The 144179-nt window shown below is 39.3% G+C and overlaps 9 protein-coding genes and 1 long non-coding RNA gene across 12 annotated transcripts; 6 read left to right on the top strand and 4 right to left on the bottom strand.

Moving 5' to 3' along the window:
* The first annotated feature begins 1142 nt into the window (after positions 1 to 1142).
* LOC133532665 (nose resistant to fluoxetine protein 6-like) lies at positions 1143 to 5755 on the top strand. 2 transcript variants are annotated; one of them, XR_009801736.1, is made up of 3 exons: positions 1143 to 1342; positions 2165 to 2244; positions 3053 to 3351. XR_009801736.1 is itself a non-coding variant. In XM_061871428.1 (3 exons), the coding sequence occupies exons 2-3, from the start codon at positions 3043 to 3045 to the stop codon at positions 5019 to 5021; spliced, it is 327 nt and encodes a 108-aa protein (XP_061727412.1). In that variant the 5' UTR covers positions 1143 to 1342; positions 2165 to 3042; the 3' UTR covers positions 5022 to 5755. The 2 variants fall into 2 exon arrangements, 1 of the variants encoding a protein (XP_061727412.1); XM_061871428.1 differs by adding an exon at positions 4896 to 5755 and having other exon boundaries at positions 2165 to 3243.
* A 1072-nt stretch (positions 5756 to 6827) lies between these two features.
* Positions 6828 to 14453, top strand: LOC133532664 (O-acyltransferase like protein-like). Its single transcript, XM_061871426.1, has 5 exons — positions 6828 to 7840; positions 8416 to 8551; positions 11124 to 11313; positions 12120 to 12259; positions 13686 to 14453. Exons 1-5 carry the CDS (start codon positions 7650 to 7652, stop codon positions 13812 to 13814), a joined length of 786 nt encoding a protein of 261 aa, XP_061727410.1. The 5' UTR covers positions 6828 to 7649; the 3' UTR covers positions 13815 to 14453.
* A 143-nt stretch (positions 14454 to 14596) lies between these two features.
* LOC133532355 (GDNF-inducible zinc finger protein 1-like) lies at positions 14597 to 29777 on the top strand. Its single transcript, XM_061870968.1, has 9 exons — positions 14597 to 14827; positions 15352 to 15480; positions 16268 to 16945; positions 24304 to 24431; positions 25116 to 25190; positions 25994 to 26126; positions 27370 to 27552; positions 28369 to 28491; positions 29367 to 29777. The coding sequence occupies exons 1-9, from the start codon at positions 14702 to 14704 to the stop codon at positions 29511 to 29513; spliced, it is 1722 nt and encodes a 573-aa protein (XP_061726952.1). The 5' UTR covers positions 14597 to 14701; the 3' UTR covers positions 29514 to 29777.
* A 1223-nt stretch (positions 29778 to 31000) lies between these two features.
* On the bottom strand, positions 31001 to 42171 carry LOC133532352 (zinc finger protein ZFP2-like). The gene is made up of 3 exons (XM_061870965.1): positions 41430 to 42171; positions 39529 to 39735; positions 31001 to 33298 (listed from the first exon to the last, which is right to left on the bottom strand). Exons 1-3 carry the CDS (start codon positions 41911 to 41913, stop codon positions 31968 to 31970), a joined length of 2022 nt encoding a protein of 673 aa, XP_061726949.1. The 5' UTR covers positions 41914 to 42171; the 3' UTR covers positions 31001 to 31967.
* A 285-nt stretch (positions 42172 to 42456) lies between these two features.
* Positions 42457 to 64495, top strand: LOC133532353 (zinc finger protein 883-like). The gene is made up of 12 exons (XM_061870966.1): positions 42457 to 42834; positions 44844 to 44978; positions 46619 to 47092; positions 48874 to 49017; positions 49754 to 49881; positions 52637 to 52850; positions 55915 to 56018; positions 56539 to 56635; positions 58125 to 58292; positions 59627 to 59728; positions 61892 to 61987; positions 62936 to 64495. The coding sequence occupies exons 1-12, from the start codon at positions 42706 to 42708 to the stop codon at positions 63074 to 63076; spliced, it is 1932 nt and encodes a 643-aa protein (XP_061726950.1). The 5' UTR covers positions 42457 to 42705; the 3' UTR covers positions 63077 to 64495.
* Positions 64496 to 68885: 4390 nt separating this feature from the next.
* On the bottom strand, positions 68886 to 90293 carry LOC133532354 (zinc finger protein 709-like). Its single transcript, XM_061870967.1, has 12 exons — positions 89517 to 90293; positions 86913 to 87044; positions 84715 to 85012; positions 81563 to 81789; positions 79252 to 79379; positions 77495 to 77569; positions 76183 to 76312; positions 75942 to 76063; positions 74597 to 74693; positions 73771 to 73923; positions 72482 to 72583; positions 68886 to 70307 (listed from the first exon to the last, which is right to left on the bottom strand). Exons 1-12 carry the CDS (start codon positions 89655 to 89657, stop codon positions 70167 to 70169), a joined length of 1746 nt encoding a protein of 581 aa, XP_061726951.1. The 5' UTR covers positions 89658 to 90293; the 3' UTR covers positions 68886 to 70166.
* Positions 90294 to 90414: 121 nt separating this feature from the next.
* On the top strand, positions 90415 to 111034 carry LOC133532350 (zinc finger protein 184-like). 2 transcript variants are annotated; one of them, XM_061870961.1, is made up of 13 exons: positions 90415 to 90674; positions 90858 to 90967; positions 96407 to 96538; positions 98082 to 99305; positions 100600 to 100727; positions 102229 to 102303; positions 102736 to 102865; positions 104487 to 104608; positions 105416 to 105509; positions 108493 to 108651; positions 109949 to 110050; positions 110517 to 110615; positions 110850 to 111034. In XM_061870961.1, exons 3-13 carry the CDS (start codon positions 96521 to 96523, stop codon positions 110967 to 110969), a joined length of 2271 nt encoding a protein of 756 aa, XP_061726945.1. In that variant the 5' UTR covers positions 90415 to 90674; positions 90858 to 90967; positions 96407 to 96520; the 3' UTR covers positions 110970 to 111034. The 2 variants fall into 2 exon arrangements, with proteins under 2 accessions (XP_061726945.1, XP_061726946.1); XM_061870962.1 differs by having other exon boundaries at positions 90430 to 90674; positions 90855 to 90967.
* Positions 111035 to 111858: 824 nt separating this feature from the next.
* Positions 111859 to 129750, bottom strand: LOC133532351 (zinc finger protein 699-like). Its single transcript, XM_061870963.1, has 12 exons — positions 128791 to 129750; positions 126431 to 126556; positions 124204 to 124755; positions 122972 to 123106; positions 120773 to 120897; positions 118961 to 119035; positions 118297 to 118432; positions 116437 to 116640; positions 115077 to 115298; positions 113685 to 113786; positions 112936 to 113034; positions 111859 to 112238 (listed from the first exon to the last, which is right to left on the bottom strand). Exons 1-12 carry the CDS (start codon positions 128941 to 128943, stop codon positions 111993 to 111995), a joined length of 2175 nt encoding a protein of 724 aa, XP_061726947.1. The 5' UTR covers positions 128944 to 129750; the 3' UTR covers positions 111859 to 111992.
* Positions 129751 to 130081: 331 nt separating this feature from the next.
* Positions 130082 to 135298, bottom strand: LOC133532358 (uncharacterized). Its single transcript, XR_009801682.1, has 2 exons — positions 132798 to 135298; positions 130082 to 132265 (listed from the first exon to the last, which is right to left on the bottom strand). It is a non-coding gene; the product is annotated as an uncharacterized LOC133532358 (long non-coding RNA).
* Positions 135292 to 143219, top strand: LOC133532356 (gastrula zinc finger protein XlCGF46.1-like). Its single transcript, XM_061870969.1, has 3 exons — positions 135292 to 135498; positions 137438 to 137629; positions 138141 to 143219. Exons 1-3 carry the CDS (start codon positions 135420 to 135422, stop codon positions 139061 to 139063), a joined length of 1194 nt encoding a protein of 397 aa, XP_061726953.1. The 5' UTR covers positions 135292 to 135419; the 3' UTR covers positions 139064 to 143219.
* The last annotated feature ends 960 nt before the right edge of the window (positions 143220 to 144179 follow it).

The raw sequence follows: 144179 nt of genomic DNA, 5'->3' as shown, positions 1-144179 counted from the left end.
TTCCAGTCTACGCTTCCAGCTTCCGCGTGCCACAAGGAGTCAACAGGTATTTCGAAGATTACGGAAACTTCTACCAATGCTTGGCGATTAATCAGAAACACCCCGGCATGAACGTCCAGGGCAAGTACTGCATGATCCGCGCTCAAGTCCCCCCGACCTTCAGAATATCGCTGGGGGGCGAGGATTCGAGTAACGTAACCGGGACCGAACTGAAGATAAATACAACCGAATCAGCAGCAGGGTATGTTGTTATTTTTAATTATAAGGGATCATTCTTAAAATAGTATTTTATACAACCGTAATCGCTTTTCAGTCGAGTACCGTGATAAGTAACGAAGCTTGCTGAGTTGCCTAAGTAAGGCTTTTTGCCTGAAATTAATATATGTGTTACATAATTGTTTACTGTTTCTGGGAAAAATAATAAAAAAATTAAAAACATCGATTTTCAGTGCTAAATCAGTGTTAGAATTTACATAGGCTTTAATAATATTTGTGTAAATATATAGTTTTCAGTAAGAGATGTATGAAAAATCTTACTACTATCAGAAAGGTACACTATTTGTGATATACTTATGATAAAGATTTTAAATATAAAATAGTTGCAAACTCCGAAAAAAACCGCCTAAATCACATACTAAAAATCACCAACTTTTCAAAATTTTCGCCATTTAGTCTTAAATATAACGTGATTTTTTGAAACTAATATACTGCGCAAATTTAAATAAAACATCTGAAAGTGTATTAATTTACGATCACAATAATTATATAAGTAGGACTAAATAAATTTTATCTAATTATGCATAAAATTATATGTTTCTTGTTGGGTTGGCTGCATAAAAGGTACCTATAAGTAAGTAAGTAAGTAAGTAAGCTCTTAATTTGCATTACTTGTGGTTCAAAGGTCCTTAATATAGACGACTGGTCTGGCCTAGTGGGTATCGCTACTCTGCCTAGCCTATGAGGCCGGACGGTCTTGGGTTGGAATCCCGGTAAGGGCATTTATTTATGTGATGAACAGATATTTGTTTCTGAGTCATGGGTGTTTTCTATGTATTTAAGTATTTGTATATTATAAATATCGTTGTCTGAGTACCCACAACACAAGTCTTCTTGGCTTACCGTGGGACTTACTCAAAGTACGGAACCCTTATAAAAATGGACCCCTTTATAAACTTGCATGCAGAGCGAAGTCGCAGCGTGTGGCAGTGTCGCTGCGGCTGGGGGTGTGCGTGCCGCGGGCGTGCGCTGCGCACGCGCTGCTGCCGGCGCGCTTCAACTACTCGCTGGAGTTCTGCCGCCTGCCCGCCGACAAGCCCTACGCCGCCGTCGACTACGTCGCTTTGTGAGAAGAGAACATACTATACTATATAATATACAGTCACTGCTGACATACAAAATAGGCTCTAGACTTTTTCCGATACATTGCCGTCAAAGTAGGCGCTTAAAATCGATTGATCGATCAAAAATCTATCCATCTAGTCTATAATCAGTAAACAGTAAAAATATTAGTTACCCAGGAAGACAAAATCTGCGGCCGCGTGGTCCGACAGTCTTATCCGAGATGTCAGATAACAATGAATTTTAATTCCTAGCTGTCCGACTACTCGCGGACTATAAGGAATTTGTATTTCATACCACATACAGTTCTGCCATTCATGAGGGGAGGGGAGCTAAAGAGGAGATTTTTGTAGTTCGAGCATGCCAGATTTAGTTATGAGTAATATTGATATCCATGGAGTCTGCCTTAACCACTTTTAGCCCGACTGGCGCACTTTTGGTCCGTTGGTTGATGGGGTCCTTAATTTGATGGTTATAATTTCGAAACCCTATTTTTGCGTTGTAATCGTTAGAATAAGAAAATGCGTAGAAATAATGGTTAGATTAGATGGTGGTTTGGTTGGTAATAGCACAATTATAGCATCAACTTGGACCAAAATTACCAAATCTATTTAACTATTTTTACAACCCCCCAAATTTATAAAATCTGTAGATGCTTCCCTGACCACAGGAAAAGAAAACATGATATAACCTCTTATTTTTCCTTCCTATCATCTGATCTTACGATAGGTCGCTACAACGCTCGAGTAACTCCAAATTTAGCATCTCCAGCTCCCCTACCATTAGTAAGGTTCATAAAATAAACCATTAGTTTTATTGTTTTCAGATTTATTTTGCTACTGCTTGGACTACTGACAGTCGTCAGTACAACGTATGAGCTGCATCATATTTATATACTGAAAAAAGGTAAGAACCGGCAACTAACTTACCTCTTTTAATTGTTGACAGTGGCTGGACAAGACCAAAATTTTATGTGGGTACAAGGTACATTTAGCGAGGCCCTCTGGTGGCGCAAGAAATAACGACCATTTTTACGTTGTGCCCCTCAGACCGCGAGGCCGTAGGCGGTGGCTCATGTCACCCACGTAGCATGCGTAGCATCTCTATATATAGTTTTTGCCCACGGCTAACGCCGCCTCTGATTGTTGACACTAATTTTATTTGGTAGGATACCTCTATTACAGGTGACAACACATTTATACTATCATAAAATATTTCTTATTATCATAAACTTCCGTACTTCCAACTGGTACGGTATTCAATTTACTTCTGTGCTATGTGGACATGAATCAAGTAGATTATATTGTCTTTCTTTGTTTTAAATGTTGTAATCTGTAAGTTTAGCATTTTTGTTTGTATTGCTGTTGATGCCCCTGTTGATGCTGTTAATTAATAAACGAAAATGATTTTTTTTATTTTTTTTATTAGCCTATTTGTGTGTCCCACTGCTGGGAAAAGGCCTCCCCTCTAGCGTTCCAATCCTCCCTTTGCTGAGCAAGGTCCCGCCAGTCCCGCTGAAACGCATCCAAGTCGTCCCGCCATCTCTTTCTCGGTCTGCCTCTGCCACGACTACACCGGGGATGCCAGCTAGTGGCTATTTTGAAAATAATAAATAAAATAAAATATTAATTTACAGTTTAGAGACACCGTTTATATGTAAAAGATATGTTAGTCTTGTGATTTTATGAATGACTATTACCACTTATGCTGATAGAGCCAGAGCAGCCTGACGAGTGGTTGTGCACGTTCTCGCTGCATCGCAACACGCGGCTGCTGACAGCCGCGCCCGGCGGCCTGCCGTGCCTGCACGGCATCCGCGCTCTCTCCGTGCTGTGGATCATCATACTACACTCTTCCGTCGTACTTCGAAAGAATGACGTTAACGATGACGAAATAAGCGAGAATGTAAGTCCTTGCTTTTACTTAATATTGTATTTCTTAAGTCAGTCATAAACGCTGGCGGCCTGCCGTGCCTGCATAGCATCCGCGCTCTCTCCGTACGGTGGATCATCATACTACACTCCTCCGTCATACTTCGAGAGAATGCCGTTAATGATGACGAAATAAGAGAGAATGTAAGTCCTTGCTTTCACTTAATATTGTATTTCTAAGTCAGTCATAAACGCTGGCGGCCTGGCCTCCCTGCACGGCGTCCGTGCTCTCTCCGTTCAGTGGATCATGATTCTACACTCGTCCGTCGTACTTCGAGAGAACGCCGTTAACGATAACGAAATAGTATCCATTCTATGCTTCGCTTGGTGTATAGTTAAGCACCATAAGTGTTGTCAGAGTGGCGAGACAAGTAGCTATGTACGTTCTCGCTGCACCGCAACACGTGGCTGCTATCGGCTGCGTCGGCCGGCTTTCCGTGCCTGCACGGCATCCGCGCTTTCTCCTTCTGCTCTACCAATAAGTGAAGTATGTGTACAACTACACACACTTCACAAAAGTTCTTCAAAAAAAAGGAGTGTAGAGGTTTTTAAAGGATCGGCAACGCCCAAGTAACACCTGTGGAGTTGCAGGCGTCAATAGGTTGCGGTGACTGCTTACCATCAGGCGGGCCGTATGATTTTTTGCCACCGTCGTGGTATAAAAAAACACACAGCGTCACAGTTCGGGGCAATGGAACCCAAGAGTTTGAAGCAACTGAAGAGCTTGTAGACGGTCTCCCTCAGTGACCTTATCATAAATAACGAGCCCATTGTGTCCCACTGCTGGACAAAGGCCTCCCCCCTCTTCTTCCACTCATCCCGGTTTTGAGCTACGACCGGCCAGTCCCTCAAAAAGGAGTCTAAGTTATCCCGCCATCGCCGACGAGGTCTGCCAGATCCCCGGTTAGACTCGTGGGGCACCCAATCCGTGGTTATCTTGGCCCACAAGTCATTCGGCATGCGGCAGACATGCCCAGCCCAGTCCCAGTCAGTATCATAAATATTACAGGAAAAATAATAAAGTAAAGTAAAGTAATAGTACATTACTATAGAGGCCGGGAAACGTAGGGTTGCAGGCAAAGTAGATATATACGGCTGAGCGTAGCGAAGCCGGATAGAGATACGCGGCCGGCAACCCTGTTTCCCGCCGAGATATGTATAGTGCTTTTCTCAAACTTGCAATTAAAACAAAAAATTGTAGTCAATTTATTTTGTGGCGACCTACTCGGCTCGCCACTCTACCAGCGGTGTACAACCTATCACTGTACCAAGCTAACTGAAGCTAGTTGATGGTTGGATGCCAAGACGTTGTGTTACAATTTGACGTTAAAAAACAAAAGAAGGTTGCTTTACAGCCCTAGGTGTGTAAGGCAGTATGAAATTCCTTTACATATCAATCAATCAATCAATTTTTCGTGTTATGGCTCCATCAAGGTGTTGATGATTCTGCCAATGTCGAGGTTGGATAATACACGGCTAGTATATGAATCTCATCTTCACTCATCGCATGTATGTAGTATTTCCGGACCTAATTTGACGTAAGTCATGTCATCATTTCATAACAAGTTTGAGAAAAGTAAATTTTATTTGTGGAACATTAATCGCACCTCTATCTTTGTTGTATAGGTAAGCAGTGGGCAGAGGTATTTTGGTGTTTTCGCTGGACACCTCGCCGTGGACTCGTTCTTTGTGCTGAGCGGGCTGCTGCTCGTCTACACCAGCGTCGGCAAAACGGAGTCACGTGAGCACTAACACCGCCTCGCTTCACCATTTTAAAATATACAATTTTTTTTTACTACGTAGGTGGCAGACAAGCATACGGCCCGCCTGATGGTAAGCAGTCTCCGCAACCTATGGACGCCTGCAACTCCAGAGGTGTTACTTGCGCGTTGCGATCCTTTAAAAACCTCTACACTCCTTTTTTGAAGAACTTTCAATACATTCTCTTTAAAATGATAACACCGTGTCTCTTCAGTGTCCTTGCGGAACCTGCCCCGGTTCTACCTGATCCGCTACGTGCGTTTGTTCCCGCTGCTGGCGGCGGCCGTGCTGCTGCGCGCCGCCGAGCCACGCGTCACCGACGGACCCACGGCGGTGGACGCCGCTGAAGAGGTCAGATAGCGCTTCTCACATCTTAGTTAATTCAGAGGGTATTTTTCCACGGCTCATGGAAGCCTGGGGTCCGCTTGGCAACTACTCCCGGGAATTATCGTAGACACTAGTTTTACGAAAGCGACTGCCATCTGACCTTTCAAACCAGAGGGGAAACTAGGACTTATTGAGATTGGCTCGGTTTCCACACGATGTTTTCCTTCATCGAAAAGCGACTGGTGGTTCCGAAAAACTTAAGGTCCGAGCCGGGGTTTGAATCCGCGACCTCCGGATTGAAATTGAAAATCGCACGCTCTTATCGCTAGGCTACCAACGCTTGGTCTACCGTGAACACTGAAGTTCGCAAATCACAGGTAGGCATCTTTCTCTGTCACTCTAATCACGCCTTAAGTGGACGGGCCTTACGGACAATAAGAATGGGGCTAGTACAGCGGTGTCACGCACACAAATTCGAGCCAATCGTGCAGTCTAACGCCACAACGCGATTGGTGGATGAGTTCGCATCACGCGCGCGATTGGTCGCAACTAGTTGCATTAGACTGCATTGGCTCGAATTCGTGAGCGACACCACTGATCTAGCACCATTCTTAGTGCCCGTTAGAGACCTGTCTTTAGAAATAGGTGTTATGGAATTAAGTAAGATGTATCTAGGTCATGAATGTTGCTATGGTAAATGCCCACTTGTCTGCGCTCTTCAATATATAAACGTGCTCCTCGCACCAGGGCTATAACCGCGAAAATCGAAGTTCGTCAATTGCGGGCATTTCTCTCTGTCACTCTAATTACGTCTTAGTGAGAGTAAAAGAGAAAGATCCCCGTAATTTGCAAATTTCGGTGTTCGCGGTAGGCCCCCAGCACCGGAGTGTGATGTCTTTGCGAAGTATTCGGATGGATCTGTGTAAAGAGTGTATGAAGCTGTGAGACGATGGATAAACGTGAATCTTCCGTCTTGTACTACGAGCATTCCACGGGCTGTCCCGTACGGCCGCACTTTATTTCCTGTGTTGCGACGCGACTTTATCGGCGTTCAAAGCAGGCGATTATTTTTCTGTGCATATTTTTGACCATTAGTCACAGACAAGGAAACTCTTGCAATTCAATTCAATTCAAATATACTTTATTCATGTAGGCCTAGCAACAAGCACTTATGAATAGTAAGACAGTATTACATATAATTATCTTAATCTAATTATCAGAGCAATTTATTGATGTTGTAAATATTATTCCATATATAATACTAATGAATATAATTCATAGATCAAATTTAATACTAAAACTTTCACAAAATATAGTCATACAAAAAAAAAATGTATAAAAAATACTAGTCTAGATTGTTTCTAGAATAAATTCTAAATGTCAAACAATTTTCAAAATAGAAATAAAATAAAAATACCCCAAAAACAACAAAGGAAACACCTGTACCTGTCAATTTCCAGAAAATTCGCGGTAGACAATTTCATGAAATGCTCCATTAGGGTTTCATTTTTACATTTGTACAAATTGTCCTCTCCTTAGACTGTATATATCATATACCTAAGTACCTAGTCTGTGTAAATCTTGGAGGATTTAACAACTGGAGACGCCTTATCTGTAATTTTCTGCACAAAAGTCTGCCGATTTTTGCGGGGGAGGGGCACGGTAAATGTACGGCCATTTGTACGTAACGTACAAATAGCCAAGTCAGATAAACGTCAGTCCATACAATACATATGACCATTGGCCGAGCTTTTCGACAGAGGGGTAAGCTCTTAAAGGCGACTCCAGTTGTTAAATTCTTTAAGTGTAAATACTGTTTTAAATTTCACAGTGTATTAACTAATTCGCTGTAACGCTGTCTAATTTTTTGAAATCCATTAATAAATGTTGATTGCAGGCGGTCCGGTGCCGGAAGTACTGGTGGAGCACTCTGCTTTACGTCCAAAACCTTGTCAATCCGAATGAATTGGTAACTATTCTTATCATACACACATATGGGTACCTACCGACAAGGCTCAGAACCGGTTTATAAAATACCGGTTTATTTCGGTTTTCCTCCGAACTGTTATAAGAACGCGAACGTTTTAAGAACTTCATTGTAACCTTAAAAACCGGTTTATTTGACGAGCGATGAAAATGCCGGCGGGCCTGGTGGTGTGGCATGTAAAATATTGCCAAGATGAAACCATAAATGCTCGCACTGTTAAAAAGTTATCAGATCACTTGTAGAGCTAAGCTGGGGTCTCCATTTGGTATATATAAATAAAACTTATCGAGTGTTGTGGGCAGTGCATGGGTCACAGCTGGTACCTGTCGGTGGACATGCAGCTGTACGTGGTGTCGGCGCTGCTGCTGTGCGCGGCGGGGCGGCGCGTGTGGCCGGCGCTCGGCGCCGCCGCGCTGGCCTCCACGGCCGCCGCGCTCGCCTTCTGTTTCTATTACAACTTTCCTGATACGATGACGGATTCACCGCGAGACTGGAGGTAGGTATGTACAATAGTACATTGTGCAACGAGGGGGGTAAGTGAAATTTTGGAAACGAGGAAATTAAAGAAACTTGCGAAGAAAAAAACTAAATTTTAAGCGAAATAATTCTTAAATACGTTGACATATGAGGCATTCGTCCGCCATATTGTCATTTCTTGACAGGTTAGGTATCGAAGGCACAGACCTATTACTAGCCACGATTGAAAATTATGTAATAATATTTTAAACGGCTGTTAAATTAATCAATTTAAATAATTTTTAACATAAACAAAAATATTAAATTATAAACGACAGTATTTTAAAACTAAAACTCATTTATGTTACTTGCTTTGTATGAATAAGTGACATAATTAAAAATAGGCATTTTATTCACAATCCACAACTCCAGCGGGGACAAAATAGGCCTTTGTCCTTTAGCACAGCTGCATGAAATAAGATATTTTTCGAGCAAGTGTGATGAAAAAGTACGAATGTCTTTTGACCGATCCAGCCCACAGTGCGTCCGTACGAAGAAGCGGTTGTTTACTATCGTCTTAAGGATCTTGTTAATATTTACTCCTGTTATTTACAGCTCGGGGTCAACTCCTAGCTACTGGTTAATGTTGTATTACTATAACCCTATAGTGCGCTCCCCTCCCTTCTTCATCGGGATGCTGCTCGGGTACAGCCTTTACATCCTCAAGAACGAAAAACTTCATTTACCGAAGGTAATCCTTGTAAAAAAAAAAAAAATTACCTACCGGCAAGGCTTGGAACCGTTTCAAAAAAATAACAGTAATTACCGGTTTATAAGGGTTTTACTCTCATAAGAACGCGAACGGTTTAAGAACTTTATTGTAACCTAAATAAACCGGTTTCTTTGACGAGCCACGAGACGACCAACGAGCCTGGTGGTGTTCCGCGTAAACAAAGACAACGACATAGGAAGAAACCGGTTTTTTTTGTTCTAAACCGGTTACTCTGATAACTTTATGGAAATGTTCTACTGAAAACCGGGTTTAAAGTAACGGTTTTTCTAGCGAAATCAAAATTAAAAGGTTTTGCGCCAAGTACATGACAACGGTTTGGAAATTAAACCGGTTTCCGAGCCTTGCCTACCGGACTTACATGCAGTCGAGTTGACAAGTTCACAAACATCTTTAACCTTTTGAACGGCCCCGGACGCGAGGCGATCGCGATTATTTTAGCGAAATTGAACTTTACGGAATCCCGCGTAAGTCCCTATTGCATTGGCGAAGCTGTTGGCTGTGGGCGTCGTTGGCGTCCTTGGCGAGACTCCGATGACAGCCACAGCTGACTGTACCGGTCAAAAGGTTAAGTTATAAGCCAACGTCCCAAAAATTTTATTCAGACACTGACTATAATGTCCTTTAAATTATAACACTATTATTATTCCCTTTATTTTTTTTTATACTACGTCTGTGGCAAACAAGCATACGGCCCGTCTGATGGTAAGCAGTCTCCGTAGCCTATGTACGCCTGCACCTCCAGAGGAGTTACATGCGCGTTGCCGACCCTAAACCCGCCCCCCCTCGTTGAGCTCTGGCAACCTTACTCACCGGCAGGAACACAACACTATGAGTAGGGTCTCGTGTTATTTGGCTTCTGTTTTCTGTAAGGTGGAGGTACTTCCCCAGTTGGGCTCTGCTCTAGATCTGGAATGACATCCACTGGCTGTGCCCTACCACACAAAGCGAGATGACATTCACAATGCCCATACCTCTCTTTTGGACGTAGTTTAAGGACGTACCCGGGTCCGATTTATTTATCCGGGTTTATTTATCTTTCTTCTTCTTATTATTATCATTTGGACCTTACAGTCTACGCACTTTATTTGCAATATGTTTTGGACCTATTTCTTCTCTATAAAGAATAGAGAAGAAATAAAATCTTTTAATAGTGTTACACCTATGTATACTTTATATTTCATACCTAATCGCATGTTGTACTCTCAGAGCAAAATTGTATGTATTAACTTTCAGTGGAAAATGTTTTGGCTAATGTGTTATCTTTCTGCTAAAAGAGACTGGGAAATAACATATAACTTTCTCTCCACCTCCCCCCTATCCACGTGGTCAATGGGAATATATAATAAAATTAAAAAAAAAAAAAATTATTTCAGACAATTGACAATCCATAATTTATAAAGTTAATTAATTAGAACTAAAATTAAATAACATAAAAAATACAATCATATAAGAAATTAAAATTAAATATTAATAAATAATAACTAACATTACATTAAATTAATTTTCCCTTAATCTTATTCTTTAACGTGGGTTAATCTAACTTAGTAGGTAGATTAAAGCTAATAGTAATAGACGTACGAATTTAAAATATGCGATTTATAAGTTCGCGAACTTACTCGGCCCGACGTCGGAGACACAGACCGCGGGCCAAGAGCATACATCGCCAGTCACCGCCTAATTTAGATGCTGTTTTAAATAAAAATACCGTCAACCGGTTGTATTGCGTTGGAAAGACCGTCAGCTATTCACATGAACATGTAAAAAATACGCGCCTTACCACTTTATGTCCGCAAAGTATGCGTAATGTGTAAATTGCATTATCCGTTTATTTGGAACGCCTGATGGAATGCTGCATGCAAAGTTTATTTTTGTTATTACTAACATAAAAAGGTAAAGCGCTTGTTTTCTACATGTTTATGTGACCAGCTGACGTTCTTACCACCGCGATATAACCGGCTGACGATTTTTTTTACTAACATTAGCATCTGAACTATCATCTGACAAAGTATCAAACGGGAGGCGACGACAATTTTTTTTCGTGTTCCGGTGGCTGCCATTCCTTAACCCACCAACGGAGCGGCAGCTCGCATCCACAAGGGTACATCATACATAGCCGTTAACCACTGTACGAGTTTTCCCCCGGGAGGCGATTGGTAATGGAAATCTGTTCCTTGCTCGCGGTCCAGGGGGCCTACCGCGAAAACCGAAATTCGCAAATTGCGGGGATCTTTCTCTTTTACTCTCACTAAGACGTAATTAGAGTGACAGAGAAAAATGCCCGCAATTGACGAATTACGATTTTCCCGGTAGCCGCCCAGTTTAGAGAGAATGACTGCTCGCGACTCGCGGTGGTAACAGACGTGCGAGCGGAGGCGCGCTACTAGCAAAATTTCAAACATGTCGGATCGCCAACGTACTTACTCAGCGGTTTTAAAGTACATACTGGCGAACAAGGTCGTCGAGCCATAACTTCGCGAACTTACTCGCACGTGTATCACTGACTTAAAAAATAAACTAACGTAATTTCCAGTGGAGCATCTGCTTGTGGTACGGCGTAGCATTAGCGTTGTCCTTGCTGGTGATGTTGAGTGAGCACCCAGGCGCGCGCGCGTTCTTCCACGAGCACCAGGCGGCTCTGAACGCCAAGGTGGCTTTGTACCGGGCCTGCTGGGCGCTGGCGCTGAGCTGGCTCATCATCGCCTGCACTCAGGGCTACGGAGGTATCGCCACTTAATACCTATCCAATACCCAACCCTTAATCAGCCATTTTATGTTGCTTGGAATAAATCAAGATGGCGGCCGGTTTGTTCACTCCCTGGACTATAATTATAAATGCAAAGTATCTAATTCTATAAGTTTTAAAACTTTCACGTACTGAACATATATTAAAAGCATTAGTGATATCGGGTTTTTTGGATGCCTTTAATTTATTTAGGCGTCGTCTCGATGAGACTCGATTTCATTACGATCGGACCAAAAATAATGATATTGAAGATGGCGGCCGCCTTTTAGATGTTTAACTTAAGATGCATTTCCAGGGGCGTAGCTACCGCCGTATCTGCCGTATCAATTATACGGGGCCTTCGGGTCACGGGGGATCCCAACGTGCGTTTTTGTGAGAAATCTTTACCCTTGCTAAGGGCCCCCAAACAAATTTTTATACGGGGCCCCGCCAAGGCACGCTACGCCACTGTGCATTTCAACGGGGCTCTCGTTTCTCAGATATTTATTTTCAACGCGATCGGACCAAAAATAAATGAAATCCAAGATGGCGGCCATTTTTTACAATTTGAACTTTAGATTCATATTGTTGAGCCTCTTGGATCCTCAGATATCGATTTGCGATCGAACAAAAAATCTAGATATTCAAGATGGCAGGCATTACGAGACGTGTGTGGTCCTCAGATATCGAATTTCATCATGATCGGTACGACACGGAAACACCCGGTGCCAAGCGCCCCTTTTCCAATACAAAACGGACACACATACGTGTTCTTGGCAGTGAATGTGTACTTATTTCTAAAAGGTCCCGTGAACTGGTTCCTGTCGCTGGGGCTGTGGCGGTACGTGGCGCGCGTCTCGTACGCGTTGTACTTGTTCAGCAACATCTTACAGGAGGAACCGGACGCCACTGGCGGCGTCAACTACTTCGACATGCGCACACTGGTGAGTATTCTAGAGTCAGCCAAGCTTAGTTGGCAGCAGTTTTTATAGCATAGACTGCGCAAGTGTTGTATATTTGCTCGGAGCAATGCTGAACCGAACGGAGCCCAGAATGCCCGAAACTCCAGAAAGGATCTTTCATCCCCCTGTCGGTGACTTTGCTTACGAAGCATAAGGTTTAAATCTAAATCTTGGTAAGGCCATTTATTTGTGTGTTTATTAGGAATATTTTGTACTTGAATAGTTTGTACATCTACACAATATACCCGTAGAAAATCTTCTGTGACATTTATGATTGAAATGTATGTTCTTATTCTTCGCCGACAATCCTATTTCGTCAGCTTTTGAAATCGTCCACTATGCCACTTTGTCAGCATACAATTCCTATCAAGGGCGTAACCGTTCGGTAAATCGGGTGGGCTGGTGGCTTAGGAGAGGGGGGAGGGAGGGGAACAGACGCCGCAGGAAGGCATACATTGTATGTAAAATTTGAGCTCTAGCAGCTTCCCTGTACCTGCCTACGCCCATGATTCCTATCCTCACCTTCTGAACTCGTCCACATTATGACATTACTATTTTGACTACAGTCCCAGATCGCCTACATTTCTATTTTGACCATAGTGCCAGCTCGTCTACATTATTGTACCATCCACTATCCCGACTGTTTATGAATAATAAAACATCGGCACTTTTCACTTATTTTGCGCATTGCTTTTTTGCAACTGAAAAGTTTTGTTGGCCTGTCATTTTGACCATCACCAATGGCAGCTCTGGACCATATATGAATGTGGAAAAGATAGGAAAGTGCCGATATAAGACTGATAACGAATCAGACCAATGCACCATATGACAATAATGACAAGCTAAGAAGGTGACGAAATAGGATCGTGGACAAAGTCCAAATAGGAAAGTGCTCCTTTCGGCTTTTCTCGCCTCCGTTCGGCTCAGCATTGCTCCGAGCAATGGGGTTGGCCGGTCGAAGTATTAAACAGATGGCGCCATCATAGCTTGCCCTGTCAATCCCTAGAATTGTGTCAAATTCTTGTTTTTTTTTTGGAATTTTGTGACCTGGATTCCAGTACTTTAAGCCAAATCTCATAGAACAAAACTAGAGACAGGGGCAAGCTATGATGGCGCCATCTATGCAAACCTTTGACAGTTGCCAACCCCATTATGAGAGTTGGCACAACTTGCCGTCCCTATACATGCACAACCACAGATAAGATAATGACTTGAATTTTGACAACCCTAAAAGGCCGAAAGGGATAGTGCCATACATTAGAAAGGGACAGCATAATTCGTCCCTGAATCGCTGTCAAACTTCGGTTTTGTCGGAAGCGTCATTTCTGTAAGGTACCTAGTACTATTATTTATTATGTGACAAAGTGGGGTCCTGAGCCGTATGATTAACCAATATTTACTTATTTAGCTGTGGAGGTTCTCCGGCGACGCGGCGGCGGCGGTGGCGCTGTCGGCGGCGCTCATCGTGCTGGTCGAGGCGCCGCTGCACACGCTTCTGGCGCCGCTCCTCAAGCCCCGCACTGCCAACAAGTCATAACAACTTTGATTTTTTATTCAATAAATATATAAAAAATTAAAAATAATAACGCCTATTTCAATTAACTTAGCAACGTTTCATAATGAGAAATATGTATCAAATGGGGTAAGTTTGTTTGTTACAGTAGTTGTTGTTCCCAAAGGAGCGGAAGCTAATGTTCACAGGCCTTCATTATACATCTTCCTTAAACACTTTAGTAATTAAATAGGGACTTGGTGCATTTAAATAAGTGATAGATGCTCCCGTTTTATGCGTTCAGGACAGCTTTTTATTTTATACCCGGTCTTTCAAATTTTTCAAAGTTTACTGTTTACTTGTAAGGTTGAGTTTATAGTTGAGTTATCACGCTGGATGAGATTCGCACGTCCAACCAATGTACCAAAGATACATTGATTAGACACCCAAAATCTCCTCCAAGTTTATTGTCCGGTACGGCCGTCTGTAAAGATTTTATAGTGGGCCTGCGCTATGAGTTGAGCAAGAGAGAGAGAAAGAGTAAGAGCGAGAAAAGTATATTTATTTTGACCGATCAATGTCGCGGCAGCTTGTACGCTCGTCTGTTAACAATTTATACGTCAAAAATGATGTAAGATAAAATCGTTCATATACCTTAAGAAATTATCGTATTTTAGGACTTAATTTAGTCGATAACATAACATAAACCAAATATTTTGATATTTATAATTGATTTGACTCAAGATATAGTTTTGAAGAATATAAGTAATGTATCAAAAAATTGGTTTTACCTTTTAGAATGCTAAATTATGCTAAATTCTCTATTTAATTTTTTCAGACTGATATCTGAACGTACGCGAACAGATGATCGATCGATAAGTAAATAAATACTCGTTTTTGTGAAATTGTTCGGTTTATAATATTTCAATGCGATGAGTGTGAAGGAGGAAGGACAAGAGCTGTTAGTGTGCTGCATATGTCTAGCTACCGACACCACACTGTATAACATACAAGAGTCTAATTTGTTAAAAGTTTTCGTTGATCTAATGGGCACTGAGGTTAGTACGATTAACTACAAATTTCTAGGCTAGTTTCAATAATTTAGTGAATTACTTTAGTAATGTATGAACAGTAGTATATAAGTGCACTGCCTATAATTCAGTACTACAACATTAGTCCACACATTCACTCGTAAGTATCAATCTTTGTGTTGTTATATGAGAATTTTGTACTTTTTATGAAGAAGTCTTGCCTCAGAACTGGCGTCGGGTCCAAGCAAGAGTATTTTTCCGATTCACGAAGTATCAGCGCATCGTTAACAATATTTGAGATGTAAAAAATGGTTCGTACGCAAACATATGAAATATTGAACATTTTTGGCAATTATAGACAAAGTATTTGTTTATGTGCTGATATTCCGTGAAACAGAAAACGATTATCAGGTCCGACATCGGGACTGATTTCGGGCCTGATATCGGGAAGTGTGGATGTAATTGGCCCTTAAAGGTACTGGTCGAGAACGTCTCAAGTTTTTCTTTTGTGCAATAAAAAAGCAATGGGGCTAATAAATAAAGGTGTGCAGGAGTTTTGTTCGGTCGGGCGCTGCGTGTGCAGCGTGTGCCGCGCACAGCTCGCACGCGCGGCGGCGCTGCGTGCCCGCGGTCGTCGCGCACAAGCCTTGCTCGCCAGCGCTCTGCAACGAACACAATATGTAAGCACATATTTCAGTATTTTAAATCTGCAAGTAGGCTTCAAGGGCTCTTTCACAAGTCAATACAAAGTTTTTAGTGAGATTTTATTTTTATTAAGTGCCAGTGTACAATTAAGAGGATCAATACAATCAGTAAATGTTTATATTATTATTTTTACAAGCTTACTTACCTATATTTTACTTGCAATTCTTATATGTTCCAGTCAAATCTTGCTAGCTAAATTAGACCCACTTTCCATTATTCAATTGAGCTGAAAATTCAGATTGGTGACAATCTGACAATACAATATTATGGTACTATCAAGCTGACCCCACGATGGAAATAAGAGTTGGCCGTAGGAAATTAGTGATAAAACAACGCAACCTAACTGTAGTTTCATCACACTTGCTCGAAAAAGGTCTTATTTCATGCAGGTGTATTGAAGGACAAAGGCCTATATTATTGGTCCCTCGGGAGTTATGGATTGTGAAAAAAAAAGCTATAAATCCCTAGGGAGTTATAGCTTTTTATTTTGATTCTGTCGCTAATTTATATGAACCATGTAAGTTTACTTTTAAAATAATGACGTTTATTATTTAATATTTTTGTTTATGTTTAAAACCCCCTTTGTTGCACAATGTACAGTGAACCAAGAAAGTGGTTTACCACTTTTCGACTCTATTACTTGACAAATAGAGTCGAAAAGTGGTAAACCACTTTCTTGGCTGACTGTACTATAGGTTTGTTAGAATCGTAATTTTGCCAGCTTGAAATGAAATTTTTGACAAAAAAAAAATACTTTTACAGATAACCTTAGACTACATTCGAACCATCGATCGAGTTGCTGAAAAGCTATGCCTAAATTTAAAGACCTCCCACGTCTACACTTCCGATTCTACCCTCCCAGACGTCAAAGAGGAAATCAAAGAGGAAACAGACTTTACTGAAAACATATTCGTCGCCGAGCCTACTTTAGCTGATTATGATGATTTCAGAGAAAGTACACCTGAATTTGAAAATGATGATATTGAAGAAATTACAACCCAGGGAAGTACTGAGTTACACAGTAATAATAAAATTGAACCTAGAATAAATAAGCGTAAATTATCAGATAATAAAAGAATACTAAAATCTACTAAAGGAAAAAAGAAACTACCTAAGAGATCTAAAACTACTCAAAGACTAGAATCTACCAAAGATTTAAATCTACCGGAATCTACTATAGAAAAGCTACCAGAAAAAACGAAAAGGGTTATAAAAAGGCGTATGGCTGACAATGGGTTTTTGCCTGATTTTAATTTCGAAGAGTTTGAAATAAAATATAATTGTAAAATAGATATATTGTCGAAAGAGGAGCAGATGAGAGAGATAGAGGCTCGCAAGATGGCGCCGAGTTATACGCTCGCTGCGTTCGGGTGCGAGGTGTGTGGGAAGAGCTTTGCTACTCAGCAGGTGTATGAGGGCCATATGCTGAAACATGACCCTGTGAGTACATAACAACCTACTCTTACTTATATTACACTAGTTCCTACCCGCGACTTCGTCTGCGTGCGATGATGAAAACTGTCCTATTTCTTTTCTTGGGTCTCAAATTATCTCCCTACTAAATTTCATCTAAATCAGAAAAGGTAACAAATAGACACCCGGGTACGTCTCGGACCTTTGGACCCGGGTACATCCTTAATCTACGTTCAAAAGAGAGGTATGGGCATTATGAATCATCTCACATTGTGTTGTAGGGCACAGCACAGCGGATGTCAGATCTAGAGCAGAGCCCAACTGGAGAAGTACCTCCACCTTACAGAAAACCGCATCCAAATAACACTAGACCCTACTTATGCATGCGGGAGGATGCGGAGTGTTAGAGTTGGCAACGCGCATGTTACTCCTCTAGTTGCAGGCGTATATAAGCTACGGAGACTGCTTACCATCAGGCGGGCCGTATGCTTGCCACCGACGTAGTATAAAAAAGACAGGGCTATTTTAGTTTATATTATATTAGTAGGGTTATTGTTTGTTTTGTTTCCATATGTGGTTGCGACAGTACGTAACTTTTTATTACGGTCACGTCTGAAAATATCGATACAGACAACGTGCCAAAAATATGTATACACTACTCTAATATATGGGCCACAAAGTCGTTCATACATATTGTTCGTGATTAGGCGTAGCTTACTGGAGAAATTCGACTTTCTTGGATGGCGAAATAAAAAATCCGAAATTTAACGTGCTTATTCTTGTAATTCTAAATGCTTAATCTACGTGTACATGTTTCAAGGAATTGGGGTAGAGGGGAACAATATGTCGTGACGTAGGGTGACGAAGACGTATATCGGGCTCCGTATTGGCCGCGATATGTGTGACGCGACATACGCAATTGTATCGCTCCGCCCAAAGATGTCGCGGTGGGTCTCGTACGGAACATGCCCCCGGCCTTGAAAGATCTGGCTTTCAAGAGGATTCTTGAGCTTCTCTCCTCTCTTCATCTGGCTGAGACACCAAGGGGCAGATTTTGGTGTAAGCGCGTCTTATGATGCCGGATGCGGTACGGATGTCTGCCACTCTTGACACTCCGTCTCTGCCAGGGATAGTCTTCACGATGCGTCCCAACTGCCATTTTAGTGGAGGCAGATTATCGTCCTTTATAAGTACCAGTGTGTCTGGCTTGAGGATTTCACAGTGGCTCCTCCACTTGGATCGCGTCTGTAATTCGGAGACGTACTCTTTGGACCAGCGGGCCCAGAAATGCTGCCTAATCTTCTCCACCATCTGGTATCGGTTGAGTCGATGAGCAGGCGCGTGCTGAAGGTCCTCTGAGGCGGGCGACGTCAAAGTACGACCGACGAGAAAGTGCGCAGGGCTCAGAGGAAGAAAGTCGTGCGGATCCGATGACATGGCGTATAAAGGACGGGAGTTCAGGACGGCTTCAATTTGGCTTAACGCCGTGCTAAATTCTTCGAATGTGAGATGAGCGTTTCCAATAACACGGCGTATATGAAATTTACATGATTTCACTCCAGCTTCCCATAGGGAACCAAAATGGGGCGCGTAAGGTGGAATAAAATGAAATTTAATATTACTACTAGTAGCGTAATCTATGATGTCAGGACTACATTGCGACAAAAACTTGGCAAAATCATGCATTAAACCCACAAAGTTCCTGCCATTATCCGAAAATATTTCGTTAGGCTTGCCGCGTCTAGCTATAAAGCGTTTGAGAGCTAGGAGGTAAGCGTCGGTGGTCAGATCGCTGACAAGCTCTAAGTGGATGGCTCGCGTAACAAAACAAACGAACAAGCAAATATATGCTTTAACAGTTTGAGCACCTCTGCCTTTGCGGTTCAATATGAAAACTGGCCCTGCATAGTCCACGCCACAAGTTAAAAAGGGATATGTAGGCGTAATTCTCTCCTCGGGTAGGTTTCCCATGAAAGGAGTAAGGGTTTTCCCTCTTAATCGCTTACAAATAACACAATCATAAAAAATCTTTCGCGCGAGGTTCCTACCACCTAGCGGCCACCAAGCATCGTGCAGTTCAAAAAGAAGGGCTTGAGGCGCGGCATGTAAAAGTTTTTTATGTTCGTGGCGGAATAATAAAAGCGTAAAGTGATGTTTGCTTGTTATTAATATCGGATGCCTTTTTTCGTAAGCAAAGTATTGCGAATAACCAATACGACCGCCGACTCGCATGACACGATTTTCATCGATAAACAAATTTAACTTACTTAAGTTATGCTTTGTTTTAATCGTTTGTTTATTAGTCAATAGCTTGTACTCATCTGGGAATGATTCCAGTTGAGACAGCCTGACCAATAAATTTGTTGATTCCCGCAGTTCCTCGACGCTGATACGGCCCGTACGCTTATTATTCTTATTGCGCGCGTTGTGAATAAAACGTAAAACGTAAGAAGTGGCGTGTATCATGCGCGAGAACTGAGAAAACCGCTCGAAGGGAAATAATGCCGCTTCTGTAATAGCGGTAAGCGCTAAGTCTACGTTAGATTTAACCTCTGGCAGTATATCGTGTGAATCGTCCGAATTCGGTAGTTTTGGAATATTTTTAGGGTCAAAATTAACATCCTGCAGAAATTCAGGTCCTTCCCACCATAAACTGGATCCAGCTAGGTCTTCTAATCGGACGCCTCTCGAAACTAAGTCAGCTGGGTTAACTTTACCGCTGACGTGGCGCCATGGAAGCGCTTTGGTCAGTTCATGGATCTCAGTGACCCGATTCTGCACAAAAGTTTTTAATAAATTAGGTGACATGCGCAACCACCCTAAAACGCAAGTAGAATCGGAATAAAATACGATGTCGTCAAATTGGCAATTAATACTACGTATGACCTTGTCATATAATTTAGCACCTAGAAGTGCGCTGCAAAGTTCTAATCGGGGCGTACTTAGGACTTTAATTGGACTTAATTTCCCCTTTGAACATAACAATCGTGAGCATACTTCCATGTTATCATTTATTGTGCGAATATAAATGCAAGTGCCATAAGCAACCTGTGACGCGTCTGTAAAGATATGCATTTCTATGCGCGTATAATTACTGCTACCCATTACATAACGCGGCACACGGATTGTGCTTAGAGCAGCTGATAACGCTCTAGTAAAATCATTCCAGGTGCGCATGACGTCAGAAGGGACTTCGTCGTCCCAATCAAGTTTGAGAAGCCATAAACGCTTGAGTAAGACCTTGGCGAGCATAATTGTCGGACTCAATAAACCTAAGGGATCATAAATTTGCGAGATATGTGATAAAATAATGCGCTTAGTTACTTTATCATTGGTTTTCACCAAATCAAGTTGCGAGTTAAAATAAAATTGATCATAGTAATTATTCCATCCTATGCCCAATGTCTTTGTATTGCAGTCTTTATCGAACGTTAGTTTAGTTTGCGCGTCAGACAGCAGTGCGAAATTAGACTCTAACGACGGCTCGCTAAAGTTGAATACCCACTTTCGTAACGGAAAACAACCCGATTGCAATGTTCGCGCGGTTTCATTGCATAATCGCAGTAATTCAAGTTTACCCTGTGACCCAGTTATCATGCCATCTACGTAAAAATCCTTGTTAATTATTCTTTTAACGTCGGGATCGGTGCATTCAGTGGCTAACTGTTTTAAACAACGGACACTTAAGAAAGCTGCCGACGCCATACCGTAAGTGACACGATTTAAACGATAAATTTGTATCGGTTCGTCGGGGCTGTCGCGCCAAAGGATCAGCTGAAGGTCACGTTGATTTTCTGCCACTAATACCTGACGATACATTTTGGCTACGTCCGCGCAAGCTACGTAACGATGCTGCCTAAAGCGTAAAAGAATCGACAGAAGGTCGCCCTGGATTGCGGGACCTACCATTTGAAGGTCGTTCAGAGATGTACCCGAACTAGATGCCGCACTAGCATCAAAAACTGCCCTTAATCGTGTTGTTGTAGATTCACGAAAAATTCCATGATGTGGCAGAAAGAAATGTGGTGAGTTATATGAAGAAACTTTACTCATGTGCCCTAAATCGAGGTATTCGTGCATAAAGTCTGTATATAATTTTTTGAACGTTTCTGAACGCTGTAATCGTTTTTCCAGCGCCAACAAACGACGTTCAGCTTGAGGGTACGTTTCTCCTAGCATTTCGGGTGGCTGCTTGAGTGGCATGCTAACACAGAACCTTCCTTCGCTGTCGCGCGTAGTGGTGCGAACGAAATGCTCCTCGCAAGCCTTCTCCTCATCAGACAATGCGTCCCGAGTGGTAGGTACCTCCTCAATCTCCCAGAACCGCCGTAATAACGAATCTGTTGTTTGCGTAAAGTTACATTGGATGTGGCCTTCAATGCGTGCGTTTAGATTGATAGGACCTGCTACTACCCATCCAAATTCGGTATTTAATAAGTAAGGACCGTTACGTAGTTTTATTTTTTCCATCGTAAACAAATCCCAAAACTTATCACCACCTATTAAGATATCGAAATCTTTGTAATCTAAAAATTGCGGATCTGCCAGTTGTATATTATCTGGAATATCGAATTTTGCACAATGTTCATATACCACTGGCATTGATGTATTTATTTGCGGTAAAACAAAACAATGTAAATTTGTAGTGTAGGCGTTAATGCGCGATTTTATTTGGACATTGCAGGTTTGCGTACACTGCGTCACGGTACGCCCTACACCGCTTATTTCGTGAGTGGACTGTACTAATGGTGCGCCTAATAAATCACGTAAGGATTCTTTTATAAAACATCGTTGCGCGCCGTCGTCAAGTAGAGCGACGACAGTATGCGGTTTATTATTTTTATCAATCACGTCGATAAGAGCGGTTGACAACAAGACCGGCCTCAAAGCCGGGCGCTGCGAAGGAATTCGCTGACAATGCGCATTGACCGACACGGCGGCGGCCGAACTGGATGCAGCAGCGGCCGAAGTAGGTGTAGCGGGGGCCGTGACGTCAGCGGGGGCAGGGACGCGAGTGCACTCATCACTAGGAGGATGGATAATCGAATTGTGTTTGTTATTACATTTGCGACACGGGCCGAATACGCATGACTCCACGGAATGACCCGCTCGTAGGCAGTTAGTGCATAACTTGTTGTCGGCAACAAACTTAAGTTTAGATTCGTAATTAGTATCAAGAAATTTGACACAAGAATAAAGTGGATGACTTAATTTACACATGGGACACGCGAATTTTGATTTGTGTTGTGATTTTTGTGGTTTGCTGTTGGTAGAAACATTGCAGTGTACTTTGTTGTTATTGTAACTATGAGTGGAGCTAGGAGTGTTATATTTTTTGCTTACTTCGTGCTTATCGCGTACACTCGTACTCGTACTTTGTGGATGTGATGCCTGCAATGTTTCTAACATATCTGCACGGTTTCTTAAAAACTGCAATAAATCATCCAATTTAATCTTCATCTGAGTGTCGCCGCTCGTAAGACTACTTTTATGTTGTTCCCACTCGCGTTCAGTGGTTTTATCGAGCTTTGACACTAAGATGTAAATAATTAAAGTATCCCATGACGATACAGGTTCGCCTAGGACCTTAAGAGCGCGTAAATTCTTTAATGTCGTGTCAATTAACTTTCGTAGAAGTATGTGCGATTCTTTAGGCAGTGACTGAAGCGAAAATAGTGCCTTGACGTGATTGTGAATCAATAATCTATTGTTATTGTAGCGATCAAGAAGGAGCTCCCATGCCACCGCGTAGTTACTTGTCGTTAGTTCGAGCGCTTCTATAACTAACAAAGCACTACCAGTCAGTGATGATTTTAGGTAGTGGAACCTTTGGATGTCACAGAGATCCTTCGAATTGTGAACTAATGATAAATAAATATCCCTAAATGCGAGCCAGTTTTCATACGTGCCGTCGAAAGAGGGGAGTGATAACACTGGCAGTTTAATTGATGCCTTCATTGTTGTGTTTTGCGAAACAGTGGGACTTTTGCTTTCTGTACTATTAAATTTACTTAGAATAGACTCGGCGAGGGCTTGCGCACTGAAATAACCATCCTCAAACTGTTCTCGTTGCGTTAACTGGTCTTCGAGATTCGATTCGAACACATTCGCTTCGATTTGAGTTTGAAGATCGTTAAATTCAGTGTACAGGCTCTCTGCTCCTTGCACGCGTAGTTTTAAATTTATTCTACAAGGCTCAGTTAAAGCGTCTAAATTATCGCTACAGTTTTGAATGTGGGTTGCGAACTTTGTCAGTCTGGCCTTTATAATGCCACGTTTTTTAACCAATTCGCGAACATGCGGTTCAATTGTGGCATCACAGATAGCCCTAGCCGGCGATTTATCGCGTGATTTGTTTGGTACAACGATATCACCTGGTCCCATTTTGGTTAGGTTTAATATGGAAAGCTGGAGTACTCACGTGTGGACTTTGGACCCTGATGCAACTCCGCGTTGTGTAGCGGCGAAAAGGTGTCCTAGGGTACCGGTCACGCAATGATAACTCGTCACGGGCTCACTGGAATTGATTAAGCACGGCATTAAGCAACTGAAGACAAAGGGTTAGGTATAGGGTGGCTGGATGTCCGTACCGAAATATGCGCGTTTAAAATCGTTGGATATCCAGTTCTCGTCCTACTGGTAACCGCAGTTCCCAAATTAGCGCATCCTTGGGTGTCTTCTTGCTGCATACGCGCCTTCCGTCCAAGAAGAAATGTCGATGTGCGATTTCTCTTCCAAAGGTGCTGCTTCTCAATAACCTCTCAACTCGTACTCGACGATTGGCGAAGAAGTCGTTGATATATTTGGCGAAGGAGGACCAATATGTTCGTGATTAGGCGTAGCTTACTGGAGAAATTCGACTTTCTTGGATGGCGAAATAAAAAATCCGAAATTTAACGTGCTTATTCTTGTAATTCTAAATGCTTAATCTACGTGTACATGTTTCAAGGAATTGGGGTAGAGGGGAACAATATGTCGTGACGTAGGGTGACGAAGACGTATATCGGGCTCCGTATTGGCCGCGATATGTGTGACGCGACATACGCAATTGTATCGCTCCGCCCAAAGATGTCGCGGTGGGTCTCGTACGGAACACATATTTATGGCACTTCGATCGTGTCGATGTTTTCAGACGTGACTGTACCTACCAAAGTACCAATTAGTTAAGTATTATGTTACTCGTACTACGTATGAGGTCCATTAATTGGCTCCCTGTATCTACAATACAATACTCTTGTTCAACTCAATAAAAGAAAACAAAACACAAGGAAAGGTAAACAACAGGCCTTATCGCTAAAAAGCTCTTCCAGACAACCTACCACAATGTATAATGTTTAGTCTCAAAATTGGATCTCCAAATAAATAAAAGTACATATTGTATATAGAGCGCGGGCGGGCACGCGTGCGGCGTGTGCGGCGTGCGGTTCGGCACGCGGTCGCGCGCGCACGTGCACGCCGACGCGCACCGCCTGCGCTTCACGTGCGGCGCGTGCGGCTTCCTCACGCGCACCAGGTACGGTACTGCAGTAAACTCACGTGTTTAAGATGCTACACTGCTGCTTAAAAAACTATGACGACCTTAAAAGATGAACGGTATGACGGTGCTATTTCTTGTTTTATTTATAAATTATTACTTTTTTTCCTAAAAATCAATACTCAAATCTTTAAAGTTGTTCCGGAGTGACAACAAAAATACCTTTTGAATTATTTTTATATACAGACAACTCGAACACAGATAAGCATCAAAAGGTCCATTGTAATGCAACAGATTATGCACAGAATTGCAACCGTATATAGGGTGACCTTGGCCATTGGACAAACCCTGAAATCCCACGTAGGGTTACTTCTCAGGAATGCTCTGACGTTAATATTTTTTTAATTAGAACAAAAGATAAAAAAATAAATTTTTCGAACAAATGTTACTTGCAATATTCGACAACAAAAAGAAACACACTGTGTTAATCTTTGGCAGTGTTTTTTACAATTTGTTCGAAATGTTTGATAATTCAAATATTTTAAATTTAAATTTAAATAAATAAATATTAGGACATTGTTACACAAATCGACTAAGTCCCACAGTAAGTTCAATAAGGCTTGTGTTGAGGGTACTTAGACAACGATATATATAATATATAAATATTTATAAAATATGTTTGATCTACGAGTAAGTTTACTAATATGTTGTATGATGTTCCAGATTTATAGCCAAGAACCACTTCCTGACCCACTCCGGGACCACCCACCCGTGCCCACACTGCGACGCCACGTTCACGTGAGTGTATGAAACTTGTGTTGTTTAAGACTCGTCATTTGAGTACAGCTTTAAAACTTTCCAGACTCTTCTAATTAAGTTAAAATTCGAGTTTTTTTTAACGTATTAGAGGTCCAAGTCTTGTAGAACTTGTAGAAACTTGAGTCCTTTTAAGATAACTCTCAATTTATTTACAAAACATTTCGAAATGCTATTGTTTTCATGTAAAAATGATGTGTATTTTTATTTAGACAAAATTTTTGACGGAGTGTTTATTCATAGGCTGGACGAATCTTTGAGTTACGCTTAAAATATACCAAATAAAGGACTCGACTCGGGATAAGGCTGGTAACCAGTGGTACCATTACGCGCTAACTGTCGTCCTAATCAATCGATAGTGTCGGGAGGGGGCGGTGAGTAAGGTTGCCAGAGCTCAACGAGAGGGGGGGGACTAGGGTCGGCAATGCGCATGTAAATCCTCTGGAGTTGCAGGCGTCCATAGGCGACAGTCACTGCTTACTACCAGGCGGGCCGTATGCTTGTTTGCCACCGTCGTGGTATTAAAAAACAATGTAAGAATATATCCTCCTAACGCTCACGGTCCTATATATAGTACTTAGTTCGATGAAATTTAAAACATTTTCATTTGGAACAGAGTTGCATTTGTTTTGGTCCATTATTTACCAAACAAAAGAAAATCCACTCTGTTTCCTACATTGTACCTTCAAAATTCACTGACAAATTTTGGATTATTCTCTTAGAAGGGTAAAATAGCGGCTTCTAGCAACAAATATAAATACTCAACAATGTGCTTTCTATTGCAGCAAGTATACATCATACCTGACGCACGTGCGGCGCCGGCACCCCGCCATGAACGTGGCGTGCGACGAGTGCGGCGAGACTTTCGTCGGCCGCAACGGGCTGCGGCACCATAAGACGCGAGTACACCGGCACACGGTGCGTACATAACTAGCGTCCGGCATGTGGCATGCCACTGCGGGACGTTCGAAACGGGCTGTGGAACCAAAAGACGCGCGTACACCGGCACACGGTGCGTACATAACTAGCGTCCGGCATGTGGCATGCCACTGCGGGACGTTCGAAACGGGCTGTGGAACCAAAAGACGCGCGTACACCGGCACACGGTGCGTACATAACTAGCGTCCGGCATGTGGCATGCCACTGCGGGACGTTCGAAACGGGCTGTGGAACCAAAAGACGCGCGTACACCGGCACACGGTGCGTACATAACTAGCGTCCGGCATGTGGCATGCCACTGCGGGACGTTCGAAACGGGCTGTGGAACCAAAAGACGCGCGTACACCGGCACACGGTGCGTACATAACTAGCGTCCGGCATGTGGCATGCCACTGCGGGACGTTCGAAACGGGCTGTGGAACCAAAAGACGCGCGTACACCGGCACACGGTGCGTACAGACACAGACAACTTACAATGCGGCATGTAGCATGCCACAGTGCGGGACGTCCACAACGGGCTGCGGCACCATAAGACGCACGTACACAGGTACACGGTGCGTACACAACTAGCATGAAGTATGTAGCATGCCACTATGCGGGACGTCCACAACGGGCTGCGGCACCACAAGACTCGCGTACAGCGGCACACGGTGCGTACACAACTACCGTGTGGCATGTAGCATGGCACAGTGCGGGACGTCGACCACGAGCTGCGACACCACAAGACACGCGTACATCGGCACATGGTGCATACACAACTAGCGTGCGGCATGTAGCATGCCACAGTGCGGGACGTCCACAACGGGCTGCGGCACCACAAGACGCGCGTACATCGGCATACAGTGCGTACACAACTAGCATGCGGCATGTAGCATACCACTGAGCGGGACGTCCACAACGTACAGGCGTTGTCAAAACTTCAATTGATAGAGGCTTTTGCCCTGACGCACAGGAGACAGCCGTACCCCCGCTCGGAACCGATCGGCCATGGTGGTATCGGTGGTGTTCACATTGTTTGAGAATTATGGATTCTAAAAGTGTACAGGATGGAAAAAACACACTTTTGGGACACTGGGACACTTATATCCCATTCATTTCTTAGGTGCTCATGAGCTCGCAGAAGTCTCATAAACGTTTTCAAATTAAATAGTATTTTAAATAATATGACATATTTACACTTTAAAAAACTAATGTTTCACTTACCTACATTATTATTTGGCAGCAACCAAAACCCCGTGCGAGCAACGTCCCGTGCTCGCTGTGCTCGCAGACGTTCGTGTGCGCGGCGTCGCTCGCCACGCACCACGAGCGCGTGCACCTCAACATCCGCGTGAAGGAGCCGCCGCGCGCGCGCGCGAGGAACGCACGTGCGTTCATTTGCGAACTCTGCGGCGCCGAATGCTCCGTAAGTATTAATTATAATACTAGGAAACTACCAAAATCTACCAACAGTATTAACTCTTGGTAGATTTTAGCAGTTTCCTAGTTTTATTTAGTAATTTTTAGTAGTATTTTCAGAGTAACGATCAGCTAGTTCTTTATGAAATTATACATTAACGGATCTTCATCGTGTATTGAGTTTTAATTTACCTATTATTTAATTTAATTTAATGTCTAAAAATCGTGTAAGTTTAAATCAGCTAGTTCTTTATTTGCGGGTGTATTTCTTAGAAAAAGTATTCGCAGGGTCCGAAAGGATAATTATCTTGATAATTGTCGTGATTTTTATGCCTGATAATTTTCGATTTTAACTTAAAGTTTTACGAAATATAATTAGATTATTACATGATGGTTGATTATCTTATATTTCAATTGTTAATAAAAAACTAATAATTTTAGATCGGTTTTTCTTTTTACATAGCAAAATACGCCTCAATAATTATGTTTTACTATCAAAGAATTCAAAGAAAATAAATATAGCACCATCCATACCTGGGATAATTATCAAAGACTATATTTATCTACCTATAGATAATCTCGAACCCTGAGTATTCATCCACGTTGTTAACTTTTTGAACGCCTATTGTGTGCGCGTCATTGCGAACCTTATCGGAACGCACGAAAATTGACACCTATTGGGCTGAAGCTGCGCGCGTCGGTTGACATCTTGGTCGGTCAAAAGATCAAATAGTTAATACTGGGATCGGCGCCCGCACCACACAGTCAAACTGACAATTTGATCAGATTGTACGGAATGCGTTCAGTTTGAGTTCGTCCGCAGTCGGTATCGAGCCTATCGGCGCACCAGCGCGTCCACGCCGGGGCGCGTCCACACCAGTGCCCCGCCGCGGGCTGCGCGCGTCGCTTCGCCACGCTGCACAACATGCAGCGCCACCACCGAGTAGTACGTTTATTTATCCACTGCCAGTGTGTCCACGCCGGTGCGCGTCCACACCAGTGCCCCGCTGCGTCTAGCCGCCCTTCGCCACGCTAAAGAAGGACGCATAACACAAGGCATTTCTTACATTGATCCACCTTTCTTTTTCTATCGCACGCCTTTAATTGTATAGCTTTCCCGCTCGCACAGTGGTATTGACAGCCACGCGGGCACTAGAGATTACCAGGAATAGGCAGGTCAATGTACCACATTCATCATGTTAAGCGTCTCTTCTTCACACAACATGCAGAGCCACCATCGAACAGTACGTTCATATTACAAGCTTTTACGCTTTAAATGTTTATACAAAAGACAGAGGCAAAATCCACAACGCAGTCTACGTTAAGGTTTTTATTCAACATCACATGAAATGGCAGAATTAACGGACAGTGACATTTAATACAAATAAACCTTAACCCCCTTATTCATAAATTTTATCAGATATTTTATCAGAGCATTCCTGAGAAGTAACCCTACGTGGGATTTCAGAGTTTGGCCAATGGCTAAGGTCACCCTGTATGTATTATAATTTGGACAAAACAAATGCTAGCGTGGTGTGAGCTGAAATGAAAAGTAATGTATATTAACTTATAACCATTGACATATATATCTATGGACCAGCCGTACGGGCACTAAGAATGGCGCTAGTCCAGTGGTGTCACTCACGAATTCGAGCCAATCGTGCAGTCTAACGCAACTAGTTGCGACCAATCGCGTTGCGGCGTTAGACTGCACGATTGGCTCGAATTTGTGAGTGACACCGCTGTACTGGCCCCATTCTTATTGTCCGTAAGGCCCGTCCTTAGGTATATATGTCAATGCTTATAAGATATTGGTGGCAGGTGCACTTGGGTCGCCGGCCGCAAGTGGCATGCGGCGTGTGCGGCAAGCTGCTGGCGCATGCGGCGTCGCTCAAGCTGCACGTCAACACCGTGCACCTCAAGCTGCCCGCGCCGCGCCGGCGCGACAAGGACGCGCGACAGCAGTAGCTACTCGATTAACCGGAACCTCAATTATCCGAACGGTTTTCAGGGGCTGCAACGGAACGCTTACCGTGTTTCTATATTATATTAGATGGTAATCGCTTACCATCAGGTGATCCGTCTGCTCGTTTGCCTCCTCTATCATAAAAACGTGCGATAGAGACAGCATTATCGTAGCGCAAACGATTGTCATCTCGGCTACGGCTCCAGGTATTTCATATTTTAAAAGTTAAGTCAAATTTTAATATACAGTACTGTTTTTATGAAAAAGATGCTGTTTTTGTTTGATTTCATCCCATGACACCTACATGTATACTATCTGAACTAAGCTCCCCTAAGAACCCAATTAAAAAATTAAAAAAGTAGAAGTACTCAATGGAACTAGGAAGTTGTAACCAAAGTATCGGAAAGCCACAATTTTTAAGCCTCTCCCTGAGTGATGCTACAGATTGGGATTGCCTCACGGACACCGGAATCTCCGGGATTATATAGCTAAACTCCGCCCTTCATACAGATAACCAATTAGAATGTATTTAGGATTCTTAATAGAAACAAACAATAGGTAGTAGGACAGTTTAATCATAATCATTTATTTATTTACAGACAACAATGATCCACATAATACACATTATATTAGGTACACACAATACAAATTATATTAACATAAAATGGAAATAACATTACAATAAAATAAAAAAACAACGGGTTGCACTCCGGGAGTGCCGGCAGAAGTGAAAACTTGAATATTAACGTTGTGTATTTTTGATATTTTGAAATGGTTAGGGAATAATTTTGCACGAATTGCTTTAATTATCAGTATAAAAGTACTATTATTTATGTGGTAAAATACAATATTCATTTATTTCACTTCAGAACTATTACAATTATTTTACATTAAAAATGCACGACGTTAATGTTCAAGTCGCGCCGGCGGTCTACTGGCTTCAATGACATTGTAACAGTTAACATTTTTTCCACATGACAAAAAGTTTACAGCGCCGCTAAAGAAATTTTCACTTCAAAAATTAAATATGTTAAGTTAAATTACATAAAATCCACTAGTCAGTTACTGGCACTGTACCTACGTGAACTTATGCAGTGACTCAAATAGGGACAGTCCAGTAGGTCTGCGACCATTGCTAGGACGTCGTTGCGGCTGGCGCGCACTCTGCTGAGCGTGGCTCGCACCGCTTAATGTTTGAGACTTTGAAGTATGGAGTGTGGAATCAAAAGGAGGAAAATCTCTTATAAATTAATATTATAGGACATTATTACACAAATTGACTCCACAGTAAGCCCAATAAGGCTTGTGTTGAGGGTACTAAAAGAACGATATATATAATTTATAAATACTTAAATACATAGAAAACACCCATGAATCAGGAACTAATATCCATGCTCATCACACGAATAAATGCCCTTACCAGGATTTGTATCCGGGACCATCGGCTTCGTAGGCAGGGTCACTACCCTCTAGGACAGATTGGTCATCAAAACATGGCTGAACTATTGCAAAAGTGACCAGCTTTCAGATTTAAATAATAGTTCCTAATCTCTCCGGTGGCGCTAAGTAGGCTCATGGATTACATGAACCATAGAGGTGTAATAATATAGAGATGAAATGGAGGAGGGGCAACAAATAACCCGACCAAATTACGTAGGTTGTTTGTGGTATGTTGTCAGGAATGTTAAAGCGTGTTTTAATTTTGTCGCATTGCGTATGCTCTGTCCCTCACGGGCGCACGCGTCTAGTACATTTATATAAATACTAGGTCTATGACATTTTATGTCGGTGTATTGTGGCGCCGCCTATTTAATGTTTTTTTATGGACAATTGTCACACATAGAGATTTTCCTCCTTTTATTCCACACTCCATAGGTTGTTGTTTAAGCTAAACTTCGCTCCCTCATACAGATAACTAATTAAGATACATTTAGGATACCTTATCTTATGTAGGCTGTACACACTCGTCAATATGACTGCCCGAGACAGACCGAGAACGAGTGTGTACATATACTGCTCCCTATTCGTTTCGCTGTTCCTCGTCTCGCCTCGCCCTTGACCGATTGAATCGGAGCGTTCCCCAGACTCAACGACTGTGTACAGCTGGCATTATTTTCCAAATGCCGGCGGGTGCACAAAGACAATGGATGGCCATAAACTTTATCTGAGCAACCTTTTTTTTAAGTGCCATGCTATTTGTTATCACTTTTTTTATATACTACGTCGGTGGCAAACACGCATACGGTCCGCCTGATGGTAAGGAGTCTCCGTCGCCTATGTACGCCTGCAACTCCAGAGGAGTTACATGCGCGTGGCCAACCCTAACAATCCGCACCCTCGTTGAGCTCGGGCAACCTTACTCATCGGCAGGAACACAACACTATGACCAGTAGTTAAGTATAGCTTAGCACAATATTACTTGTAAGTAATTGTTTTTTGTAAGGTCGCTCAAGTATCTAATTAATGTCCTCGCTTTTGTTCATTAATAAAGATTTCATGTATGTACAAGCAAAACTACAAGTGCTAGAAGAACTACAGTGATCACATTTATAAACTTCAGTACTAGTTAAACTGCCTGTTGTATCCATGTGTAACATAATTTGATGCATTCTTAAAGCACTTTTGCGAGCAGCAGCATAGCTACACTGATCACATTTGTATGGCTTTTCACCAGTGTGTTTCCTTACATGAGCTTTCAAAAGACTTATTCCAATAGTAGCATAACTGCACTGGTCACATTTGTATGGTTTTTCACCAGTGTGTTTCTTTGCATGATCTTTCAAATTCTTTATTCGATTACTAGTGTAACTACACTGGTCACATTTGTATGGCATTTCACCAGTATGTTTCATTACATGATATTTTAAACGGCTTTTTTCACAGCTAGAATAACTACACTGGTCACATTGATAAGGTTTCTTATTCGTATGTGTCCTTACATGACGTTGCAAAGTAGCTTTGTAGATACTAGCATAACTACACACCTCACATTTGTAAGGCTTTTCACCTGTGTGTATTTTTAAATGACGTAACAAAATATATTTTCGATCGGTAGCATAACTACACTGGTCACATTGGTATGGTTTCTGATTAGTATGTCTCCTTATATGAATTCGCAAACTATTATTGTGTGCACTAGCAAAACTACACACCCCACATTTGTAGGGCTTTTCACCTGTGTGTGTTTTTACATGAAGTTTCAAACTATATTTTTCAAGGCTAGCATAACTACACTGGTCACACTGATAAGGCTTCACATTAGTATGTCGTCTTACATGAAGTTGGAAATCACTTTTGCGGTTACTAGCATAACTACATACCTCACATTTGTAGGCTTTTTCACCTGTATGCTCCCTTACATGAGCTTGAAAATATATTTTTTTGCTACTAGCAAAATTACATTGGTCACATTTGTAGGGCTTTTCAGTATGCGTTCTTACATGGGCTTTCAAACGATATTTTTGCCTACTAGCATAACTACACTGATCACATTTGTAGGGTTTTTCACCACTGTGTATCCTTAAATGGTCTCGCAAATCACTTATCCGGGGACTAGCATAATGACATATCCCACATTTATGAGCCCGTTCACCACTGTGTGTCTTTACATGAACTTGCAAAAAACTCATTCGGCTGCAAGTATAGCTACACTGAACACATTTGTATCGCTTCTCATTAGTATGTTTCCTCAAATGCCTAATCAAGAATTGTTTTCTAGCTGTTGCATATTCACATTGGGCACATTGGTAAGTGTCGTTTCTTCTTGGTTTCTTCTGTGGAGTTTGTCCTGCAACAAAAATTGTTTTACTACTCGTATATTAAATTACCCCTAAAAGAACGAGGGTGTCGTAAGAGGCGACTAAGTTCACGAAAGTTACAATCCGATCATAAAGTACTGAAAAGGAAAGAGGCCGTCATTCTCCAAATGCAACGATCTATTTCCTCACTGCAAAAGAAAATACAAAAAATGGAAACCGGCCTATGTGATCTGATTAAACCTCACCTGGCTCTCTCACACTCAGTGAAAGCCAATACTCATACAGCCAAAGCTGCAGATACGTCGCCTTTGAAGAGCGGCAACCAATCGTTCCGTGGTGCGCTGAACAATCCAACAGGAGAAACACAAGTTGACCATAAACCGAAACTCTTAATACTATCAGATCTGCACGGAACTGAGTTATCCTATATACTTTCCAAGATAAGGAAATCAGATTATGATATATATACAGATGTGATTTACCATGGAACAACCGACCGTGTACTTAAGGATATCAACGAAAAAAACGAAAACTTTTACAGACAAAGACTGTGTTATATTAATGTGTGGTGGCAGCGACTTTAATGTCAACAACTACAAGCACACAGTAAAATGTATAGATGAGGTTGTAAATGCCCTTGCACACTGTAAAGTCATAATCTGTACTATACCACTAAGCGTAAACTCATATGCTGAGACCTTTAATAATTTTGTAACTAAAATTAACACTGAAATACCACTTCTAAGTAAATATTCTCATGCATATGTCGCATGTGTCGGTGACAACCTATTGTTTCAGGATTTCAAACGAGATGGATATAAATTAAACACTAAAGGGAAGTACAAGGTTGCACTCTCGATTAATGCCTGCCTAAAACTGTTAAACGAAAAAATGTACAATGGCCTATCTTTTTTATGAATAACGCAACATCCGCACTATCACATGTAAGTCCTACTACTACTATAATGCACTTAAACATAAATAGATTGAGGAATAAATTGCTTAGTCTAGAGGCTTATCTTGAATGTGATTTAAACATGTATCCTAATGTTATTGCTATTACTGAAACGTGGCTAGAGCCAAATGAATCCAAATCAATCAATCTACCGGGCTACACTATTGCTACTGAAACCGCACGTAGTGAAAGTAGAGGAGGCGGTACTTTACTATTTGTCAGAAATGACATCATTCAGCAGTGTACTCCTATCGATGTATCAAAATATAATATTGAAAGATGCTGTGAGCTGTGCGGTCTGCGTATCAACTCTGGAAAGTCCAATATGTATATTTTCGCTATTTATAGATGTCCACAATCTAGTATAAAAATGTTTCTAGAAAATATAGACCGCTTTCTCTCACAATTTGATAAGCAAAATATACTGCTGTGTGGCGACTTTAATATAAATATAGCAGATAGTAAAATGCAGACCACAAAAGATTTTCTAGAGACATTACTTGTACACAATCTAAAGCCTAGTATCACTGATCCGACAAGAAGTACAAAAAACACTGAAACCATAATCGACAATATTTTTACCGACAATCAGGAATACATAAAGGCCTCAGTTGAGCCATGTTCTTTTTCCGATCATGATGCACAGATAATATATTTTAAAAATAGCATGACTGAAAAAAGTGTTCAATACAAGGTAGTGACAAAGAGATTCTATAATAAACTAGCAAATACTCACTTTAGAAGTGCTTTAGAGCAAATAGACTGGTGGCGGCTATTAACTAACGTACACTATAGTATACAACTAAATACATTCTATGACATCCTGCATGACCTAATAAATAAATATTACCCAGTTAAAACACGCAAAATTAAAGTTAACAAAAAGCAATGGATAACTAAAGGAATTAAAATATGTTGTAGAAATAAAAGAAAAATGTATATAGAACTAAAACGTAAATATGATTATAAACTCGAGTCTCACTTTAAGATATACCAACGGGTCCTTAAAAAAGTACTGATCACTGCAAAACGTAATTATATTACAAAAACATTAACAAAAGCAAAAAATAAATCGAAAGCTGTTTGGAAATTAATTAAGGAGAATACAGGCAAAGCGACTACAACCAAAGGAGGTCATTGGAAAATAGAGCACAGCAATATAATTATAAATGATCCTAAATCCATAAGCAACTTATTTAATGAGTACTTTCTTAGTGTAGGTGAAAACTTGCACACTCCCAATCAAAATCGTGATTTTAAAATTCTACTCGAAAGGAAATCTGTAGATAATACTAAATCTATGTTTTTAAAACCTATTATGGAACACGAGATCATTAAGGTTGCTAAAAACTTAAAAAATAGCAATGCATGTGGACCAGACCATATACACACTTCTACAATTAAACATAATATTGACATCCTTTGCATACCAATCTGCCATATATTCAACGAGCATATAAAAATAGGAACATTTCCTAGCCAACTCAAAAATGCTAAAGTAGTCCCTGTACATAAGAAAGGTAGCACAAAACAAATTAAGAATTACAGACCCATCTCCCTGCTCTCAATAATCTCGAAAATATTCGAAAAATGTCTTGCAGACCGGATAGAAAAATATATGAATGACAATTACTATATATCAACAAAACAATTCGGATTTCTGAAAGGCAAAGACACAATCACAGCTATTACTAAACTAACATCTGAGATAATGAATCACCTTAATCGTGACATTAAATGTGCAGGAATATTCTGTGACCTAAGCAAAGCATTTGATTGTGTTGATCATAAGATTTTACTTTATAAATTAGAATACTATGGCATACGGGGTACTGTACTCAATCTCATATCTTCCTACCTAACTGGGCGTAGACAATTTGTTGAAATTAAGTGTTCAAGTCAAGCCGAAAGCAACAAAATCTATAAATCTGATGAAGGCATTATAAGACGTGGCGTTCCACAAGGATCAGTCCTTGGACCTCTATTGTTCATAATATTTATTAATGATCTTCCAGAAAATATCTTAAATGGAACTCCTTACCTATATGCCGACGACACCAGTCTGATTCTGGGTGCAAAGACTCACAAAGAATTGCAGAATATAACCACCAGTGCCTGGGAAAATCTCACAGAATGGTTCTCCGCAAATGGTCTATCGCTCAATAATGACAAGTGTTATTACATGATTTTTAAACGTGCATTCAACTCAATGGACTGTTCTCTAAATCTCCCTTTTGCTAAATCGGACTCAATTCGTTTTCTAGGTATCGAACTAGACCCATACTTAAGGTGGCATGACCACATAAACTATGTTGTGAAACGTCTAGGAAGTGCATGTTATTCTCTAAAATCGATGGCTAAACTTAGCGATAAGCAAACCCTGAGAACTATCTACTATTCATATGTCGAGAGTATAATCCGGTATGGCATTGAAGTATGGGGCAATAGTCCAAGTGTAAATAAAATTCTACTGATGCAAAAAAAATGCATACGCTTCATTGAAGGTTACTTCCCTGAAACGCATAGGAACCTATTTATAGAAAACAATATCCTTACAGTAACTGCATTGTATATATACCAAATCTGTTTATTTGTTCATAAAAATTTAAGCGCATACAAATCCAAAAAAGAATGTGAGAGATACCCGCTTCGCCGCAATTTAGATCTACTGCTACCTGAATCACACTTTGCATACTATAAGAAAAGCATCAATCATATCGCAATCAAAATATATAACAGTCTTGAAATAAAAATTAAGGATTCCAGTAACGTTAAGGAGTTCAGTACAAATCTAAAGACGTATTTAATAAGTAGACCATTCTATAACCTGGACGAATACTTTTGTAAGATATTGGATTAATTTAGACGGATAATCAGACTCATTTTATTTTAATTTTTATTGTTTTGGACTGTTATTATTATTATTTGTTGAATTTACTGATATGTTGTATTAATTTATTGTAACTATTCATTATTATTTTAATCGGAATGACCTCATCCATTTCAATTTTGTGTTATTTATTAATTTTATTATCAATATTATTGTTTACATTTGGTTTACATTTGATATGATTTTATACTGTGTATCTGCATGGATTTTTTTCCTTATGAGCAATAAAGAAATTGAATTGAATTGAATTGAATTGAAAGAAACCGTCATCTTACGCTTCGTCACAGGGGAGATAAGCCTCTTAGCATTGGGTTGCAACTTATCTAGGAGAAGGAAAACTCCAAAGTCAAACCCGGGACGGAGTCCCCGTTAGGCGTGAGTAGGGTAGACTCCTGCAGCCAACCTGGCTCCACACGTATTGGCTTGCCTTTCCTGTGGGTCCGGCCAGTGAGGTAGAGAGGGCAGGTGCTGGGCATCCCTGTGTTTTCCTTAACTCCGTCCCAGGCGGTGCAATGTCTCTGGACATTGCACCATAGATCGTCTGAAATAGACGCTAAGGCCAGTAGTAGTAGTATTAAATTACAATTGACGACCTGTCTTGCTTAGTAGCTGACCCTGCCTATGAAGCCGATGGAATGGAAGCGAATGGAAAAAAGTTAGTCTTCCATAGAAAATATCAAGGTCAAATAGCCAACTTTTTTTCATGATTTCGGGGTTGCTACCATAGTAAAAGTTGCTCAGTATGACCTATATATTCACTCCGTAAATTGTTACAGGTGACTAAATAAACATCCCGTTGTTATTGTTGTTTAATTCTGTTAAGTACGGAAGATGGAGATAAGGAACGAAATCTCCATGTACCAAAAAGTGTCATCAAAAAACTTTAAATAGTTGGCGCTACAATACCTAGAGTACTTGAACAAAAAATTCAAATCATAGACAGCGCAATTCACTCCGTCAATAACGCCTAGGTTCTTAGCTACTCTAGCGCTACTCTGGAGAGATTTGGAACTATTATTTATAGCTGACAGCTGGACACTTTTGCAACAGCAAAGCCTTCTGCCAAACTTTATACATGTGCAACCTGTGGGTCAATTACACGCGGCGGGCGTTTAACGCCCTCCGTGTACAATATAATAATGCGTTCAGGGTGTTGTTGGGGCTCCCGCGCTACTGCAGCGCCTCAGCAATGTTTGCGTACGCGCACACGGAGGGGTTTGGCGCGGTGATTCGTAAAGGTATCGCATCACTCATGCGCAGGGTGCGCGGGAGCCACAACACCATCCTGAGGGTCATAAGTGAGAAGACGGACTGCCCCATTCTGGGACACTGGGTTCGAACGCATGCGCAAGTGCCGGGTGTTCCAGGGGGTGGCAGATACTTAAACTAAATTATTATTATTGTTATTTATTACTTTTTTTGGCCTGTACAATACTAACATACTCGTAGCTTAAGTGTTATGTAATTATTATTAATACTCTATGGATTCTGTCTGAAATAAACAAATTTTATTTTATTTTTATTATTGACGGAGTAAAGTGCGCTGTCTATGATTAGATTTTTTTCTCAAGTATGCTAGGAATTATAGCGCCACCTATTTATGGTTTTTTGTCGGTCAATTTTTGGTATATGGAGTTTAATGTTCCTTGCCTCTACCTTCCATAATTTAGTTCCCTAAACATACTTACCCATACCCCGATGTTAACAGAATTCGATAAAAACACGGTGTATAAATAAAAAAGCGGCCAAGTGCGAGTCGGACTCGCCCATGAAGGGTTCCGTACCATTTATGACGTATTAAAAAAAACTACTTACTAGATCTCGTTCAAACCAACTTTCGGTGGAAGTTTGCATGGCAATGTATATCATATATTTTTTTTAGATATTTCATTATTTCATATTTTAGAAGTTACGGGGGGGGGGGGCGGACACATTTTATCACTTTGGAAGTGTCTCTCGCGCAAACTATTCAGTTTAGAAAAAAATGATATTAGAAACCTCAATATCATTTTTAAAGACCTATCCATAGATACCCCACACGTATGGGTTTGATGAAAAAAGATTTTTTGAGTTTCAGTTCTAAGTATGGAGAACCCCCAAAATTTATTGTTTTTTTTTTCTATTTTTGTGTAAAAATCTTAATGCGGTTCATAGAAACCATCTACTTACCAAGTTCGAACAGTATAGCTCTTATAGTTTCGGAAAAAAGTGGCTGTGACATAATCGGACAGACAGACGGACATGACGAATCTATAAGGGTTCCGTTTTTTGCCATTTGGCTACGGAACCCTAAAAAGGAAGACTAAACCCTAATATTGACGAACAGAGGCACTGCTGCATGTGCCTTGTCCCAATACCACCCAACCAACCAGCGAATTTAAGAAATAAATATAATATACACACAGACCACTGACCTCCCTTGTGTTTTTTAAGATTTCCAACTGTGTTCCTGTGTCCACCGTCTACAGCTCCATGAACTTGTCCCAGACTGTCCCAGTCTGTGATCCGAATGGGAAGCATGTCCACAGCAAGACGCTCCAGCCTCACACAGCAGTCCCGCAGTAACGGTCTCCCGGGGACAATCTCACATGACTGCTTCACTTCTTTTGCCAAATTGGAGGCTGAAACCAAACACAGAATAAAATTACAGTGCCTTAGGTATAAAAAAATAAAAACACAATAAAATACAACATGCAAATTTCCACACGCTTCTTTTGAATGTGTGTGCTAATGGAATGGTTCCAAAATTGTGAAATTGAAATTGTAATTTATTTATTTGTCAGAATATGGTATGTGAAATTTCTGCTGTCGAAAATTACGGAAAATCATCTATTTTTGTATCATCAGAGGCCTTACATGGTAGACACTTACTAAAAGAAAACGAACTAAAGGATGTCGAACTTAAAAATGTCCTTCTGTTTTGCAGGAAAACAGGAAGATTTGAGGAGATTAGCATGGGAATGCCGCCGGGATAGTAACATGCAGCTCGAACTGCAGGGATTTGAGTTGAATGAACACAACATACGATCAACAGCCCACCTCTTTCCTACTAGGCATCCTTACACTAAATCATAAATCACATGACAAGCCTTTGCATCTCTATTACAGACAATTTAGGCATTGTTGTTTAGACAACAGTTTTGGTGACTGTAGAGGCAGATGCGTGAGCGGCACGAACTCCCACATTTTCGGCATTTTTTTCTATGTAAAATAAAAATTTCCAATAAGTTTCCCAAAAATTTTTGAGACCTTTTCCTAAAGGTTGGAAATCTGCAACTTACAGATCTGTGTGACCCTCTTACACAGCATGATGTATTGTTTGCAATAAATGTTGGATTTTTATACCAGATACTAAAATGGCAATAGCCAGGTCCACACTAAGCGAGCATATGCGCAAGGCAATCTTCTCACACACAAAACGGCCAGTGTAGACGTGCCTCGGCCGTAGCGGCCGGCGGAGGAAATTGCGTGCGACGCCTCGGCTGAGGAATGTCTACACTGGCCGTTCTGTGCGTGAGGAAATTGCCTTGCGGGTATGCTCGCTGTGTGAACCTGGCTAATTGTTTTTGTACTAAATACAAAGTTAAGATCAGGACAATAAAACTGATTTAACTCTATTGTCAAATGATGGTCCCATTAGTCCCTATGATGTTGACTAATTTATTTATTTATTTATTTATATAATCATTGTTTTACAAGTCAGGATTACATTAAATATTTATTATTTATTATTATTATTTGTAAAGTAGGCAGGTAGTTGAAATAACTGATAATGCCTGTATCCTAGTCATCACTAAGTTTTCAGTGTTGAGTTGAATTTGCATTGTGCTTATCTAATTTATTCTTGAACTCATTTACAGAAATCGAGAAATTACATGTTTATAATCTTTCTACTTGTTTCTTTGCAACAAGTTTTCATTACTTATTATTATTATTATTTATAAATGTACAGGCAGCTTATGCAATGTCCTGCATTTGTGTTTTGTCCATTTATAAAATGTTTGTCGAGTCTGTTTTTAAAAGAATTCACTGAGGGTGCACTGATTACGGATTCGGGAAAACTGAGCAATTCACTGAGGGTGCACAGGGTGCACTGATTACGGATTCGGGCAAACTGAACGGTGAATACACATTCTACCAATAAATAAATTTTATTTTTCATTAAATTATTGAGAATTTCTACAGCATTTACAATAAATAATATACAAAAAACATGAGTACTTAGCCAATAACAGAACTCCCTGGAATTTACACAAAATAAAGTATCATCTGTGGGTAGACTTATGAATTAAAAAAAAAATTATAAAAATCCGACCTTCAGCAGTAAACTTTCGCTGCTCCACTAGCTCAGGGCCAAGCACCAGCTCATCCTTGACCTCATGATCGATGTACAGCTCGGCCCGTGCACCCACCAGTTCCCTGCACTCCTTTACACCCACACCTGAGCATAAGGGCTCTACTTTCACACTCGTACTCAGGTATGACTTCAATATACTACTTTCATCTTCTGACCAATGTTCCACCTTCACACACACATCTAAAGGCTCGATCTTAACCACGTTTAAGCAACATGGCTCGTCATTTCCACACACATCATACAGCGAAGCGTCTTTTATACAGACGCGTTTATCTACACCTTTAATAGACTCAGACAATGAGGGCTTGACGTCAATGTCTTCATCAGATTCAGGCTCGGCCTTTACACGGTCAACACAGCACAAGGGCTCGTCTTTTACGTACACATTGTCGCCTGAGGGCTCGGTCTTTATGTTTACTTTCTCATGCGCTGAAGACTGCATTGTCAAGTTTTAGAATAGTTATTTAAGAGAAAGAGCAATGTGATGTAGCGTTAAACTCTAAAAATAGTTAAAATTTTAAAATTCATGCCATTTCCTCAAAATCAATAAATTTCCTCAATTGCTGCAGTTTGGTTGTTTGACATAATGTCATATGACAAATGCGCTTCGTTCGTTCATGTTTACGTTCAACAATTTTTGGTGCGTCCTTGGCACACTTACGTACGAATTTACAAGTGCGATAGAGAGACAAAACGTCGATGGTGGAAAACGTAGTGATTATATGCTCTTTGGTTCGCGGTAGGCTCTGCAAATGCGTTTCGTTCATTCATGTTGCAATGTAACCTAAAGGCCAGTCGTGCTTCGAACTCTTTGAATCGAAATAAAGCTCTTTATGTAATCTTCGGTGCGAAAATCGAATGTACTCGCACGTGACCGGATTTTTTAATTTTTGGTAGAAATTTCAAAACTTGCTGGCAACATTAAAATGATCATCATGTTCTAATAGGTGCTAATTTGTTCACTTTATCTATTGTCTTGATTATAATTTTATTTCTTTAGTCAGACTAATATAGACTTTATTCTATTGTGCCTTAAGGTGGTACTGTGAATTCTCAAATTACATATACGTAACTGTGGGAACTGTGGTACAACCTGGCCTGAACGTAGCTGTCAAAAGAAATGCTATGCTGTAATATTATTATTAAAGTTTACTATATTTCGGAATAAAATATAGTGGTTTATGTTGTTCATTTAACCGCTTTTAATAAAATGAGATAGCGTTTAATTCACAAAATGACTGAAATCAAGATAGAATATTCAGATCTGTTAGCGTGTCGTATTTGCCTCGCGACCGACAGCAAACTGTTTGGAATATACGAACACCAACTCGACGAAACTTTTGCCGATGTGATGGGCACAGCGGTAAATATTTGTTTGTTATTATGATATGCGCGTGTAAAATATTCTAATATATTTTTTTCAGTACATATGCTGCTAGTTCTGTGCCTATATCGGAAGTTTAAAGGGCTATATGTGTGATATGTACTGTAAAACGTTGTACGATACATGTGCGAATAGGTATCATTTTTCGTGCCTTTCTATTACAGAAGGGTCCTTATACTCCTTATTCATCAAGTGTAATGGGGATGTTTCCATCTAAAATTTCAACAGCTTTCTGATAGAAACATACTTATTGCAGATGAAGCATTCTCTGATGGAAAGCCACATTTACTATGATTGCAACAAAACAATTAATAAGAATATCTAGTCTGAGGTGAACATACTAGTTTAAAAATGTTTTTTTTCAGACATCTATATAATTATACAATAGAATATTAGTTTTCCAAACCTTGTTGATCTTAGCACTGGCATATGGCTGGCTTCATATTTTAACATTAAGAGTCCCTGGCAAGCTTGGCTGATGACAATGACATGAAGTATATCTACACCTGTAACTATAGTTTATATAGCTCCAGTTTATAAAACAAATGTAATTGAGAAAAAACAAGTTTTGTATGAAATACTTAAATTCGCTTATTTTTTTACTCTGTTATCTGAAGCATAGAAGCACTAGTGGTCTAGCGGTAAGAGCATGCGACTCTCAATCCAGAGGTTGCGAGTTCAAACTTGCTACCAATGTTACCAATCACCTTCCCAGTGAAGGAACACATTGTGAGGAAACCGGACTAATTCCAATAAGGCCTAGTTTACATTCTGGGTTGGAAGGTCAGATGCGAGTTGCTTTAGTAAAAACTAGTCCCAGGATCCGTGAACCGTGGCAAAATGCTGGGACAATACAAGGAAGAAGGTATCTGAAGCTACATAAACTAATTACAGGACTACATATACCTTATCCTATTGTGAGTACAAAGTTTCAAAGCAATTTAGCTAGTCGTTTTAAAATGAGAGTGTAACTACACCAACTGGTAAAGGCCCTCTTGATTGTTCAAAAACGAATGAGAAAGTTGCGTTTTATCCACATGTGGGGAAAAGTAATCAGATGCAAATTTTGAGTAGTTTCCTTATGTTAGCTGGTAGAATTGACTTTTAAATGATGGTTTTGGATGATAAATATTTGATTACCTTCATTTGGATTTGATTTGGTTTGTTTTTTTTTTGGTATTTCATAGTTATTATTTTCTTCGCATTGGTGTTGTGAAAAATGTTGTGTTTCACTCCGAGGCAAAGTTTGTTTAACCCTCGTGCCTTGAAACCCTCACAACACTCAAGATTCCACTTCTCGATTCAATATTGGAATCGTTCGCTTGCTCGGATATTAATATTAGCACAAGCGGTTACAACTTTGCCCCCTTGTAAAACAAATAACTATTGTATGGAGAACTAAGATTTATAGTGGAATAGATTTATATATAATAATAATAATAAAATAGCCTTTTATTTCCACTTTTTTTTTAAAGGTTACAATATTTCTGTTTACCTCTTCTTTATGTGTTGTATTATTTGTACTGTTTCTGTATTGAGGTGTGCAATAAAGTATATTTGTATTGTATTGTATTGTATTTCTGTAACATGCTTAAGTATAAATGATCTGCATGTTACTTATACTTGGGTACATTATGTATATATGTATATATTTACAATATGAATGTAAGTATATATTACCATCTTTATGTGTCTATGTGTATAACTATGTTATATTGGTAACATAGGTAACTGATTTTTGATTTTAAAAAAATTTCATCTCGATATTTACTATCTTGCACTTATTACAAGTTTCTGTTTGACCCAGTGGTTGACTGGTAGAGAATGCCTTAAGGCATTAAGTCCGCCATTTGTACAATTTTATATCGTGCAATAAAGCTTAAATAAATATTTTAAGTAGGAGGTAGAGGAGATTTATAAACTACCTTTATTTCCTAAAGAAAATTTATGCAATGAATTAAAATTGTCTGTTATCACATACTTACCAGTTATCAGCGTGGGACGGGCTGCCGCAGCACCTGTGTTCCTGCTGTCGGGCGCTCCTGCTCAAGAGCTCTGGGCTCCGGGAGCGCTGCCACCGCGCCCAGGACCTTCTCAAGCAATTACTGGTTCATCAACAATTTGTAAGTGTATTTCTAATCATCAGTTACTTATATATTTAATTAAACATTTTTGCACAATAAAAAACCATCAAAATGATGTGTGTTTTTTCCTGTTTTACGTTTCTTTTTGTACAATAAAGTGTTTTACTACTACTACTACAAACACAGTGAGGCGTCACGACAGACCTTGAATACGATGGCGGCACGATTTTAACGTCTTTTGGAAATATTGACCTAATATTGCTATAGACCGAGACGCGTGGAAGAAAGAGAGGAAGGCCTGTGCCCAGCAGTGGGACAGAACTGGCTAACATATAAATAATAATTGCACAAAAGAAAACTTATTGTACAATAAATTAATAGTTTAAAAACACTAGAAAAACACGCTTTTATAAATGCACTTAAAAAGTCCATTACGTGACCTTTCTCACAAGTGCAAACACGACTGATACGATATTCCATCATGGAATGCCAGTGCCTATCTTCCGGCTTCATCATCAGACCTTGAAACCTAATCGTGGTCAAAGTTCATTAAGTTCATTAACACTTTTGTAACAAATCCAAACACAGCTATGATACGATGTTCCATCATGAAGTTCCAGTTCATAACTTCCGGCTCCATCTTCAGATCAGTTCGACAGTGCCATATTATTGTATTGTCATCAGAACTACATACATGTGTTATCATAAACGTCAAACTACTATGAAATTATGACATTTAAAATAACACTTGCATACTCTGTGCTATAAAACACGATGCAGAGTTAGCTTGACTCTACCAAAAGCACTAATGTTATGCTATAGGGAGCGTGCATGAACTGTAGGAGGCAGTACAGGAGCCGTCAGATTTTTGGCGCGAGGCGTAAATTTGATGTTTATGGTTCCGATTCAGGCCACAAGATGGCAGACCCTCCAACGCGCACGGTCCCTATAAGTTTTTGTCAGTTTTTGTACTCTTTGACAGATGTCATGCATTTTCTTATATTGCATTCTTTATTTAACTTGCAATGTACCTTATTTACCTGTGTGTAATTATGTGTTTTTACGGGTCAAATCTTGAAAGTTAAATTTGACCCATTTCTCGGTTTCCGATGAAGCTGAAAATTTGTATACTTACTTATGTAAGTCGGGTGCCAATGCAATATTATGATACCATCGAGCTGATCTGATGATGGAGACAGGAGGTGGCCATAAGAAATCTGTGACAAAACAACGCAGCCTAAATGTGTTTGGGGTTTTTAGAATTGTCTCAATATGTATTAGTTGCCAGTAGAAAGAAGAGTACAGTCAGCGATAAAAGCTTGTACCAAAAATGATTTTTTGCCAAACACTTATTAAAATGTATGTTTTAAAATTATACACCTGTCATACATAATTATATTTTTTGGCACGAACCATTTTTAGCCCATAAATGGTTCTTTATTTTTATTCTGTATCCATGCACATAGCATGTTATCTTTTATGAATTACTTCAAAATATTACCATTGGAATGTATCTAAGCAATTGCAAAAACCAAGTTTAGAATAATGGAATTATGTAGCTTGGAAATTGTGGTCCAAGCTTCGGCAGGAACCTAAATATCCGTTTTTTACCCTTCGGGGGAAAAACGGTTCTATTATTAACATTCACTGTTTTGTCTAGTATAAACTTTTCTTTGCAGTTAACAACAGACTTCATACGCACCATAGACAGAATATCCAACCAGCTATCACTCCATCTAACCATAGATAATCTAGAGCAACCTATCGAACTCACACATGACGAAAACCATAAAGAATACATAGATTTTATCGACAATGAACCAACTATAGCTGATGATGTATATAATGATGTTGATTCTATAGATGATGATGATGATTTACCTTTAAAACAAATAGAAAAAAGAATATCCCCCGAGGAAAAAGAACCACACAAGAAAGTATTAAGAAAACGAAAAGTAGTCAAGGAAGTTAAAAAGAGTAGAAATATCAAGAAAGTTTCTAAAATATCTGTTAAGAAAGTAAAATCGAAAGAGAAAGAGGTAGAAAAGACAGAGAAGGCTTATAAGAAAAAAAAGAAGGGATTCAAAAGGTTTTTTAGCTGTGAAGAGGATTATATTAAGTTTGAGAATAATTATAATATCAGTATAGTTAAGGTGAGTTTCTGATTTTAGTTATTTATGTCTCTTAGCAGAATACAGACAATAAATAACATTTTGTATCTATCCTAGAACCAGGTTCTTAAATACCGAACCAGACCCAGACATTGACATATATCTAAGGACAGGCCTTACGGGCAATAAGAATGGGGCCAGTACAGCGGTGTCACTCACGAACTCGAGCCAATCGTTCAGTCTAACGCCACAACGCGATTGGTTGATGAGTTCGCATCACGCGCGCCATTGGTCGCAACTAGTTGTGTTAGACGCACGATTGGCTCGAATTTTACCACATTGGAAGTGTCTCTCGCGCAAACTATTCAGTTTAGAAAAAAATGATATTAGAAACCTCAATAACATTTTTGAATACCTATCCATAGATACCCCACACGTATGGGTTTGATGAAAAAAAAAAAAATGAGTTTCAGTTCTAAGAACCCCCAAAATTTATTGTTTTTTTTTTTCTATTTTTGTGTGAAAATTTTAATGTGGTTCACAGAATACATCTACTTACCAAGTTTCAACAGTATATAGTTCTTATAGTTTCGGAAAAAAGTGGCTGTGACATACGGACGGACAGACAGACGTGACGAATCCCTAAGGGTTCCGTATTTTACCATATGGCTACGGAACCCTAAAAACAGTTGTTGTGTCTTACCGGGCAAAACCTAAAGGTTATAGCGTCATCGCTGGAAACGATGTCGTTATACCTTTGGTGTTTGATCTGTTGGATGGCGCCACTTTTTGATATTTAACAAATATTAGCTAAAGAATAAGGAAGGAAGCGCTGGTGGCCTAGCGGTAAGAGCGTGCGACTTGCAATCCGGAGGTCGCGGGTTCAAACCCCGGCTCGTACCAATGAGTTTTTCAGAACTTATGTACGAAATATCATTTGATATTTACCAGTCGCTTTTCGGTGAAGGAAAACATCGTGAGGAAACCGGACTTATCCCAACAAGGCCTAGTTTACCCTCTGGGTTGGAAGGGCAGATGGCAGTCGCTTTCGTAAAAATTAGTGCCTACGCCAAATCTTAGGATTAGTTGTCAAGCGGACCCCTGGCTCCCATGAGCCGTGGCAAATGCCGGGACAACGCGAGGAAGAAGAAGATCAGTGAAAGAATAAGGATCAAAGTCAAATAGCGTTCTAAAAGTTTTAATTTTAATCATGTGTCGAAAGATGGCAGTAAATGGACGTAGCTACAAAGTTTTCTTTGACAATCCACCTCTGTTTCAAATTCTTTATTCCAATATCTTGCTACTAACCCCCGGGGGTAGCTTTTACGAGGTCTTCGGCAGTGCACGTAGTTATTTATTTATTTAATCTTTATTGCATAATACATGAAGGTACACATGGCGAACTTAATGCCTTAAGGCATTCTCTACCAGTCAACCAATGGGTTAAACCAGAAAGATTAAGTAGGTGCAGTGTCTTTTAAAGTTAATGAATTTGTAACCGAGACTATATATGAATATAAACTATATATTGATAAACTTACACATATACTTAATACAAATAAACATACATATATTAATACATACATAATTATACCAAGTGTGAATCACTAAGTTGGACACAGGGAACAACGTATCCTCCATCATATTTTGCGTTGTTTGTAGGTTGTTATATATATATATATTTTTTTTTATACCACGACGGTGGCAAGCAAGCATACGGCCCGCCTGATGGTAAGCAGTCACCGTAGCCTATGGACGCCTGCAACTCCAGAGGTGTTACATGTGCGTATATTCATAAGTCAACAGTCAACACTCGTTCTCAGGTAAGCGAAGAAGAGCAACTGAAAGACATGGAAGCACGCAAGCAGTCGGCCAACTATGCGCGCGCGCTGCTGCGCTGCGAGAAGTGCTTCAAGGGCTTCCTCTCCGAGGCCACCTTCGAGAACCACCAGAAAGTCCACGACCCGGTAAGATCATCAGCTCTCTCTCTTCCTCGCGTTGTCCCGGCATTTTGCCACCGCTCTATCAAAAATACACGCTGTTTTACGCAAAAAACTGCTGCTACTGGATAATGTTTTTAGGATTCCGTACCTCGAAAGGAAAAACTGAACTCTTATAGGATCACTTTGTTGTCCGTCCGTCTGTCTGTCTGTCTGTTAAGACCCTTTTTCTCAGGAACGCGTTGAGGTATCAAGCTGGAATTCATATCAAATACTCAGGTCTACTGTCTCTTGGAGCTGTGAAAAAATCAAAGTTCTAAGCCGACGCAATCAAAAGATACAGCCGTTTATGCCGCAAATTCGAAACCAAAACCTACAGGGTATTTCCCGTGCACTCTGAATCTTGAAATTTGGTACGAAGCAACGTGTTATAGCGCAGATAAAGGAAAAATTGCGAAAATCGTAAATTTTTAGTTACATCATATAATATTATATACCTACAGGTTTGTACGGAACCCTCGGTGCGCGAGTCCGACTCGCACTTGGCCGGTTTTATTATTATTATTATTAGAGGAGCCATCTTGACTACTGTGTCACTGAACGACCTGACTTTAACCTACATTATTGGATCAAGTTTGTTTCAATGTTTTCATCTACCCTCAAGTGGCTTAAGGAGCCATTTGAGGGTAGATTTTGTTTACTTTTATTTAAATACCTAAAGATACAGGGTATAACAAGTTAATTCATTTACATTATATTTAAGATAATGGGTTCAAACGAGTGCCACCTGTGCTTCGCGCGCTTTAAACATCCGACGCGCCTGCGCCGCCACATGGAGACACACACTCTCAAGTTTATTTGCAAACTCTGCCCTCTCGTCACGAGACATCGGTAAGTGATGTATAAACCCAGATTTGTAGTTGTCTGGTTGGACTTCGTTGCCTAAAACCGTTGCCTATTATATCACGATTGTATAATAGTATTTTTTCTACTCGTCGACTGTAATGGTCGAATTAAGATTTCGTATACCAAACTGTTATTGGGTACTTTTCATGTATGGGCTTCCAACTCAACTATAATATTTTGACGACCGGTCTGGCCTAGTGGGTAGTGACCCTGCCTACGAAGCCGATGGTCCCGGGTTCAAATCCTGGTAAGGGCATTTATTCGTGTGATGAGCATGGATATTTGATCCTGAGTCATGGGTGTTTTCTATGTATTTAAGTATTTATAAATATTTATATATTATATATATCGTTGTCTAAGTACCCTCAACACAAGCCTTATTAAGCTTACTGTGGGACTTAGTCAATTTGTGTAATAATGTCCTATAATATTTATTTATTTATTCATTTCGAAACGGTTTAGTCAACTATAATGAAATGGACACACAGCTCGCCGCGGTCAAGAGGACGAAACAAAACGATATCTCAAATTAATTATTTATTTCAGATTGTATAGTAGAAACAATTGCTTGATAAGTCATAAACGCACATGTGACACTCTTAATATAGCAACATCCATAGCCTACGAAAACCGCCTACCATTGCTTGTTAGTCTCCATTGGCTACGGTGGCAAAAATCGAGAATAAACTGTCTAAAAATAGAATTTAGCGCCGAGCAAGTACCAGGGCCTCATGAGTTACGAGAAGGTGTCGTTGCCGCCCGGCGGCCGGGCGCGTACGAGCAAGCTTCGTTGCCAAAACACCGTACTCGACTGAAAAGCTCTCTATTATAATAGACTGACGTTATATTATGTAACTTAGCTATAAATAATTTAAAATAAGAAAAATTGTGATCGACATGTAAAACTCTGTTTTATAAAGGAATAAATGAATTGGGAGAATCAACTTTTTAGCGTCACTCGTTGCCATGGTTACGATTAGTTGTCCAGGGGACAAAAGTTCATTGAAATACTGATTTTATGGTACTTAAATGTATTAAACTTGCGTTTTTGTGGTCGTTATAACCAATGTCCATAATGGGCCCCCTACTAAGCATGTTAATAGAACGGCATACAACGTCTCTTCAAACAAACTGTGCCACTGTTGTCCCTTGGACAACGGGACAGGATAACAAAACAAAAAAAGTTGATTCACCCATTTAATGAAATGATTGTATAAAATACTATTTAATCGTAAATACTTGTATTAAGAGAATACCGGTCATCCACTGTTGGTATATAACAGAGTTATTTTATGCTATTAACATTAGTAAAATTATGGTAACAATTTAAAATTACAAACTAACATTAAAATTTTAATACCATTTATTCACAATAACAGTATACATAATGGATATATACAGAGGGTTACCATAACTAGCTTAAATCTAAAATAGGCCCTTGAGACATTGTACCAAGGGTGCTGGCAGCATTTCCTCGTTGTATCGCAATACATTAAAATTAACATTATATCACGCAAAATAGTACATTACGATACAAGTGCGAAAAATAGGAAATTCGAAATGAGTGGCGATAAATTAAAACACGACCGAAGGGAGTGTTTTAAATCGACACGAATTGCGAATTACCTGTTCGCACATGTATCGTACAACGTTTTACAGTACATATGGCCCTTTAAATGTTCGACACAGTAACGTAATATGCTAATATTCGCACTAGTGCGGCAATGTAGCACCATATGTACTGTAATATAAATATTAGACTAAAAACTAGTGGAAGAACAAAATTGTGTATTAAAAAAGAATCAAAGAAAACCAGTCAGATAGATAAATATAATACGTTTTATTGGCACACCTCAGTAAAGAGATACAGGAAAAGAAACAATTGATTAAATGTAGAGGCAGACAACAGGCGGTCTTATCGCTAAAGAGTGATCTCTTCCAGACAACCTTTGGGTAGCGGAAACAGAGAAGTTAATCAAAAAAGTAGGTGTTGCTAAAACGTTATGAAGCCTACATTCACACACACAATTACAGTGAATAAACATACACATATAAGGAATACAAATAGACATACATAAACAAATATATATGAAATAAACCGATATATAGCTAAATATGATAACAGCATGACAGCCACAGCCAAGTAGATAGTAGCTCTAGCCAAATGGCAAAAAACGGAACCCTTATGGAGTCGTCATGTCTGTCTGTCTGTCCGTCCGTGTCACAGCCACTTTTTTCCGAAACAATAAGAATTATACTGTTGAAACTTGGTAAGTAGATATATTCTGTGAACCGCATTAAGATTTTCACACAAAAATAGAAAAAAAAACAATAAATTTTTGGGGTTCCCCATACTTAAAACTGAAACTCAAATTGTTTTTTTCTTCAAGCCCATACGTGTGGGGTATCTATGGATAGAGGTCTTCAAAAATGATATTGAGGTTTCTAATATAATTTTTTTCTAAACTGAATTGTTTGCGCGAGAGACACTTCCAAAGTGGTAAAATGTGTCCCCCCCCCCCTGTAACTTCTAAAATCAGAGAAAGATAAAAATATATGCTGTACATTGCAAACTTCCACCGAAAATTGGTTTGAATGAGATCTAGTAAGTAGTTTTTTTTAATACGTCATAAATGGTACGGAACCCTTCATGGGCTAGTCCAACTCGCACTTGGCCGCTTTGTATATTTTGTACTATACCAGTTCTTAGGAGAATTGTATTATTTTAATTAATTGACAGAGGTATGGCCATGATGCACTCCGACTTCCACTCGGGCAAGACGTTCGAGTGCAAATACTGCGGCCTCACCTTCAAAAAGAAGACCACGTTCAACACGCACATACGTGTGCAGCACCCTTTAGAGAACGCGTCGGGCGGCACGTGCGACGTGTGTGGCGAGACCTTCATCGGCAAGCGAGGACTGCAGCAGCATAAGACCATGGCGCACAGGAAGGTTAGTAAAACATTCATATTTTTTCTTATTTAATGCTTGTTAATTATAAGATGTAATGTTTTGAAAAGATATGTCGCTCCGAGTTTTTTGCCGGTCCATATTGGGATACCCTCCTCCAATTGAGGGGGGATTTAAATCTTCTCGGGTGAGTGGTGTAGGGTTAGAGCCGGTGTAGCTTTATTTGACGTTCATAAGCGCATTGTAACATGCCTACTTGAATAATAAACTATCTTTATCATTATCTTCAATAAATCAACAAAAAAAAATTAAACAAAACGTGCAACTCAGCAACACACCAACAGGCAAATTGTACAAACAAAGCGAAAAAAAAAGATCACGTTACAAAACTTACTAAATACAAAAACATGAACATTACATTCAATAAATCAATAAAAATACAAAAAAACATATAATTAAACAGAACGTGTTTCTCAGCAACACACCAACAGGCAAATTGTACACACAAAAGAAAAAAAAATCACGTTACAAAACTTCCTAAATACAAAAACATGAACATTACATTCAATACATCAATAAAAATACAAAAAAAATATAATTAAACAGAACGTGTTACTCAGCAACACACCAACAGGCAAATTGTTCAAACAAAGCGAAAAAAACACGTTACAAAACTTACTAAATACAAAAACATGAACATTACATTCAATAAATCAGTAAATTATATATATATAATTAAACAGAACGTGTAACTCAGCAACACACCAACAGGCAAATTGTACAAACAAAGCGAAAAAAAAAGATCATGTTATAAAACATTAACAAAAAATTGATTCATTTGAATTGCCATGAATAACTCACGTTTAAATATTATAAAAGACACACTAAAACAAAAACAGTTAAGTGAATAAGTGAGAAATTTTCACTGAATTGACCTTCATCGGCAAGCAGGGACTGCAGTAACACAAGATGGCGCCATGGCGCATAGGAAGGTTAGTGCAAAAAAATTAAAAATAAATAATAATTGAGCCTATATACGTCCCACAGCTGGGCACAGGCCTCCTCTCATGCGCGAGAGTTAGGTTAGTACAACCACAGAAAAAATAATAGCACTGCCTATGGAAGGTAGAGGCAAGGAACAGAATCTCCTTACGCTGAACTGTTGCAAAAGTGTCCAGCTGTCAGCTATAAATAATAGTTCCGAATCTCTCCAGAGTAGTGCGAGAGTAGCTAAGAATCTAGGCGTTATTGACGAAGTGAAGTGCGCTGTCTGTGATTAAATTTTATTCTCAAGTATTCTAGGTATTGTAGCGCCACCTATTTATGGTTTTTTGTCGGATACTTTTTGGTATATGGAGATTTTGTTCCTTGCCTCTACCTTCCATAAGTACTGCCGTACAGAAAGGAAATTTCCTACAAAACCGAGGTTTGACAGCGATTTAGGACGAACCGTGTTGTCAATTGGCTTCTTGACAGTTTTTTGTAAATAATGTCAAACGATCTTGATTTTCCTGAGGATCAAATGTCTATATAGGACTAATGGCATTTAAGCAACACAAAGGTCAGAAATGAGAGTTAAAGTCTGACGCTCGCACTCGACCATTGAAACGCCTCGAAACAAAATGATATTGTAATGTGACGTCACATTACATTAAATGTCTGTCTGTTAAATATATCGAAGATCAAGAAAATTGCTATTTTGACCCTGAAATATTGCGACTTTGTATATAGTTGTCATACAATTTATTTTTCAACAAAATATAAGGAACCGAATGGTACCATTTCCTTTTTTTTTAGTTGAAATTTTTTTGAGACTTTGGGAGCCTTGTAAATTTTTAATAACTCAATATGTCTTTTTAAATTCCATTTTTTTTTTATAATAGATGGCTCATTTTCTATCCATTTAGCAAAATTTTGTTATAATATTCAACATGTGTCAAGTATCCAATTGAGTAGTGTCTTTCAAAAGGGTATTTTTGAAAAGACGCTCTTTTATCTCATTAACGTGAGACCTTCATTTGGTTCTTATCTGATTTAATTTCTTGTGTTTTAATTATTTATATAAGAATTCAAGTCTTGGAGACCCTTTACATGTCTAAGGATAATTTAATGATTTTATATTTTATTTCTGACACTTAGATACTTATACATCTCTAAAGAATTTTAGTATTTCTTCTTTTTCTTTGCCTTGTCCCGTTATCTGGGGTCGGCCCTCCTCGTTCGAAGGCGCCAGGTTTTTCTGTCCTGGGTTGTCTGGGTGTTGATCTGCGCCCGCTCCATGTCCCTAGTAACGGTTATCCAACACGTAAGTGGCCTCCCTTTGCCGTGCTTTTTTTCAGGAATAGCCAAGGCCTTTTTGAGCGCATACTCTTTTTTTGGTTTTATTTTTTTATCATAGTTTTTTTTTGTGTAATTTGACATTTAGAGACAGTAAACATCTCTAATAAATTGTACAGGGTGACCTTAGCCATTGGACAAACCCTGAAATCCCACGTAGGGTTACTACTCAGGAATGCTGTGACGTTAATATTTTTTGAATTAGAACAAAAGATAAAAAAATATTTTTTCGAACAAAAGTTATTTGCAATAATCGACAACAAAAAGAAACACACTGTGTTAATCTTTGGCAGTGTTTTTGACAATTTGTACGAAATATTTGATAATGATGACATTTTTCAAAAGTCAGAAGCTTTATTAGTGTCATAAATAAAAAAGATAATCAAAAAGGTTGAAGAAGGTTCCATACTATTCTTTGAGGATATTACCTTAGGAGCTACTAACACATACAGGCTGCTCCAAAATAAAAAATGGTAATTTGTTAATTTCTTCGAAACCGCTACACCGGTTGTTATGATACTTAGTACATTGGTTCTAAATACCCTAATGCATATGTACATTGCGGCTTTGTCCAATGGCTAGGGACACACTGTATATTATTTCATCTATTCCATATTTATAATTGTATTTTGTAATTTTTATTGTTTGTAAAAATGGACATGTAAAAGTGCCCCTGTGGCCTATTTGCTGAATAAATGTTTGATATTTAATTACCCCCCCCCCCCTTTTTCGGGAGATAAAAACGTTGACGAAGTATGCATTGTTGCAGATGCCCATCAAAGAGCTGAAGTGTTCCGTGTGCAGCGTACAGTTTGAGAACCTCGACGCCGTCGTCAGGCACTCCGCAGCTGGCGGGTGCGACCCCAAACTAAGGTAATCCATACAGGGTGGAAGACAGCGATGGAATATACACCGTGGACTTGAGTAACCCGACAGAATTTAACCAAAATTTAATTTATATTCATTATTGGAATAATTATTGTCAAAAACGCCATATTTGCCCAATCAGGACCAGACAAATATGGCGTTGCATCAAGAGAGGTATGGGCATTGTGAATGTCATCTCGCTTTGTGTGGTAGGGCACAGCCAGTGGATGTCATTCCAGATCTAGAGCAGAGCCCAACTGGGGAAGTACCTCCACCTTACAGAAAACCGCAGCCAAATAACACTAGACCCTACTCCATAGTGTTGTGTTCCTGCCGGTGAGTAAGGTTGCAAGAGATCAACGAGGGTGCGGAGTATTAGGGTCGGCAACGCGCATGGAACTCCTCTGGAGTTGCAGGCGTACATAGGCTACGGATACTGCTTACCATCAGGCGGGCCGTATGCTTGTTTGCCACCGACATAGTATATAAAAAAATCCAGCGTGTTCCAAAGCAGGCAATATTTCAGGGCGTGCCCGCAGTGCGGGGACACGTTCCCCGGCGCCGCGCAGCTGGCCGCGCACGCCGCCGGCGCGCACGTCGAGCCCGTCTACAAATGTGACGACGTACGTATACGTAAGGTTGTCTGGAAGAGATCGCTTTTCAGCGATAAGACCGCCTGTTGTTTACCTCTTTCTTTATGTGTTGTATTATTTGTATTGTTTCTGTATTGAGGTGTGCAATGAAGAGTATTTGTATAGTATTGTATTGTGTACACGTCCATCTAATTCAGTTTTTACCTTTTATTACACAATTCTGTTCATAATTATCGCTTTCGGACGTAAAATAAGAAATAATCTGGGCTATTATTCATATTCATAATCAATTATTTATTACATTCCATATTACGATAAAATTATTAACAAAGTTTTTGGCAAAAATTTCATTTTTGGTACAAGCTTTTATCGCTGACTACTTTTTTCCACAGGAAACTAATTCTCATCGAGACAATTCTAAAAACCATAAACACAATTAGGTTGCGTTATTTATCACAGAGTTCCTATGGCTACCTCCTGTCTCCATCATCAGATCAGCTCGATGGTACCATAATATTGCATTGTCACCCCGACTTACATATGTATGCAAATTTTCAGCTTCTGCATTCTGATCTATATTCAGATGTTCCGTTGAGGAGGAAGGTAATATGCCCATACTACCATCGCCCTGGCTCTGATTTAGTAGGAGTAGTAAAACAATTTATTGTACAAAAAGAAATATAAAAGAGGAAAGAATACATCATTTGTACCAAGGCGAACTTATCCCTTTCAGGGATCTCTTCTAGTTAACCTTTGAGCAATTAAGGAAGAGTCGTAGAAAGGTAGACATCAAAACTGTACTAAACAAATATGTAAACAGTCATACATAGTTATAATATATAATACATTCTATACTTTATAAATTTTATAATACATATATACAAAAACTACCTAACCGCACACATCTTTTTGATTAAGTTCCGCCCGAAAGCCACAACTTTTTTAAATTCGCCTCTAGCGATGCGACCGATTGACACTGTCAAAGAAAAGACGGTAAGGAATATTTATAAAGCCTGACCAGTAATATATGAATATATGATCACGCGCCATATTGCGGAATTTCATGGGAACTACATTTCTCATACTAAACTGAACTGTCACCCTATACATGAGAATAACAGCGCCCTCTTGACAATTATCATATATTTTTGGTCGGGCTTTATATTATTATGTATTAATTTCAAATCCTGTTGCGTAAAACCATTAAAAATGTACAAATGCTGCACACAATGCGAAACAGCATTCTCTCATTCCCTTCCGACGTAGATATTACTTAGAAGTTATTCCATAATAGATATATAGGGCATTCCACGAGCTACTCCGTAAAAACGCATTTTATTACGTACATTACCTGGATATATTCAACGTTTGAAATCGATTATCATTTTACTGAGCATTTTTCAAATTGTGACAGAAAATAACTCATATACCTACAAATCATTAGAAATTTCGCGTTTGTACTGGATAATGGTAGACAATTTCTTTTAATGCTCCATATTTTATTTATGTTTTTTTACAGTGCGACAAATCGTTCGCGACCAAGTCCTCCCTGGGCACGCACGTGGACCGCGTTCATCTCAAGATCAAACCCAAGAAGATTGGCTTCTACAAATACCACATGTATCCCAAGAAGATGCAGATCAAGCGGGTTGAAGAAATCTGTGAGGTGTGCGGGAAGGGATATCCGGTCAGTACATACATACAGACAGACAGTCTGACAGACATGCTGTACCACATGAACCCCATGAAGATGCAGATCAAGCGGGTTGAAGAAATCTGTGAGGTGTGCGGGAAGGGTTATCCGGTCAGTACATACATACATACAGACAGACAGACATGCTGTACCACATGAACCCCAAGAATATGCAGATCAACCGGACCGAGGAGATCTGTGAGGTGTGCGGGAAGGTATATTCGGTCAGTACACAGAAACCGACAAGACAGACAGAAAAAATTGGTTATACTGAGAGGCCCATCGCAAAATGATCCTGTTGCAAAGTAACGTCCTTCACTAGGGAATATTACGCAAAACTCTGCGTAGAGAGAGACAACACCTCTAGCACATACCGAGGGCCTACCACGAAAGCAAATTAAATGACCATGGGCAAATTTGTATGGAGCCTGGCCCCAAAACCAACACAGCTGAGAGTTAGGTCATTAGATAGGTATTTCTATGTACTTCATTTCGTTCTATGGGCACCAAGCGGAATTCCATTGCAGAAATGAGATATTTGTATTTTAGTCAAAATGTCATAACCCTTATTACCTACGCAATAGAGTCCAAGTAAGTAAATTAATTGCTGTAGGGTAGATGTTTGCGTATCGCTGCGAGCGCGGAAAACCATTCTCCGCGCTCGCTCACCGGTGGACTCTATTGCGTAGGTAATAAGGGTGATGACATTTTGACTAAAATACAAATATCTCAGTTCTGCAATGGAATTCGTCTTGGTGCCTATAGAATTAAATGAAGTACATTTAAATATCTATTTAATATCCCAACTCTCATGTTTGTTGGTTTTGAGTCCATTTTGACGCATGGTCCTTTCTAAAAAATAGTATAATTATAAAATGAAAATTTCGTTCAAAACCCTCGATGGGCGAGTTGGACTCGCAATTGGCTACTTGACAGTTTTTTGTAAATAATGTCGATAATGTTGATAATTATCTTGATTTTCCTGAGGATCAAATGTCTATATAGGACTCATGAATTTATTTTTCAATAAAATGTAAGGAATCGAATGGTCCCATTTTCCTTTCTATTTTTGAATGACAAAAAAATATATTTTTTGTGACTGGAGCCTTGTAATTTTTTATAATCTCAATATAATTTTTTAAATTCCACTTTTTTATATATATATGGATGGCTCATTTTCTATCCATTAAACTAAATTTTGTTATAATATTCAATATGTGTCAAGTACCCAATTGTCCGGTTTCTTTATATCCACAGGAAATACACACGTGTTCCGGAACGTTTTGGACCCATAAAGTGATAAATTAATAATTTAGATTGTTTTTCAGAGCTCGACGTGGCTGAAGTACCACCAGCGCACACACACGGGCGAGCGGCCCTACAAGTGTCCGTCGTGCCCCAAGAGCTACATGACTCCCGCCGCGCTGCAGGTTTGTACTGAAGAGACGGCTTTGGTCCATAGCAGTGATGGGCAAAGTGCCTCCGGATCTCCGGCCCGCGAAAGGATTTTATCCGACGGTCCTATGAAATAGTAAGTGTATGGCATTGGCCCACGATAATCGCAAATCAAAATACAGCTGCAATTCTGACCATCCCCATAAATTTCTTAAACTTTCTGGCCCCCCATGATTAAAGTTTGCCCACCACTGGTCTATAGTAACCGGTTCAATAGGCGTTCCACGCAAATACAGATTGGTTTCATTTAAGAGCAGTTTCCGTTTTGCAGCATCTAAATGCTGGAATAACTTTACCTACTCCCATTAAAAAAACACCGTATATGTTTTAAAAAATGTGTAAATGCTGGCTTCTATCACAACAGAGGGTATCGTAAATAAATATAATGTTATTTATTTATCAACACAAAAAATTGGTTTATGTACACTGATTTTCAGTCCCCAACCTAAATACTTAAAACCAATTCTTAACTAACTTATTAATTTTCATCGTGTACGACCTTTACTGGCGACCAGTTATACGATGTCCTCTGTTGTGATAGGAGCCAGCATTACAAGTTTTTAAATATATTGATTTAAAGTTTTTTTTTTGAACTATGGAGTACTGCCCATCGTTGTAGAATTGATTTAGTGGGTGTGAACAGGATGCATTTTTCGAAACCTTTCCATCACAAACGGACTAATGTAAAAGCGGGCGCAGCAGCGGAAAGCGCTGAAATTTTGAAACGTAACAAATATAAGAGTCTCGGTAGAGCCATTTGGCGTTGAAACTCTAGGTCCATGGGGTCCCAGCGCGCACAAGTTTTTTGCAGAAATCGCGAAGCGTCTGGTTGACGTAATTGGTGACCGATGGGCTGGCGGCTGCCTCGCACAACGTATCAATCAGCATTGCGATACAACGAGGGAATGCCCCGCCTATTTTAGATTTAAGCCAGTTATTGTAATATCTCTGTATATACCTATTGTGTAATTAAAGATTATATTTAATAATAAAAAGGTTGGTCAAATTAAAAAAATCCAAATTAACTTTATCTGCCAAGTTGGTGCACTTAACACCCAGAATACCCAGAGTAATTTATGCAGTTTTGAATTCGGGACGTCTGCTTTAATTCCATTATAGTTCAAAATTCGATTACATTTTGGTCTTTTAAAAGGAACTCGGGGCTTGGAAGGATAGAATAGAATAGAATACGTGTTACGTTGTATAAACATAGTCGCAGTATTCAACTGAAACGTCATGCAAATTTTTAAAAATAAAATCTACTTGTCTAATACTTATTTGTTAAAATGTTATATTCCTTTAGACTTTATACATCTAATTAATACAATCTATAGTCTGTCCAGCAAATTATGTCAGTAGCAATGTACAGCAAAGTGAAGTAGGGCAACACTCAAAAAGCAGTATTGCGTAAGAAAAGCAGCAATGTACATCGAACCAAAACATGTAATTATCGTAACCTCAAATTTTATAAATATTTACGATCAACGAGCGTGATTGTATGTTGTAGGCACCTTAACTTTGCTTAAGTTCATGCACAGGCTTATTTAATAATATTTCTCTTGAAATAGCAACGATTCAGAATGTAAACAAACATGATGGCTGTCATTCACATCCACATTCCACAGATAAAACACAGATGCCACGCGATTTTGGAATTATTCGAAAACAGTGTTGCTAACCCGCGGTTTTTCAAATTTGCCGCCTTTTGCTACTGACAAGATTTGCTTGACCAAGTATATAACTCTTTACTGTAACTCTTAAGACTATGTTTAGGATAATAGTAACATTAGCTTCGAGCAACACCGGCTTCCGACACGTCGGAAGGGAGGAGCCGGAGCGATATCTTACTGAACAAATCATTCTGCCATTTTTTGCGGGGGAAACGTGCACACAGTCGCACTTCTCACTCACTACATACAAAATCCAATCTGTAATGACGACACAAATACATAGAAAATGATACACGTCAAAGACAAATCTTGCACACCTCGATCTCTTTTTGTGTACGGACGAGTCACAACATGCACCGCCATAGGCACAGTTGTGCCAATGCTTTGGCAGAGGGGAAATAGTATGAATGCCGTCTCCCTTCCCTGTGTTGCTCGAAGAACATTAGTGACATCCGTTTTCGTTCGCAGAGCCACTCCGTGTCGCACACGGGCGTGCGGCGCTGGCAGTGCGCGGAGTGCCCCAAGACCTTCCTGCACCAGTCCTCCATCTACAAACATAAGCTGGTGAGTCACTTATTGCCACCCACCCATTGTAGCTAAACTTGTTTAATTAAGTTGAATTTCAGTTGTTTCCAAATTTGAGAAGACAAATGAAATGCTGCATTCTTTGTTTTTAATGAAAGTTGACGTTCCATCCTATTGTACATCGTTCGGCGCGAGGTTATACACGATGTAACAAAAATAGTGGGGATCGGTTTAGACCATATTGGGGACGGAAATTTTTTTGACGCGAAAGTTTTTTTTCTATGGGGCAGATCGTGAAATTTTTTCTTTTACTTTTTCCTAATCAGAACACGATACCCATTATACCCTTGAACGGATCCCATCTATTTTTGTTACATCCTGTATAATAAGTATGCCACCCTCGACAGTAGTTACTTACATATTTCAGCGTTTGAGTTGAAACATATGCCACTAGCAACAAACACTAATTAATGTTGACGACCGTTCTGGCCTAGTAGGTAGTGACCCTGCCTACGAAGTCGATGGTCCCGGGTTAAAATACTGGTAAGGGCATTTATTCGTGTGATGAACATGGATATTTGTTCCTGAGTCATGGGTGTTTTCTATGTATTTAAGTAGTTATAAATATTAATATATTATTTATATCGTTGTCTAAGTACCCACAACACAAGCCTTATTGAGCTTACTGTGGGACTTACATAGTCAATTTGTGTAATAATGTCCTGTAATATTTATTTATTTATATATTATTTAATGTGGAAACAGGACCCGATGTGAAAGCCAGCCACACTCATCCTGGCACTTACCTGTACAGGGCCATTTCGTTTAGCTTTCAAATTCTAAGTACGAAATCGTCTTAGACTTTCTTTTTACATCTTATGTATCATGGATATTGGATAAGTTATTCACTAAGCAATTAAATGACGTCAACGGTAAAACTATTTTACTCTAATAATACCATCTGCTTAACCATTTGTGATTTATCAGGTACACACCGGTGAAAAACCGTTCGCCTGCCACATCTGCAGTAAAACCTTCACGCAGTCGGGCTCGCTCGCCACGCACGTCAAGTACGTGCACATGAAACTGAAGCCGCCTCCGCGCCGCCGGAGACACCAGCCTGCGTAGTTCAGCTACTAAATAAATGTAGTACATAAAGTGGAGAAAACATACACGTGCAATATCTGTAGCTAAACCGTCTTACAGTTGAACTCGCTTGCCACACACGTCAAGTACGTGCACATGAAACTGAAGCCGCCTCCGCGCCGCCGGAGACACCAGCCTGCGTAGTTCAGCTACTAAATAAATGTAGTACATAAAGTGGAGAAAACATACACGTGCAATATCTGTAGCTAAACCGTCTTACAGTTGAACTCGCTTGCCACGCACGTCAAGTACGTGCACATGAAACTGAAGCCGCCTCCGCGCCGCCGGAGACACCAGCCTGCGTAGTTCAGCTACTAAATAAATGTAGTACATAAAGTGGAGAAAACATACACGTGCAATATCTGTAGCTAAACCGTCTTACAGTTGAACTCGCTTGCCACACACGTCAAGTACGTGCACATGAAACTGAAGCCGCCTCCGCGCCGCCGGAGACACCAGCCTGCGTAGTTCAGCTACTAAATAAATGTAGTACATAAAGTGGAGAAAACATACACGTGCAATATCTGTAGCTAAACCGTCTTACAGTTGAACTCGCTTGCCACGCACGTCAAGTACGTGCACATGAAACTGAAGCCGCCTCCGCGCCGCCGGAGACACCAGCCTGCGTAGTTCAGCTACTAAATAAATGTAGTACATAAAGTGGAGAAACCATACACGTGCAATATCTGTAGCTAAACCGTCTTACAGTTGAACTCGCTTGCCACACACGTCAAGTACGTGCACATGAAACTGAAGCCGCCTCCGCGCCGCCGGAGACACCAGCCTGCGTAGTTCAGCTACTAAATAAATGTAGTAGAGACAGTGCATAAAGTGGAGAAACCATACACGTGCAATATCTGTAGCTAAACCGTCTTACAGTTGAACTCGCTCGCCACGCACGTCAAGTACGTGCACATGAAACTGAAGCCGCCTCCGCGCCGCCGGAGACATCAGCCTGCGTAGTTCAGCTACTAAATAAATGTAGTACAGACAGTGCATAAAGTGGAGAAACCATACACGTGCAATATCTGTAGCTAAACCGTCTTACAGTTGAACTCGCTTGCCACACACGTCAAGTACCACATGAAGTTCAAGCCGCCGCTGGAGACACCAGCCCGCGTATTCCAGCCACGGAACAGATAATAATACTATAGGGGGATTACGTTGTGAAACCATACATATGCGATATCTGCAGCGAAAACTACAGCCGGTTTTACGTGATCAATTTAATCTCAAGTCTTTTGCGAATAGAGCTATGGTTCACACCACTTGCTGGTTTAGCGCTAATTACTGAGAATTTCTTACAGTGATAAAAGATGGGGTAAAATTTGCAGAAGTTACCGCTGGTAAGAAGTGGGAATAATCCCAAAACGAAATGGTATCTCAAATGTTTGTAACAAATCGAAAAAAAACAAAAAACAAATCTTTCTAAATGTATTTTTTTTTTTGGTATCGATAACTTTTATTAAATTAAACATAATCTAAGTATTTATAAACACAACATAATAATGTATAATTTGGATTAAGTGAAAAAAAATATCTTCCATAATAAAAGTCGGTAAACATTATAAATCACTTTTTTTTAATTTGAAAATATGTTTCTATGACCTTACAGCAGTATCCAATGAATGAAACTTAAAATTAACACAAACAAACAGGTACATGAAAATTATTACAAATAACAATCAGGTACAAACAAATAATTACAAATTATTATCAATATTTACATTTTCATAAATGTAGGCCTCGCATCCATCACAGAATCTCATCAAATCTGTGAACCGTCTCTTCTTATCCATTGTGGCTGTAATAATAAGTATGCATTAAAGTTTACATTTTTCTAAGTTATGTAAAGACAAAGAGAATTGAAATAGAGGTGTATTGTCAAAACTTTGTAACGACGTAAATTCACTCATCATCATCATTTTCGCTTTTCGGTGAAGGAAAACATCGTGAGGAAACCGGACTAATCCCAACAAGGCCTACTCTCTGGGTTGGAAGGTCAGATGGCAGTCGCTTTCTTAAAAACTAGTGCCTACACCAAATCTTGGGATTAGTTGTCAAGCGGACCCCAGACTCCCATGAGCCGTGGCAATATGCCAGGACAAGGCTAGGAAGAAGGAGATTTTTTTATTTATTTAAAACGTGAGATGCCCAATGTTTTTTTTTTATTTAGGGACTTTGCACACTGCATTTTTTTTTATTACGATCACAATCATTCAAAAATTGCTTCATATGGATGGTGATAGAAGATATTGATTTAAACCAACATGATTTTCGTTCATAGTTTTAAAACGAATATGGGACTTAATCGCGTAAACTTACGTTTATTATATGGCTGGTTTACACGATCAAGTCCCGTATTCGTATTAAAACTATGTTGATAGAAGAGTGAATATTTAACCAAGCACTTGCAGAAGTGCATTTGGGGGCCGTTAAAATGAATAAAATGGTTCATTACATATGTATATGCATCTATTAATGCAGTTGCAAGTCAGAGGAAGACCAACGGAAATGGCGGGACAATCTTGATACAATTTGTAAGAATGATGAGGGTATTCATTGGAGAGGACCAAATGGCGGGAAAGTGGGGAGACCTCTGCCCAGCAGTGGGACACTCTTAAAAGCCGGGTCCACACACAGAGCGAGCACACGCACGAGGCAATTTCCTCATGCACAAACCGGCCAGTGTAGTGCCTCGCGCGTATGCTCGCCATGAGGACCCTTTATACCCATGAGTTTTCAATTTATATGATCCCATTTCCATCGCAATGATAATATTTAAACACTCTTTTTAATCTTTCTAGATTTACATGATTAATTGGGCATCATATAACTTTCCAATAATAACCTAAAAGTTAAGAGATGGAGTTGACACCAGAGAAAGTGTGTGTAAAGTCTGTACCCTCATCCTCACGTATAATAGTAAAAGATCCGTTATGGACTGAGGTGTCTGTAAAGATAGAGCCACTGTGGGTTGATGAGGTAAGTCAAAGTCAAAATATCCTTTTGAGAATAATTAATTTCTAATTTCTTAAAAAGATTTGTTGTTATATTATAGAGATGTCAAAATTAATAATTAGATCATCAAACACTAAAAAAAATATAAAAAATACTAGTCTAGAAAGTTTCGAAAATAAAATCTTTGAGAATCCATCTCTCCTCTATTTTCTTTGCTGCAAGGCATATCAGGAAATGTGAAAATCTTTGTCTCATTTCATGAGTTGACAGAACCCCACTACACGGAGCTCCTATTTCTAGACAGTTTGCCCTTCGGGCATCGGAAGCAACCTGACGAACCTGTCCTACATTTCTATTGGTTTAATGTGACTACCGTCAAAATATTACACAGGAATATTACGATCTGCCGACAACATATACTTTGAAATATCAATTTCTTCATTATTAACATAATAAATAATTAAATTTATATTTCCAAGGTAAAAGAGGAGCCTCCAGTAGCGTCTGTAACACATGAGCCAAGCTTGCATGTGCATGTAAAGATTGAACCGGAGGAGGAGTTGCCCACGGTGCAAGGTGTTGGCACGACGATTATGGCAGGACTGACCAGCCATGTGGAAGATGTGCTTGTTCCTGACATAGAGCAAGGTAGAAGTCTTTTAAGAGACATAGAAACCTAGCCACCGCCATACAACCAATATAAGACATTGATTAGCGTTTAGTACAAATAAGTAACACAGAGCCAATTATAGGTCTCCACCAGTAGCAACAGGTTAACAAACAATTGGTGGTTAGCACTAAATTTTATAATGTGTTACCAACTAATTGAACTAATATTCTATGAGTACTTATTATATATTGAACTAGGAAGACAAAACTTATTAGTAAATTAATATGCATTGATCGAGTAATGTCGAATATGACTCGCTCACTTAATCACGTAACGCTAAATGCGTATGTATTCATATAAAGTGAGATGAGGTAAGAAGAATTCCGGGGCAACAATAATAATTTATGTAATCGTCATAGTGTTTATCATGCCTCTAGCTAAATAAACTGTGTTATTTTTACCACATCTCACCTTACAGTAAATTTTTGTAGTAACTTTAATCTGTTGGCGGGTAAATATAAAATATACTTCATATTTATATAATTTATGTAATAATTGCAGGGCCAAATCAAATGAACACAAACAAGAAAACCAAAGACACAAATAAACGAACAAGAAAAAAGACCCAAACTAGGAAATACAAAACCTACACTTGCAATCACTGTAGTTACACAACTACCAGAAAGCTTTGTTTAGAAAGTCATAGAAAACAACACGCCAATGAGAAACTCTACATATGTGACAATTGTGACTACACATCTGAAAAGAAAGCATTATTAAGAAAACATATGAACAATATACACAAAGAGAAGAAAAAACACAAATGTAGCCAATGTAGTTTTACCAGCAACCGTAAAAGTAAACTGGTCACACGCAGGTGAAAAGCCACACAAATGCGATCAATGTAATTATGCGACCACGTATAAGAATGATTTAGTAGTTCACGCGTGGACTCATGTTGTTGAGAAGCCGTACAAATGTGGCCAATGTAGTTATTCGACGGCTTCTAGAAGACGTTTACATGAACAATTTTTTTTTTTTTTTTATATTATAGGACATTATTACACAAATTGACTAAGTCCCACAGTAAGCTCAATAAGGCTTGTGTTGAGGGTACTTAGACAACGATATATATAATATATAAATATTTATAAATACTTAAATACATAGAAAACACCCATGACTCAGGAACAAATATCCATGCTTATCACACGAATAAATGCCCTTACCAGGATTTGAACCCGGGACCATCAGCTTCGTAGGCAGGGTCACTACCCACTAGGCTAAACCGGTCGTCAAACATGAAGAGAAACACGCTGGAAAACCTTATAAATGCAGTGACTGTGCTTTCGCTACACCAAAGCGGAGAGAAACTATACAAGTGCAATCAATGCGGTTTTTGCAGTGTTTCCGGACACTTATTTGCTGGTTCATGAAAGAATACATACAAATGAAAAACCTTATAAGTGTAATCAATGTAGCTATGCTAATCGAAACAAAAGTGCTTTACGCACGCACGAGAAGACGAATTCTAGTGAGGAGCCGTTCAAGTGTGGTCATTGTAGTTATACTAGTTTTTATAAAAGCAATTTGTTGCGCCATGAGAAAGCACATTCTATTGCAAGGAAAGACCCTATACCATCAGGTACCATCACCATTTGTTAGAGCTACTCTCCAGCAACGAAATACACCTCTGTTCGTAATTCCCAATGACATTAGTCACTAGTCCTCTATATGTTGCACTCAACCATATTAATAATATTGTTTTCCATAATCCCACTCTTGACATATTCTCACAGACAGAACCGAAATTCCTAGCCGCAGCAGCCCGCTACCTAGAGTCAATATCGACACCCACAACTATTAATATTAATTAAATTTAGTGATAAGGTTAGACTAACTCGTTTTAAGTATGTATGTAACCCGATTAATATGTAATTAATTATTATTTTGGTCAATAAAGTCTATTCTTACCTTATCTTATGTATGTAACCCATAACTTGCATGTCTGGTTTAACTGTTAATGTAAGTTGGTGAATAAGGAGCTTTTAATAATTTTCTGCTCCCAATTAAAAAAAAACTAAGCAAATTGTGTAAAAATATTTTCCACAATGTCAATATACTCAGAGAGGAAAATGGGAACTATGTAAAGGAAAGCGATCGTCCATTATTGTCTTAAAATTTATTGAAATAGAATGGGTTAAAGTGAAACAATACGAATAATCATGTGTAATACTTTTTTAATACAACAGAATATCGATGTAAAACTTGACAAATAAATACTTAAGAATAATTACTAATACAACATTTACAAATACCTTCACAGACTTTATTGCACATTATCTAAGCACTAATAATACTATTGGTTGAGATTCTTATAGCAAGTATACTATACACCGTGGAGCAGAAGTTACCAACAAATTTTAATAGCGGCTATTTTTTACTAGTTCAACTTTGCCGAGGTTTTGCCTAACATAGTGCACTAACAGCAAAAAGAAATATATTGACGGTCAAATATGTCGTAAACCCTGCAAACATGTTGTGGGTAGTTAATATTTGTACAACATGGTATAGTCGACGAAATATTATTTGCACCGATGAATGTTATCGCTAATTTTTTTTTTATACTACGTCGGTGGCAAACAAGCATACGGGCCGCCTGATGGTTAGCAGCCTCCGTAGCCTATGTACGCCTGCAACTCCAGAGGAGTTACATGCGCGTTGCCGACCCTAAACCCGCCCCCCCTCATTGAGCTCTGACAACCTTACTCACCGGCAGGAACACAACACTATGAGTAGGGTCTAGTGTTATTTGGCTGCTGTTTTCTGTAAGGTGGAGGTACTTCCCCAGTTGGGCTCTGCTCTAGATCTGGAATGACATCTGCTGTGCTGTGCCCTACCACACAAAGCGCGATGACATTCACAATGCCCATACATCTCTTTTGGACGTAGTTTAAGGACGTACCCGGGTCCCGGGTAATGGTTCTTTTACATTAGGGTTATAAAACAGGTAAGGGAATTTATTTGTGGGGAACAAAGATATTTGTTCCTGAGTCTTGGGTGTTTTCTATGTATATAAGTATGTATTTATCTATATACGTTCGTATATCGCCGCCGTACTACTTAGTAATACAAGCTTTGCTTAGTTTGGGCCTAGGTCGACCTGTGTATGATAGTCCCCATATATTTTTATTAATAAAATTTGTCTTGTACCTCTGATCGACGATGAATATTTTATTCTAATTACAAACTACGAAGACACTCACATATCCAAATAAAGGAGCCTGATACATTAAATTTCTTTGGATATTAAGAAAAAAGTAAGTTATTTGAAATTTTGCCATCTGTCTCTGTCTGTCATTTTGACGTTTATGTTTGTTAGAAAGGGACAAAATTCAATCGGGCATCTTCATGTGGACGTACGGGACGTGTGTGTAGTGTACATATATGGCTTGCTGCATATGTTGCAGGCGAATGGTTTCTCCATAGTGTGACTATAGTCTACTCCCGCTTGAGGTTGCGCCGGCGCGGCGGTGCGGGCATCTTCATGTGGACGTACTTGACGTGCGTGTGTACGGAGGCCGCTTGTGTGAACGTCTTGCCGCAGATGCTGCAGGCGAATGGTTTCTCACCCGTGTGAACCTAGTAAAAAATGGCGCATCTATACTAATATTATAAATGAGAAAGAAAGATTATAAATTAAATAAGCCTTGAGAAAAGTTTGAATCACCGGTCCCGGGGAAGACAATCATTTTGTCAAAAAATGTATTTATTTTAGTAGTAGGCGTTAATAGTTCTTTCACATATACAGGGTGTTTACTTAGTCACCTGCAATTAGAATCAGAACATTTATTTGCTTTCACGTATAAATACATGCAAATACAATTATAAAATATACTCAAAAGTACTCACATGCTAAAACTTATATATACTTATTATTCGTATGTATGGGAGGTATGCATTTTAAAATAATTTACGGAGTGAAGATATAGGTCATATTGAGCAACTTTTATTACGAAGCCAACTCCAAAATCGCAAAAAATGTTTCATACATTTTGGCTGTCTGACCTTGACATTTCCAATGGGATAGTAAATATTTTTTCGCGGTTTCGGGGTGGGTCCCATAGTAAAAGTGGCTTATTATGACATATATATTCACCCCGTAAAATATTGCAGGTGACTAAATAAACAACCTGTACGATGCTGTAAACCTGTTACCCCTTCCAAAAAGGGGAATGGAATGATCTAAGAACCTGAGGGTCAACCGCGAAGAACTAAATTTCATCGCTTAAATATGCTAGAATTCAAATAAAGAAATTTTAAATTTCGTTTTTCGCGGTGTGACTCAGTATGCTTGTTTAAGGTGAAATACAGGCTGTAGGGGACCATTGACAGCGCAGACTTCTGGCCGAAGAGTGTCGTGTTTCGGATGTTCCGGGGAATGCTGTAGAATCTGACACAAAACAGAGGATCCAACGAAGCTACGCCGTTTGGTCGCCAAAATATTGTTTAGTTTTAATAAATTATAAATTTATATGTATGTTAGTTTGTAAGGTATCTATGGGCCTTGTTGCCTGATAATAAAAGGTTTTTGATTTTGATTTGAAATAAAAAGTGTATATTAGTACTATATTATTGGTATGAAGTACGAACCGTGCTGTGAACGGTGAGCGCGGACTTCTGCGTGAAGGACTTGTGGCACTGCGCGCACTTGTACGGCCGCTCCCCCGTGTGGGAGCGCAGGTGGCACTGGGACATGCGACAAATATATTGTAAGTGCAAAGAGAAATAAGTAAGCTAGTAAGTAGTGTTCACTTCATACATAAGTAAAAATAAGTAAGTTAGAGCTTAGCGAAAACTTATTTATGATAAGATTCTAACATAATAAGCATTAAGTTTTAAGCAAATTTAAAACTTATACAATGTGTTTGTACACGTATAGTGGAGCCGTAAACCACGTATAGTACGACGAATATCGACAAATCATCCCCAATACCTATGTTTTTTACTCAACCATTTTAAAAATTCACCCCTTCAAAGTTTTATGCTGCCACACGACTGGACTTGGTTAGTGTATTATCTGTCCATTTACCTATCGCACATTTAAAAAATAATTTCTCATTTCTATAGTAGAGGTAGGTTTAGCCATTACAATTTTCAAAAATGGAATGTATATGTAAGGTTGCAAGTTAAGGGCTATATGGTGGGTGCATTTCCCACCCAAGCTCTATATAAATATTTGCGAGTGGCTAAAGATACGTTGGTGTCTGCCCTTATGTCGCCGGTGTGTATAGGCTGGTGGTATTATAGTCTTTACGTCGTGGTGTTAGGTCAACTTAGGTGTATCAACATAGGAGACACAAATCGTTAGAGACACCGCGGGCAGCTGTGGGGTTTCTCCCCGATGTGTGTGCGCTGGTGGTATTAGACCTTATGTCGCGGTGTTAGGGTCCACTTACGTGTAGCAACATAGGAGACACGAATCGTTTAGGACACCGCGGGCAGCTGTGGGGTTTCTCCCCGATGTGTGCGCGCTGGTGGTATTAGACCTTATGTCGCGGTGTTAGGGTCCACTTACGTGTAGCAACATAGGAGACACGAATCGTTTAGGACACCGCGGGCAGCTGTGGGGTTTCTCCCCGGTGTGTGCGCGCTGGTGGTATTAGACCTTATGTCGCGGTGTTAGGGTCCACTTACGTGTAGCAACATAGGAGACACGAATCGTTTAGGACACCGCGGGCAGCTGTGGGGTTTCTCCCCGGTGTGTGCGCGCTGGTGGTATTAGACCTTATGTCGCGGTGTTAGGGTCCACTTACGTGTAGCAACATAGGAGACACGAATCGTTTAGGACACCGCGGGCAGCTGTGGGGTTTCTCCCCGGTGTGTGTGCGCTGGTGGTATTTCAGGATGGTGCTGTTCTGTAAAGAAATGCTATTTTAAAATTAGGTAACTATTAATTCATCACTAAAGAGTTATTCTTTTTAAAAAATACCACGTCTGTGGAAACAAGCATACGGCCCGCCTGATGGTAAGCAGTCACCGTAGCCTATGGACGCCGAAGATAATACAATGAGTTAGTGAAAATTATAGGCTAGTCTGATAGTTATTTGAAGTAGAATCTCAACTCAACGTTTAGCAACTTGGCATATAGAAAGCCCTATGCAAATGACTCATTTATTAAAAAAAAAAACCTAACTTAACCGAACATCACGAAATCAGCAATGTCCAATTTAACTAAACCTACGCCACGTTCAGCCCAGGGACCGGTCCGATATCCCCTTCGAGGGTTTTTGGAGAGATATTTCGTAAGGCTTTGCTTACCAAAGCCGTTGCTAACTAAAACCCTTTCATTTGGATTTTTAAGCGCTTCATAGTAAGGGTAAGCTGATATCCGTTCCTAAGCGCTAACCCCTCGAAGGGGTATCGATTATAAATTATAACGCTTATGCCATTTTCAACTTTCTCCTGGAAATATCAATAGAATCAAATATTGCTTATTTATGTTTAAAGAGAAGGATTGGGTGTCTAGCGCGTTGAGAGTACAGGCGTTATATTTTTTTGAATTAGGAAGGGGATACCCTTTCATTTAGCGGTATCTCTGAAAGGGGAACCCCTTCCTAGAGCTAAGTCAAATGAACGGGTAAGCCATTCAAAGGGAAAGCCAATCGTTGGGGCAGTTCGATAAAGCTAAGCCATTTGATGGCTTTTTCTGGGAAAGGGTGGACGGGTCCCTAATTTGACGATATTTTGTGAAATGATTAGTATTCAATTTGATGGGTATTATAATTCAAAAGTATTATGAAATAATATTTACATCAATAAATTGCTCTGATAATTATATGTAATACTGTCTTACTATTCATAAGTGCTCGTTGGGGCTATTCGATGAACGGTTAAGCCATTTAAAGGCTTTTTCTGGGAAGGGGTGGACGGGTCCCTGATTCAGCCATTTGGTTAAACGTTGCGATCAAAAACTAGGCTGGATGTTCTTCAGCCATTTAATTGGAATAGGCGTTTAATGAACGGCCTAGGCGTCTAATTAGCCAATTTAACCAAATGGCTGCGAATCTTAATGCTGATTGTACCAGAGCACCATAACTCTCACCTTGCATCTCTTCCCGCACAGCTCGCACATGACTACCCCCCCGTACTGTTTCCGCGCGTGGTGCGAGGCCTTCCGTCTCACACTCTTCACTTGGAGGTGGACGCGCTCGTAGTGGACGCTCAGAGATGCCTCGGTTAGGAATGTTTTGTTGCACTGTGGAGAGATAAAAATATTTAGCTGTCTCCGTTAGGACTCGGACAACCCGCTTTCGTATAAATAAATAAATAAAATAAATAAATAAATATTATAGGACATTATTACACAAATTGACTAAGTCCCACAGTAAGCTCAATGAGGCTTGTGTTGAGGGTACTTAGACAACGATATATATAATATATAAATATCTATAAATACTTAAATACATAGAAAACACCCATGACTCAGGAACAAATATCCATGCTCATCACACAAATACATGCTCTTACCAGGATTTGAACCCGGGACCATCAGCTTCGTAGGCAGGGTCACTACCCACTAGGCCAAACCGGTCGTATATCCGGGAAGTTTCCGCAATTCTCAACTGATTCTCGCGAGTTTTTGAAAGGATGTTCAGTATTTACACAAAATGTCTCTGTCGTTTCGTTTTTAGAATAATGTTCATAATGGTAGAAATTGGCATAAAATACTCAAGTACGATGATCTGTGGCACTTAAGATCATTATAAGTACGTTGTGATAATGACTCAAAGTAAGTTTTTTTTTATTTTACATTTTTTAAGCTTATCAATCTTAACGCGAGGTCTATAGCTCAAAACAATAAATACTTAAGAATAATTTACAAAGTTTGGTTGTTGTGAGCGTTGTATCGATTATGAGTGAAGTCTTACCTCATCGCATTTAGTCTCTGGTTTGCTGTGCCGCTCCTGAGTATGGGTCCTCAGCAATTCGTCGGTTGTTAAGTTTTCTCCGCACAGAGTACACGCTCTAAACAGTAAAAAGTTTTTGTCAAAAACTTCATTTTCGATACAAGCTTTCATCGCTGTCTGAACTTTTCTTTCAACAGGCAACATACCCATCCGCATAGTTCTAACAAACCCAATGATTATTATTTTTTGCATAGAACACAGTTATGAGAAGGTGTTACAAAATAAAAGATATCCGTGCATTCAGCCTGCAAGCAGGCTTGCAAATATTGTGAAAAAAATCAGACAAGTGCGAGTAGGACTCGCCCGCCGAGGGTTCTGTACTTTTTAATATTTGTTGTTATAGCAGCAACAGAAATACATCATCTGTGAAAATTTCAACTGTCTAGCTATCACGGTTCATGAGATACAGCCTGGTGACAGACGGGCGGACAGCGTAGTCTTAGTAATAGGGCCCCGTTTTACCCTTTGGGTACGGACCCCTAAAAACAGGCAATATACAAAGTTTGCAACGTCATGACAACGGATAAAAATCGAGGATCAATATAAACTAAAAATGGAGTAAACGATGTCAAGGATATATAAGATAAAATTTTTGAATTTAACAATAGGTACCTAATTATTAATGTCAGTCACAATTCAAACACAAACACAATTAGGTTCCGTTATTTTATCACAGAGTTTCTATGGCCATCTCCTATGTCCATCATCAGATCAGCTCGATGGTATCATGATACTGTATTGTCCCCTAACTTATATATGTATGTGAAGTTTCAGCTCAATGAAGTAATGGTAAATGGGTCTAATTTATTGCACGATTTGACCCGAAGATATATAAATACTAAATACTAACATACATACATTGCAAGTTAAATAAAAGCTTGTAAAATATAAAAAATTACAACAAAACTGCCTAAAATAACTGAGACTCCTGTTCTAAATAAATATTTTTCTATGCACAATAATTTGTGTAAGACAATAAATGGTCTATTTAATCGCATTTTATATACTTTCAGTGTGATATCTGTATTTATCGGAGCCAGCAGAAATTCGAATTTCTGTGTGGCTACGTCACCAACATTTCTACAATGAAGATTTATAGGTTCGGTCCAAAAACACTACCCTGAGCCCCTGAGGTACACCATGTTATTCGTTGCATTTTACCAATATTCGAGACTTCAATTTTTTACAGTTCTCCAAATTTGAGTAAATAACCGCCTAAATGTTCAAGTAACCTCTTAACCCCAAAGTGCTTGAGATTTTATACAAAAATGAAGAGTGATACAGTCGAAAGCCTTAGTCAGGTCACCTCATGCTCGGGTTGCACACGTTGTCGAGCGCCGTGAACGTGTGTCGCGCCATCGCGTACGAGCTGGCGAACTGCACGCCGCACGTGCTGCAGTTCAGGGAACCGGACTCATTCTCGGAATTCTACAAATAAATAATAAAAATAAATCAACATTTGAGGAAATCTCAACCCCCCGGACCCGTTAGTCACTTTTTTCGTAGTTCATATTTCAGTTTACGTATCGTATCGATGTGGTAAAGACCTGTTTGTGCGCTCGGGTCTTGTGCATCCTGAGCCCGAAGTCCCCCTGGAAGGTCTCCCCGCACACGTCGCAGGAGGTGTTCTGGGTGGGATGCTGGATGCGCACGTGCGTGCCGTGAGTGGATGGTTTCCTTAAGATAAGAATTAAGACGGTTACATTTTAAAATCCTACAAGCGGGCACGATATACATCAATGAGAACTCCCTAGGGAATGATAGCTTTTTTTTATTATGTCACTTGAATGAATGAATGAATGAATAGAGCTTTATTAATTCCATACAGATTGACTTAAATTAAATTACACATAAATATTACCATTGATAAATTGATTCTTGCATACTAAGTACAATAATTAATAATACATTTCAACAAAATTTAAAGGAAAAATATCAACAACATGCAATAATTTAATTATTTGTGAATAAAATTAATATTTTAAGAATCCTATTATTATTATTATGCATTAAATAAATAAATAAATATTATAGGACATTATTACACAAATTTACTAAGTCCCACAGTAAGCTCAATAAGGCTTGTGTTGAGGGTACTTAGACAACAATATATATAATACATATATAGATATTTATAAATACTTAAATACATAGAAAACACCCATGACTCAGGAACAAATATCCATGCTCATCACACGAATAAATGCCCTTACCAGGATTTGAACCCGGGACAATCAGCTTCGTAGGCAGGGTCACTACCCACTAGGCCAAACCGGTCGTCAAACCGTGTATTACATTATTATTTTTATTTATTTATATTATTTTAAATCTGTGTGGACCCCCTTCGGGTAAAAGCCTCTTCTAAATGTCACTTATTCATAATTATATTAAAAAATACTGATGTTAATAATTAAATATTTTTCTATATTTTTAAAATTATTTGATTTGATTAATTAAACAGCCGTTTAAAATATTTTTAAATAATTCCCAATCGTGGCTGAATACCGAATAGGTGCCTTCGATGCCTGACCTGCCAAGAAAATACAAAATGGCGGACGAATGTTTGATATGTCACCGTATTTAAGAATTATTTCCCTTACAATTTAGTTTTTTCTTCGCAAGTGTGATGAAAAACATTATGTGTAACTCCGGGGGTAAGAAATTTGCAAACTCGAGTCTTGAATTACCACCCTCGTATCCAAAATTTCACTTACCATTTCCATTTGGCCGAGATTTAATTATATTGACAGTTTTTTGGATATTTCTTTATTTAAAAAAAAAATATGCCGATGGATTTAAAATTGTATGATATCTTTACTAACAAGATATGGTTAAATGTATTTGACACTTGGCACTCACTTGAAACTGGCTCCACAATATTTGCAGACGTATTTGAACCCGCTGTGCTCGCGGAAGTGCGTTATGGCGTGGTACCTGTGGATAATAACAATTTAAGACTGTTAATTTATTTATTTATAGTGTCCCACGGCTGGGCAAGGGCCTCCCTCCTCCTTTTCCACGTATCCCGGTCTTGACCTGTCTCCCACCAGTTCCTGTCGACGGCGTTAAGGTCATCTCGCCAACACCGTCGAGATGTGCCGCGACCTCGGGTTCGAATTTGTGGGGCCCACTTTGTGGTTGATGTAGCCCACAAATCATCTGGCATACGGCAGACGTCTCCCGCCCAGTCCAAATCCAGCTTGGCGGCTGTTGCAGCCACGTCAGCTATTTGGGTTTTGGAGCTAAACTGTTCCTGATGCGATCGGATCGGTCAACTTCACGCCGAGAATACGCTCCATGGCAAACCTTAAGGGTGGATTTCTGAACTTTAGGACCAAGTCTGTGCTTCGTAGGTCAGGATGGGAAGAATACACATGTCTATGGGCTTTCGTTTTAGAGATAAAGGGAAACCTCCCTTTATTTGCTCATATAAGACCTTAAAAAAACTTTTTTCTAATTATATAATTGGTCAGATTACACTAAAATAGTACCGTAATGATTTTATGTGGTATGCTGGTATAATAATATAATCCCGGGTTGTCTTAGGTATATATTTCATAATATAGTTGAAATGTTTTTACACGTTTTTATTTAATTTCCGGATAATACAAGCTAGATTAGACTCACTTCCCATTCTTCGATTGAGCTGAAATTTAACAGACATGCAAGTGACAATGTAATATTATAATAAATAAAAATAAATAAATAAAATATTATAGGACATTATTACACAAATTGACTAAGTCCCACAGTAAGCTCAAGAAGGCTTGCGTTGTGGACACAGGACAACGGCATACATAATATATAAATATTTAAATGTATAGAAAACACCCATGACTCAGGGACAAATATTCGTGTTAATCACACAAATAAATGCCCTTACCAGGATTTGAACCCGGGACCATCGGCTTCATAGGCAAGGTCACTACCGACTAGGCCAGACCGGTCGTCTAAATTATGGTACCATAAAGTTGATTTGTTGATGGACGCAGGAGGAACTCTGTGATAAAACAACGTGATTAAATGTGTTAGAATTGTCTCGATAAGTATTAGCTAGTTGATTGTTGAAAGAAAACTACCGTCAGCTATAATAACTTGTACCAAAAGTAAGTTTTTAGTCAAAAAATTAATTTCAAACTAAAAACTTCCTTCTTATGATAAAATTGGACAGAAAACTACACAAATATAGTACCTAGTAGAGCTTCTGTGCACTCTGTGGTAAACGCGAGTTATGTTACGAGTATATAATCCAGCGGCCACCATTTTTTATATTGATTCTTGCTGACTAGAGGTTACGCACTGCACGGCTCGAAAACTTAAAATATTGCTTTACAGTACATATGGTGCTACTTTACCGCACTAGTTCGAAAATTAGCATATTACGTTATTGTGTCGAACATTTAAAGGGCCATATGTACTGTAAAACGTTGTACGATACATGTGCGAATAGGTAATTCGCAACTCGTGTCGATTTAAAACACTCCCTTCGGTCGTGTTTTAATTTATCGCCGCTCGTTCCGAATTTCCTATTTTTCGCACTTGTATCGTAATGTACTATTGTCTACCGAGCGGTTATTGTAGTTGAGATATTTTCCCGTAATTTCGGGCTAACCCACCTATTACTGGCGACGAAGCGGCAATCCTTGCAGACGAACTTGAGGCGGTGCGTCTCGGCGTGCGTGCGCAGGAAGGCGGGGATACGGAACCGCGAGAAGCACAGCTCGCACTGCTGCGCTCCCACACTCTGTACACAAAAGTTATGTATATAATGACCCAATATGTACTCGTTTTTAGGATTCTGTACCCCTAGTGTAATTTTAGTCGATAGCGAAACGTGACGTACGCGTTTGCGTTAAGTCCCATTTTGTATGGGTTTTTGAACAGCGCGCCAAGCGGGACGTTTTGGAAAGTCAAAAATCTCATACAAAATGACACTTAACGCAAACGTTTCGCTGTCGAAAATATTTACACTAGGGGTACAGTACCAAAAAAGTACAAAATAAACACTAATAGTGCGACTCTAAGATGGTATCACGGGTAAAGAGGGGTATGGACATTGTGAATATCATCTCGCTTTGTGTGGTAGGGCACAGCGCAGCGGTTGTCATTCCAGATCTAGAGCAGAGCCCAACTGGGGAAGTACCTCCACCTTACAGAAAACCGCAGCCAAATAACACTAGATCCTACTCATAGTGTTGTGTTCCTGCCGGGGAGTAAGGTTGCCAGAGCTCAACGAGGGGCGGGAGGGGGTTAGGGTCGGCAACGCGCATGTAACTCCTCTGGAGTTGCAGGCGTACATAGGCTACGGGTTGTTGAAGGGTGTGGTGTTACGGTCGGCAACGTGCACGTAACTCATCTGGAGTTGCAGACGTCCATAGGCGACGGAGACTGCTTCCCATCAGGCGGACCGTATGCTTGTTTGCTACCGACGTAGTATAAAAAAAACTCAGTACGTCCGTCGGTCTGTCGTATCGCTAAATAACTCGAGAACTCCTAAAGATATTCTCGGGTCAGAGGTGTAGGGTTAGAGCCGGTGTAGCTTTATTTGACGTTCATAAGCGCATTGTAATATGACTACTTGAAAATAAGCTATCTTTATCTTACCTTTATCGATTTGTAGAATAGTCATTAACACTGCTAACCCAGACACATTGAAAGTTATTTTGTATGATATAGGAGGAAACAATCGTCTGATGGTAAGCGATTATCATACACCTGCGACATAAGAAGTGCGAGTGCATTTCTAGGATTAAGATGGGAGTGCGCTCTTTTATTGAAGGTTTGATCGTCGTATCTGCTCCATCGTCATAACGTAAGTAGTACAAATATGTGAGCGTAGAAGGGAGGTAGAAACAGTTTTAACACTTTCGGTGCCGGGCGCACAGTTTCCAGAATGAACACACATACGTGTTTTTAGCAGTGAATGTGTTAAGCAAGTTAAGAGGCTGTCAATACCTAAAGCGCGCACACTGTCTATTTGTATCGGAGTAAATGAGATAGCACTGTCGCATGTTACTGGGCCTGGGCAAGGGAATAATAAGAAAAATATTGAAATAAAAAAAAGTGGATTATTAGTGTAATATTTTACTCAATAGAGGTTTAGATATAAATGTTTTGAAATTGTGATTTTAATTGCAGACCCATAAGTCAAAACAATAAAGACAGAACCGTTTAATTGTGATTTTAAGACCAATCTTTGCAATTATTTTCTATCGAGCCGATTTCGTTCAATCATGTATCGAGTACAACCACGGTCTTTGAAATATAATTAATATGAACATATATTTTTCTTACTTGACTAAAACAACTTTCTTTCTTAAAAAACTGTTTAAGTAACATCAATTTCAAGGACATTGGGTGTTGACAGCCTCTTAAACTAAAGGTTGTTTCACAACCACAACCACGCGACAACCACAACAACAACACGTGGTCGGTCGCATATTTGGTATTGAAAATGAATAGTACAATTCACACGTACCACATTTTGTCATAATGTACTACGTGTGAATTGTACTAGGCGTAGCCGAGGGTTCGATACTAAGGATGTCGCATTCGTATATACGATTATTCGTATCATTTTAAACATTCGCATTGACTTTCGCATCAAATGAAGTGAACCACATTTTGCCGTAATGTGGTACGTGTGAATTGTACTATACATTTTCAACACAAAATATGCGCCCGACATCGTGTTGTGGTTGTCGTGTGGCTGTCGCACGTGTGAAACAACTCTAATACAATATTTTAGGTAGAAAAATACAAGGTGCAAGCGACAGATACAGGGACATACGTCGCCAGGTAATGAATAAAACAGAGTATTATAAAAATATCAGTATAAGACCTATGGAGTGAGAGGAGACAATTAGAGAGAGGCGGATATATTTGTTGAATTTTCTTTCTTTTATAGATAGATGGGAAAAAACTTACCGGGTCATGATGCTTCAAATTATGATTTTTAAAAGTAGCTTCTGATGAAAACCCTTTAAAGCACAGCTGGCATTTGTACGGGGAGTTAATATAGTTTGAGGAGTTCTTCCTGGCGGCCATGTTTTCTAGCTGCTGCTCCATCGTGAGGACCACTATCTCCATGTTGTATTTGGCCTCGAACGCGGGGAAGTCGGCCTCGCAGTCGAACATCTTCTTTATCTTCTTTTCTGTAAATATTAATACCATTTGAAATAATAGCTTAGTTCATCTTGGCGTCCCAGATATCGCTGTATATAGTAATAATCTTATTTATTGTGCACAATGAAAACATGATTAAATACAGCAATTAACATAAAAAACTAAGCAACAACAGGCGGTCTTATCGCTAAAAAGCGGTCTATTTCAGACAACCGTCAGGTAGTAGAAATTACGGTAAGGAAGAAATATGTATAAGGGTAGCAAAAATAAATGGAGAACCAGAACAGGGGAAAAAATAAAACAGCACAAATATATGTATATTTAGATAGACAAAGCGCTGGTGGCCTAGCGGTAAGAGCGTGCGACTTGCAATCCGGAGGTCGCGGGTTCAAACCCCGGCTCGTACCAATGAGTTTTTCGGAATTTATGTATGAAATATCATTTGATATTTACCAGTCGCTTTTCGGTGAAGGAAAACATCGTGAGGAAACCGGACTAATCCCAACAAGGCCTAGTTTATCCTCTGGGTTGGAAGGTCAGATGGCAGTCGCTTTCGTAAAAACTAGTGCCTACGCCACATCTTGGGATTAGTTGTCAAGTGGACCCCAGGCTCCCATGAGCCGTGGCAAAATGCCGGGACAACGCGAGGAAGAAGGAGGAGATAGACAAAGCGTTTATTTGATTGCTGCAAATATACACAATTTAGAAAAACATAGGCAAATTGAGGAATACACAATTAACAAAATACACAAACAAAACAAAATACAGAATCTCATAAACATAACAGGAATAGCGGAATAACTTGCAGTAGTTACACTGTGCGCATTGCAGCCACAACTAAAGGGTGCTCAGCTATACGCGTCACTCTTTCGAGCAAAGCACTGATATTCTACCAGAACCTAGATTACGTGGTGAGTGTGATGTAAAATTGTGGATGGAGTGGTCATTTTTTTTATACCACGACGGTGGCAAACAAGCATACGGCCCGCCTGATGGTAAGCAGTCACCGTAGCCTATGGACGCCTGCAACACCAGAGCGCATGCGCGCATGTGCGTTGCCGACCCTTTAAAAACCTGTACACAACATTTTTTGAAGAACCCCATACTGTAGCCCCTCGGGAAAACCTCGGCAGGAAGCTCATTCCACAGCCGAAGCGTTCGCGGGAGGAAATTCCTCTTAAACCGCACAAAAATAAAATACTAAATATTAAAAGTGATAATTGTTTCTAAATAAAAGAAATAAGTGAAGTAGTACCGAGAGATAAAAAAGTGAACATAATAAATGATAATAACAAATATAAAAGTGTGTAGGTTCGGTGTAATATCTCCTAGAAATCCTCCGAAGTAAATGTATTTTGAACTCCTTGGTTGGTTTTAACAAGGGTAAAAGACATAGCATTATGATCTCAGTAGCCAGTTTTGCGGCAAGTATAGTAACGACGACTTTTGGTGTTCTTGCGAATATCGGTGTTTTAACGAGTGACCCAGGAGAACGTAATGGCAACGATTGACAAGAAAAAGTTGATTCACCCATTTATATGTCGGAGAACGACTGAATCGTGCCATCTATCGCCTTTAAGAGGCGTTTCATCACGCCATATTTTTTTTTTTTAAGGTTATTTATGTCAATTGAAGACACAGGGCCCTCGCTAGGGATACGGGCGACCCTGTGCCCGTGGTGACATTTGTGAAAAGGCTGGTGTGATTTATGCGATGCCGGGTCCGGCATCACCATCAGTCAGAAAGCAATGGTGATGCTCGAGTTGAAGACCCGGCGTTGTTGTTATGAGTTAAGGTGGACCCATGGTCCCCGCATTGAGTACGGGCGGCCATGGGTCCAGGTTGAGTTTTGTGAAGTTTAAATTGTTGCGATTTAATTAGATTTGTTTTTAGTTGGTGAAAGTTATTTTGTTTAATTAATGTGAAATTTGGTTTGGGATTTGCGAAAAGTTTAATGTTGGGTAGAGAAATAGTTGATTTAAATTGGTGAGATTGGTTGTGGTTGGAGGGACCGCAGTAGAAATAAATAGAGACACTCAACGGACGCTGCTGCCCGACCGTCGGTTTTCCCTTAGTCGCCTTTTACGACACCCACGGGACGAGATAGGGTGGTGCTATTCTAAACGCCGGCACCACACGGCGGAAATCATCACGCCATATTAGATAAATAGGGTGTTACGTTACTCCCGAGTGGCGTTCGACGAAGTTCCGCCAAGGCGTCATAGAGTGCGCTGTTAGAACAATTGAAATCGAGAAGAATTGATGCCATGCTGTCAATCATTCTTCAGATGAGAACGGGAGAAGGTGACGTTGATGGCGGTTCCTGGGTCAAACCCACTGGCTTGCTTATGATAAGAAATGTAACGTGTGCTATGAGTTGTAATCAGTCTTGCCCAGTAAAGACTGTGAGTTGAACATCGTATTTCATTGAAAACCCTCGTCATCCACTATTGAACGCTTTGATGTGTTGTCGCAAGTATGATACGCCCGCGATTTCCGACATATATAAGTGAGAGAGTGGGACGCCAGCCCGCTGCACGAGCGCTGGAGGGGCTACCACAAGCCTATCGTGGCGGGCTCAGGGTAACCCGGGACGCAGGCCCTTATTAGAATTTTAATGTAATATAATATATTGTTATGTAATGTAATTATGTGTAAATGTATAATGTATATGGAAAATTTCTGGATTAAATTTCATTCATTCATTCATTCATTCATAAGTTTTAAGGATTGTTGTAAAATTTAAAATATTTATTTACCATTAGTTATTAGACTCATTAGTTAGTTGTTTGTGTATTAAATATTCTTTGATCTCATTCTTGGTCAATGTCATGTACTGTACACCATAATTGTATTATATCCTGGTATCTCTATCTTTAATCATTTTTTATATTTAAACTGTATCTTTTACCGAGGTATGCCAATAAAGATTATATTCTACTCTAGCTACTTACCTTTAGGTAACTTCTTTTTCTCCCTCGCAACTTCCTTCTCAACCTTCCTCTTCCTCTTCCTCTTCTTAACCTCCACTTCCTCTTTATACTCCTCATCCACATCATAGTCTATATTATCCTCCACATCTATATTATTATCTAAATCTTCGTATTTCACTATATCTTCATTTTTGGATTCTATTTCGTGTTTGACAGTGGGTTCTGGTTCGTCTTGATGTTGGTATTCGATGAGGGTGGTAGTGTGGACGGTAAGGTTTGTGAACTGAGATTTGATGGTTGCAATGGTGCGTGTAGTGATCTGCAATAGGGATGTTTCCTGTATTTTATAGTTATTTACGATACAAGTGCAGAAAATAGGAAATTCCTAACGAGTGGTGATAAATTAAAACACCGAAGGAAGTGTTTTAAATCGACACGAGATGCAAATTACCCATTCGCACGTGTATCGTACAACGTTTTACAGTACATAACGGAATGTAATAGTTATTTAGGATACAAGTGCGGATTACCTATTCGCATATTTATCGTAGAACGTTTTACAGTACATATGACACTTTAAATTATCTACATAGTTACATAATGTGCTAATTTACGCACTAGTGCGGAAAAGTAGCACCATATGAACTGTAAAAATTATTTCACACCATGCACGAAATAAAGCACCGGATAATTATAAGAAAAACACGGCAGTTATTTTTTGAGTTTCTATTTAATAAGAACAGAACAATTACGTAAATACTTTTCGGACGTACACCAACATTGTAAGACTATATAACGGTTTTAAATGGGTACAATATTTCAAATATGTATATATAGGTATATGTATTTATTATAATACTATGTATTTATGCATGTTTGTTTATAATAGTAGTGTTTAGATAGTGACTTTTATCTCTCTGTACTGATTTTCTTTTCCGCACCAATTGTTGACGGTTTGGCCCAATGGTTGACTGGTAGAGAATGCCTTAAGGCAATAAGTCCGCCATTTGTACTTCTTTTTGTATTGTGCAATAAAGGTTAAATAAATAAATAACAGAATTTAAATAAAACCGGCCAAGTGCGAGTTGTCTGTTGTTTGGGAGCCCCCTTAAATATTTATTTTAATCTGTTTATATTTTTAGGGTTCCGTAGCCAAATGGCAAAAAACAAAACCCTTATCGATTCGTGATGTCTGTCTGTCTGTCCGTCCGTATGTCACGGCCACTTTTTCCGAAACTATAAGAACTATACTGTTGAAACTTGGTAAGTAGATGTATTATGTGAAATTACAAGAGTAAACACATTGCAAGAAAAATATTTGGTTTCATTGTAATATTATAAGGAACACATTTAATTGCACCAAATAAAAGTAAATTTAATTAAGAAAACCGTTTTATTAATCTCTAAGCAATGATTTTTATTGTAAGCACAAGCCTAAAGTAAACTTAAACTACTTAAGAGCTACGCGATAGATAATTATCACAACGATTGCTTAGTTCTTTAATTATTAACCACTTGCACCAAGACACCGAGGATATGGTTCACGCGGCCCTTTTGACCAAAGAGGTTCGTCCGCTCCGAGCGCCACGAAGTCAATGGCGGGCGATGGCTGTGCGCCGCGCGCTCATCTACCCTATAGCCAGGTAGCCAGGTATAGGTGTTGACGTCAGGAGCGATGGATAAAGGTGATGGCAAACTGGTTGCGCTTATAATATCATAATCTTCATTTCTCATGCCATTTTGATGTAATTCACAACCCTATAGACGGGTCCACACAGAGCGAGCATACGCGCGAGGCATTTTCCTCACGCACAAAATCGGCCAGTTCAGACGTGCTCTGTGTGGACCCGTCCTATTAAGTAGATTTGAGGAGATTGTTCTGGAAATGCCGGGACCGTAACCTGCAACTCCAACTTCAGGGAATTGGGCTGAATGAAGCAGCATGTCATCGAAAGACCGCCTGTTTCCGGCCCGTCCCTTCCCTACACTTAAGTATGTTTTATAAGCCTAACTTTCAGCCATTTTGAAAATAAATCTTCAATAAAACACCTTGTTGTATGGCTACACACTTGTTAATCAAAATACAATAAAGATTCAAAATGTATAATTAAGTAGATATAAACCGATATCATATAAACATCATCAATACTTTTGGTAAAAAGACTAAAGACTCAAAGCTTAGTAAAATATAAAAACATATGTGAACTGAAAGAACTCACTGCATTCTGTTTCTTAAGCGTCCGCAGCAGCTCCTGTGCCCTACGGCTGCTAGCTCGGAACTGCTTGAACTTCGCTAAAAGTACCCGGCAGAATGCACACACATGCTGTGGATACCCATCTATTATTGACACCTACAACAAACACAAATATTATTTCATTTATTCCATTTAAGCTTAAATTATTCTATAGACAATATATATTTTTTTATTAGCCCGATATAGTGTCCCACTGCTGGGCGAAGGCCCCGTGATCTCCACAGCTCCCGCTGTTGTACTACTTCTAGCCAGTAACTTGTTTACGAATGTGAAAATATAACAGAACAACTTGAAAATAAGGATGTTGCAATTTTCTTCTGTAGACACCTTTCTGGGTAAACACCTTGTCCAGCTGTTTCAATCTAACTGCCTAGAGTCAGAGAATAAATAATAGTACTACCGTACAGAAATGTCACTTCCTACAAAACTGAAGTTTGAAAGCGATTAATGAATGAATGAATGAATGAATGAATTTTATTTGCGGAATACGGGTTACATAGGGTTGTTAAAAATATAGTATATACAAGTTCTCCATATTCTACTTAAACAAGCATGCAAAAATTATCTGTATTTTTGATGGATTGTTAGTGATACAACAAAATACAGAGACTTAGCCTATTAACAAGTTTTATCGAACAACATGTATACTATTACTATGTACATTTAACATTAAAAAATTCTTCTATAGTATAAACATTTAGGTCACATAACCAGGCATACAAATTTGTTTTAAACTGGTTAAGGCATAGATTTTTTATATTTTTTGGAATCTTATTATATATTTTTACACACATAAAATATGGACTATGTGTCGTTTGTTTCAAGCGAGCTTTAGGTACATATAATTGATCTTTTTGTCTTGATATCCGGTCGTTGTAGGTTTTAACTTCATAGTTTTTAGTAAAATAATTTTGATTGCTATGCACAAATACAGCCGTTTCGTATATGTATAATGAAGGCAACGACAGAAGTTTGTGTAGTTTAATTATGGGTTTACACGAGTCTAGTGGCTTAAGCGAAAATATAGCTCTAATACATTTTTTTTGTTTAACAAAAGCTTTTTGCATATCAGGGGAATTTCCCCATATGGTAAGACCATAGGGGAGTACAGACATAACGTAGCCGTGGTATGCTACTAGGGCTGCCTCACGAGATACAGATTGTCGTAACTGTCGGAGTGGAAAAATAAATTTATTCAATTTATTACATATATTTTCAACATGGACATTAAAGTTACAATGTTCATCCAAATGTATACCTAGAAACTTTGTGCTGTGATCTTTATCAACTTGTTCTCCGTTATAAGTGATGTCAAGTTCCTTAGGTTTGCTCTTTCTTGTGAGGAATTGTACATGTTTAGTTTTAATAATATTTATGGATAGGTTGTTGTTTTCTAGCCACTGTATAGTCTAGTTAAGGGACAAATCATGCTGTCCCTTTCTAATATATGGCAGTATCACTTTAGGCTCTTTAAGGTTGTCAAAATTCAAGTCATTATTTTATCTGTGGTTTTGCACATGTAGGGACGTCAAGTTATGCCAACGCTAATAATTGCTCAAAGGCATGCTGAGCCGAGAATGCCCAAAAGCTCTCTGCTGCTCTCTCTCCCTCTCTTGGGTACCATTGGGTGACTCGCTTGCTCCATTTATCTGTGCCTCGGATGATATGGCCAGCCCATTTCCATTTATGTCTTCTAATTAGACACACTGGCACCGTCCCACCTCCAACGGACTAATGTAAAAGCGGGCGCAGCGGCGGAAAGCGCCGAAATTTTAAAACGTAATAAATATAAGAGCCTCGGTAGAGAGTACCATTTTGTACCTTTTGGCGTTGAAACTCTAGGTCCATGGGGTCCCAGCGCGCACAAGTTTTTTGGAGAAATCGCGAAACGTCTGGTTGACGTAACTGGTGACCGAAGAGCTGGCGGCTTCCTCGCACAACGTATCAGTATTGCGATACAACGAGGAAATGCCGCCAGCATCCTTGGTACAATGCCTCAAGGGCCTATTTTAGATATAAGCTAGTTATAGTAATCATCTTTATATATCCATTATGTATATTGTTATTGTCAATAAATAGATTTTTTTATTTTTATGGCAATGTCTTGGACTTTCGTCCTATTCCTAATTAGGGTGTTTCGTTGCCGGTCAGTCTTCTTCTTTTTTCAACATCAACAATAATAAAATAAAATTCATTGAAAATATTAATTCAAATTAAAGTATTTATTTTGATACCTACATGTTTTAATCACCATCATCATTTATTATAAATAATTTTAGCAAAAATTATAATGTAGTCACAAAAATTCACAATTGAAATTAATTATATGTGTCCCTAAACCACATTAAATTTTCAATGTATACGATAGTAAGATAGAAACATGAAATAGAAGCAAAGACATTCATATTTGTTTAAGTTTAATTTTTAAAAATCATAACAAATATAACACTGTTATTTTAATATTTTTATTGAAGCACTATAATTATATTTGTTCATGCATAAGCTACACAATGTCTTAACACTTTTATAGTTATATTAATAATAGTATAGTATTATTAATAAGCTTACCTCAATCCGAAGCAGCTCCAGAATATCTTTTTCTAGTCCATTTTCATAAATATCGTACAACTTAGCTTCAGTGGCCAGACAAACCCGGCAAGCTAGTAATTGTTCGCTGCTGCTAGCATTTTCGGTTTTCGCCGACCGCATCTTTACATAAAAACCCAATAATATAATAAACAATATAAAATGTAATTCATAAATACGAATTGTTATTCATGTGTATTATTTTCATTTTTCCTTCGTGCATATTCGGGATTTCATTTGACGTTCATGTAAAATGTTGCCACAAAAGCGTAGAAGTAGTAAGAGAAATAGTAGAAAAAACCGGCCAAGTGCGAGTCGCATTCGCGCACGATAGGTTCCGTACCATTACGCAAAAAACGGCAAAAAAATCATGTTTGTTGTCCCAGCCCAGCCCAACTTAATTATTTATTCTTTTCTGATTTTAGTATTTGTTGTTATATAGTGGCAACAGAAATACATAATCTACTATCACGGTTCATGACATACAGCCTGGTGACCGACAGACAGACGGACACTGGAGTCTTAGTAATAGGGTCCCGTTGTCCGTTGTCACCCTTGGGTACGGAATCCTAAAGGTCGTGTTAGTCAAACGGTAAAACAAACAAAAAAAAAAGTTGTTGAGTGCGCTGAAATATTTATAAAGCTCTTCACACACCTTAGATAATTAAGTAACTGACGACAATAACGCAGCTACACGTTAGGCACTGTAGAGATATCTGCAAACTTTTCCTTAGAACTTTTATTTGTTTTTTACCGTACATTTTTTGTACAATGTGTACGGCAGCTTAAGGTACCCTTAACAACTTCAACATAACAATTTTTATTACTGGTATCCCTATGAACGTCACATTGAAAGAAAGGAAAATTGGGTCAATGCCCGCAAATGTCAATATTGGTCGATATAGCAGACAATAATTTTTCTTTTCCTCGAAAATTTCTATCAAGATAAGAAATTAAGAGTTGCAATTATCGCATAAACTAAAAAAATAAATTAGGCTACCAGATATATTATATCGATAACTTCAGAGAGAGCGAGTACGTTTTGCTGGTTATAAAAATCAATAATAATTTCAAACAGAATGAAGAAACTGAAGATGTTTAACGATAACTACAATGCAGGCCTTTCAAAGATGTCACTCGGTAACTATTCGTTTTTGAATTGTATATTTCTTAGTAATAATAATCCTTTTTATATGTGATAACTATCTTTATGAATATTGGATACAGGTCATATCAGTTGTCAAACTGCCTGCCTGCCTGCTTATTAAATAATAATAATAATAAAGTACCTGATAACAACAATGTTTTCAATGTTTGAAGCAGGCTTGGAGCCTAATCTACTCGCGTGCCGCGCGTGCCTCGCCACGGACACCAAACTGTACAATCTTGCTGGTGTTCTGAAGGAAACTTATGAATATCTGACAGGCAAGCCAGTGAGTATTCTATAATATTTCTTCTTTTCATTCTGTTTCTTTCTGTAGGTGTATTGCTCAACCTAACACCAACACCTACCTTTTGATCCATATAATAGAAGTAAGTATTTTTTAATGATATATAAAGCAAAGAAGCAGACATATTACACTACTTATACTAACATAATAGTTATCTATATAATAGTTTTCTTAGTAATGTAGGAAACTTTAGGCCTATTTTTAGTTCATTTACTTTAGATATTTTTGTAACAGGCTGTTTGTTTTCTAAAAAAAAAAAAACAAGTTTAGACTCTTGCATTTTTTTCGGAACTAGAATCATTAGGACAATCGAGCATCAAAGATACTTGAACCCACTGCCTCAGCTATTTTTTGCGGTTTAATGATTTAAAGGGTTAAACTAGATATGTTTCGAAACTAATAACTTACTCTCAAAGTCCTCCTTGATCTTAAGTCAGTTTAAAGTGCATCTACACTGTAGTTAACTTTTTTTTTAAGTAAATTAAATTAAAGTAAAGTAAATTACCTGGTTACTTGTGCATAGTTGGTTATGTCTGTGTTTGTGATCTCTGTATGTAAGGCTTGTTCACGTAACAAAGTAGCCATATGCAAATGTAAATTAATCGTTTACTTCAAACGCTACAGATAACAAAAACAGGTAATTATATAAGAAAACATTTAAAAAATTAAATACAATGCATTTTTTTGCGGAATCCTTAAGAACTGGCGAATTTTTTTACTTTCTTTCGAACGCCTGCCATTAGTGTAGTTATTGACGTGTTAGTGAACTGACGAGCGGCTGCGCTCCATATTCTTTTGAAGTCAGCATCACTGTCCGCTACTGCACCTTTCTTGAGCAGGTATCGCTTGATGTTCGCCCAATACCTTTCTATCGGGCGAAGTTCTGGGCAATTTGGCGGGTTCATGTTTTTCGCCACATAAATAACATTCTGATTATCGAGCAAATTTAAGGTTGTTTGAGCGTAATGAGCTGAAGCTAAATCAGGCCAAAATATAGGGGGACGTTCATGTTTCCTATATAAGGGCAAAATTCGCTTCAGAATACACTCCTGTCGGTAGACATCTCCGTTGATTGTGCCAGTAGTAAAAAAGCTCGAACTCTTCAGCCCGCATGAGCAAATAGCTTGCCATACCAGGATTTTGGGGGCGAATTTTTCAAAAGCGATGGACTTATGCTCTTCCGATACATCCTGGCCAGCCACACACGTATAAAATTGAGGCCCCGGTAAAGTTCTCATGTCTTTTTTTACATATGTTTCGTCATCCATTAAAATGCATCGGTCGCGATTTTGATTGAGAAACTTGCTCAAAATTTTGGCACGACATTTTGCTCTTTCGATCTGAGCAGGGGTTTTTTTCGGGATTTTTTGTTTCTTTCTGGTCACAAGATTATTTCTCTTCTTAGCGTTTTGTACATTTCCAACCATTGATGTACGTAATAGGGGTAGATGAGGTACCAGGCGCTCGATCGTGAGCCACAAAATATAGGTTCCGGGACCTATATTGAATTAGTCGTACGGGTGACGCTGAAGTGTCAACATTGTCATCAAATTCTATAAAATATTGCCAAAGAATGCCGTGTTGCGCCTTTTTCCAGTGCTTCAATAGCTCCAAGCACAAAAACAAAGCTCACGGTATCACTTTTCATTCGTAAGTACTGTTATAAAATTTGAAAACATATTTTTTTCTAAATAAAATTAAAAATTTCCTTGTTATTGAGTGAGCGCGACAGCTAAATAATGCATTACCCATGTGAGTAACACGTTTATCCGAGTGTCAAGTAGGCCTGCCCACTTCATGCATTGTAGAGTCAGCAATTTTTATTATAAATAATGCAACTTTTTAAATCATGTGCTCCTATTCCTTGAAACTATAGAATGTAACCGGTTTTTATTTTAATATACGAATAACCGGTTGTTAACCAAAAATTCAGTTTTTCTGATAGTATTGTTAAAACAATATCTTGCATTAACTTGAAATCCAAATATCGGGAAAAGTCCATCAAAAATTACTAAATAGTACTTGTACAACAATAGGAAAACTATGGACAACATTTTTAACGAGAGCTCGATTTACAATTTGAATATGCGAGTTATAGTGTAGTTTTAAGATGTATTTATGTATGTTGAAAACTGTGTAAAAATATTTAGAACAGATATTAGATCAATCAAATTTAACATTTTATCATAAACAAAAGAAATAAATAATAATCATCTCTATTTGTCAAGTAAAATGTATGATGACTGGTCTGGCCTAGTGGGCAGTGACCCTGCCTATAAAGCCGATGGTCCCGTCCCGGGTTCAAAGTTCTAATGATGGAATCCATGAAGAATTGAGGGAACACTTAAAGTCTTATAGGTACACATATAGTGATTTTTGTGGTTTTTGTTTACAAATTAAGCATTTTCATCCAAAAACTGGCAATTAGTGTAGTGGAACTGCTGATTATAAACAGAACGAAACTCCCTAACTACGTATTTACCGTTTGAGTATTTGTTTTAATTTGTCCTCTTTGTAGAGCAACTAAGGTGATGAAAATGAAAACGATGAAAATCAGAACGAATACTTTAAATTGAACATTCTAATGTAAGGGCACGCTGCCGTCTCAAATCGAGAAAAGTGGGACATTGCTAATTTCGCTTTCGATAGGGAATGATTAAAAAAAATATAACTTCAAAATCAGTATTAACGTTAAAAAAATGAAAACTATAATGTTTAGAGAAAAAACTTTCACTTATTTCTATTTTAAAACGAGCTGCAGCTGTGGAAATGCCTAGCGATTGAATTGTGAAAATTAAAAATGATGCTCGGTTTCGTTTTTGATACAATTTTTTTTTTCCATACATTATAATTTTCCTTTTTATACCGCCCTCTCCGCATATTTTTTTTAATTGTATAGATAAACCGTCGGTTTTACATATAAAATACATACAGTTTTACATATTTTATTTGTGTTAGCGAAAAAAAAATTGTTTTCCATAAAATAAATAAAGTGCCTATTTGTTTTAATTTCGTATATATTTTATAAATATTTGTTTCCTGACGCTACCTAATAAAGACCGCAGTTGAAGGCGCTTATTCCCATGACTTACAATTTGTCCAATATAAGTGAATCCGTATACGTATCGTAACTATGAATAAACAAGGTTCACACTTTTATATTGGTTATCTTGAGTCGTGCGCTCGGTCAACGATTGGAATATATAAATACCAGGAGTAACTACGAATTACCAGTGATTACATTATCGCTTGTGAAGCGTACTTGTCTTTTCCGAAAAACCATCAGAAGTGAAACCTCGAGATCCCTATCAACTGAGATCATATCGTTATACTGGTTTTCTCGAGGCGACACGTTAGTTGAACATAGTGAATAGTCGACCAGGGTTTCAGAAGTAAAAAACGAGGGTCAATTTCATGCTTTAAAAATATGATAGTCAATCATTTGATATTAATCTCAGTGTAACTCGCTCGCTCAGATATTTGCTTGAAGTGAGAGACGGTCTAAGATTAGGTAATATCAAAACATTGTATTTTTTAAAAATCGAAATGACTTAATATCACTTTAAGACGACAATGTAAGAAGTATGTACGTCTCGCCTACACATTTGTATAATGTTATTAGTTTTTCTCTGTTGCACCTCGAGGAATACGCAAAATATAGGGGTCTCGCTTGCGCAGCACTGTTAACTATATTTGGTTATCCCTGTTGCTCGTTGTGCACATGTACATTATAATGGTGTGTAGTATTTGCAAATGAGTGGGTGCTGGACCAGATTTTAGTTTTGTCAACTATTAACGTCACATATCTACCCCTTTTACTTACATCAATGTTTCCAACCGATGTCTTTACCTTTTTGGCGATATCTCGAACAGAGGCCGATGGATTATGGCGGAACGAGGAAGCTATTGCGGCATCCAATTTAGGCTTCACGCAGCCTTTTTTTCGACCGCGACCTGGTAGATCATGTAGAATATGAAATTGCCCAAATTTATTGATCACTTTTCGCACACCATCCTTAGATATTTTATATCGTTTTGCTAATTGTCGTATCGAGACACCCTTATCGCTGCAATAGGCGACAATAATTAATTTACGAATATTTTCATTTATTCACGGCATTTTGATTCTATTTACTCAATGACATCTATTTTATACTTTTTTTAAACTTGATTATATATTTTTTGGAATGTCACGTACCAGCATTGCAAAAAGTTTCTATATTCCTGTGAAGACTTAGTTTTAGGTGGCTACTTTATTACGTGAACAAGCCTTACTAACAATAGTCTTGTAAGTTATGTTGTGTAATACTAACACTTTTATGGGTTTTTGCCTGAAATAAAGGATTTAATAATTAATAATAATAATAGTGTAAGAAGTAGTACTGTTTTTCTTTATACCATGTTGGTGACAAACAAGCATACCGCCCAACTGATGGTAAGCTAACAGTCACCATAACTAATGGATGCCTGCAACTCCAGGGGTGTTACCTGCGTGTTACCGACCCTTTATGTTTATAAAGGGTCGGTAACGCACATGTAACAGCACTTGCGCATGTTTAATTTCCTTTCATTCTACTACCAACCATTCTATCTTTCTTTTACTATTTTTGTTGGGTTTCATGATTAATGTTGATGTACAGTGGGCTGGCAGGTCATTCTTTGCTTGACTGCGGTAGTCTATGTCTATGTCTATGTAGTGTTAACAACTTGTTGTATTCTATGGTACCTAAAAGTATGTATACCTTAGTGGAAGTGCAAGTTTAATTGGCAGTTGAATAAAGTGGAATTCCAGTATTGAGTTGTTTTTCTGAATATATGGTGTGATATACTACAATTTCTAGTACCTGACCGAAACCCGTTTATTTGCCCAAACATGATTTTTATGCCAAAACAGAAACTGAAACCGAAACTTTGGACGTTATTATTTTCACGTAATCCATATTGCGGTGGTGGCCGAGTGGACATGAAGTCTGACTTTCAATCGGTCACGGGTTCAAATCCTGGCTCGTACCAATGAGTTTTTCGGAACTTATTAGTATTTTTATTACATTGTTTAATATACTAGCAGCTGAAAGCTGATGCGTATATATCACTGGACTTGTTTTTTTATACGATTAATGTTATTTTGATAATTTTATATTTTCGCGGCGGTTCGATAGAAAGTGCTTTCTAGGATTGCTTGTGCTGGGGACGCGAGTAATCTAAGTATGTGCGAAATATCATTTGATATTTACCACTAGCTTTTCGGTGAAGGAAAACATTGTGAGGAAACCTGCATACATCTGCGAAGAAATTCAAAGGTGTATGTGAAGTCCCCAATCCGCAGTGGGGTAGCGTGAGGACTATAGTCCAAGCTATCTCGCGCATGAGAGGAGACCTGCGCCCAGCAGTGGGACGTAGGTTGAATTATATATATTGCAGGTGTGACGAACAGACAGGCTGCCGCAGCATATCTGCGGCTGCTGCAGCACGTTGCTGCACAAATCCAGGTTGTTTAAGGAGCGCTGCGGGACTGCCCGCCGTCTGTTGGTGGAGATGCAACAGCATTGTCCGGTGAGTGGTATCCTTTTTTATTAGCCGTAAGGCTTATTATTTATCTAAGTGGTTATTAGGATAAGCTGGTCTCTCACTAATCCTACAATAGTCCTCATGAGTGGTGGTGACTGTAGGGACTGCGTCCAACATTCGCCCAAGCTTGGATGATATTAAATACATAAATAATATATTAATTTAGTTTTCAAAATTACTTATAGTTGTCATTTGAACAACTCACGAACCTAATGCTGGTAAGACATAGTGATACTAATAAATACTAAATTGTCACATCTATGTACCTATGTCTAACAAATAAAATATTGATTGATTGATTTTATTCTGATTTTTTTGTCTACACAACTTTGACACCCACCCGCTATCTCCAGTTACCCGTGAACAAGATGCATGTAACTGCGTCCAAATATCAGGAGCTCAAAACAATATAAAAGGTAATAATCACGGTTTATATCCCGGTCGATTTAAGTGTAATAGCATACGTTGATATTTATTATGACCGTTATAGGGATGAACTTGTAAAAGCATTGTAATATAATCTGTTTCCTTCCCTTTGTCGGCAATTACCCATGGTGTTTAAATCTATTTATTTTAGGTCATAAACAAGTTTGTAGCCAGCGGGGTAATTTGTGGGAAACGTTAGGATTCCCCATATGCGAAACCGTTATAGGTTCTGTACCGCTATTCCGCGTACCTGCAATTTATGGTCATCGGAATCGCGGGAGTCAGGAATGAGTTCTCAGTCAGACGTGAACTCGACAAGTTGTCTTACCTTAAATCACAGGTTGAGCTCGATATGGTATCGCTTCCTCGTGTTCTTATAGTACCTACGAGTATATTCCAAGGTCGAGCTTGATTATAAATAAATTCATTTATTTCGACCAACTTAGGATCATAAGTTTAACTTAAATTAAGTCAAATATACTCATATTTTAACCTAGTCTAGAGAGGCTTGGACACCAGTACGTGAATCATATGACAGTGATTCAGGCACTGGCAGTCCAACCTCTCCGCAAACGCCCTCAAGATGCCGTTGGAACTAGCCCGCACCCTGCGCACCAGGGATTATATATCGCTCCCGGCTTATTATTGTAATCTGTGTTGGTTTAGTTTTGAGTTGTTATTATACATTTATTATTGTAACCGCGTGTGAACTTTTTATTTGCAACAATCCCAACACTTTAGTACTTATACCAAACCCCACTGCCAAAGAACTCTAAGGACATAGTAGGTATCTGGATACACGTCGCGGATGGAAAAACAAACAGACGATGTGTGGCTTTTATTGGCTTCTTGTTTCGTATTTGTGTGTGGTAGCCTGTAACATGGCTTTAGTTCATGTGTAATTCGGCTTTAGTTTCCCTACGCTTCCTTGCCATGGGGGAAGTGATCTTGTTGACTACAGAACAGGAGGGAAGGACGTAAAAAGGGTTGGATAGCATTGCTTTGCTTGGATTCGAATCTAGGACCACTGACTTATTATATGCAGGATGCAGTAACAAACACTCTAACATATTCGCCTTTTAATATATGCCTATAATTTCAGCTCAGTACGAACATAGTTCGCAGCGTAGATAGAGCATCGAACAAGCTCCTTCTTGATTTCACAATCGACAAAGACTTAAAAATCATCCATATGATACATGAAGACGATAGCGATATAAAGAAATGTACCCGCCAGGATCAAGAAAAAACTATTGATAAAGATGACACAGACGGACTTACAGATGTTCTAGAAGATTTCGAAGAAATAACTAAAACGTTAAATGATGATGTAGATCTTGATTTAAGTGATAATGAATTGGACATAAATGATGGAAGCCCTTTTATAGACAGAGCTAAAAGCTTTAATGTCGAAGAATTGTTTAGAGGAAAAAGCAATAATGATTTAAATGACATCAGCAGTAAGAATATTACTAATGATATTGGAGACATTATCAGCAAAGCTTTTAAAGGGAAAGATAAAGTTTGTATTAAAAAATCGAATAATAATGTAAATAATCTTATTGCTGTAAATAATGAAGATACTAGTAGCACGTTTCGTGATGCGGAAGAAGTGCTTAAGGCAAATATTAATGATCTACCATCAGATTACACATTTAATGATGTTTCAATGAATGCTAATTATTTAAATGATAATGATTCAAATCTAGTTGACACTTTCAACAATTTTATTCTAGACCACGACTATTTAGACGAGAAATTTCTACTTGAAACTGGTGATTCTGATTTTATTAAAAAACATGTCATTTGTAAGAAAACTGATGAAGATTCTTTACTTAGAGAGATAATACCTAATATGACCAAGAAAGACAAAACTGTTATCTTCAAAGAACGAGATACTACTACCAATAAGAAAATCATCAAACCGGTTAAAAATCTTTTACAACTTAAACTTATTAATAAAAGAGCTGAACTTAACAAGTGCAAAGATATTTCAGAAGCATCCAATAATAAAAATGACAAAACATTGAAAATTGAAGATAATTCAACAACAAACGATGATAAATCTAGATCCAAACCAATAATAACCAAACCAGAACTACCAATCGATGATAACATTAAAACAGAATTGTCTAAAGAATTTATAAAATTTGGATCTGACTTTAACTTTAGGATCTTCGAGCTAAGCAAAGAAGAGCAGTTGGAAGAATTGCAGAAGAAGAGAGAAGGAGTACTGTATTCAAACGCACCGTACAAATGTGTTAATTGTGCGAAAGGCTTCAAGACAATGACAACGTATGAGAACCATTTAAAAGTGCATCAACCGGTAAGTAATTTGTGTATAGCAGTTACGTCACATAGATTATATTATAGATACTCACTGACAAAGTACGTACTGCCAAAGCTGATTCGAATTAGAGGCGGATTGTCAAAGTAAATTTTGTAGCCAAAGTAAATTTACTTCCATCTTTCGACACATGATTAAAACATATAGAACGCCATTTGACGTTGATCCTTATTCTTTCGTTAGGTTGTGGCGCTATCGCTCGAAATGATGCCGCCATACCTTTGTATGATCTATGAGATGGCGCCACTATTTATATGGCGTAGCCAGCCAGTGAACACGGGGGGGGGGGGGGGGAGGGTGCAAGTTGAGGTCAGCGCAGAGGGACATGATTTATATTATTAAGTAAACCTTTACAATTGGACGCGACTGAAACGACTTGACACGAGCGGAATAGATTAGGTCGATAACTAGAGTTAAACTCTATTGCAAGGGAGCGTGCATGAACTGTAGGAGGCAGGACAGGAGCCGTCAGATTTTTGGCGCGAGGCGAAAATGCGATGTTTTTTGTTCCGATTTAGCCCACAAGATGGCAGAACCTACTATGCACAAGAAAACACTTGTCGTGTACATGTGCATGTTTATGGTTCCGATTCAGGCCACAAGATGGCAGACCCTCCAACGCGCACGGTTCCTATTACATAATAAAACAACGATATTAATCACCCTATCCTTACCTATAAGAAATACTATATTTAAGCTATGCTGGTTCTTCTCCTTTTGTACTCTGGTCCACCAAGTATCGGGGCTCTACCTCGTTCTCTGGATCGGTTTGGTATGTCAGAACCTTTTTGACTACATAATCGTCTTCTCGCCGGGAAATGTGTCCGAACCAACGTTGTCGGCTTTCCTTTATTTTGTCAGCTATTGGAGCTTCATTAAAGGATCCCCTTACGTGTTCGTTGCGGACTTTGTCCAGACAGGTCACTCCACCTGCCCATCGAAGCCTCTTCATTTCGCTCGTATGTATACTATGTACCTTTTGGTATTTAAATACAAGTAAACTAACAATTTGTAAATTTTCGGGTAGTTATATTTATTGGTTAACCAACCAAATACAAAACCGCCTGGATTTGTCACTGAACGCCCTGACTTTAACCTACATTATTTGACCATGTAACGTTTCCATCTACCCTCAACTTGATTAAAGAGCCATTTGAGGGTAAATTTTGTTTACTTTTATTTAAATACCTAAAGATACAGAGTATAGTTTTAACGTCTTCTTGTATTGTCCAATTGGTTCAATAAGAAAATAAGATCGTTTTTATTTCCATAGAGTTACGGGTCATTCTCGTGTGACATCTGCCACTCGCGGCACAAGTCCGAGGCCCGCCGACGCCGCCACGCCGACACGCATCGCTTCAAGTACTGCTGCACGCGCTGCGAGGTCGTTGCTAGAACCAGGTGAGGAAGCGCATGCGTTTACATATTTCGCAACTGTATGGTTTCCTACATCTTAGGAACTCATTGGCCGACACGCACCGCTACAAATACTACTGCACCTGCTGCGAGGTCGTCGTGAGGACCTAGGAGCCTAGGACCAGGTGAGAATGCTCATGCGTTTACATATTTCGCAACTGTACGGTTTCCTACATCTTAAGAACTCATTGGCCGACACTCACCGCTTCAAATACTACTGCACCCGCTGCGAGGTCGTGGCTAGGACGTAGGAGCCTAGGACCAGGTGAGGATGGTCATGTGTTTACATATTTCGCAACTGTAAGGTTTCATATATCTTGGGAAATCATTGGCCGACACTCATTCTATTAAACATTGCTGCACGCGTTGCGACTTCGTTGCGAGGATCAGGTGATGAATGCATGAGCATTAACATATGAACGTTTATATATTTATTAGTAGTTTTTACAGCTTGGAAATTTATCGGTAAATTACGTCGACACACACCCATCAAAATACTGCTAAACGCGTTACTAGATCGTGGCGAGGATCAAAAACGAAAAACTTGTTTTTTCTAATAGTTAACAAAAGGTGTACAATTTCATCGACTAAATCTATCAATTTGACATTTTTGCGAGTAAAATCGATAACGGCCTCTTAATAAGCAGGGCCCGTACATTTCATGCCGATGACACAAAAATGACGTAGTTTAACATACAGGGAATTCTTTTACAACACTACAAATTTAGATATCTTATCTATTGACTCGTAGAAAAATAAATACTTGTTTAGTAAAATACACTGTTAAACATCAAAAATATGTATTATTTAATTTAATAATCTATTATTTAGTTAAGTGAAAATAAGATGTAAGTTAGTTAGACGTTTCCTCCTCGTTCCTTTCAGTTGACAAATGATTATTTATTAGGAAATTAGTCATTGGAATCATTATCTATGTAGCGTGACATATTTTTTCCGTCAACGGCATGAAATGTACGGGCCCTGTTAATAAGTAAGGGTGTAGTTAATGTCATCCACGATGACGCGCAGATTTAAATTCTTCGAGCAACACTGGGAAGGGAGACGGCATTCATACTGTTTTCCCTCTGCATACGTCTAGTACAATTGTACCTATGGCGGTGCATGTTGTGACTCGTCCGTACACAAAAAGAGATCGAGGTGTGCAATATTTGTCTTTGACGTGTGTCATTTTCTATGTATTTGTGTCGTCATTACAGATTGGATTTTGTATGTAGTGAGTGAGAAGTGCGACTGTGTGCACGTTTCCTCCCGCAAAAAATGGCAGAATGATTTGTTCGGTAAGATATCGCTTAGGCACCTCCCTTCCGACGTGTCGGAAGCCGGTGTTGCTCGAAGGTTAAATCTAACCTTGAATAATATGACAATTCGAGCTAGTCAAGGCACGCGTCTTTGTGAATGACTTGATCTATAGCCATGTAAGGAGTGCGTACCGTAGGCGTACTTATGTTATGGGTGTTTGCGGCAGGGAGCGGGCGGAGGCGCACTTCCTCTGGCACGCCGGCAAGACGTTCTCGTGCCAGCACTGCGGCGAGCAGTTCGGGTGAGTGTACACTTATGTACAGTTCTCGACATACTGAAGTGTCATATATTAACCCGAGTGCGACCTGTTTGCGTGGCGACGGCGGCTGTGAAAAATAAATGCCTGAGATTCTGTGAGGTGATGGATGCGAGGGCTCCATCTGTGAAAGTGTAATTATTAATAGTAATTTGTAATTGTATTATTTGTACAAATTTCGTAGAGCGCGAGTTTAACTCGCACCTGACCGTTTTTTTTAAATAAGCTCTGTCACTCCCACAGAGACTAAATGACACCTCATTCTCATAAGTTGAAATCCGTTGAAATGTGTCGGCCACGTTCGTGCATACGCCCAAAAAACATAACCTTCCTTCGGATGTTTCCTTCCTTCGGCAGGATAAAAAAGACCAGATTGATAACGAAAGTGAATATGAATACTGATGATTTTTCTCACAGCAAGGTTTCAACGCACCTATCGCACATACGTCTGCAGCACCCGGCCGCGTGCGTGTGGTGCGCGCAGTGCGGGGCTCCCTTCGTGGGAGCGCTGGGGCTGCGCCAGCACGTGCGCCGCAGGCACCCTACTGTGAGTCAACTGTACATCTCGTGTCGAATGATGAACTATGTCACTTCCTTTTAGTATCTATTGGTTGGGCTCCCTGTAGCGCAGGTGCTGACCACCGTGCTTCGGAAAGAGAGACCTAAGCCCTCCTACGTGTACACGTTCAACGCAGCTGGCCAACTTTATAGTCACGCGTGCAATAGAGTATTTAAGAGCAAGTTCGGCCTGGCCAGCCACATTAGGGCTCATGCTAGACAACGTCCATAATGTTTATTTAGGGTCGCCGTCATCGAAAACGATGAGGAGGACTATATATCTATATATATATTGGTTGGGCTAAAATTACAACTTACTTACTCCGTTGGCTCAGCGACCCAAAATGAGACTTGGCCTCCGACACAAGACAGCGCCACTTTTCTCGGTCCATTGATGTGTCACGGTTTTCAATTGTTTGGTTGGATTAAATATAATGCCCGTGTTACAACAACGCTACATGCAATATTTAATTACTTTTTATGAAATTAATAATAGTTTTAAAATCTTTGTTTTTTTAAATTTATTATGTCATTTAGTTTCCTTAAACGTATTTATTCGACGACCGGTTTGGCCTAGTGGGAAGTGACCCTGCCTACGAAGCTGATGGTCCCGGGTTCAAATCCTGGTAAGGGCATTTATTCGTGTGATATGGATATGGATATTTGTTCCTGAGTCATGGGTGTTCTCTATGTATTTAAGTATTTATAAATATCTATACCTATATTATATATATCGTTGTCTAAGTACCCTCAACACAAGCCTTATTGAGCTTACTGTGGGACTTAGTCAATTTGTGTAATAATGTCCTATAATTATTTATTTATTTAATTATTATTTATTATTAATTATTTATTTATACCGATACCCCGAAGCAGTGGCGGAGCAAGAGCAAAACTTTATGTGGGCAAGCATTTTAGCGAGGCTCTCTGGTGGCGCCAGAAATAACCAACATTTTTACGTTGTGTCAGAGATATAGGGACCGTGCGCGTTGGAGGGTCTGCCATCTTGTGGTCTGAATCGGAACCATAAACATGCACATGTACACGTCACGTGTTTTCTTGTGCATAGTAGGTTCTGCCATCTAGTGGGCTACATCGGAACAATAAACATCACATTTACGCCTCGCGCCAAAAATCTGACGGCTCCTGTGCTGCCTCCTACAGTTCATGCACGCTCCCTATACGTATTAGAGGCGCGAGGCCGTAGGCAGGGGCCCACGTCGCCTATGCCAACCGCCGCCTCTGCCCCGAAGTTAACGGAATTGAATAAATACCAAATGTAAATGCCATTCGCCATTTTCAAATTCATCCCGCTGTCAAAGCTCGCCGCAAATGCAACTTAATCATATAAATGGCCTTTACAGTACATATGGTGCTACTTTACCGCACTAGTGCGAAAATTAGCATATTACGTTACTGTGTCGAACATTTCAAGGGCCATATGTACTGTAAAACGTTGTACGATACATGTGCGAATAGGTAATTCGCAACTCGTGTCGATGTAAAACACTCCCTTCGGTCGTGTTTTAATTTATCGCCACTCGTTTCGAATTTCCTATTTTTCGCACTTGTATCGTAATGTACTATTATTTGACTAGTGTTTTCTCCAGGTGGCCAATAGCGAGGACTCTGTGGAGTTGTACTGCTTCACCTGCCGCATGCAGTTCCAGAACTCAGAGGCCTATCTTCGGCACAAGGAGGCGTCAGGGGCCAGCTGTCGTTCTGATCTACGGTAAATATTACCTTTAAGAGAGGTGTAAAATGATCGTGATGGAAAACGTTTTTCCACTTCTACATACATATTTTTCATGATTTTACAAGCTTTATATTAACTTACAATGTATCTATGTACAGTTGTGTGTAATATAATAGCAGTACATAAGAAAATGTAAATTAAGGGAAAACTAGAAGTTTAGATCAATAATATTGTGTCTTTTTATATAATTATTCTGCATTACATGATATTGTTTCAAAATTAACTGTAACATTTACTTAAATGATATTGGAAGTAAAAAAAAATATACCATGAAAATCGGCTGTTTTTACTAAGTTGCGGAAATTCCTATAAAAACGTAAAACCCTACGAAAAAAATACAATTGTGTACTATAATTGTAATTTGGAATCTTTCCTATTATTTCCAATCAAAACTTTACAACTAATCCCAAGATTTGACGTAGGCACTAGTTTTTACGAAAGCGACTGTCATCTGACCTTCCAACCCAGAGGGTAAACTAGGCCTTGTTAGGATTAGTCCGGTTTCCTCACGATGTTTTCCTTCACTGAAAAGCGACTGGTAAATATCAAATGATATTTCGTACATAAGTTCCGAAAAACTCATTGGTACGAGCCACCAGCGCTTCTTTAGAAATGAAAAGTAGAGTGTTTAAAACACGTAGCACCATTTCAATCTCGGCTAAAGGAAACTACCTCGACAGAAATGAGTGCCTTTCATCCCTTGATTAACAAACTTTTGATTAAATATTATAAATATGTATGGTAAAGCTTGCGCGTGGCATTTAATACAATAATTTTTTATAGTTTTTGCGCCTCATGCGGCGACAGCTTCGAGTCTGAACAGGCGCTGATGCAGCATCGTAAACTGCATGCAGACGCCCCAGTCCAGTGCCATATGGTGAGTGAAAACCGTAATATAGGAGGGCCTCGTTGGGATGGTCTCGATTAGGGCTGCCATCCGTCCGGGTTTTCCCGGATTAGTCCTAGTTTGGAGGCCGTCGGGGGGGGGGGGGGGTTGTCAAGAAGTGTCCAGGGAAAACCCGGACACTTTTCATGTAAAACTACAGGTAAAATTAAAGGTCTTGTTTTTTAAAATATTATTTTCGGACTCGTCCGGGGAAAAAATGCGATTTACGCCAAATGTCCGGGTTTTTTTGAATCTTTCTCCGGGTTCGGCGAAATTCGAGACGGCAGCCCTAGTCTCGATTAATAAAGATGCAACGGAACAGTTGTTTATATGATAAAAAATTGTGATTTAATATGATAAAAAAAAATTGCAGATGACAATCCAGAAACCTCTGTAGTAGAGATGCCAAGAGTATTTGGCAAACATTCGGTATCCGGCCACTTTGCCGAATATTCGGTATTCGGTTACTATGCTGAATATTCGGTATTCGGCCGAATGTTGCTTACTATTCGAATACCGAATATCTGTTACACCTACCTAAAAAGAAAAAATACACAATAAAAATAAACGCAAACCACGAGAGTCAGATCGACACACACGTGTAGCACACACCGACACAGAATATAGAGTCAGACCAAGACAAGTTGGCAGCGATTTTGACAACTCAGTGCAAGTGTTATTTTAAACATCAAACTTTGGACGACCGGTTTGGCCTAGTGGGTAGTGACCCTGCCTACGAAGCTGATGGTCCCAGGTTCAAATCCTGGTAAGGGCATTTATTCGTGTGATGAGCATGGATATTTGTTCCTGAGTCATGGGTGTTTTCTATGTATTTAAGTATTTATAAATATTTATATATTATATATATCGTTGTCTAAGTACCCTCAACACAAACTTTATTGAGCTTACTGTGGGACTTAGTCAATTTGTTTAATAATGTCGTATAATATTTATTTATTTATTATTTAAACTTGTATGCAATTATGACGTTTACTTAACACTTACACAGGCTGGGCTACAATATGTTTGCCAACTTAGTTTGGTCTGACTCTATTTAATATTTAAAATGTTTATTCTTGAAGCCTTTTTGCATTCTTTATTCTTTCTTTATTGTATTGCAGTCATGCTCATTATACATTAGGTGTTACAATTTGAAGATGGTAGGTACATGACACCCTGTAAGGGCACTCAATATTTCTTAAGTCTAGGTATTTAATACTTATGGCAACGAGATCTATATTTATAACGTTATATTTTATCAACGTTTATGCAATATAAGATATAAAATGTCAAGTTCGTTTATGAAATTAATAAAATAATGATGGTAAATACTAAATGTAATGGTTATTTTATTAATAAGTATATTAAAATAATAAGCAACATGGTTTTTGCATTGAGCATTCGTTAATTCAAATTAACTTTATTTTTATTGTGGAATATATGTTATTGTCTCTTACAACACTCACTAGTTCTGAACAAAAAAATGAAATCTTAAACGTTCTTTGTCAGCAATTTTCATTATAAATGTAACTCAAAATATTCGCATGTTATGCCGAATATTCGGCTCTTCGGCCGATAGAGGGGCCGGATGTTCGGTATTCGGCCAAAACCACTATTCGTGGCATCTCTAGTCCGTCAGCGGCCGGTTGCCGGTCCGTTATTACTCATAATATAAGAGCAATTCCTAGCTAAGCAAATCTCGATTCTTTTAAGTTATGTTTCTGTCGCGCTGCGGTGGGCGGGAGTGCGTGCGTGCGAGAAGGACAACTGCAGCTCGGATTAAAATTCCCACGCAACAAACTCAAAAATCGAGGTTTTGCTCTCGACTGTTTCCTCCTCCAAAACGCAACTAATCATTATGAAATTTTGGAAATTGCAAGAGGAAGAAATTTTGACTTTTTGGATATTTGTTGTCATATTTGTATATTGCGCCTTTTTTTTGCAACCAATAAAAATGAGCCGTATTTGCGATTTTCGGTGCGCTGTAAGTTTCTCCAAAATAAAATAATCCAAAAAAGCAAACATAGCGGTTGATCTTATTTTAAAAAAGCGGGCAAGTGCGAGTCGGACTCGCCCATGAAGGGTTCCGTACCATTTATGACGTATTAAAAAAAACTACTTACTAGATCTGGTTGAAACCAATTTTCGGTGGAAGTTTGCATGGTAATGTATATCATATATTTTTTTTTGATTTTTCATTCTGTTATTTTAGAAGTTACAGGGGGGGGGACACACATTTTTTCACTTTGGAAGTGTCTCTCGCGCAAACTATTCAGTTTAGAAAAAAATGATATTAGAAACCTAAATATCATTTTTGAAGACCTATCCCTAGATACCCCACACGTATGGGTTTGATGAAAAAAATTTTTTTTTAAATTTTTATGACGTATTAAAAAAAACTACTTACTAGATCTCGTTCGAACCAATTTTCGGTGGAAGTTTGCATGGCAATGTATATCATATATTTTTTTTAGATTTTTCATTCTGTTATTTTAGAAATTACGGGGGGGGGGGGACACACTTTTTACCACTTTGGAAGTGTCTCTCGCGCAAACTATTCAGTTTAGAAAAAAATGATATTAGAAACCTCAATATCATTTTTAAAGACCTATCCATAGATACCCCACACGTATGGGTTTGATGAAAAAAGATTTTTTGAGTTTCAGTTCTAAGTATGGGGAACCCCCAAAATTTATTGTTTTTTTTTCTATTTTTGTGTAAACATCATAATGCGGTTCATAGAATACATCTACTTACCAAGTTTGAACAGTATAGCTTTTATAGTTTCGGAAAAAACTGGCTGTGACAGAATCGGACAGACAGACGGACATGACGAATCTATAAGGGTTCCGTTTTTTGCCATTTGGCTACGGAACCCTAAAAATCATTCCTCTAGGTTAAAAATCCAGGGAGGAAACAGTCGAGAGCGTTTGTATGGAAAATCGCAACTAGGTATTCCTTTTAACTTGCGCAGTGTCCTGCTTGGTTCTTAACCGCGCACTCCCGCGAGACGCACTACCTGCGCGCGCACCTCGGCGCGTCCACGCCCCGCGCCGCGCCGCGGAACCCCCGCCCCCGCCGCCTGGCCGTCAAGAAACCCGCCATGTGCGAGCTTTGCGGAAAGAAATACCATGTAAGTCTTACCTTACCTTACTTTTTAGGTAACATTAACTCGAAATGAAAAGCTGACCTTTCAGAAGCATAGGGTGGCCAGAAGTTGTTTATTCCCCTTGACAGGGGGGTTTTATACCCAGATAACTCTTCCTAGGTGGTTTTTGTGCCGTGATCATGGAATAGTGGTGGAAGGGTGAATGAAGCTACCTATTATCACATCAAATACCTATAATAAATCTTCTTCTTCTTTTCGTGTCGAGGTTCCTTTTTTTTAGCCCTATAGGCAGCGGTGTAGCGGTGTTGGGTAATAAATAATTAATATGAATATATATGAATAAAATAACTCTAATCATTACTACTACTACTTAATGGCGCAGCGACCCAAAATGAGCCTTGGCCTCCGACACGAGTACTCGCCAGTTGTCTCGATCCTGCGCCATCTCCCGCCAGTTATCGGCCTGGAGATCGCGCAAGTCCGCTTCAACAGCATCGCCCCAGCGATATCTGGGACGTCCGATAGGCCTCCGCCCTACCGGGCGTCCCAGGTATGCCCTTTTAGCGCCGCGATCCTCCTCCATTCTCAAAACGTGGCCAAGCCAGCGCAGACGGTGAGCTTGTTTCGCCGACAATATTGGGTGTAGCCACAAGATCTTCATTAATACAACTAAATGTGCCTAGGTGGATAGTTATTTATTATTGACGACCTCCTATTTTTTTGTTGGGCTTAGTTTAAAAATAACTTATCCTAAGTGTATTTCTACCAATGTAATTATCTTAAGATAAAGTGATATATACCTAATGTAAATCGATTAATTGAACTGTTTGACGTGTAAATATGTTATATTTATAAATAAACGAAATTAAATGAAGATTATGTAACTTCCGTCACGTATACATATATGTGTCGAAGTCTTGTCAAAGGTTCCACTTTGTCGCTTACCATAAGGACGAGATTTTTATACGAATACCCTTTCAAAGCGTCCTTATGGCAAGCGACAAAGTGGGACTTTTTGCTTGGAAACGATACAAATGTTTTGTAAATTTAAGTACCATTAAAATAGTACATTTCGATACAAGTGTGAAAAGTAGGAAATTCGCAACGAGTGACGATAAATTACAACACCACTGAAGAGTGTTATAAAGCAACACTAGTTGAAAATTATCTATTCGCACATTGTACAACGTTTAACAATACATATGACCCTTTACATTTTCGACAAAGGCACAGAAAGTGCTAATTACCGCACTAGTGCGGTAAAGTAGCACCATATGTACTATGGGTTACATGTATCGTAATGTACCATTTTTGTTTTCAGTCCGCAGCCGCCCTGTCGTACCACCAGCGCTCACACACGGGCGAGAAACCATTCGCCTGCACGCGATGCCCGAAAAGCTTCGCTCTCAACCACTCACTGCAGGTGAGTTTACTATACAAGCTTTTAATACCGGTCGAGATCGCCTTACAATATAATTTTTTTTTTAATTATCAGAGTTAGAGTATTTAATTTTTTTGACGAAGTTAGTTTTTCTCTCCTAACGTTTATAATACTGAAAAAATTAAAGTAAAACGAACGGGAATAAATATTAATATACATCATATTGTGTAAAATATATTCTATAATTCAGAGAGGAAAATGGGGACTACGTTTGTACGTCTTTGTCCTGCTGCCCGCCATACAAAAACATTTTGCTACGGAAGTTTAAATAGTTGATACGGAGTGTACCCTGAATTCAATTCATGTATTTGTATAACATATAAGTTTATAATTATGACACCAGAACACTCAAATGCTAACCCAACATTGAAAATAAAACCCACGGCATGAGTCTATACGTTCTTAGTCTATGTTGTAAATCGAAGTAATCTTGTATGTGTGTGTGTAGGCGCACATTCGCACACACACCGGGGAGCGCCCGTACCGCTGCTCGCGATGCCCGCGCGCGTTCCTCAACGCCAACAACCTAGCGCGCCACAAGAAAACTGTAAGTCCAATACAATTTATTGTAATCAATAATTATCCAGTGATAAATATTCCACATAGGTTTTTAAGCGAGTGGGAAACCATACAATTGCGAAATATGTAACGCTGGAAAACCAAACTGCGTAATGTGTAAAACCGGAAAACCAAATCATTGCAAAGTATGTAAAGCTGGAAAACCATACAATCGCGAAGTATGTAAAACCTGACGAAATGCTTATATAATTCCTTGTCGTAGGTACACCTGGGCCAGAAGCAGTACTCCCGCTGCGCGGTGTGCCGGCGCTGGCTGTCGTCGCCGAGCGCCGCGCGCCTGCACGCCGCCGCCGTGCACGGCGCGACTCACAACGCCAGCTAGCAATTTCGGCATTTTATCCTGTATTTTCCCCCTTGGTCAATAGTAAATAAAACGCATTAATCATCTCTGGTGTTTATTTGTAAATAAAAACTGGCTTTGTCGAAGGTGATTTCTTTTGTATTCAGTGCGAACGCGACTTCAGAAGTGGTCTTAGGCGCCGCTTTGCTAGGCTCACGTTCAGTGTGGATCAAACGAAGACCAAAGATAGAGGACCTCAAGAGCTACCGATTTGATCCTCGTGTATGTTCATGTATGGTCAGATGTGTAAGTTGCTGAATGTATTCAAAAACTAGATTAAGTTCTAGGAAATTTCAGGATTATTCCACAGGAAACAAGGGAATCTTTTATTATTGAAATGAAAATTCCGGTTCCCATCAAAAATATGATAAGTTTTCGGAATCTTTCCATGCGGAAATTTCGCAATTTAGGAAACTTTCCGACACATTAGAAACAATTGGGGGCATAGGTGTATAGGAAGAGGAAAGCAGAGACGATGTTGCGGACGAATGATAGTTGTAAATAACTAGGTATTCTCTCCCGAAGTATGGCTCGGAAATCGGTTAAATTTCCAAACCGTTATCATGGACTTGGCCGTTATTATGGAGTAGTCATTTTTGACCCGGTTTTTATGGGAACATTTCTATAAAGTTCGTCAGATTAACCGGTTTTTTCCTATGTCGGTGTCTTTGTTTACGCGGCACACCTCCAGCCGACCGGCCGTCTCGTCGCCGAATAAACCAGGTTATTTAGGTTACAATACGTTCTTAAATCGTTCGCGTTCTTATAAAAGTCCAGCGTAAAACCAAAATAAACCGGTATTTACCGATATTTCTAAAACCGGTTCAGTCTTCTCCCTAAAAAAACACAGAAGAGGAAGAAATAAAATGCATTATAATGATCATTGATTTTTATTATCAAAATAACAAATTAGTCTATGTAATTATAATATGATTACACCGTACAAAGACTTCAGAAGTGGGATACATTGGTGATATACATTGGCGACGAGGTAAAGAAGTTGTCTTAATATATTACCTCTGTTTCTATTTCTTCTATAATGTCTTCTATATGTTCATCTTGTGAATTTGTATGTATCTCTTCTATAGCCTCTTCTATAATATATGTTTGTGGCTTTTTCTTCCTCGGAGCGCGTTTAGGCCACGGCTCGCCATTGTGGACGGTGCGGACGTGCATCCTCATGGTGGACGGTGTTGTGAACACGCGACCGCAGATGTCACAATCGGAATTTTTGCGGATGCCCATATGCACCTGGACAAGAGAGAATAAAAAATGATATACATAAGCCAATAATGTAAAAAATGTCTCAGATCATATGTTGACAAAGATATGATCCGTGGCTTTCTTATTTGCTGGCCGAGGTGTGTTCTACTGTGTCGGAAAACGGCAACTTCGTTTTGCGTAGCGGGTCGAAAATTGACGTTTTCCGTACGATGAACAGAAATACTTATTGCAGTAGCCGTGACAGTATCTCCTAACGTTACCAAATGGACCAAATAGTGGGGTCAATTATTCTCGGATGGAAAGAGCTCATGATAATAGAGATAGGTATTATGAAAATCCCCAATTCTAACTCATAAGTCTGATACAACTTTAATTAGAAATGTCCAAATACAGATGCCATCAGATAATATATCGAAGCGGCCCAGTTGCTCAAAAATATCTGAACATGCACCTTAACATAAGAGGCTTCGTTCAGATATGAGCGCTTCGGTATATCTGATGGCGACTATACTATTTGTATACTTTACAAACTTGAGGCCTTGGTAACTTTTTCTGTATGACATCTATTTCTGTTTTATAAGTTTTAATGGACTAATGGTACTTACGGCGCGCACACGTCGTAGTAGGTTGCTTTTAAAGGTGAAGGGAAGGTTGCACTGCTCGCACAAGGAGGGTTTCTCCCCGGTGTGTACTCTCATGTGGCCCTGCATACAATGGTACTTACGATGCGGACATGTTTCTGCAGATTGCCCTTCCTGGTGAAGAGGATGTCGCATAGCTCGCACTTGTAGGGCTTCTCCCCGCTGTGCACTGTCATGTGGCACTGCACACAAACAAAAACAATAAGTCCTATTCTAGCCGATTTTGGACACCTCACGCTAAAATTTGAGGAATTACAGTTTCTAAGCGACTTGAGATTACGAAATGTTGCAAATTTTTAAATTAAAGAAAAAATTGAAAAATACATCGCTTCGGGCAAATCACGAACTTGCGACCTTTTGAAATGGGTGCAATCGCTCTTAACCAACTGAACTATCAGAACCAAAGAGAATTTGAAATAGAGGTAGATTGTCAGGGAAAACTTTGTAGCCACAGTAAATTTACTGCCATCTTTCGACACATGATTAAAACGCGCATGTAACTCCCCTGGAGTTGCAGGCGTACATAAGCTACAGAGACTGCTTACCATCAGGCGGGCCGTATGCTTGTTTGCCACCGACGTAGTATTAAAAAAAAACCTTTAGAACGCCATTTGTCTTTGATCCTTGTTCTTTCACTGATATGTGTTAAATATCAAAAAGTGGCGCCATCTAACAGATCAACGGCCAAAGTTATTGGTTCCTGGTAAGGCAGTATGAAATTCCATCATATATCATCTTCACTCATCGCACCTGATATGTAGTATTTCCGGACCTAATTTGACGTAAGTCATGTCATCATTTCATAGCAAGTTTGAGAAAAAGAATACTTTACCACTAATTTCCCTTTCGAATCGAAGCGCTTCGGGCAATTGTCGCAGGCGAACGGCCGCTCGCCCGTGTGTTTCCGCACGTGATTGCGGAGAGTGAAGGAGTTCTACACAAACATAACTTTAACTTGTAATACGAATTACGATTAAAAAATATATGAAAAAATATTTTATCTAAGTACGTAAGTAAGTAGTAGTAGTTAGTAATAAGTAAGTAGTAAGTAAGTTTAGTAAGTGTATTATAAACCCGATTGATGCATGATGCGTTCAAAAACCACAAATGTGGCATTATCTATGAAAAGGGACCTTATTGTCGATGGCGCTTACACCGCACTGCGTCGTATTTGTATCGGAGCATCGTTTATAACGGCGGAAGCGCCATCAACAATAAGGTCCCTTTTCATAGGTAACGTCACAAATTACGTCTAACATAAAGATAAACCGCTTTGTTACAACTTTATTATATAATAACGTTTATATCGCGATTTGGCACAGTGACTGTTAACAGCCACTGGTGAAAGCCATCCTAGATGGAGGGCCATCTTGTGAGGGCTCATCACAAAATGTGTCATTAAGAGGGTCCACACAGAGCGAGCATACGCGCGAGGCAATTTGCGCACGCACTAACCGGCCAGTGTAGACGTGCTTCGGCCGTAGCGGCGCGCTCAGGCGAGGAAAACGCGCGCCACGCGCGTATGCTCGCTCTGTGTGGACCCGCCTAATGAAATTTGAACCTCTATGTTAGGAAACAAAGTTGATTTTGTTTTGTTTCCAAAAATTGAACGTAACAAAACAAACGCAACTCTGTTCTAATTTAAAATTATTTAAATTTTATTCAAGTCCTATAGGCAAAAGATGAAGAGGATTGTAATAGAGAGGTAAAGTTTAAGAAAAAAGAGTGCCTCTCAGTTTGATATCCAAATATTCCAAATCAGATGGCGCTGTCTTCTTTCTCGCGTTGTCCCGAGATTTTTGCCACGGCTCATGGGAGCCTGGGGTCCGCTTGACAGCTAATCCCAAGATTTGGCGTAGGCACTAGTTTTTACGAAAGCGACTGCCATCTGACCTTCCAACCCAGCAGGTAAACTAGGCCTTGTTGGGATCAGTCCGGTTTCCTCACGATGTTTTCCTTGACCGAAAAGCGACTGGTAAATATCAAATATTTCGTACATAAGTTCCGAAAAACTCATTGGTACGAGCCGGGGTCTGAACCCGCGACCTCCGGATCGCAAGCCGCACGCTCTTACCGCTAGGCCACCAGCGCTTCCTAAATATAAATATACAATATGTACAATAAATAATAAACGGATTAGAACACACGCAACAGCTTTCGCAGGCGTATGGTCAAACACATACAGCTGAGAAAGCTGACTGAAAATGAAGATACATCTACTCACCGCAAACATCTGCCCGCAGTGCTCGCAGCACTTATCATATTTTTCTTTCGGGATTGGCTTCTGCGGGTGCCGGCTCCGGAACCGGTAGGGCGGCGCCAGGCCGAGGGCCAGCGCACGACGGTTGGCGGCGTGTCTCTTTTCGTTCTGCGAGTCGCCCTGGCCGAGATGCTTGCGCAGGATGTGCACGTCGTAGGACTCCGCGTTCAGGAATGTCGACTTGCACTGAGAATTATCTTTTTTTTTTTTATCTCATATTTAGAGACTTTTACATCTCTAAAGAATTTTAGTATTTGTTGGTTGTACATTTTTTATCAACGAGGGGGGCCCTCGAGGGGGTTAGGGTCGGCAACGCGCATGTAACTCCTCTGGAGTTGCAGGCGTACATAGGCTACGGAGACTGCTTACCATCAGGCGGGCCGTATGCTTGTTTGCCACCGACGTAGTATAAAAAAATATATATTATAGTTTTTTGTGTAATTCGACATTTAGAGACTGTATACGTCTCTAATAAGTATCTAATATTTAATTGATTCCATATTTGTAATTTTATTTTGTTATTTTTATTGTTTGTAAAAAAAAATACACGTAAAAGTGCCACTGTGGCCTATTTGCTGAATAAATATTTGATGTTGAGAAAGGGGAAATCAAAAAGTTGCTGTGTTCTATCGATAGTTTTGACATGATTCGTTATTGAAATTATCTGATGTTTATATGTAAGTATGACCGAAACATGTCGGGCGACTATTCGATTAAAATTACGTGATTAAAATAATTTAAGTATATTCTGTTGTTTTGATATGTCCAGGTTTATTTATTATTTATTTATATACCTACATTGCACAAAAGAAAACTTTACAGTGCAAAAGACGGACTTAAGGTCATAAGGCCGAGCCAGTCCACTTTAATCTTTTGAACGAAACGCGTATCGTACGCGGCGCGCAATCGTGTACGCATGAAAGTTGATATTGGGCTGTAGCCGCGCGCGTCATATGACGTCTTTGGCGGTCAAAAGGTTAAAACAAAACAGTGAGATTGTGAGACCAGTGTGATATAGTTTACACAAGCTTATATTTAGTACTAACAACTTTACAGCTCGGGTGCTCCGCGTCCATATGTTCTTTCAACGCGTCCTCACTACCGAAGTTGTCCCCGCACTGCACGCACGGACTCATCTCAGCATGTTCTCCGGCGCCATCTTGTGTTCACACACTACATACTAACCACGTTGCAGCTTGGATTATCCGCGTCCGCGTGTTCCTTCGATGCGTCCTCAGCATCGAAGGTGTCCCCGCACTGCACGCACGGACTCATCTCAGCATGTTCTCCGGCGCCATCTTGTTTTCACAGACTACATACTAACCACGTTGCAGCTTGGGTGCTCCGCGTCCGCATGTTCCTTCAATGCGTCCTCAGTATGGAAGTTTTCCCCGCACTGCACGCACGGACTCATCTCAGCATGTTCTCCACCATCTTTATGAACTCCTGCTTCCTGATGCTTCTTCAAGGCGTCTTCGCTGATGAACGTCACTGAGCAGGTCTTGCATTCTCGATACTTCTTTCGCAGCTGAAAAGAGTATTAAATTATATAACAAGTTGAGCGTGCATGGAAGAAGAGAAAATAGCGAAACATTTTCTAGACTGTAACCAGATAGAAGTATACAGGAACAAATACCGTGCTCCGTGCACCATAAAGCAGGCAGTTAGCAACCTGGACACTGCTAAGCTTCGTGGACGAGCTGAGGTGGCTAGAGTAGTGCTATCTCGTTTTCACGCAAAATAAACACAATGGTTGTCGAAACTATAAAACAAGTTAAGAAACCCATGAATCCGATACAATTTATTCGGTCCGAGCGTGAGCAAGGACCAATATAAGTCCAGTAGCCTTACCATGAGATTGACATTCGACATATTCGCTAGCATGAGCGTATCATAATTTCTATGCATCTCACTTATACTGACATTAGTGCGAGTCAAATGTTTGTTTACCTAGTGACTGTGGTGCAACCCAGTTGAAACGTCGAAAGTAAGTTACGCGGCAAATATGTCAGTTTGTGGTAAAGGATAAAATGGGCGTTATGCCCGAACTACTCATTTATACTCTGATTTACAATTAGCTCTTCAAGTGGCATGTGTCTTTTTTTGATTTATTGGAATTTTGATCTTATTTCAATTAATCTAATTTGAAATTTAAATGACATAATCGATCGGGAGTCGACGGCCTGCCACTCCAAGGGTTAGATTGTAAGGATAATATACAGGACAGGGATGTCACTCTTCACATTCGCGAATGCGAATCCGAATGTCCCGGGTGCGAATGTCCGAATGCGAATACGAATGTCCAGGATGCGAATATCCGAATGCGAATAATAATGTCCAGGATGCGAATACGAAAGTCCAGGATGCGAATGTCCGCATGCGAATACGAATGTCCAGGATGCGAATGTCCGAATGCGAATACGGATGTTAGGGAATATGTAGTTGTTATTATTATTCCTAATTAGAAAAAAAGCAGTTAGTACATACATATGTTACCTTAGAACGGGATAAATAAAATATTATAGGACATTATTACACAAATTCACTAATTGTAAGTCCCACAGTAAGTTCTATAGTTGAGGGTACTTAGACAACGATATTATATAGTATGTAAATATTTATAAATACTTAAATACATAGGAAACACCCATGACTCAGGAACAAATATCCATGCTCATCACACGAATAAATGCACTTACCAGGATTTGAACCTGGGACTATCGGCTTTGTAGACACGGTCGTTACCCACTAGGCCAAATCGGTCGTCAAAAATGTAATAAAGTGTTGAAAAATGCTGTCTACTCGTCAAATGCATTTCTTGAAAACAGGTTGCGCGCTCTGCCCGTACGCGGGTCGACGAGACAGGACACGACCTGCGCACATTCGCATTCGCATCACATTCGCTTTTTGAATCCCTGCGTTTGTTTACATTATTAGGAGATCAACTTTTTTATCTTAATGCTTGTAGCTTTTTTTGTTGTTTTGTTTTGGCTAAGGTTAAGAATTTTAACATAAGTACAAAATGTAAGCGCGTAGTATTAGCAAGTTGTGTTTGCCTATAATTGGGTGAATACTCCGGTATGATTTTTGTGGTTATTATTTAAGTCCAATTCTATTTGTATTACAGCTGTTGGCAAACCTTAATAAATAAATAATAAAGGTCTCCCCACACATGTGTACTCACCTTCTGCACGCCGTGAACGTACGACTTGTGCATGCGCAGGCCCATGTCGTTGATAAAGGTCTCTCCACACATGTCGCACGCTACGTTCAGCGTCTTGTGTCGCTGGCGAACGTGACCCAGGTACGTCGATACCTTCCTGGTGAAGAAAGTTCGAATGTTGGTGACTTGGCCACTTATTTAGAGTCGGCAACGCGCATGTAACAAGCTAAAGCGTAGCAGGCGTCCATAGGCTACGGTGACTGCTTACCACCAGACGGGCCGTTTAATTCAGTTCAAATATACTTTATTCATGTAGGCCTAGCAACAAGCACTTATGAATAGTAAGACAGTATTACATATAATTATCAGAGCAATTTATTGATGTGAATATTATTCCATAAAACTTTTGAATTATAATACCGATCAAATTTAACACTAATAATTTCACAAAATATCGTCAAACCAGGGACCCGTCCACCCTTTCCCAGAAAAAAGCCATCAAATGGCTTAGCTTCATCGAACAGCCCCAACGATTGGCTTTCCCTTTGAATGGCTTACCCGTTCATTTGACTTAGCTCTAGGAAGGGGTTTCCCTTTCAGAGATACCGCTAAATGAAAGGGTATCCCCTTCCTAATTCAAAAAATTATGACGCCTATACTGTCAACGCACAAGTCATAAGATTACCTGAACTCTTTCCCGCAGTACTTGCACGTGTATATTTTGCCGGCGTGAAACAAGTGGTGTTGCCGCGCCTGGTGCCTGGAAATGAGATTCATTATGAAAGGATTTCCATGTTGCAGGGCCAGGTATCTATAATAAACTACCCGACAACATAAACAATATTGAAAATTATCTGACATTATACACTACAAAAACATGTCAGAATATTATAATAATGATTTTAATTTAATTTATTGGATGTCTGAATTGTGTTGATTATTTTTATTTATTTATTTATTGTTCTGAGAACCAACAGCTATAAGTTGCACAATATATAAATAACAAAGAGCCAATTATAGGTTCCCACCGGTAGCAACAGGTTAACAGATAATTGGTGGTTAGCACTAGATTTTTTTTTTATAACGTGTTACCACAAATATTTTTAAATATTAATACTTATTAATCTTATTATATTATATACTGAACAAAGAAACCAAAACTTATTAGCAAAATTAATACGTTAATCGATACAATAATATGCCAACGCATACGACTCGCTCACTCAAGTAATTTGTCTGTGTTGTGTGTTTATATTGTTTTTATTACTTGATTTGATAATTATGACTTTTATGACATGTCAGAATATTATAATAATGATTTAATTTAATTTACAGTACATATGATGCTACTTTACCGCACTAGTGCGAAAATTAGCATATTACGTTTCTATGTCGAACATTTAAAGGTCCATTTGTACTGTAAAACGTTGTACGATACATGTGCGAATAGGTAATTCGCAACTCGTGTCGATTTAAAACACTCCCTTCGGTCGTGTTTTAATTTATCGCCACTGGTTTCGAATTTGCCATTTTTCGCACTTGTATCGTAATGTACTATTATTGGATATTTGAATTGCTTCGGTTATTTTTATATTGTTTTATTTTACTGTGATTGAATTTGATTATTATTTTCTTAATTGTACTTCAATTGACATCGACCTAATTATATGTGTCATTTGACATGTAAAATTTGTCATTTTATCAATAAAGGAATATGAATATCACTTAAGCTCTCGTGTTTTTAGAGATAGTATACATCTCTAATAAAGTATAGTACCTGGGCGACCGAGCTTTGCTCGGTTATAACTATAAAAATTAAAAAATAAACTTGAACATATAAAAAAAAAGTTAGTCACTGGGCGAGATTCGAACCCGAAACACTCGTTTAGCAGTCCGCGTTATAACCCGCTAGACCAGACGGACAGTGGCCGGCAACACGAAATTAGCGAACATATTCTGCGTCGAAAGAAAAACGTATGAAAACTCGACAACACGCGTTTTCCCAAACATAAGACTAATCTAGATAGATTGTATACCCCCAAAAACCCCCATATACCAAATTTCAGCGAAATCGTTAGAGCCGTTTCCGAGATCACAGGAATATATATATATATATATATATATATATACACAAGAATTGCTCGTTTAAAGGTATAAGATATTATTTCATCGATTCCATATTTGTAATTGTTTTTTGTAATTTTTATTGTTTGTAAAAATGGACATGTAAAAGTGCCCGTGTGGCCTATTTGCTGAATAAATGTTTGATATGTACTATATAAACACTAAGGGAGCAATAAATAATGTGTGAGATAACCCAGCAGGGATCAGTGCAATTAAAACTGCAACAAATCTAAGAAAAACTACATAATAACATTAAGTAACAGTTCATATAAATACACTTCTGAATTGTAAATATTTAAGTGCAAAGCACTGAGCAAATAAAGCTATAATAATAATTATAATAATGCCCATACAAGGTATACAATGTACATACCTCGTCCGGGACACGAACCCGCACTCCCTGCACACATACTTGATGCGATGTGTGTCCAAATGCATCCACAGTTTGCCTTTTCTGTGGAAACGGATCGTGCACACCGGACATACATATGGTTCTTTCTGAAATACAGAATATTTTTTATAATAAATAAATATTTTGGTCACATACTTACACAACATACATACTATCTGGGCACTATGACCTCAAGGATTTCCAAGAGATGTTCAAGCGCAACAACAACAACCGTCTGAGAGGTCATCATTTAAAGTTGGAAAGGCATAGGGCTCACAGTAACCCATACAAACACTTTTTCAGCAATCGAGTGGTGAGGGCTTGGAACAGGCTCCCAGAAGTTGTGGTTTCAGCACAAAATGTGAACCAGTTTAAAAATAAATTAGACAAGCACATGATATGTACTACTCGTTCATGATAACTATCTTTATGAATATTGGATACAGGTCATATCAGTTGTCAAACTGCCTGCCTGCTTATTAAATAAATAAATAAATAAATTGACTAAGTCCCACAGTAAGCCAAGAAGGCTTGTATTGCGGGTACACCAGACAACAATATATATAATATACAAATACTTAAATACAACATATATCTGTGCTCATCACACAAATAAATGCCCTTACCGGGATATGAACCCAGGACCATCTGCTTTATAGGCAGGGTTACTATCCACTAGGCCAGATCAGTCGTCAACGTCAATTCTAATGTGCATTCCCAACTTGCAATTCTGATTTTGGAATTTTAATAATTATTTCCTCTCAGAACCACGAGACTGGCCTATATATGCCCACTTGGGACCCCAGGCACGCATGAGTCGTGGCAACAAGAAGTGTCGGTTAAGACTCGTGTCGTTTGAGTCCTCTGATTTAAAACTCGACTCAGTTTTTCAGACTCTTAAATTAAGTCTAAACTCGAGTCCTTTTCAACTTGTTAGAGACCCAAGTCTTTTGTAAATATTCAAATCCTTTTCAAAGAACTCTCGATATTTTTTTGTTTGCCTAATTTCGTAATGCTTATTATTATTTTGTTAAAACCTATAAAATTGTTGCCGGAATTTTTATTCGGAGGCTCGAGTCCTTTTGAGTTGCTCTTAAATATACTTAATAAAGGACTCGACTCGGGACTTAAGACTCGGAAGTTATTTAAGGCTGCACCCGACGCCAACGACCTCGCGGGTGTGGGCGGAGCTTATACCCCTCACCGCACCTCCCGTTACATAAGATCGAGCGCGCAGAACCATGCGTTTGAAACAGAATTTCGCTTGCTCGCGCGCGCAACGCAGCACGGGTCCGTCTAGCAACACGACTTGCCCCGCACTGACTATACGGACGAGAGCGGGGTAATGGTAAGAACCTAGGCGGGAGTTAGGCATATTTTTAAGGAATTGAGGCACAAATGTATGAATTTTCAAAAAGAAAGAAAACCATATCATTCTATAGTGTTTTGTGAGCAAGATTGTAGAGTTTCATATATTTTCGATAAAAGTTGCAGTACTCGTAGCACTAAGGATACAACTGAAAAAAATAGGGGTAATTTCAAGATTTTTTTTCTTCGCTAATTTAAATTAAAATAGATTTCCAGAAAAAACATACCATTTCTCATATCTTGTCAATTGTTATATATTTTTTTCTGCTCAGAAAGTGTCATATATAATATAAAAATGGTTCAGAATAACTTAGTTTCACGGTATTTTCTGGGAGGAGGAACCTTAAGCGCCGAGTCTAGTAAAAACGAGTCGAGTTCCTTAAATTCAGACTCTAAGACTTGAGTACCAACACTATACTCTGTATCTTTAGGTATTTAAATAAAATGAAACAAACAATTTGTACATTTTCGGGTAGTTTTAATATTCATTGGTTAACCAACGAAATACAAAGGCGCCTGGATCTGTCACTGAACAACCTGACTTTAACCTACATTATTTGACCATGTAATGTTTTCATCTACCCTCAACTGGCTTAAGGAGCCATTTGAGGGTAGATTTCGTTTACTTTTATTTAAATACCTAAAGAGACCACATTTCACGCTACCATGCACCGGGCCCAAGATTTAGCGGCTTGGAGAGCACTGGTGTCCACAGTCGTCACGTCCCTCAGCCATGAGGATACGACAAGGAAGACCTAAAGATACAGAGTATAGCAAGAAGCCACTCGGGGATAACGCGGAAGATGAGCTCACCCTATCATGTTTGAGCTTGTGATGTCTGTAGGCGTCCTCGGACGTGAAGCGGCGCCCGCACGGCGCGCACGGGTGCGGCGCCGCCGCGTACTCCGCCGTGCCGCGCCGCGCCTCTATCTCGGCCAGCTGCTCCTCCTGCACTCAAACATAATAGTTTTTCTCCAATATGCTCGGAAATGTTCACCTTATTGTAGCAAAAATAGTACGGGAAGTTCTTTTTTTTTTTGTTAGAATGGCTTTTGCTTCTAGGGCACTTTGCCAACGTCAAGTTTATTAGGGACAAACTTAGGAGTGCACCTATGATTTAGCCCAGAATTTTGAATTTAGAGAATTATATACATAACATGAAAGATTAAACAATATAACATTAAAAATAAACACATATAGCTGTATACATACAAAATATTTACGGGAAGTTCTTCGTTATGGTCAAACTCAAATTTAAAAAATCAAACCACTATTGTCATTATTACTTTTTAAAAACATTTATCCAGTAAGAAAAACGCAAACAGCCAATTAATATAGCCGCGGGCCGCGTCTACACGACGCAGTCAGCATCATTTCAAGCTATAGGATAGAGTCGTGTAACGACGGCGTGTATGATCGTGCGAATACTGCTTAATAAAATCAAAGACTATATAACTTTTATATTTTTTTAAGGATCTCATGCATGCAAATACAGCTTATATTGCACAATTATATTGAATGAGTGAATGGTAATGAATGGCTGAATAGTTGTGCCTTTAACTTTTAAAAAATAATTAAAGAGGCAATTTTTTTTTGACGTTTTCGATGTGAAGGTTCGATTTGAATGCTGGTTGATGCTTAAATTATGATTATTTTACGTGATTTCCTGGCATATTTGGATAAAAGCACTATATATGCCTCGGCAGGAACTGCAATTCGTGGATTAGTCTTCTTTGTCGAAATCGAAACTCATCCACCAATTACCCTTCCCGGCCTCTGCAATAATGTACTATTTACAGTACATCTTGTCATTTCTTGACAGGTTAGGCGTATGCGATCATTTAGGTTCTAGGGTGAGGATGAACATCCTGCTGACGGCGAGCGGTGCGGTGATAGAAAGTAGCCGTGGGCATCATGTCAAACAACTCTTCAGAGCACAGCCCATTGTACAAGCGGTAGAACACACACAAGGAGGCAAGGTCTCTCCTTAGACTTCACTTGCATTTGCTTTCCCTATACATAGATATTAATATGTATATTCTTACGTGTGTTAATATTTCAACGTCCACATTAAAGGCTTTCTTAAATTCTTCCATATTCACTGTCGGCAAAAAACCGTTCTCTGCAGACCTCAATTTCTTCTTTCTTCTACCTGCACTATCAACTTCATCATCTCCTGTATAATTATTATTTCTCTGTCTCTTCATTCCCATAGATGTATTTAAATTTCTATTCCTTGTCTCACTCTTATTCATGTTAACTTCTACATTCTCATTTAAGATGGCTTCACTTTTTGTCGGTGTATTTTCATAAATATCATCTTCAAATGTATCAAGATATTCAACATCAAACATGTCCTCAGTCTCATTTATTTCTTCTATTTTATCGTCTTTTACAACGTTAATCTTAATCTCGTTTTCGTTGAAACTTTGTATTTCCATATACAATGCTTTCTTTACTTCATCCGTTGCTATAGGTTGCTCTACAACAAGTGGCATGCCTAGACCGTCTATACTGTCAACTTCGATGTTAGTTCGAGTCAGGTCAACTAGTCGGTTGGCCAAGCGATCCATGGCACAAACGGTGTCTGTAGTCAACTAGAAAAAAAAAGAATAATAGTTCATTTCAAATAAGGGTAGGATATAAGTAACAGGGATTAGGGGTAATATTTAGGTAATAGCTGCGTCCACACAGCGCGAGGCTATTTCCTCGCGCACAAAACGGCCAGGGTAGACGTGGCTCGGCCGAGGCGGGGTGCTTTGGCGAGGCAAACGCGTGCACCACCTCGACCGAGGCACGTCTACACTGGCCGTTTTGTGCGCGAGGAAATTGCCTCGCACGTATGCTCGTTCTGTGTGCCGGCTATATAGATAGAAAATTATAGTCCGTTTTTTTGCATTAGCAAGAGGGTAAGCGATTTTGAAGTCTTTTTATTGAAAAACACTTTCGAAAAATAAATCATGACAAATATGTAACAATTATAAATCATATACTATGATTTAAATTATTTTGATTTCATAAGTAATAGTTAAGAAGATAAGAATCCTTTATTTCAGACAGTAAAGTAAATTTAATTTTTTTCTACATTTCTTGCATATTTTATTCCTGTCTGTGTGCCATTTATTGGCAAAAGGCCTCCTCCAAACCTTCTCCATTCCTCTCTATCCTTGGCAACTCTCGTCCATGTGCTTCCTGCTATGGCTTTGATGTGGTCCACCCATCTTCTAAATGGTCTACCTCTTTTCCTTTTCTTATGGCCTGTGAACCAGTTCATTATCGATTTCGACCATTTTTCTTTGCCTCTTATTGTATGGCCTGACCATTTCCATTTTAACTTTTTTATTGTTTTTGTGACATCTTTTGTTTTGGTGAGCTTCTTTATGGATTGTTTTCTTATTTTATCCGATAGTCTTTTTCCCAGCATACTTCTCTCCATGAAGTTTTGGCAGGTTTCTAGCTTTCTAATGTGTGCTTTAGTGAGAGCCCAGGTTTGGCAGCCAATAAGTAATAGTTACTGATTTTTAAAAAGTATTTTTCATTAAAAAGACATATGTATCAAGATTGTTTACCTTTTTTCTATTGCTAATAAAACGAACTTTAGGAATCCATCACAATATGGACATTAATAAAATATATTGAATGGTTCAAAGTTTTTAAAATTTGATTTTATTTTTGAATTAATATAAAAGTTGAAAGCAAAAAAATATATTTAACTTCCTCACCTATATCTCAAAAAAAATCAAAATAGCCAAGTGTAAAAATATGGGTGCACACAAGTTGCTCAAAAATATGTCCCATAGCTCCTATTACAGCGAAGAGCTATGGGACGTTATTTTGAGTAAGTTGCGTGGACCCATATTGTTACACTTGACTGTACATAGCTTAGGTCATAGTGAGAGTTTGTATAATCTCAAAAAGGTAAATAGGCATGTGACATTTTCTTTTATAATTAAGTAGCCGGTCCACAAAGAGCGAGCATACGCACGAGGCAATTTCCTCACGCACTATACGGCCAGTGTAGATTTGCCTCGGCCGAGGCGGCGCGCGCGTTTTCCTCACCCGAGTGCCCGCATTTTTTATGGTGCACGTGCATAACCACGTGCACTATAAAAAAACACATCTACAATGGTGCGCGACAAACATCTGAGGCATGCCGAAATGTGTGGACCCGCCTATTGTCTATACATAACATTATTATTTCCTCTGAAATGAGAATTGTCAACCAACTGGTGTTACTATGGTGTCCACCCTGGGCCTAAAAAGTTTACTTACTTCTCCCTTCAAAGGCAGCAGTAACTCGTTGGCCCGGAGGCACTTGCCTCTGAACGCAGCGCAGCGCTGCATGAGAGCAGCGCACCAAACGCATAAGTGCAGGGGAAGCCTGTCCTTCTCAGTTACCTAAAAAGGTAGAAATTACAACTGTGATTTGTTACTAAATGACATCTAAGGTTAGCGTACCAACGGCACTTCGTAACAATAAAGGGGAAACTGCGACACAAAACACAGAAATCGCAGAAGTGTTTGCAAATCAATTCGCAGGTGTCTTCCAAAAGGAACCACAAGGCGAACTACCTATCTTAGAACCACATCTTAGAATAGACGATCCCATCACTGACATAGACTTTACAGCAGATAAAGTAAGACAATCGATCAAAGAGATGAGAGCGGATTCCTCTTCAGGACCAGACAACATCCCTGTTATATTATTAAAGAACTGTGATGTGGCGGACTCACTAGCTAACATGATGCAACAATCTTACGATTCTGGAATCTTACCAAAACAATGGAAAACTGCAATTGTAACACCAATATTCAAAAAAGGTAATAAACTGGAACCAGCTAACTATAGACCAATCAGCCTAACGAGTGTAGTGTGTAAATTAATGAAAAAGATCGTAGTTAAACACATAAGGAACTTCCTCAACCAGCATAAAGTGATAAGTGACCAGCAGCACGGCTTTTGTCCACGCCGATCTTCAGTCTCAACCTGCTCTCGTGTCTCTCGTCCTGGACCAAGAGCTACAACGACGGAGAACCTGTAGATATCATTTACCTAGACTACGAGAAAGCATTTGACAAAGTCCCTACAACAAGACTGTTACAAAAATTAGAATTCGTGGGTATACGAGGAAGGCTTCTCAGCTGGGTTGAGGCGTTCCTTCGAGAAAGAACCATCCGTGTAAGAGTTGGTGATACGCTGTCAAAGCAGCGAGAAATTCACAGCGGTGTGCCTCAAGGATCTGTCCTTGGACCTGTGCTGTATATAATATACACATTTGACCTGCCTCATAATCTCCATTGTAACGTCAGTATCTTTGCCGACGACACGCCAGAACTCATGCTTAAGATATATAAGACATATGTTAGACCCATCCTAGAGTATGCTTTTCAAGTCTGGAGTCCTTATTTCGTCAAAGATGTTGAGATGCTTGAGAAAGTGCAACGTAGTTTCACAAAAATACCGAAACAACTAAAAAACATGTCTTATGAAGAAAGACTTAAAATGCTGAAGCTCACAACATTAAAAGATCGCCGAGAGCGCGGAGACCTGATTGAAACGTTTAAGATTCTGACGGGACACTACAATATAGAGCAGTTTCAAGACCTGTACAAGCGCAATAGTAACACCCATCTGCGAGGCCACCAATATAAGTTAATATCTGAACTGTCTAAAAACAACCCCCGCAGACATTTTCTCAGCAACAGAGTGGTCAAAGCATGGAACAAACTACCAGAAGATGTGGTCTCAGCACTGAATGTCAATCAGTTTAAGAACAGACTAGACAAATACTTAACCAGCGCAAAGAATACATATTAAGCGAAGATCACTCAGATACAGGCAACTATCAGTTGTTTCAACTGCCTGCCTGATTAATAAATAATAATAATAATAAATGTAAAGTTGATGGTTAATAAACAATGCACATTGGTTACAAATATTATTATTCATATTATAATTTCCTATAATAATTAGTGGTCCTATCCTATTTTTTTATCCCATAGCCCATTCATTTTAGATTCCATCAATTCTCAAACAGTCCTTACACCCTGGTGGGTGCTGTCTCTGACATGCGTAAGGGCAGCATCCACTCGGTTTACCCCTTACTTTTCATTAAAGTGTCAAAAGGGCCTCTGTGTTGGCTTCGGCTCTGCGCATGCCTCCCAAAGGTCCGGAACACCATTGTCCCATGATGGGAAAGACATAAAAATAATAATATTTATACCTATTGACATGACGTAAATTGATAAAATTTTGTTACCTAAAGGTATTCTGGAAGAGATTAAAACATCCTGTACTTTACCTCTTCTTGATTTGCATTCATTGTATTTTCTGTATTGAGGTGTACAATAAATATTTTAAATGGGGACAACCATACACAGATCAACCTAGCCCCAAACTTAGCTAAACTTGTATTATCGGTACAAGACGACAATATACATACTTATATACATAGAAAACAGTCAAAATACCTGACTCAGGAACAAATATCCGTGCTCATCCCACAAATGGTAAGGGTTACCGCGATTCGAACCCGACACCATCAGTTTCATAAGCAGGGTCACTACTGACTAGGCCAGACCGGACGTATTGTATTACAATTTACAACAGTATATGAATGTTCTTTACTTACAACAATCCCTGTAACACGGAAGAACTCTCCAACAAGTTTATGCTCAAGCATGTTGACTAGCTTTCCTTCAGTCGCGAGACAAGCTCGACAACAAAACACATTGCTAATTTGCTTTGCCGGACGTTTGCCGCCAGTTTTCTTTACAGAACTCATTTTTGGCTTATTAGATGCATGAAGCAACGCTTACTATAAAAGCAATATTTACTTTTATATCTCATTAACAACCCCTTAAAACCATACAAATCAGACAGCAAAACAATATTCACGAAATGACGAAAATGAAATAATATATGCTCTTTGGCGGCCGCATGACATGAATGAATGCCCTTCATAATGCCATAGACCATGACAGTTGATGTACGTTTTTTTCCACTCAAAATGCGTTCAGGGAGTTCTTTTATAATACATCTATGGGTGCGTTCGGTAGTTACATAAACTGTAACTGTAAAAATTCGCGCCCCCAAAATAAGTTTGTTATCATAAATAAATCGGCATGACACTGGCAATCAACAGTAAGCCATATTAAAAAAAAAAAAAATAACTGTAGCAGACGAGCATGGTGCGAGGTAACAGAGAAGCCATTATTACGAATAAAAAAAACAGCTGTGACAATCAAAGAGCATATAATCACTACGTTTTAGTGACAATATCATCCACAGGCAGCGTATTTTATACATATTTTATATATTAAGAAACTCGTAAATATGCCCTCTCTTTTAACTCCTAATCCCTCTGTATTTCGAATCCTTTCAAATTTTATCAAAATTAACAATTATAACTATTCCCTACTCCTTAATCTGACCAAATCTTTCGTGCTAAATTCGTAATCCCGTTTTATGGGGAACTATATTGACGTGATGCTGGCAAATGCCTTCGTGGCGATAGCCATTAATAAAAAAAAAAAAAAAACTCGTAAATACTCTTAATATGGAGCGTGGTTATTCATATTAATTAAACATTTCTTTTTCAAAAAAGCGCGGGAAACGTGAAACGCGGCGGTCCAGTTTTAGGTTTCTTGTAAATTTAATTTCCATTTTAATATTATAGATCAGGGAATCAGTAATTTGTATATAATTTTTCACATAGTTTGTATATATTGTTGTATTTGTATATATAATTAGTGTAATTTCGTCGTAGTTGGTAAGTTTTTTCGTATATATGTAATGGGGGATGACGATCCTCCCGACCCTGGAGGTGATAACCTCCAGGTCGGAAGTAATGTTATTATCGATTCAGCAATGGACACGGACTCTTCTGTGGGGAGCAGAAGTGAATTGAAAAGAAATAAGAGTCACAAAAGATGCAAAACATGTAATAAAAAAAGAAGGAAAAATAATGGCGGGGACTATTCGTGCGATTGTCAGAACATCATACAAGAAACCCAAGCTCCTTCAAACTCTAACATTCAGGTTACCAAAAACTCTTCGGATAACTTAAATACAAAAAATGACTCTTCTAATACCAAGGTTGGCAGGAATTTATTTTCATCTTCCGATGTTGCTCCCTTCACGGTGCACGTACAAATGAAACAAACAGATGCAAAATCATCTCTGCACCCGGTGTCCTTTGGGAAATTTTTACTAAAAAAAGGCTTCAGAAACATTATAAATGGAAGTGTTAAGCGCATTGGTAGGACACGTATAGCGATGTCGTTTTCAAATTACGTTGACGCAAACTTATTTGTTACTGATACGTGTCTTGAATCAGAAAATCTTACCGCATACATTCCGTCGTTTTCTGTGACCCGTATGGGCTTGGTTCGAGGTATTCCAGCACAGTGGTCGGAGGAGGAAATAGTTTCCAACATTTCCGTGCCCATGGGGTGTGGAAAAGTATTAAAAGTACGACGTTTGAACCACAGAGTTGTGGTTAACGGTTCTGTTACCTGGCAACCCTCAGAGACAGTTGTATTGACATTTGACGGTCAAGTATTACCGAAACGAGTCTTTTCATGCTACAACTCTCTTGCCGTTGAATTGTACATTTTTCCTACCATTCAATGCTTTTTATGCTGTAAATTTGGACATACCAAAAATAACTGTCGTTCGAAGCCTAAATGTTTCAAGTGCGGGGAAATGCATCCTGGAAATACCTGTGCAGTGGAGGAGGAGGATGCCATTTGCTGTTTATGCAATGGCTTTCACTTTGCCACAAACAGGTCATGCCCAGAACATGTAAGGCAAAAAGAAATTAAAGTCAGTATGGCAAATAACTGCATCTCCTATGGAGAAGCCGTTAAACTGCACCCAGCTATATCGAAATCGTTTGCTGATATGGTTAAGTCACAACCACATATACAATCAAATTTACCACATAATAGTGCTCAAAATTCAGTTACAAACCCTAGTTCGAATATGCGCCCTCCTAGCCATAGCAGCAGAAAAACTATTTTGTTGAAACCTCGTCCTTCTGTTAAAAAGACTACCCATGGCTATGATGTGGCTGCACATCGGGCCATAATAAGTGAATACTCCATCCCTTCTCCTGCAAACGGTTGTGCTCTACGTCAGGAAACAGAAAAGGAAGAACGACTAGTAATCGCTGAGTCTATTGAGGCCTTAAGAACTCTTTTGTCCAAGCCAAACCTTACTTTACCGTCCCACGTTGCCCCTATGATTGCCTCTCTTACATTTGCAATTAAAAACAATGGACAATATAATACAATGGAATTGCAGAAGCATAATCAATAAAAAACATGATTTCATTCATTTACTAAATAAATTTAAACCTTGTGTTTTTGCCCTATCTGAGACATGGCTCAAGCCTGGAGCTCTTCTAAGAGCTACTGGCTATTCATGCCTCAGAGAGGACCGTCCTGACGGGTGGGGTGGAGTAGCTTTACTCGTCAGGAATTCTGAATCATTTTCATCTCTTCATCTCCCATCTCATAGTGATGATTTTTCAATTATTGCTGCCATTGTAAATAACATCTGCATCCTCTCTGTATATATTCCTCATCAATCATCTTCTATTTTTAATGAATTAGAACAAATAATTTCCTCTCTACCTAGGCCCTTGTTGATTCTAGGAGATTTCAATTCACACCATCAGTTTTGGGGCAGTTCAGTATCCAACTATAATGGACATCGTGTTTTAAAAATCTTAGATGATCACAATCTTTGTGTCCTAAATACTGGCTCTCCAACTCGCCGTACAGCGCCTACAGAATCACCCAGCGCTGTTGATCTATCCATTTGCTCTGCTGAACTGGCATCTTCTTTCACCTGGCAAACCCTAGATTCTACATTTGGTAGTGATCATTTTCCAATTATAGTCTCATTTCCTTCATCTACACGACCATCTCCGAAACCTAGCCCTAGGCTTAAATACAATCTATGTAATGCTGACTGGAAAAACTTTAAATGCTGTGTAGAGAAGAAATTATTGTTTTTGCCTAGTTTAGATGATACTGACGTAGTTGGTTGCTCGGTTGCTTTGGCCCGGGTGATTACAGAAGCAGCTGATGATGTATTTCCTGTAAAAAATACTGTAATTAATAAAATCCCCTCTCCTCCTTGGTGGGATCAGGATTGTTCCCAAGCCATTAAACAACGAAAGGAGGCTGAAAAACTTTATCGTCATTTTATGACTACTGAAAACTTTGAGTCTTACATGCAGGTCGCACGTGATACTAAAAAATTGTTACGTAGGAAGAAATATGAAGGTTGGAGACGATTCTGTGCGTCTCTCAATCCTAATGTAAAACCTTCCATAGTTTGGAACAACATCAAAAGGTTCAGACATGCATTCAATGAACCCTCAAGGCGTACACTGCCTCCTAATCTTGCACAACAATTTATAGACAGACTAGCACCTTCATCTGTTCCTGAAGAGTTTGTGTTCCAACCTGCAACCTTTTTATATGATCCTTCCTTAGACTCCACTTTTAATTGCCCTTTTAAAATGGAGGAACTAAAAGGTGTTTTAAGCAATTTAAAAGATAGTGCTCCTGGTGAAGATGGTGTGCCTTACTCATTTTTAGTAAATGCCAGTGATGGCATACTTACTTATTATCTGAGCATAATAAATTCGGTTATCCAGTCCGGTATAGTCCCAGATTCATGGAGATCCCAGATAGTTATTCCTATTTTAAAACCCAATAAACCAGCATCAGATGTTTCTTCCTATCGCCCTATTGCCCTTTCCTCAGTATTTGCAAAAGTAGCTGAACACTTAATTAAAAACAGGCTAGAATTTTTTGTTGAAAAGAACCATTTATTATCTCATAGTCAGTTTGGATTCCGAAAAGGTAGATCTACTTATGATAGTTTGTCAATATTAATTGCAGATATACGACTGGCATTTTCTAAAAATGAGTCAGTAGTAGCTGCTTTTCTGGATATAAGTGCTGCTTATGATAATGTATTAGTTTCAGTGTTACAGGAAAAGCTTTTCAAGTTAGGCATTCCACAAATGTTAAGTCATTTTGTAATAAACCTTTTATCTGAACGGTCCATCAGTCTTATAAATGACAACAATAGAATTTCTCGTTTAGTGTGGAGAGGTCTACCACAAGGGTCTGTATTAAGTCCATTATTATACAATATCTATACATCTGATTTAGAGTCATCTCTAAATGGTACTGTTAGGGTCTTACAGTATGCCGATGATTTATTACTTTATTCATCAAATCTTTCTCCTGAACAGGCTAGTAGATCAGTCACTTGTTCCTTATGTTTCTTGAGGTCATGGTTAGATTCTAATGGTTTAGAACTTTCTGTTCCTAAAAGTGTTGTAGTTTTATTTACTAGAAAACTATTTCCTCCTCCAATCAATGTGCAATTTGATAACTACTCCATTTCAGTAAAAGATAAAACTAAATTCCTTGGTGTCATTTTAGATAGTAAATTAACAGGCCTCCCACATTGTGAGTACATAGTTTCTAAATGTGAAAAAAATATTAATATCCTTAGGTGTGTTTCTGGAGTTTGGTGGGGTTCCCATCCTTTTTGTATGAAACTAATGTACAATGCCTTAATAAGAAGCATTTTAGATTATGGGACATTTTTGTTAGAGCCTGGATATGTCGTTGGCTTCCAAAAACTAGATCATATTCAATCTAAAGCCTTGAGAATAATTTGTGGTGCCATGAAATCAAGCCCTATCAATGCTATGCAAGTTGAGTGTTGTGAGCCTCCGCTCCATTTACGACGCCAATATCTTTGTGATAGATTTATTTTCCGTTGCTCCCAATTCTCTAATCACCAACTCTGGATTATCTTGTCTAACCTTCTACTTCAAATAAGTACATCCAACTATTGGAAACACAAGAGCCCTCCTTGCTTAATCAAAAGTTTTCAAAAACTTAAATCTATTTCAGCTCCCACTGTTAGCTCTTCATCACTTCCCATTTTTCAGCATGAATATGAGTCTCTTATACTAGTTCCACCAGTTCTCCTGGATATAGGTATATCAAAGAATGATATAGATCAAAATCAACAATTTCTGAGTTTTATTGATACTGATTATCAGGGTGCTAACCATATGTATACAGATGCTTCTAAGATGTCCATCAATGGTTGTGTCGGTATTGGTGTGCTTCACATTCAATCTAATATTTACCAAAAGATAAAATTGCCTCCAGAATCCTCTGTGTATAGTGGTGAGTGCTTTGGAATCCTTAAAGCATTAGAGTTTATCATCATAATGCATCTTAAAAAAACAGTCATTTTTTCACTCTTTAAGTTCTCTTCAATCAATATCTAAATTTCCTTTCAAATCTAAATCTAATAACCCAATTATTTATCAAATCCGTAGTCTACTGCAAAAATGTCATCTTAAAGGTTACTCGGTTTCCATTGCCTGGATCCCTGGACACAGAGGGATTAAAGGTAATGAAAGGGTGGATGACTTAGCTCGTGATGCCATTAGTTCTGGAGACATGTTTCCATTTAAGAATGTTGCTGAAGACCTGTTGGCACTGCCTAAAATATACCTAAGAAAGGAATGGACAAAATTATGGGCATCTGGTGCGGGTGCCGCTGCGTTACATTATCGGAGCATACAAAGATCAATTCCTGCCAAACCTTGGTTTGCTAAAATCTCTTTGCCAAAGCCTGCAACCAGTATGTTAATTCGAATGAGATTGGGTCACGTATGTACACCGGAACACCTGAAACTACAAAATCGCGTGGCCAGTTCCGCATGTATTTGTGGAGCTGATCCCGCTGATCTTAATCATATATTCTTTTCAGGTAATTGTAACCTGTATGACCGTTCTATATTATTAAGACAGCTGTCAGATTTAAAAGTTCCGTTTCCCACATCTATTAGAACACTCCTGTATATTAATAATTCTTCTCCATATATATTTAAATCATTGTATTCATTCCTCTCACGTCATAATATAAAATTATAATATATTACCATTCCCTGATCCTTATCCAAATTCCGACATATCCGTTATAATGTAATCCTTTAATTCCGTTTCCCCGTTTTACTCGTTTGGCTGAATGCGCCAGGAGCGCGATGCCATAAAAAAAAAAAAAAAAAAAAAAACATTTCTTTTGTTTTCAATAATTTCAATACTATAATAATAAATTATGCATATAGTTATCGTTGAGTACGACACTTTTGTACCATAGTATAATTGAGCGACAGTTGTAATTGTACCGCAGTCATTGTGAGAGATGGAGACAAGAGCTGACTTTGGCCGCATGTCGCCGGCGCGCGTGAAGGAAGAGGTAGACACGGACCTGTTGGAAATGCGTAAGTTCATACAATGTAAACCGAGATCTACTTTGATATAACCAAGCACGTAGACCGTCCATTGCTAGATGTCCTTATGACCGCTTTGTCCGAGGCCTTCTTGACAGACATTAACTGAGCCACTTGCCATTTCATTTAGTTTATAAGCATTATCATGAACATTTTTATTATTCTTCTCTGTCGGTTCGCTCTTGGCAGAGCGGTCGTGGTCACGTTGAGGCGCCCGCATCGGTAGTAAAGGCTGATACAGTTCATTCAGCTACGGGCCTTACGGGCACTTAAGAATGGCGCTAGTTCAGTGGTGTCACTCTCGAATTTGAGCCAACAGTGCAGTTTAACACAACTAGTGTGCAATCAATGTGTGCACTTAAGGAAGAGGTTTCTAAAACTTTGATGTTGAAGTCTCCACATATAATTAGTCGTTTTTTAATTTTAATGTGAGATTAGTATTTTATGAGATTTTTTTTTTTTGTGTCTTAGGAAAATTTATTTTATAATTATTGTTTGTGTATATTAGATAAGAACATTTATATGTAAATTAATTTCAAAAACAATGTAAATTGTTTATGAATAAATATGACTATGGCTATGACTATGATCATTTTGATAAAACTGTTTCCATTTTTTTTGGAAGATTTCAAAACTGCCCAAAGGTTCCCTATAAGCAGAAATGACAATGAACTGCTCTAATTTTACAGCGGCTATTTCAATAATTCTTTCGACTGATAAGGACACAATATATTTACGTTCTTTGTATTTTAACTGATTGTTTATAATAATAATAGACCCGCCATGTATGGATTTAACTCTACTGAATATACTACCAAGTTGATAGTTGTTAAAATTAAACATTATTTCATTAGAGCTTAGCCAGTGTTCGGTAATGCACAATATATCTAGCTTATTACAATTTAAAAATATCTCAATCTGTAAGTCTTTGCCTCTAACCTCTAATGCTTTGTATATTTTGATGGACCAAGTTAATGCGACTTACATGATTGTAGCCATTTTTTTTGTCATTAATACTTACATTATTATTATCACTTAACTTATTATTAAGTCTGATGCCAGCACTGGAGTGCACTGTTGTCGCATGATTTAATTTAAATTAATTAAGACCGTCACCACGTTTGTGCTTCTCTGCTGGAAATTAATGGACTTGCCAGCCAAGTTTCTGGTCGTTACATCAAAATAATATGATAGGGACATAGCTATCTGTCTCCTACAATAATGATTGAGGTAAAAATTTACCTCTGTTCAGTGTGTAAAAATTGCTAAAATATTTGCTAGTGTCAATAATATGAATGTTTTTATTATACGCACATAGATTATACATTTGTAATTTTAACTTATACCTAATTCTATTCTCCGTCTGTGACAACTGCTGGCGGTAAGGAAATAAAAACAAGGTAATTTTTTTAACTTTGAGGCCATTCTTATGTCATGGTATCTAATTAAGTCAAGTTTATTTATTGATCCTATATTCCCTATGAAGATAAGTAATGTTGTATTACTGTGAATGTTATTGTCTTTCGTCATGAAATTTAAAATATTCTCAAAGCTAATACCAGGCAAGCAATTACTAGTAAGTAACACTTTGTTCACCAGAATATCTGTGTAGAAGTGTGCCAATGTTTTTACCGATCTCATCACAATACATGATTATATTAGGTTCGAGACCATCAGGCAGCGTGCGCTCAACAGTTCATAATCTAGAAACCATTTGTTAAATGAACTACCATTGACGTCTATCGGTCGTCAAGATATTCGTAAAACATCTATAAGAGAGTTCATTGACCGGGTGAACGAAAACCATTATCTATAGGTATTTTGCGACGGTTAATAAATTGGGTAGTTTTAGTTTTTTTCTTTAATGTAAGTGAACACCCGTAATATATAGTCACCGGCCGCCGCTGGTCATCACAACTTTTTGTTTCAGCCCTTATTAAGGAGGAACCAGCATTCTTGGATGAAAAGGAGTGTGTGAAGGAGGAGTGTGAGGACAGTACAGATGGGTATGGCGTGAGCGAGACAGCCATACCTAACCTGTACGCCGAGCACGAGGTCAAGGACGAGCTCGTGCTGGGGCCGGAGCGCCCGCATCGCCCCACAGTCGGCCTGGTAGTGAGAGGTGTGTAGATTGTTGTTTATACGCTCGGAACTACTCCGCGCGGTTCCACCCTCTCGACTCCCAACATACACATTCAAACTACCACATCACACAAAAATTTTGTAAATATATTTGCTAACTTTCTACGATGACCTTTGTAATTAACGCTAAATTTAATTTTAATGTCGACGCGCGTTTGTATCGATACCGCCATATATTTTGACTAAGGTGTAGAGTTTGTGAAGTTAGGGCTTGTAGAGTTAGAAGCTTGACTCTACAAGAGATCTGATAACTTTTTGACAGTGCGAGCCTTATGGTCTCGTCTTGGCAATATTCACATGAAAATATTTTTGATGGGATTGATTTGACTCTAAACTACGAAGTAAATCTATGTAGATTTCTATACATGTATTAGATTGCTTACACCATCCTTACGATATAACTGAAGAAACTTATGTAACGCCACGCCACTGTCACATATTTATCAGGTTGGTATCTTGGATATTTGAGTATATTTTTTGTCGTGTTACAGCGCCCACTATTATGTCCTCTGCTGCGGTGTCGGATCGGGGACGCTCGTGCGCGGTCAGGCTGGAGCGCCTGCTGCCGGACGCGGCGCGGCGCAGCTGCCGGGTCGGGCGCCGCACGTACAAGCTGCGCGCCGCCGAGCCCGCCGCCGCCGCCAGCTATCAGTGCCACCATTGCGGCGAACGGTTCACGAACAAGTCGGTTTTAAAGAAACACGTACACACTCACTCACCTTTACATAACGCAGCCGTTGGGGATTATGGGTTAGAACGACATCAGATTCTGCACGGGGGCAAAAAACTGTATAAAAAGACTCACGTGATTATACAGACAGGTGAAAAGCCTTTCGGGTGTCACTGTGGCTACAAGTCTAGTTTGAAATCAAATTTACGGAGACACCTGATGACTCACACAGACGAGAAGCCTTTCAGGTGTAGCCACTGTGGCCAGGGGTTTAGCAGAAAAGCACATTTACAGACTCACCTGATGTCTCACACTGGCGAGAAGCCTTTCACGTGCAGCCGCTGTGCCTACAAGTGTAGAACAAAAACAGGTTTACGTACTCATGTGATGAGTCACACTGGCGAGAAGCCTTTCAGTTGTAGCCACTGTAGCCACAAGTGTAAAAGAAAAGTAGATTTACAAGCTCACCTGATTACTCACACTGACCAGAAGCCTTTCACGTGCAGCCACTGTGCCTACAAGTGTAAAAGAAAAGCAGATTTACGTACTCACGTGATGAGTCACACTGGCGAGAAGCCTTTCAGTTGTAGCCACTGTAGCTACAAGTGTAAAAGAAATGTAGATTTACAAGCTCACCTGATGATTCACACTGGCCAGAAGCCTTTCAGGTGTAGCCACTGTGGCTTCAAATGTAGAAGAAAAACACATTTACGGAGTCACCTGGTAACTCACAGAGCCTTATAGGTGTAGCCACTGTGGCTACAAGTGTAAAAGAAAAGCAAATTTACAGAGACACCTGATGACTCACTCAGACGAGAAGCCTTTCCAGTGTAGGCACTGTGACTACGAATCATGCACAAAAGAGGACTTACGGAATAATAATAATATAATATTTATTTCAGGCAATGTACCCATATCACAGATTACAAATTTACAATATCACATTAAAATACAATAACCTAAAATGTAAAAAAAAGGTATATAAGAATAAAATAGAAACGTTCTTACAATGTATACAACTGGGCACTTATTTTCTATTTCGTTCGCGATGCATTGTCACCCAGTATTTAAAAAATCGGCAGTCCAGACGTTCAGACAGAGTGCGGAGAATCTCATTGTCCGATGTGCCCAGGCGATCCCTAAACGATGCTATGCGCGATCTCCTCACCGCATAGAAATCCGGGATTCTAGCATCCACTGAAAAAAATAGATAGCCGAACTGGTTTTGTAACTTTACTAAATAACTACACTACGGTTATAAGAAAATAAACTTTGCATAAATTTACAAACTTATTTTGTAGTGTATACCCAGTACTTGAACACTGATAGCCAAACACGGTTTTGTAACATATAACACATAGTTCGCAAGTCCCAATTTTTGTGTAAACAGTAACCAAAATTTTGTTACAGTTATGCAAACATTTCTTTCAGTGTCCGCGAACATGTTCGATGCACTGCAATATCGGGGTAGTTTCATAAGTATACGGAACGCGTTGTTATATTGCACCCTTATCGTGTTTATTGCTCGTCTTGTGCAGTTGACCCAAAGCTGGCATGTGTAGAAACATTGACAAAATGCTCTGAACAGTGTCAGCTTCACTGGGTCACTACACCGTGCAAATCTTCGCGCAAGCATGTTACATCGAACTGCAGTAGCCCGGCGCTCACGCTCCACATCGGCATCATCTTTGAGACTCTCCGTCACCACGTGCCCCAGGTACCGAAATTGTACTACTTTTTCGATTACAGTGCCATCTAAGAATACTGGGGGAACCCTATCCGGACCCTTTCCTGCCCTAAAAAACAAGGAATTGGGTCTTTTTAACATTATATTGGAATCCATGTTCTAAAGCATATCTTTCACAAATGCTCAGCAGCCTCCTCAGTCCTCTAATTGAGCACCATGTCGTCTGCATAGCTTATATTGTTTACGCAAGTCGAGCCAATATGGCAGCCAACCTTGGTGCCTCTCAGTTCCTCAATCAGGTCGTTTACATACAGACTGAAGAGATCCGGTGAGGTTACCCCTCCTTGACGAACTCCGCATTCTAGCCTGTATTCGCTAGAAGTCGAGTCGCCCCATCTTACTGACAAGGAAAGGTACCCAACTGTCCGGTTCCGATTTGATTCATATTTATATATGTTATAGAGTATAAAATAACAGACACGTATTTTTTTTAGCTGCCCAAACTCAACCTATTGGGAGAAATTGTCCTCCAAAGTACTAAAAAGTTACTAAATCTTCTAACTCCTATAGAAAGTGATGCATAACTAGCAAGTTGCTCGAGCATAATTTTCTATAGGAGTTAGAAGATTTAGTAACTTTTTAGTACTTCGGAGGACAATTTCTCCCAATAGGTTGAGTTTGGGCAGCTAAAAAAAAATACGTGTCCGTTATTTTAGACTACTCTATAACATATATAAATATGAATCTTAGTAACGGCATGAGCTACACGCTCTCGATAACGGCGGTACACCAAATCCTTAGGCCAAAAGTCAGTACTTAGAAATCTGTTTATTTTGCTCGTTAATATAGTTATTTTAAATGAGTTAAACGTTGTGTCATGATATTGCTTAAGTAACTCAACGCTTACACATTCTTCTCCCATATCCTTTATGTGATCTAAATATAATGTCTGTCTCCGTTACAGTTTTTGTAGCGGAGTGACGTTTGTGAACGCACTCCTTAAAATATGTTATCTATGACTGTCACTTTGACAGCTCTCTCTGACTCACCCCTTGCTTATATGGACGGATATGCTGTATATCAATTTAATTATAATTAATATTAAGAAGCCACTTACAACTAAAATAAATACAACAAGAAGTGTATCAAGTGTTTTATTGAAGATACTACAGTTTTCTTAGTACGAGATACATAAATGGAACATTGCGACTCCGCTACTTGTATCCTTCCGCTAGATGTTAATGTCCCTCGCATATTGACATGTTTCTTTTTTCGCTTTGTAGCTTTACTTTCAACCAGAGTATAAGTTGTGTCTAGCTCCTTGCGTGAAACTTCGCTTTGTAACGTTAATTTCGTATTGGCATTCCTAGCACCTACCGGCGTGGCGACCAGGAATCACGAGATGAAACACATTGGGGAAAAACTTTGTGACATAGTAACTGTGACTACAAGAGCAATAAAAAATCAGATCTACGACGTCATCAAATTATACACACGGGTGAAAAGCCTTTCCAGTGTAGTTATTGCGAATACACGTGCAGGAGAAAAGCTTATTTAAGCACTCACCAAAAGAAATCTCACACTCGGAAATAAAGAAAGAACGCTTAGCACAAGGAAGATCACACATTAACCCTACTGTTCCTATTTCTATCGCACGCGAGTAATTAGGTATATTGCTGTCGACCGCCGGCGGCCAATGACACTGCGAGCGGGTAACGTTGGTCGTTGGGGTTAATTCGATACAGGTTTAGTTACTGCATTGAAATCATAGCATATTGTCGTGTTGGTTTTAGTTGGTCCTTTACGTTTTGATATCTTTTTTTACTAGACCCCGACAAAAGTTATCTTCGTTGGGTTAATGTAACCCGACTTTACTTTTTTTTTTTATTGATAAAAATGTTTATATGACATTACAGTTGAACCAATGCGTCACGAAACTTCGACAAACATCAATAATAATTATAAGCATTAACAATTATAAAACAATAATGGCACATTGACAAATTAAATTGGAACAGTTGAGCACCTAGCATCCATCGCCTCACAGAATCTCAAGCACTCAAGCCCCGATGACCTGTTCTCACTTACTCCTGACGTAGCTCAATGGCTGAAAACCTTGGATACAAACTTGTGACATACCTGATATATTTTCGATTTACTTGTGATTTTTGTTATGCCATTCGATTAAATAAAACTATACCCTGCCGCCCATCGCCACGCAAACAGGCCGCATTCAGGCGTCGATGCCAGGAGCGCAGCGAGCAGTGAGAGGGCGCGCGGCGCCATACGCTGCGCGCCGGCGGCACGGCCGACAGGTCACGTTGTCGTGCTCTGAGGGCCATTCTCGGGACGTCCGGAACAAACAGGCGCACGAGACCAGAGACAGCCTCGGGACAGTCTGACTCCCCACGCAAGGCTCGGCATGCCATGACAAGGAGTTGGTAATTCCGCCTGACCTCCAAGAAATTGTACCCGAGGGAGCCGAGAAGATACTTTGTCGGGTACAGGTACTGATCTAATCTGAATATTTTTTATAAAGGAACCTTAAAAACGCTTTCTAGACCATCTAAAGCATACGTCGATTCGTAGGGGTTCCATATGATCGACGAAGTGTCCAGCTTACTCCTTACTAGACCATTGTAAACCATTTTTATAGCCACCGGCGTCATGAAAATCGCGGAGGTTTCGGTTCCTAGGACAGTATAGGAATGGGTAGATTTTATTTTAGAATGAGGTCAAAACTTACAGATTAAAAGTAGTTACAACTGTTACTGTTACTGTTTCTACAGTAAATTCCAATAATGTTTGGCGTAGCACGTAATTCCAAGAGCTGCAAACGTTTATAGGCTATGTTAACCTTTTACTGTTACTGCTAGACTTTTGAAATTATATTTATAGTTAAATTATGTAATTTACAAATAGGAACATACAGAACAAAAATAATACACACTTTAATTATTATTGTCATAGTTTTATTTTAATTGTAGGTAATACCTATGTTTGTAATATTACTAATATTACATTGCTGTATTTACAAAACTAATAACTGTATTCCTTACAAGTGTAATAAATCATAACATTATGGCTCCTCCACACGATGGCCCAGCGTAGGCCAGTCCAAGGGACGCATTTATGCGTTAGAGGGAGCAAGTGATATTGCTATCTCATTCCACTGCATAGCTGCGTCCCTTAGACTGGCGTACGATGGGCCATCGTGTAGAGAAGCCCTTACAGTTGCCTGGTTATCATTTGGTGAACAACCTTTTATCGCTGTTGCACTTTTCGTTCAACTATCAGTACAATATAAGACTAGAGATGTCGCGGACTTCCGCGATGTACGCATTGTTGCACATGGCAACACATGTAACATCTTGTATATTGTCTATGGTAAGCAAACCATACTTTTCCTTCCTGTTTCTCTCACATGAAGTTTCAAGTTTGTTAACTTATTTATTAACGTGTGCCCGAAGCCAGCCTCGTACAGCCAGAGCATCATCTCTCTAATTATCTGAAAGCTAAGTATAATGAGTATATAAAGGAGGACTTGTTCGTCCCACGCATATATTTCCTACATTTATTTATTGTGAAATCTATGTATGACTAGATTCAATGTACTGACCGCAATGTGTTGAGTTGACTTATAAAGACGTGACATGACGTGTGATGATGTTGCAAGAGAACGTAATGATTACATGCTCTTTGGTTACGAGCAGAGGTGTGCTTGTATGTCATGGTCAGGTCGGAGATGCGTCTGCCGACCTGAGCCCAACCCTCGTCTGGCATGCCATAGAATTGATAGTGACCTGTAAGGGGCTCGTACACCCTTCGGATAGGTGCACTCTTGGCCATAGCAAGGGACTGGTGTTTCCCTCGTCTGGCATGCCATAGAATTGATAGTGACCTGTAAGGGGCTCGTACACCCTTCGGATAGGTGCACTCTTGGCCATAGCAAGGGACTGGTGTTTCCCTCGTCTGGCATGCCATAGAATTGATAGTGACCTGTAAGGGGCTCGTACACCCTTCGGATAGGTGCACTCTTGGCCATAGCAAGGGACTGGTGTTTCCCTCGTCTGGCATGCCATAGAATTGATAGTGACCTGCAAGGGGCTCGTACACCCTTCGGATAGGTGCACTCTTGGCTATAGCAAGGAACTGGTGTTTCCCTCATTTGGC

This window comes from Cydia pomonella, chromosome 27, assembly GCF_033807575.1.
Source record: "Cydia pomonella isolate Wapato2018A chromosome 27, ilCydPomo1, whole genome shotgun sequence".
Classification (NCBI taxonomy): domain Eukaryota; kingdom Metazoa; phylum Arthropoda; class Insecta; order Lepidoptera; family Tortricidae; genus Cydia; species Cydia pomonella.
Note: the sequence above shows the minus strand (reverse complement) of the source record. Positions and strands in the feature narration are given on the sequence as shown.

Coding starts and splice junctions, on each gene's coding strand:
- LOC133532352 (XM_061870965.1), bottom strand. CDS start 41,913: ATGCAGTCTTCAGCGCATGAGAAAGTAAACATAAAGACCGAGCCCTCA. Junction 39,736..41,429: donor GCGAAAGTTTACTGCTGAAG/GTCGGATTTTTA, acceptor GTTTGGTTTCAG/CCTCCAATTTGGCAAAAGAA. Junction 33,299..39,528: donor TCTTAAAAAACACAAGGGAG/GTCAGTGGTCTG, acceptor TTTTTGTTGCAG/GACAAACTCCACAGAAGAAA.
- LOC133532351 (XM_061870963.1), bottom strand. CDS start 128,943: ATGAGTTCTGTAAAGAAAACTGGCGGCAAACGTCCGGCAAAGCAAATT. Junction 126,557..128,790: donor TCCGTGTTACAGGGATTGTT/GTAAGTAAAGAA, acceptor CTACCTTTTTAG/GTAACTGAGAAGGACAGGCT. Junction 124,756..126,430: donor TGCTGCCTTTGAAGGGAGAA/GTAAGTAAACTT, acceptor TTTTTTTTCTAG/TTGACTACAGACACCGTTTG.
- LOC133532664 (XM_061871426.1), top strand. CDS start 7,650: ATGGGTCACAGCTGGTACCTGTCGGTGGACATGCAGCTGTACGTGGTG. Junction 8,552..11,123: donor AAAAACTTCATTTACCGAAG/GTAATCCTTGTA, acceptor CGTAATTTCCAG/TGGAGCATCTGCTTGTGGTA. Junction 12,260..13,685: donor ACTTCGACATGCGCACACTG/GTGAGTATTCTA, acceptor TTACTTATTTAG/CTGTGGAGGTTCTCCGGCGA.
- LOC133532355 (XM_061870968.1), top strand. CDS start 14,702: ATGAGTGTGAAGGAGGAAGGACAAGAGCTGTTAGTGTGCTGCATATGT. Junction 16,946..24,303: donor ATATGCTGAAACATGACCCT/GTGAGTACATAA, acceptor TATTGTATATAG/AGCGCGGGCGGGCACGCGTG. Junction 24,432..25,115: donor GGCTTCCTCACGCGCACCAG/GTACGGTACTGC, acceptor ATGATGTTCCAG/ATTTATAGCCAAGAACCACT.
- LOC133532354 (XM_061870967.1), bottom strand. CDS start 89,657: ATGCGGTCGGCGAAAACCGAAAATGCTAGCAGCAGCGAACAATTACTA. Junction 76,313..77,494: donor TATTGTGGAGCCAGTTTCAA/GTGAGTGCCAAG, acceptor TCTTATCTTAAG/GAAACCATCCACTCACGGCA. Junction 73,924..74,596: donor CAGAGACTAAATGCGATGAG/GTAAGACTTCAC, acceptor ATCTCTCCACAG/TGCAACAAAACATTCCTAAC.
- LOC133532353 (XM_061870966.1), top strand. CDS start 42,706: ATGACTGAAATCAAGATAGAATATTCAGATCTGTTAGCGTGTCGTATT. Junction 44,979..46,618: donor TACTGGTTCATCAACAATTT/GTAAGTGTATTT, acceptor TTTTCTTTGCAG/TTAACAACAGACTTCATACG. Junction 56,636..58,124: donor CCGTCTACAAATGTGACGAC/GTACGTATACGT, acceptor GTTTTTTTACAG/TGCGACAAATCGTTCGCGAC.
- LOC133532356 (XM_061870969.1), top strand. CDS start 135,420: ATGGAGACAAGAGCTGACTTTGGCCGCATGTCGCCGGCGCGCGTGAAG. Junction 135,499..137,437: donor CACGGACCTGTTGGAAATGC/GTAAGTTCATAC, acceptor TTTTTGTTTCAG/CCCTTATTAAGGAGGAACCA. Junction 137,630..138,140: donor AGTCGGCCTGGTAGTGAGAG/GTGTGTAGATTG, acceptor GTCGTGTTACAG/CGCCCACTATTATGTCCTCT.
- LOC133532665 (XM_061871428.1), top strand. CDS start 3,043: ATGCTGATAGAGCCAGAGCAGCCTGACGAGTGGTTGTGCACGTTCTCG. Junction 3,244..4,895: donor ATGACGAAATAAGCGAGAAT/GTAAGTCCTTGC, acceptor TTTGTTGTATAG/GTAAGCAGTGGGCAGAGGTA.
- LOC133532350 (XM_061870961.1), top strand. Junction 99,306..100,599: donor ATTTAAAAGTGCATCAACCG/GTAAGTAATTTG, acceptor TTATTTCCATAG/AGTTACGGGTCATTCTCGTG. Junction 110,051..110,516: donor CTCTCAACCACTCACTGCAG/GTGAGTTTACTA, acceptor GTGTGTGTGTAG/GCGCACATTCGCACACACAC.